The 144,179-nt window shown below is 38.5% G+C and overlaps 1 long non-coding RNA gene across 2 annotated transcripts; it reads right to left on the bottom strand.

Annotated features, from left to right (window-relative positions):
- Positions 1-82,739: 82,739 nt before the first annotated feature.
- Positions 82,740-134,369, bottom strand: LOC134510717 (uncharacterized). Of its 2 annotated transcripts, XR_010069695.1 has the most exons (4): positions 134,316-134,369; positions 132,890-133,052; positions 116,333-116,468; positions 82,740-84,635 (listed from the first exon to the last, which is right to left on the bottom strand). It is a non-coding gene; the product is annotated as an uncharacterized LOC134510717 (long non-coding RNA). The 2 variants fall into 2 exon arrangements; XR_010069694.1 differs by lacking the exon at positions 134,316-134,369 and having other exon boundaries at positions 132,890-133,154.
- Positions 134,370-144,179: the final 9,810 nt, after the last annotated feature.

Below are 144,179 nucleotides of genomic sequence, written 5' to 3'. Positions count from 1 at the left end.
ATTATTTTTCCCCTTTTCCAGTCAGTGGGGACTTCACCAGACTGCCGTAACTTTTGGAATACAATAGAGAGTGGTTTAGCAACCTCATCTGCCAGTTCCTTCAGTACCTGTGGGCGTATCCCATCGGGTCTCATGGACTTGTTCACTTTCAGGTTCATCAGATGGTCACGAACCTGATCTTCACTTACAATGGGCAGTTCTTTCCAACCCCTGCCATTATATTCTGTGACTCTGGGAGTGTGGCTGGAGCCCTTGCCAGTGAAGACTGAGGAAAAGAAGTCATTGAGAACCTCGGCCTTCTTCATATCACTTGTCACCAGCTCCCCCGCTTCCTTTCTGAGGGGGCCCACACCCTCCATAGTCGTCTTCTTACCATTAATGTACCTATAGAAATTTTTGTTGTTTCCCTTGATCTCCTTGGCTAGATTTAATTCTAACTGAGCTTTAGCTTTTCTCACCAGGTCTCTTGCTGTTTGGACAGCTTCCTTATATGCCCTCCATTCTAGCTGTCCTTTCTTCCATTCTTTATAAAGTTTCTTTTTCTGTGACAGTGTGTCCAGGAGCTCCCTGTTCATACAGGCAGGTCTCCTAGCATTCTTTCCTGCCTTCCTCTCTGTCAGTATAGTTTGCTCCTGGACACGGAGAAGGTGATCCTTCAATACTGAACAGCTGTCCTGGGCCCCCCTTCCCCCTAGAGCTTTGTCCCACAGCACTTTGGCCAGCAGATCCCTGAAGCGATCAAAGTCTGCATGCCTAAAGTCCAGGGTCGTGTCCAAGGTCATGTTATTTTGCATATGTGTCACGACACAAATGCTAATAGTAAATCAATTATAATTACTGCTTTAAACTTTGAGTGTAGTAATGTTGTTGGAACACAGACCCAAACAAGAATTTTACATTAACGAGAGGATTTCCTTAGGATTTATGTGTGCAGAGCACTGACTGGATTGCGTATTTTTCCAGTTTCACACTGTGAGCACTTCTGCAGGAAAAAGAAACTTGAGAATGCAGTTCAAAACAGACCTTTCCAGGCTTGGACAACTTTTTGGGAAAGAATTACTCATCTTTTTGTTCCTAGAACTGTAGCAATGGATAAACCATAAATGCCACTGCTAGATTTTCTGTGCCAAAACTGACACAACTGACTCTAGACAATTTCTGCCATGTCAAGAGAATTCATTTCTGCACGTGGATTATCAAGAGGAATCTTGGGGACAGGTGCCAAGTGAGTCCATCATACTGAGTACAAGAAGTCATGGCTGAAGCCAGAAGAAATGCAGATGTCCAATGAATAACTGCATCATCCACATCTAGTGTTACTCTGGCGCTTACATCTGTTTCCATTACTAATAAATAATTATGCATTAGTTAAGTGATAGACATATCAAGCTGGAAGTGTGTGCCAGCCAAAACAAGAAAAAATAAGAGAAGGTTGTAGGAGACTGATTAAGTGAAGATTTGGAGAAGAAAGGGAAGGAACAGGCAAAGAATAATTACGTCTGAAGTATCCAGTCTTTACAAAAAGGCCTTTTAGAACAACTAGCATGTTTGCTTTCCTTGTTGACAGTACATTTAAGCAAATAACATATATTTTTAATTTTAAGTGTTACTTTCGAGCAATAAATATGTAAAGTCTGTCATAATATAAAATATATCAAATAGGAGGGTAAGAAAATAACATCTGCTGCTAAGCAACAATTGAATCAAGGATAATATTTTAAACAGAGTCTGTTGGCAGATGTCTTTGTAGAACTGCATCAATTTACCATCTCAGTAGTGAAATTTCTGTTCTTGAGTTATAGACTTAGCTTTACAAAACACTATACAATGCTATCACTATGTAGTCTAGGTGCTTATTGTAATACACCTTCCCTGGTCACTTTGCCTGCAGGCGAATCTAGACAGGAAAATCTGGTAATGGTATTCATTAATATTGGTTGCAAGGCTTTTTAAGACATTAAGATAACTCATATTCTTATTAGGCTTCCCATTAGGAAAATAAACTCTCTTTTCTCGAAGTCCTGACTTCTTATTTAAGTCTTTCTATAGAAAATTTTTCCTCAGTTGGCAACATGTGAACTCAAACAATTTGAAGACACTTCTGATGACCAATCTTAAACTGAAGAGCTAGCTTAGCATATTTTCATACAAACACTATTGCCCAGTCAAACAGTGGTCCTTTCTATGTAATCCAATTCAACGGTATAAAAATTGTTATGCCCTGTTATCAAGAATTCTCAAAGATAGATAATAAGCATGCATCCTGGGTATATGCCATTTGTTGTTAATGAAGCCTTGATGAACAACATCAAACAAATTGCAGCTGCTTGCTGCAGCTGCCCTTTACTGTAAGATATTGAAAAGAATTTATCAGATGCTATCCATTAGGGATATGTGTACTTTAGATGATCTGATGACGAGCTTCTTGGAAATTTTTGGCTTCAGATTAGGAAAAGAGAGAGGAGGAAAGAATGAATCCCGAAGAAAGAAATCTTGTCTTGACTTATATGAACACAAATCTATTCTTTTGGCAAGCCTGCAGCTCAGTGTTGCTAATTATGATGACTGGTCCACCAGGATTTCCTGAATTATAATATACTATCTATTTTGAATGAGTGATTGGTTTAAGACAGAAAATGATACATGCCATGAAGGTGTGTATATTAACTACCTGTCTGAATGGCTATGCTTGATATTTCTTCAAAGATACTTCTTAAGAATCTACAGAGTACCGAAAGCTTCACTCAAAGAGGAACATTTAAAAGCAAGAATATCTCCTCATGAAGATGTGAATGCAAATGACACTGCTTTTTTTTGAAAAAAAAATGCCTCCAGAGTTTTGATTTCCAAGTAAAATCCAGTCCTTTCTCAAAGATATGCCTTTGGAAAGTTTGAATATTTTGCGGGGGGGTGGGGTGGGGGAAATACCATCTGCTCCTGTACCCACAGAAAGAGCCACAGATGATGATTCATTGCTTGATATATAATGCTGATGCATGAAATACCTGGAACTCACTTGAGGCACGTGTTTTCATCTAGCATCTTTTCAGTCAAAGAAAATCTGAGCTCCCTACAGAGATGTAGTGTTTCCACATGAAGATACCTTAGTGTCCAGCAGATCTCCACTTCAGTGTGCAACTGTAGTCAGGCAGACTGTTTCCATTGCTAAGTCTGCACGACTGGTTTGTGCCTCTGATCTTGCATGGTGCAATACACACATTCAGGGTAATGGTCTGAACGTGACGAAGGCCCTGTATACCAGATCCTTCCTGTTAGTCTTTCTTGAGTGCTGAAACAAGGTATTGTAATATTTTTAGTAAAGAATTGAGTACAAGAAGGCTGGATTAGACTATTTCCTAGGTATAAGTAGGTGCCTGACTACTTTTGTGAAAGCTGTTATTTATATAAAAATATTCCTGTTTTGGATTCTGTTACCATAATGGTACCATTTTATGGATAGTGACTGTAACTGTGGGAACTGGGAGTGCATCCTGGTTGCTGGGACCAGATGCATGCTCTGCCCCCATCCTGATTTAGGGTGGGAGGAACTCTCCACCGCTATTATGCATTGTCTGGCCAAGTACCTGACATGGCTAAGGAAGGGACCAGAAGGATCTGGAGCACACTGCAGAGCAATCCCTGTCCTCAGAGCAGCCATATCCAATACGAATTACAGAAAGAAAGAACGACGGCACACAGCCAGCCGTAGGCAGCCTATAATCCCTTTGCTGGAACCCCTGTGCAACCTGTGTGACCCATCCATGCTGAACAATATCCCAGGTGTGAATCAGTGTTTTAAGGGATGCTTCAGCAGAGAGGCAATTTCCAGTGTTTTACTGAAACAGTAATATCCCTAATATACATATATTAAGCAAATAGGCTATTACTTTCTGAACTAAAATAAAGGCAATCTCCTCTGGAATCCTGATGAAGCGTTTGATCTGTGTCAAACTGTAAGTACTTAGGATGCAGGATAACAGACTGCAACGTCCAGCATCAGCCTTTTAAAATTTAATTTCCGTATTAATATGAATCAGATCTTCAGAGATTTACAATTAAGATGTTTGTCAGCATTTCATTGCAAATGCTTCTTGTTGCTTTGAGCACAATAATTATTTGTCAATGGTGTGGTGATAGTAACAAATGATGCTTAAAAATAATGGCCTTCTTGAATATTTACAGAAGAATGAAGACAGTTGATTGTAACTTTTATCTTATTGTTTACTTGGATTTATTAAATGTTTATTAAATGTGTGGTAGTTTTATCTACTGTGAAGCGTTTTTTAAACACATACATCAATGTTTTTTCCATGAAATTAAACTCCATATTACAGTGCTCCTTATGATAATGGTATTACACGCTGTCATCAGTTTTTATGGTCTTCGGACTTAAAAGTCAAGTGCCCTAGATCCAACCTAGGATGGAGAGTGTGTTAAAATGCTTTGTTGGATAGACGTCAGAGTGTTTAGCAACTTGAGGTTGTATCTGGACTTACTTTTCAGTGCATGTCTGCCCCAAGGCTCAAGATGTCTAGTCATTCAGACAGGCATCCTTTTAAACAGCATTACAGCTCCTGTATGGATTGAATGCACTACTTCTTCTGAGTGGAAATCTAGTTCTTGTAAAGTGAGAGTGAGCATAGGACGTGAACAAGGCTCAACACCACCTTCAAACGTAAGAGTAGGAAGCATAATTGAGTGCTTTTAAAAATCCCTGATTCCATGTTATGTTGGATTAACCATGACCGGCTGCCACACACCCACAGGCGTGGGTGGTGCGGAGGGATGGGGAATGGGGGTCTGCGGTCAGCCCACGGCAGCTCCTCTCTGCCGCTCCTGCCTCCTCACACGTTTCCCTGCTCCAGGCCGGGCCCTTCCCAGGGGCTGCCGGGAAACCCCCGCCCCAGCGGGGTCTCTGCCGGGGCCGCGGGGGCATCTCCGCGGGGGCGCCCGGAGCCCCTCCTCCCCTCCTCCCGCTCTCCCCTCGGGGCTCGCAGGGCTGTTTCTCACCCGGTTTCCCTCAGCCCTGGCTGCCGGGCAGCGTTTTGCCCTTTCTGAGCCAGGCTTTCCCCGCGGCGCCCGCCCGTGGCTGAGGGGCTCAGCTGTGCCCTGCGCTGGGGCCGTTGGAGCCGGCTGGAACCGGCTGTGTCCGGCACGGGGCAGCCCCGGCCCGGCAACACAGGGGCCGCCCCGCAGCACCCGCCGCCGGCACCGGGGCACCCGCACCCGGTAGACATGGGTATCTTTCTACTGACCTCAACAGACTAAAATCTTCTCTAAAATTACGAAATATAGACACAGCCACCTAAGTTGTGGCCAGCCCTTTTAAGTATGGGCATCTGTGTTTCCGGTTTTCTTTTTCAATGACTTTGCTGGGTATTTCGGTGGTAAGGTGAAATCAGGTCTTAATTTCATAATTTTGCAGTTTCAGACAGGATTTTTCTGAGCAAATTTAAGTGTCATTTGTTATGCAAAGCCCTCAAAGCACATTCTTCCTCTCTCTGGTTTGTGGAAGTGGGAACAGTTGTACACTATATAAGTTAGTGAGGATATCTGACTCCTGGGGCCCTGCCAACAGACTAGTTATGTGGTAAATTATCACCCAAAAGTGATAAAGAAGAAAAACACCATGGCAAATCTAAATTTCTGAAACTGTGCAGCTAAAAAAAATAATTAAAAAAATATATATCAAGTCTTGATCTCAAAATAACGACAGTAACAAATGCAGGTTCCTCAGCAAATATCTTTCCTTTCTTTTAGTTTTATTTTTTTCTTCCACTAAGACATGTATGTATGACAGAAAGACTAAAAGAAAACATATTTTATTGCTAATTTTAACGATGTATTTCAGTAACACAATATAATTTAATATTACGTGTAATACTGATTCAAGCTTTGGTAGTCAGCTTAGATTTTGTTCTTGTTCTAGTTGACGGACCAAAGTTAAAAGTATTTGCCAGCAAAATTAACAATCATCCTTTTGCTGAGCAAATTGGGACAGACATTGTCCTCAGAAATTCCTATAGAGGCTTACTGCAGTTAATGATTACACACGGAAGTAAATAAAAGAAGAATCTTGGCCTTTGCTTTGGCAAGAACGTGGCTGATCCACAGCGTGTTTACAGACCACAATTTTGGATGTGCTGTGCTCTACTGTTCCTAAAATTCCGTCAGCTTGACATCTGCCTCCCTTCCACCCGCGAGTACCAGTGTGGTTCTACTGGCATCCAGCACAGAGCAGAATCTGCTGCCAGAGACGGACAGAGGTTCTCTCCTCTCTTCAACAGGTTCCATAAAAATCTATCACCACAGTTTCAACTGCAGTTTTCACTTTTATTTTGTTTTTACAACTAGGCACTATGACACCTACAGGCTGGACAAATAAATTGCACTTAGGTAAGGAACAGTAAATGGAGACATTTCTAAATTGAAATTTCTCTAGGGAAATTCCTTGGAGATTTTCATTTTTTTCTGATTGAAAGTGAGTAAGCAATTTGTTTTAGATTAATAAATTTGAATCTAAACAAAATATTTTAAACCTTCCATCTCAAGTACAGTTTTCTTACAAGTCGTTCAATGTGTAGGTGTATGTATTAGCGATGCCGTGGTGGTACGCATACATTGCTATTTGGGTTTCCTACGGCCCCAGACTTTTCTGGACAAGTTGTGACATTAATAAATGTCTTGTCTGATAAAACCATGTCATAGAGCACAAGAAAAGGAGGAGGAAAGCATGAAGTATGGCCTTATACAAGGATGTGGGAACACAGGGATATTCATCTGAACACCAAACTCAATTAAAACAAGGAGGTCTGTCATTTCTAAATCATAAACTTTTTGAACTCTCAGAACAGTTTGTCCTATAAAAAAGTCCGAGTAGTTGATTTGAGCTGACACAAATGTCACAAACTCAGGACTTCCTAAGGGAGTATGCTCTGATTTTCACCTGGTTGAGCTATCACTGGAAGCTGTTGGTATTTTTCTATCTGTTCTTGACAATCAGGGGCAGAAAATGGAAGTTAACAGACCGTTGCTTACAGATAAAAAGACTTCACACTAGCTTCATTCTGGTTCTGCTTTCAGTATAGAGACAATTAAAATTGAGTCCCTTAAACTGAATCCCTTTTAAAAATGTAAATACAGCCAGTTTCCTTTTTTCTTTCTTTTTTTTTTTTTTGTAGTGAAGCAATCCCTTAATTCCGTAGTTTATCACTGAGAATTTGTAATAGCATATGGACTTCAATGAAAAAAAAAAACCAGAATGCCTTGGGTTTGGATTATTTAATCTACCCCACACAGTTTATTCTTGCTGTTTTAATGATAGAATAATTATACTTGCTGTTGTCTTTGATATATCATGCAAATTTAGAATTTCAGCTACAATATCAAATACAAATTTTTTTTTTCATCTTATTAGCTAAAAGTTGAAGTAAAGAACTCTAAGATTTTTACAGGGTTTTTTTTAGAGTCTCATGATTTCTAAACAAGATGATGATTTTTTTGTTTGGATAGTCAAGATTCGGTTAGCTGGAAGGGTAACATTACTTCCTATGGTATTGCACATCCCTTTCTGAACTAGTAAATTCTGTGACAAACAAGATATTCTCTGCCAGCATTGCACTGCATATTCCTTTGGGTATGTTCTTATAAGTGAAGTAGTTTTATCTTCATATCACGACTTTCTCAGTCTGCTCCATATAAATACACATGTTTCTACAAAAAGATTTAATTCCAAGTGGATTATAATGTTAGATTAGTCCCAGGCAAGTGGCCGGGCAGAGCACTTTATTTCCTGCAGTCACTTCAATTGTAAAAAGCAGGCCTTGCTTGTAGAAAAAGGAGCAAGATTTTTCAGCAAAATAACATCAGTCAAGTGTTTCTGAAGACATTCTCTTGGCACTGTCAGATTTAGCAACAATTTCAAGGGTACATATTTCAAGGGCATACATTTGAATTTTAAAATATGCTTGAATATGCACAGATATGTAAAAAATACTGAACTACACATTCATAGAAAGGTAGTAAATAGTTCTCTCACAAGCAGTATGCTTGTGAGAATTTTATTTTTTACTTCTAAAATTCACAGAATAGCAACAACTTCTGTGGTTTACTGAAAGCTACAATTAAAAATGTTTTCAGAGGGTTGGGGGTTCTTTTCATCAGATTGTATGGGATATGTGAAATAAGCATGAAGTTCACCACTGCAGAGATAAAGTCCATGCTATTGCTGACATCCTGTCAAGTACAGGAAAAAGAGAAGTCTTTGTGCGATGCTTATATATGCAATTTATTCAGGATCCAAGTAAATCAGAGGAAAAAGAAGGTTACAGAAAACTATATTGTACGTGATTTTTTCAGCTGTGGTGTTTGCCATGAAGACAGACTGCAGTGATGAAAACAATTTGTAACAATTGCCATCTTTGCAGGGTGGTGTACAGACACGTGCACGCACTTGTCTGTAACACAGCAAACAGTGACCTGCAGCACCTGCTGCTGGTTCTGCCGCCCTGTCCCGCTGGTTGTGGCAGTATCCCCATGAGCTGTGCCCCAGCGAAGCCATCCGCCTCCCTCTGGGCACAGCGTGTTTAAAGGTCCCAGGGAAACAAAGCTGGTTCCCTGCATTGCTGAGCTCTGTCCCCTTGCTCTGGCAGCGACAAGAGCAAGGACACTGAGAAGATTGCTCCTGTGACACTCAGAAAAGGAAGGGAAAGTGAAGTGGGCTCCACTGCCTAGTTTTGCGGTGATTCAAAGAAATCAGGCAGACCGTGGGCACTCCTGGATAACGGAGGAGATCCCCTGCCATTCACTGGAAGGTAGAGGTTGAAATACTGATCATTCCCCACACTTCCCAACGAAACAGTTATTGCCGCGACCTATTGAATACGCTCGCATCAGTCATGCTTCATTTTGGCACTCTGGACAGGAGTGAAATTCACTTTTGTGAAGTCTGATTCAACGTGAGAGTCATGTTTTAAAACAGAAGTGAAATATCCAGACATGTAACAATCAACCTTTAATATATCAGGCATACCAGATATCATTCTTGAGTGTTTCTTTTTCTTAAGTACAAGACATACTCTTATATATGTCCTCGGATTTAAATTCAGGACACATTCCTTCTAAAGTAACTTAGTGTTTCTATGAGATGATGAATGGATTGAAGTAACCCATCTTGACAGAGAAAGATATCATCTTAATAATCTGATATTTTATGTTCTTTGTTATAATTACTTTTGCCTCAGATTAATGAATTCCATTTACAGTAGCAAGCTAGCAAATGAAAACCATTCAGCAAAAGTATGAAGTATAATGGAAAGATGAGACTATCTGGTATGTGAGGCATAAATTGAAGTATTGAAGAGTCATTATTTACAAAAAAAAAAAGATTTTTTTTTTATGGTGTAAATTTTATTGAAAAGAAATCTCTTTCCCTCAGAAGAAATCAAATGCATTTACATTCTTGAAGACAATTACCAAAGCCACAGAAGTGAAAAACTAAGCTTTCAATTTTCTTCTCAAATCACTCCTTTTGTTGCCACTTACTTGTCTGTATTGTGTGTTATATCCTTCCTATCTCTCTGTTTGTTCCACCTGGAGTCCAATCATTAAAAGAAAAAAAAAAGAACAAAAAAAAGAAAAAAATCCCAGTATTTTAAAAACAAACTTCTATTTCTATATAAATCCTTACTTGTTTAGAAATGCATGGCCTCATGCCCTGTGGAATGCACATCTCTCCCAAGCAGGGTCCCCTTGTAACAGCCATTCTGCGGCCTAATGCGGATGAGTGCTGCTTAATAAAGCCGTTACGCTAACAAGTGAAACGGAATGGATCCATGAGCTGGAAAGGAGCAGCACAAGGAGCTGGGACACAGGGCTCCAGTTCACAGTGCTGAGAGCAAAGGCATCAACACGAGAGTCAAATGACACAGGTAGAAGTGTCCAAGGAAGTCAGACATCTCCAGATTGAAAAGCAACTCCATAGCAACCAGAGTCTGAGACAGGCAGGTTTCCAGTGAAGAGGAACAGACAGCACCCTGGTTGTGATTCAGCAGGCTCTGAAGTGGAGTTGCAAATGACACAGAGAATTAAGCCTACTGCTGGAATTATCAGAAGTCTGGTCATTTTACTCATTAGTTCTTCCAGAATGAAACCAGCAGTGGCCAGACTAGTGAAAATATGACCTATGTGTAAATGCAAGGTCCTGAAATATCCTCCCAGCCAGCAGCATCTGACTTGAAATTTAATAGAAAAGATCCTAATGATATCCGGACCACCAATTTCTATGTTACTGGAACAGCTACCCCCTCCCCCCCAAAAAAAAAACCAAAAAACCCAACAACAAAAATCCAACAACACTCCACTGCACAGCCCACAAAGAATTAAAACCATTCCGGGGAAAGACTATAGAAATTAACTTCATAATATGAGGCAGAGTAGAAAATACCAAAGGACAAAGTTTTATGTATGTAGCTGACAAAACTCTATAGAAACCGAGACTTCATGCTGTCATGGAATTTTACTTTGGCAACAGATGTAATACTACCTGTCAGCCTGTAAGGGGACCAAATCAGACAATATACATATAGCAAATAATGACAGAGAGCAGTGTAGAGTTTACCCTGCAGACATTAAAATGCTGTGTTTTCCCAGTAATGTGTGCTCTCGGAACAACAGAAAACCCGCATATTTTGGTCCAAATAGCTGAATATGCGGAAGACAGCACAATATTCCCTGTGGCCAGGTGAGAAAAGGAGCATATGACTCCATATCCCAGAATCTAGCACACACAGGTGAAAGAGTGGGAGTCTCCAGCACCGAGGACTGCTTTGGTGTTTAATCCACAACTGTTTAATGTGAAATACATATGGTCCTGGGAGCAGTAAACAGAAGAATAAGCAACAAGACTCTGTCTGTTTTCTTGATATTTGTGCTGCTGAAAGCAGTGATGTATAGGAGGTAAAACAGGGATGTGTACCGTTCATTTTCCCCTTTTCTTTAATGTGCCTCAGCTTGTCATCGGGGAGTATCTCCATTATTTCTGGGATGCTGCAAATACTGTTTTTGTCAGCTTCTCTTTTTGCTGTGAAGTACAGGTACAAAGAGGGGAAGATTTCATTTCAGCATGCTGATGCTCTCTCTCTCCCTGTGCAATTCGAACAGACCTTCCTATTTCATTCTCATACCTATTTTCTGAACTGTCTTAGCAGTGCATCCATGGAAAACCAAAAGGAAAAAAAGGGGGAAAAAAAAAGGAAACAAAAAATAAAAAGACAGATTTTTATAACCAGATGCTTAACTCACTGTTGCCTTTGCTGCACGGACCTTTTATGACATTATATGCAATCTGATATCTGACACTTCCTTGCTTCTTTACAGCAGAAAATTATGCCAGATTTACGCAGTACAGTAAAGTCTACGGTAAAGTGCTATTTCACTGGCATTTAAAGGAGAAGATATAGCATATGGAAACCTGTGAAAAGAGTAATTAACCATGCCTGATTCCAAACTCATAGCAGACCATGGGTGATTTGGAGTGGGGGATGGTGAGCCATGGTCATACTATGATAAAGTGGCCAAAGAGCAGACAATCAATCCCGTTCTTTGAAGTCCTAATATGCAAATTTCATCAACAGTAATATAAGAAGTTTTACTACACAGAAGTCTCAGTTTCTTATAAGCTGTCCTTCAAGGCATATCTTTTCTCCCAGCTTGCTTGCAAAAAGGGGAGGAGGGAAGGAATCGAAGTCAAGACACTATAGCTCTTCAGATTGCGAGTCTTGTTAGTTTTTTGTCATATTTGCTTTGGTAGGGCTGTCAGTGGTTAATCGATCGAGACTGCTTAGGACTACTAAATGTATTTAACTTTGTCAAGGGCATTGTAGCTTAGGATGGGCTCCCTTTTATGTAGCTATTATAAACCCACTGTTATCAACTTGCAGAATTTTGCAAGTCTTGCCCTGTTTCATTATTATCTTAAATCCTCGGCTCTCAGCGACTACATGAGAATCTCAGAATTCATTGTAAAAGTACCATGAGTTTAGGTTCTTGTAGGATATAGAGAAAAGCTCTTTCTCTCTCTTTTGAAAAAGAACCCCAACATTCTGTTATTTTTAAGATCGTGATTACTAAGGAAAACTCGTCGTGCTATGACTTCTAATTCACATTTGACTAAATTTTCAGGCTAAAAATGTGTTTAAACTATGTATCTATTCAAGCACCAGCTAGTATATTTTCAATATGAACATATGTTTCTGCTGTTGAAATTCAGTTAACAAGACTGACCAAAAGGAAGAAAGTTTGCATAATATGTTTGTGAAAATCATTGCCACAGGAACTCATTGAGGCAAACACTACAGTTACCTTCTAAAGAGGAGTGGATAACTAATAGCATTGCTAAGAATCCATGCCTATGCAGGCTAAGATGATAATAAGGTAATCAGATTTCATGCTTGAGGGTGTTAGCTAATCGCCTGCAGAGGTTTGGCACTGCACAATTGGCTGAGTGCATCTTGTTTATTTTTATGCTTGCTCTGAGACATCAGTTATTCACTGCCACTGTCAACCGCTTACTGGACAAGATGAACTAAATGGTTTGTTCCAGCGTGATGAACTCTATGTCCTGTAATAAATGTTATCATAAATATAGCAAGCCATCCATTCTAAGACATCAATAAAATGTACATTATAGTGTAATAACTCTTTAGTGCGCATGTGTACTGCTGCCCTCTACTGACTTACAACCATAGACAAGTGGAGTGAAGTTTTGTGTTTCTGACTCCATGGGGGAAAAAAAAAAATCTTACCTTCACCGTTGGTGCTACCTGTATGCCACTAAACAGGACACTCTGCGCTTTAGTAGGCATCAAAAGAAGAGCAGGAAAAGCTTTTCTTTTCCCCAGAAGAAAAGGTAAAGAAAAGCCACACAAGATGCTCCCCTGTTTTAGGCATAAAGATGAAAAGACTCTTTTCTGACCATCTGATCACCTAGCCTCAAAAACACATGGTGGAAAAACTTCTGCTTCCTTGTCAGCTACTTCCTTTACACACCAGAGAAATGGGACCCCTGACCACACAGGGGGAAATAAGCTGTTCCCTGCTCTTTGAAGCAGTCATCTCTTCAAAGCTGAAAACAGTCCTGATCAAGATTAAGGTAAATGCGAAAACAGAAATGTGAAGAGAATGATAATTCTGAAATTAAATGCCAAAAATTTCAAAAATGGAAAAGGCTTTGATTAAATAACTTTCTTGTTAGAAATGGAAATAGAAGCTACAAATAAATCTATCTATGGGTGAAGAAAAAGGGAAAATAGCAGTGATGACTCAGTCCCCAGATTCTGGGGTATCCTGAAATACTGATGTTCTCCTCATATCCAGGAGAGGATCTACTGGAGCAACGTATTTCCTTTCTTGTTCATGCACTTGTTCTATTTCACATCTCTTTGAGAGAACCTGGACATACAAGTGAATTTCTCCTCCAAGCATGGAGCTGGGATGAAGTAGGGCAGTCTTAGAGCCCAGAATAGTAAAAGAATCCCACCACTGATTGTGCTTGTCCCATAGTCAACACTCAGTAGCATATAAAAAGCCTATAGACTAATATATTGTAAAGCCAAGAAAGACTGTTTATGGTCCCCCTAAACTATAACACCTAAACCATGTAATCTTTCAGCCTCGTAGAAAAATTTGTACTTGACCAGTCATTGTGTGTGAAAACTGTGTTCAACTTAACCTCTTTGGACTATATATTGATGCAGTTTCTTACATTGTATTTTTATGATATAAATTAACATATGGTTTGTCTTTCCTTTCGTCCTTCTAACAGATAGATCACACAGACTTCACTAAGACACTAAGACACGTTTAGAAATAGCACAGAAAAAATAAGTGGCAGTGTATTTTGTTATAGTCCTTCACACTTAACTTTTAACATGTCAGTTATATTTCAATAGGTGGAAGGTACTGCACTCTTTTAACAATGTCCATAAACATTTAATTGATTTAATTGTATTCGAAGTCATTAAACAAAATGGCTCGCAATTATCATTAGATAATGAGCAAAACACTATGCAAACAGGAACCCAACTGGCTACAGAAACTGGAGTGTTTTCTTTAACCTACTATGTGTTATTCATTAGGTCTCACACAAAGAAAAATTATATTATTGATTTAATAACATGATTGATTTGAAAGCCAGGGGGACCAAACAAGCTTCTGGAGTGCTGTGTGTTCTCAACCTTTTTATTCTGTGAATAGCTGCAGAAAAGCTTCTTCACTTTGGGCTTCTCTTATCTGGCAAAACATTAATTTTGAATTCAATCTATACCTAGTTCATTTTTTCAGCTACTACTTACAAAATATATAGTACAAATTTTCCTGCAATTTAGGAAAATTTAGGTAAGTTACAAAGCCATAAATAAAGAAAATTTGAAAATTTTGCTCTCCTTTTCAATAGCCCTCCATTATGCTAGGCTGTCGGGTAAATAGTAGAAATTAATATCCCAGAAAAGCACATGGAGCCCAATAAAAGAATTTTGGCTGGTATCTACCATTTTGTTGACTGTTTGATGATAAAATGTAGCTGTCTTTAAAGAAGTTATATTTACAGTACCGACAACCTAGTCATCCCTCAGAGTGGACCTGTGTTGTGCATAGAGTTGTAATGCAGGTGTCAGTTACATGTTCTAAAATATATTTGAAGCAGTACTCAACAAACATATTTTTCTTTTCCACTGACATAGGAGTGTACAGGAGGAGTGTAATTAATAAGTTATATTGCTTGAATTTACAATTTATTACAACTCAGTCTGTCAGTGTTCACTTTACCATTTCATTGCCCTTCTTGTACCCTAAGAAGATCCATAAGCACCCAGATACTAACCTAGTTTTAACACTGGACTCTACATCAAACATCTAGGATATTATAAACACGACAAAGTATTCTCTGCTGGACATTAGAGTAAATCATGCCTTCAGTTGGAGTCAGAAAGCCTTCAGTGCTCTTTCAGCTCAGCCCTTCAGATACATCTCAGTAACACAGTGCATTCATTTTTGGACAGCTAGCCAAGGCTGAGGTCCACACTGCCACTGACACCTGAACTAAGTAGCTTTAAGCAAATTTGCGTATATTTGCACACAGACTCTTTAATGCAGCGTAGATGCATACATACATACATATGCACAGTATGAGCAAGCAAAAAATTGTCATCTGCTTTGGTGAGCAGACACAGCCTGCTTCAGCTGTAACAGCCTACCTGTCACCAGCTGCTGCATGTAGAATGGTTATTTAACAACACAACAGAAAACAGCTGCTTTTGACTGCTCTTTTGCTGCAGGTGCCATTTCTGATAGAAATTACTGGAAACTGAAAGTCCCTGTGTGGTTAGGTTCATGCCTTTGGAAATTCTACAGTGACCCAACTACAGCAGTGCAGACAAATTCGTACCTTCCTGTGGGACAAAATGTTAGGTTCAATGCACCCAAATAGTCATACACACCCGCAAAGCGCTTTAGCTCCTGCATACTTGGCTAACAACTAAGAAAAAAACAATCAATTAAGAAAAAGTAACAGGAAAAGGTACAAGCCTACACAAGGCTTTCTGAAGGTTGTGAGCTCCATCACAGAGACTGAAGAAACAGCTGATCCACCATTCATATTCAGCTGATTTCAGCTAAGAGTAGCGTTGAAAACACAAGAGGACATGTGTCAAAAGTGATAGCCACGAGCATCCCTACACAATTCTCACTGTGACTGAATACAGCAACGGTGTTTTGTCATGCATTTGTTAAAACTGTCTTACACTTTTGTCCTTCTGAGTGCAGTTAATATTAATAGTGATCTATTAAGGCTCTGAATTCTCACAGCTTGGACTAACTGAGAAGCTTCAGTCAGGCTGCTTTTCTGTAAGCTACCCTTACTCTTTCCCCAGTTTCAGTTGCAGCCTACCCCATTGCAAAAAAGACACCTCTCAGCAGTGAATTTGTGGCTTTGAATTTTACTCCCTTTGGAGTCTGTTAGAACAAAAATGGCATACAGTTCATGATATTTTTACAAAACTAGTGATTAAGTATAGTGTCCTAAAACATCCTAATTTCAATTCTTGCCAACCCATCCTTTAGACACAGAAATCTGCACCGTAACAGCCATTTTGATTATTTTTTTTTTATTCCCTAGAAACACTAAAAAGCCTCAGAACCCCATGTCTTTTACCTTAAAATATTCACTTTTTCAATCAAAGCCTGAAAGGATAATGTTGGACTAGGGAGACGGAATTCACAAGATAAGGAGGCAGACCAATCAAGCTGGAATACAGGAGTTTGCATACTTTACTCCTCACACACTTCAAAAAACTTATCTAGATCTGGATCCAAATGCTCCAGCTCAATCTCTTTTTTCTCTTTCTTGACTTCAAAAGCCTCTTTTTTAACTTAAAAAATTCTGCTGTGATAACAATGCTCCACCTAGTGGAAATAAAACTGTTTGAACTATTGTAAAGACTATCATATAAACTGGAGAACTCATCTCTCAGTGCCTAAGTAGTCGATTTTTCCAGGGATAAAAAAGAAGTGCTGGTGTGATTATTACAGTATAGTTCCAATTTAAGAACAAAAAATACTGTCATTTTAAAATATAACGGTGAACAAAAAGAGCTCCTCTTGGGGATCTGACATAATTATGAATCTATTACTAATTTGCTTATGATGACTCCTTGATATAGATGTAGTTAAAATGGTTACCTTTACAGAAACATTTCTTATTCATTGATTTTTAAAGCATTAGTAGAGAATATCTGTCAGATCATGTTGTCTAAAACTAATATAGTGCAGGTCAGTAAATTTCACCTTCTCGTCTCAGTAACTTTTGTTTTATTAAAGTATTTTTGGTTTTGTGGTAGTGCCTGGAGACTTCAGCAGGGGATTGACATCCCGTTGTTCTTTATGTTGGGGACAAACTTAATGAAGAACTAATCTTCCCTTCACAAGTTCATCATGTGGTGGGTTTTTTCTCATCACACAGTGCATTCACAACTCAGACAGCAAGGTGGGTGTTATTCATTCCAGAGGGAATTTCAGATGAAGAGGTGTATGGAACAGCCAGAAGCTTTTAGGAGCCTCTGAGGGTGAAGCGTGAGACAAGGTAGCAAAGAATCATTCATTGTACTGTCCATGGGAAAAAATCTGCACTACATAGTGGCCCTGTACCCGTGAAAACTTGCATATACTCTAAATCAGCACCAGGCTTACATATCTTTTGATAAATTGAAAGGAAAAACCACAAAACCCCCCACCTTCCTTATTGCATTGCTTCAGTGTCTCGGAATTATAATTCTCCAAGTAGCCAATACGGGGAGCACACTGAATTGATTACACAGTTGTATACATTGCAGAAAGATTTTTAGTCATTGAGAAGGGTCAGACAGAAAGCTCCCATTGAAAGTTAGTGAAAATTTGTGGTGCTTTCCTCCTCTGAAAATCTCTCTTCACTTCATGTTGCTAAATTCTTACTGATATACAAAGAAAGATAAAACCAAACCAAAACAAAAGCGAAGCTAAGTATCTGTGGATCATTAGATATATATGTATGTATGCACGTACACGATCCATAGTGCAAATCCAGGAAAGACTGGTGTCTAGGGTTTGTTCTCACGCAGTGATTTGTTTCCAAACAATGCTTACACAACCAATAAATTATATGACTTCAAGACAAGTGAGATAAAGAAACAGAAGTCTGCAGGGATATTCAAAACCTCTCCAGAATAAAATGCTTATTTTTAATTTGTTCGGGATCTGTTTTCTCTTCTTTCCTTTTCATGCTCCAGCGTCCATCCTCTGTCACTCCCAATATCCTCTTCTTCAAGACCTTAAATCATCACAATTCACTGGTTGAGTGGAGGCAATATTTACAGAAAATATACATTACAAGTGGTTTTGAGGCAGCAGTTCTATTCTCATTAATGATATTTCTAGCCGAGGTTCAGATTACATCTATCTCCTTCCATCAAGGTAACTGTCTTCAATATCAGTCATTTAACTTAACTTGAAGCTGACACAAGCCTGCTATGGGACTACATAGCAAAGAAGTAAGGTTTGACTCTGCATACAGAAATATGCAGGGAAAATTACCATGAAAAAAAAGGTAGGGTATGAATTTAAAGAGCACTACTTTCTCTGCACTAAGTCCTCATGCGTGTACGTTTAATATGCAGGAGGAATGATGTAGCCTAGAGCTTTCTGAAATGTCCCCACTGAGAGACACCATTGTTGTTACACAGCATGTCAACTATGTGGTTAATAGTTACTTTTGCTCTGAGGCCCCTGATGTGGATTTCTACTTGTTCCAAAGAGTAGTCTTGATAAAAACATCTACCCAGTGCCCATGCAAAGATAGACAATTTCTTTATATGAATGTGGCATTATTCCAGCCCACAAGGTAGAGAGTAAAGTTCAAGCAAAACTTACTAATTTAATTTGGTAGGATAAATACATTTCAGTAAGATTTAAAAATTAGGGCAAAAATTGCACAAGCAACTTTGAGCAATTTGTCCTGATAGAAATGTGGCAAATACAAGCTTGTTAATTTCCTTCATAGTTTAACCTCTGTTGTCCTCTCTCACAGAGTCTGAAGATTTAAGGGTCATCTGCTTAACCTTGAGGAAAAGATGAACAACAGCAATGAAAGCATATGATTTTGCCTTGTCAGAAACTCGGAGTAGATAAATAATGAAATGCTTGCCTATTTTCTCAGAGCTGCTCTTTTTCTCTCTATTGACCACTCCGTATAATGAAACTTTTTAATCACCCTTTATCCTCTCAGAAAACATCTCTTTTTCACTGAGAAGCAAGGAAGCTAAGTTATTAATTAGGCTATTTGACACAGTAACATTTCTTAGACCAAAACCATTGGTGTAAGATTTGTAATTTTAATCCATTCTCTCAGTAAATGAAAAGCAATTCCTGAGCTAATTCTTTAGCATCCTTAAGTATCTACATTGACTCCTGCAAAACAGTAGTTATTCAGTCTCTTTATCAAAGACTTTTAAAATCTTGCCACTTCATTTTTTTTAATATTAGCTTATTTTGGGGGTTTTATTTGGCCTTTTAAAAATTTATTATTTATATTCCATTCTTTGCCTGCAGCATAACTGAACAGTATTTTCAAAAGCATTTATCCTAAATCACATGGGTGCTTGTGAATGCCTTCCCCTATCATGATATCACAACCACCGATGAGAATAGTAAATACATCTATTGTAAGACCTCAGTATTACACATACATTTTGTTGTTTAACAGCTGTTTAAGTTAACATGTACTTACATTCAACCAATAAAGCGAGAACCTCAGCATCCTGAAGTAAAGGTTTCACTAAAGGCAATGTTTCATTTTGTTTTACCCATCTCCTAAGCTCCCTGTGGCCAGGTAACGGTTGAGAGCAAGTTAGCCAGCCACATTACAATTGCACAGAGAACGGGAGAAGAGGAAATGCATTGCTGCTGGGAACTTCTACACTGAATGGGTCTTAACCCTAAACACAGTGGTCATCTCTTGTCTCATGGTAACTCCCAAGAACCAGGGGGACCTGCTGCTTTTGCTCTTTCCAGTAGCCCCTTTGGTGCGGTCCAATTGCATGGATTCCTTCTTAGTTACCATTCCTCTAGTAATCTTGCAGGAAGTCCTCTCAGTGACCTCCCCTGACACAGGTATCCCACTCTGCCCAAATTTCCTGTGATTTGATTTATGTCTGCCCAGAAGAGATGTTTCCCACATACATACTCCAGATTTCAGTGTCTATAGACAGAGACTGCATCAGCAAGGAGTAGAGAGCGGAGTGGGGCACAAGAGAAAAATGCAGATGCCCTTTATTGTAGGAAAACTGTGAACCTCACTTGTGCAAGTTTCTTTCTGGCTTGCTTCTGTACCAAGCCTCGGCAGGTAGGAGTAGCAGCAGTGGACCGCATGTCCCCGGTTCACATGGCATTACTCCATGCATTACATGAATGTTACATGCATCAGATCTTCAGTCCCTGTCATACTGATTAAGATGCTGGCCATTGGAATTAGCACCTCTTCAGGCTTCCTGTTTCCACCAAAAAATAATGTTTTCATCCTGAACTCTATTTTATACCTACAGTTTCTAGACAAAATGCAGTCCTCTAGAAAGGGAAAGTTGCAGGTGATTTTATATCGGTTTACTGGTCTTCCTCCTAATCTAACCCAGCATCCAGGGTGACTCAGAGGGAACCAAAAGATATAATTCCTAATTCCTCTGCATTCAGCAGTAGGGGCAGGTAATTATAGTACAAAACACTGAAAAGGCGGAACCAAAGACACCAGATGTCCCTTTCTTCCCTAGAGTTTTCTTTGCAGCAGACATTATTCTTGGTACATGTGAAAATACCTTTCCCTACAGTTTGGAGAGATATAAAACCTCCATTTTGCTTGTATTGACTGGGAATGCGTATCTGGAAACACAAAGATGACAAAATCTTGCTTTCAAAACTGCTTGAAAGCTAATGTATGAAAGGCATTATTCCCATGACCTGCTTACAAAGCTAGAAAAATCGACACTGGTGGACTCGACTCACAAACAGAGAGCACCACAGATGAAGAAAGCTGAAGGAAAAAGGCATGCCAAGTAATTTTATCTCCATGTCACACATGACAGTCTTGAAGAGTAATTGCTTGGACAGTCTGGCTATTTCAAAATTACTTGCTCTGAACATTCATGACATCTCTTGGGTGAACTAAGTGCCATTTTGTCCTTGATTAATTTTATGGATTGAGAGGAACTAACTGATTATATAGGTACCATATTGATTTGTCTGCTGACACGGGTAATGATTTTAATTGTGCCTCTTTATGCTAACTACTTTTGACTAATTGGGCATCAATTCAGTGGGATCTGTGAAGTGCTTCATTTACTATTGTATTTCAACCAAATATTTTAGCTTCCCCTTTCTTTAAATTTGAGTGGATAAAAGTAAGATCTTTAGCAAATAGAACAGTTCAATAAACTGAGGAAAACAGAAGCAGTTTAAGAAGAGCAACTATCTGAAATAGATATGTACACATCAGAATGATTTGCAAACCAAAGCAAAGATAAAACGATAGTTCTAATCAAAACAAGAAAAAATGTGAAATAAACACACTAAAAGCAAGATGCATTTTGTGAAAAACCAAAATGTCAAGAAGAGATTGCAGATAGCAGCAGTGATGATCAGTTTTGCTTCCTGAACTTCCATCTTCTTGTATTTTCTTCTTCAGACTCTTCCCTCTGTGATATAAGAATGGAGAGACGGGGAAGGAATTGGTGATTGTAGCTAAGGAGTATGTCCTATCTTTTCTGCTCCTGCAGTTTACTGAGGGTTAGAAGATTGTTATTTGTGTCTGCACAGTGCTCTACGCAGGGCCGTGAGTGCTCTAAGACTAAGGCCCAACTCTATGTGCCTGTGCTTCAGTTCAGCCAAATGCTGAAGAAATGCTGTACAGCTCAATCTTTTTCCAAGAATGCAGTCCTTTTCTCACAGCTCTTCCTGGTCTCATGTTTCAGGTAGAAAACTCCTTAAACCTCAGACCTTATTCATCATAAAACAAGACACTAGGAATTCATTAGGCCGTTTATGTAGTTAGATTTTCCTGTTGATATACCTCTGAACCTTGAGAGATACTTAATATTCATACAGTTTCCCTTGTACAGTTTATCTTCTTTATATAAATACAGTGTAGATATGCTGTGTAATATTTAATACATGTGGTACATATGCATTTAGACTGCTAAGCAGAATTTATGGCAAAACCGTTTACCAAATACAGTAACATGATAAGAATTTTTATACTAGCAAAAGATGTCTTTACAGCTATGGACATAGTTATTGTTACTAACTTTGTCTAGATGGCCTGAGATTGTAATTATTATCATACATTATTTTTTTTTCTTATGACTGTTATTAACTTTGAATAGATAACTTTACCACTATTTACTCCATTTTATTAGGCCATTATATTTTTATTACTTTACTACTCTTTATTGTTATTGCCATCATGCAAATGGCTTGCATTGCAAATGCCTTCATTATCGGCGAAAACTGCAAGCAGACAGAGCTCTTTGGTCACCATTTCTAAAAAAATCATAAACTGCCCTTGCTAACTCAGAACACTCCATATACACTGAAACAAAAAATACACAAAGCAAACAACAACCTTTCACCAACCTTGCAAGAACAGTCCAGCAACCTGTGGATACTCCACCTGCAATGTCAAAGAGAAAATTAATAGTAATCTGATTCCATCCCTTGAGACTGTGGTCTAATAAGAGAAAATAGTCGCCCACCAAACTGTTATGCATACATATCTTTATTATCCCCTTTCTGCTGTTCTCTTTATCATTATAGCACCTGTGTCCACTGAGAAAAAAAAATTGAGCACTATATAAAACCTTCTATTTTTAACAATCATGCCTCAAGGCTGATATTTTTTATTCTGTCAAGCATGTATCTAATTATTTTTATTTTTTTTCAAAACTAGAAATTAATGTTGGACTGAGAATCTACCAGGTTGTAAATACGCAGAAACTTCTCAACAGCCAAAGCTGTTGGTTTCATTAAGAGGCTTAATGAAATGAAATTCATTCATTTCAAAACCTATGGTTTCATTAAGAGCTTAATATTCATGTTATGTGGATGAGGCTAGTCAAAGTAGTTTTAACTGTCTTTATCTGGAAGGGCTTTCTAACGTTCTTCGAACAGATAACTGTTTATTCAGGGTTTTACCCCACATGGAGTAATTTTTGCATAAAGCTTACTGTTCTCTGCCTTGATACAGTTACTGGCTTGGTTCCTGTTTCCTGGCCATAGCTCCTTTTTTGTTTGGTTGGCATTGGTTTGGTTTTTGTTTGGGGTTTGACAAAGTGTTTTCTGATTTGGGCAATATTTCAGGCACTTCTTTCCATCTTCCTTGCCTACATGATTTATTTTGCTCCCTTCCAGTAACTGGTGGTGCCCAAGGATTGCTCAGATTCTCCTTTCCAGGAACTCTCCATCAAACTGTTTTTCTTGGATCTGTTATGCTATGGGAAATCTGTTTTGTATAAACTATTTCCTTGGTTCTCCCAAACTCCCATTTCAAGGATCCTCTTAGGTATTAAGTTGTCCGGATTCACCTTGTTATGTCTGTAAAGTCAAGTTACACATGTAGCTTCTTTTAAAGGACCAAAAAGCCTACTTCCACTATGAATGATAACTGTAAACATTTTCTATGACTATTCACTTAATTAAGAAAAGACCTTGCTGTATCTGTGAATCTAGTATGAGTACAAAAGCAGCAAAAATTTATGTAAAAACAAATGGTTTAAGTGAGGAGTAGAGAACCTGATAATCTTTTAAGACTAAATAGCTGGTTTGGTGGATGAGGGGAGAGTAGTGGATGTTGATTACCTTGACCATAGTAAGGCTTTCAACACTGTCTCCCATAACATCCTTGCTAACAAACTGATGGATTGCAGACCACATAAAAGAACATTTACACGGAGTGAAAACTGACAGAACTGCTGGTGTCAAAGGGTTGTGGTCAGCAGCGTGAAGTTACACTGACGGCCAGTCACTAATAGCATGCATCAGGGATTGATAGCAGGGTTGATCTTGTTTATTGTCTTCTTTAATGATGTAAATTATGGGGCCCAGTGCACCCTCAGCAAATTTATAGGTTACAAAACTGGAAGGAGCAGTCAATAAACCAGATAGGTGCACCACAATCCAGAGGGACCTCCACAGGCTGGAGAAATGGGCCGACAAGAACATCATGAAATTCAACAAGGGGAAGTGCAAAGTCCTGCATCTGGGGAGAAATAAGCACAGGCATCATGTCACACTGGGGGTCACCCAGCTGGAAAGCACCTTTGCAGAAAAGAACCTGAGGTCCTTCTGGACACCAAGTTGAACATGATGCAGCAATGTGCCTGTGCAGCAAAGAACAACAATAGCATCAATAGCATCATGGGCTGCATTAGGAAGAACGTTGCGAGCAGGTGGAAGGAAGTGATCCTTACCATCTGCTCAGCACTGCTGAAACACACTTGGAGGACTGTTTCCAGTTCTGGGCCCGCCGGTCAAGACAATTGGACAAACTGGAGCAGGTCCAGCAAAAGGCTGCATAAATCATTAAGGGACTGGAGCATCTGACATATGAGGAGACAGTGAGAGAGCTGCTCAATCTGGAGAAGAGAAGGCTCAGGGGGATCTTACCAATGTGTATAAATGCCTGACAGGGAGAGTAGAAAAGACAGGGCCACACTCTTCTCAGGGCTGCCCAGTGACAGGAGACAAGAAGGAATGGACACAAACTGAAGTACAAGAAATTCCATTTAAATATAAGAAGAAACTTTTTTAACTGTGAGAGTGGCAAACACTGGAACAAGATGTCTAAAGGTCTTGTGGAGTGTCTTGTCCTTGGAGATATTCAAAAACCAAATGGACAATGCTGGTCAACTCTCTGTAGCTGAATCTCTATTGAGCCGGGATGACTGAACTAGATAATCTCCAGAACTCCTTTCCAACCTTATTCATTCTGCGATATTACAGAAAGTAAATCTGAATTCATAAGCAAGAGTATTTGCTTAACATTTATGGCCTCCAGTAGAGAACAGATTCAGTGTCCCATGTCCCAATAGGTGTGCAAATTGTACCTGTAATTGTAGATACTGAAGTGATTAGGTGTTGGCCTCTGCCTTATGTTATAAATTAAATATTGTTATGATTCAGACCATTGCATAAACTTAAAGGTTTCTAGGATCTATAAGTCTTTTAAAGTATCAAATGAACGTATTCTATATTGAGCCCAGTAACTATGCTTCCTAATGTGTATCTGGCTAAAACAGCTCTATGAAAGGTATCCAGTTTAAATTTTAGCACATCAAGATATCTATCACTTGCTTTGTACTTTATTCTGGTGGCTAGAAATCCTCCTTATTGCTACTTATTTTAATATCTAACGGAAATCGTCAAGTTTCATTCTTCTGCTATTGGTCCTTTTTGCATTTTCTTTTGCAAGTTTACAATAGATTTTCATGATCAAAACCACACATGACAAAAGGAGAAAATAAATATAATCCTACATAATTGATCCATTGTTTCACACCAGCACTTAAGCACACACTGAATTAAGTCATGGACCTGTCTAATTTCAATAGATTTTTAGTACTTTAAGTCCCTAGCAGACTTTTCCCCCTTTATCAATTCCTTAAGTTGTAGATTGATGTCTACAAATTATCAGGGATTTAGAAGCAACACAAATATCCTGTTAACTCCTATGCACAACATCCATGCTTGAAATATACTTTACAGTGTTTTTTTGTCATTTTGTTTTGACTTATACAACTCAAAAACAGCTGGGAAAACTATCTTCGTATCTTCCATATTATTGCTTCTCTGGAACAGTCCAAATATTTAATGTCATATTTGAAATTCTTTGAATAGCGAAAGGAAAAAGAAGAGACTTCATAATATATAAAGCAAATTTAAGCAAAGTAAGAGTGTTCCTTATATATCTTGTCTAGGTAAGAGTTAATGGGATCACACAATGAAGTAGGTTTATCCCTAGTGTCTGATCATCTGTTTTACATTCCACTAACTAAAAGCCTGCCTTCTTAAGCTACTTCAAACACCATTTCCAGTGTGCAAAGTTCAGTGATGTTCCATATTTTTAAAGACAGAAGCCACAAAAATCTTCTCCATTTTTTAAAAATCCAAACCATTCTGCAGTGCAGCATAGTTAATGTTGAATATTGGACAGGCAAAAAGCAAGCATTTTATATATGGTCTGGTGTCTCAAAACTGAAGAGGAGGACAATCATACTGGTAAATGGAGAGTAGGAGAAGGGGGCGGGTGGAGAGAACATTCTGGTATGCATATATTATTGTTGCCAGAGGGGTTTTTTTTGTTCTTTATGAGATTTTCATATTTAGTTATTTACTCTGTCTCCAAGGCCTGTCAATCTGGTCTCATAATACTTAAGCTATCCAATTGAAAGGATGTGTGTATAAGAGTCCAAACAAAAATATTTGAAACAGTTTGAAAGAATTCTGGAAATATTTTCTGACAAAAAAAAAAAATCCTGAGAGAATACATAGCATTTTTCTGTGGTAGAGTATTTAGTTCACCCATTTTGAAAAAGATGGAACTCACTTGTGGCGTTTCAATTTACCAGGAACATAATTATCTCAAAATGAATGTTAATGAAAATTTTATACTCTACTATCACCTCTGCATCCATCTATCCTGAATATATATTATTCACTTACTATGGATCTTTTCCAAATATGTCCCACTAAATTAATTAGCCTAGTACATCATATATATAATACAGTACTTCTTAGTATTGTAATGCCATTACCCACAGAAAGAAAACACAACAGTAGCCTGTGTTATTTTCAGGCAGGTTATTTTATTTTGAGTATTTTCAAACCTAATAGTTCAGTAAAGATTATTTTTTAAGTTTTGACTGGGATTCACTTATATAATTTTTTTAAATCTCAGAAGTACATTAAAGTACTTTTAAAATGTTAAAACTTATTCACTGTCTCATTAAAGTTAAAATGTTTTTAATGGCCATACAGTTGTTTCTCAGAATTGGAATATAGGATTTAACTTTCACTTTTGCCATAGTCTTCATCAAGGCACATAATCACCCTGTGACACTCATGTAGGCACCTATATGCTCCTGTATAAAATTTACATATTTTATGTATATATGTATATAAGGAAAATGTGGGATTTTAAAGCTTTGATGAATGAACCTTTATAACATCACTGTAAGGCAGCAATTGGAATGACTCATTATGTATATTAAAATATAAAAAATGCAAAGAGCTGAAAGGGATTTTAGAAGGTTATGAAATACTACTTTGAAACAGACAGAGTTTAGACTTGAATTTCCTTTATCTTCATACAAAGGTGAAAGCACAGAACCATGATTTATTTATTTATATTGCCTTTATCTTCATACAAAGGTGAAAGCACAGAACCATGATTTATTTATTTATATTAATGCCGAGGGTTCCCAACCATAGATGAAGACCCTACTGTGTTAGGTACTAGCCAAACAGAGAGTTGGTCCTCAGCCCCAACATGCACTTTAGTAGAGTAGAATAGAATAGAATAGAATAGAATAGAATTGAAATGAAATATGAAATGAAATGAAATGAAATGAAATGAAATGAAATGAAATGAAATTTCAGTTGGAAGGGACCTAAAACAATCATCTAGTCCAACTGCCTGACCAATTCAGGGCTGACCAACATAAAGCATGTTAATAAGGGCGTTGTCTAAATGCCTCTTAAACACTGACGGACTTGGGGCATTGACCACCTCTCTAGGAAGCCTGTTATGGTGTTTGACCACTCTGTCGGTAAAGAAATGCTTCCTAAGGTCCAGTCTAAACCTCCCCTGGCGCAGCTTTGAACCATTCCCACAAGTTCTGTCACCAGGGAGAAGAGATCAGCACCTCATTCTCCACTTCCCCTCCTCAGGAAGCTGTAGAGAGCAATGAGGTTGTCCCTCAGCCTCCTTTTCTCCAAACTAGACAAGCCCGAAGTCCTTAGCTGCTCCTCAGAGGACATGCTTTACAGTCCGTTCACCAGCTTTGTTGCCCCCCTCCGGACGTGTTCAATGACCTTCACATCCTTCTTAAATTGTGGGGCCCAGAACTGCACATGTTACTCAAGGTGAAGCCATACCAACGCTGAATACAGTGGAATAATCGCCTCTTTTGACTGGCTGGTTATACTGTGTTTGATGCACGCCAGAGCACGGTTGGCCCTCTGCCAGGGCACTCTGCTGACTCATACTGAGCCTGCTGTCAACCAGCACCCCCAGATCCCTTTCTACAGAGCTGCTTTCCAGCCATTCCTCTTTCAATTTATACTTGTGCCCACTCTGTCCTAGGTGGAGAATTTGGCATTTTAACTTGTTCTCCATAATTTTTCAAGGAACTGAGGTTAGACTAACAGGTCTGTAGCTCCCTGGGTCTTCCCTTACGCCCTTTCTGTAGATTGGAATAACGCTGGCTAGCTTCCAGTCAGCAGGGACCTCCCCAGGCTCCCAAGACCTTTGGTAGATTATCGAGAGGGGTCCTGCCATAACATCCTCTAGCTCCTTCAGAACTCTGGAATGAATCTTATGAGGCCCCATGGACTTGTGACCATTCAGCCAATACAGCTGGTCCCTTACAATTTCAGTGTCCACAAATGGAAAGTCTTTTCTTACTTTTTTTTTTTTTTCCTTTTACTTAAAACAGATATTTAGGCACTCATCTTACAAAAACAAGCAGCATTAAATAGCTTTCACAACTCTATCTCTATTTCAAGAGCTGAAAATGCCAAGAGCACAGCTATTTTTTTTCCCCCTATGCTATTCCTACTGGTCCCAAAATTGTAGTACCATGTATGTAAATACAAAAAAGCCCTGCAACTTTTCTAAACATCAGTAGGACATACATATGCACAAATAGTCATAAATGGTTCAAGAAGTTCCATAGGTTTTCTGCATAATGAAAAAAATTGCTTCAGATCATTTCTTTTATTAAGTATATTTGGGTTTAATTCACATACTAAGTTATGCAAGGAGTCCTTCAGCTCTAGTAAAAGAAAAATACAACATTATCTATATTATATTTGTTTAGTGCACTCAGGGTTTGATGCAGAACCTATTGAAGGCAATTCAAAGACTCCAATTGCTGTCAGTTGGCTTTGGAACTAGTCTCTTAAGTATGTGCCTGCTATTTTCTGGGGTTTGTGGGTAGGGTAAATGATGTACCATTCTGCTCTCTGCTTGCTCAAGCTAGAATGGATCTGGCATGCTTTCAAAATTCATCCCATAGCGAGTATCAGAACAAGCAGTCCTACTTGTGTTTGAACTGCACTCAGTATATTAGTTTCACTAACTTGAAGTTTCAGACAGGAGATGTTGCAACTGGAAGGCTCAAAAGTCATAAGTGTCATTTTCGATCTCATGCTCCATCTCAGCCATTTGTTTTTGCTGGCCATGAACTCATTAAGAACGGAATTACCAGAGTGGGAAAACAATCCTGATAGACTTCAATAGTGATGATACAGCAGCAGTCACCTGTAAAATTCCAAGACCTGCACATACTATTAAAATTTTAGCCACTGGAGACTGTGTTTACTGAAGAGAAGCACATTAACATAACATCTGACATTCATGCCACAATGATGACAGTCAAAGAACACAGAAAGACAAACAGATTGTATTTCATATCTTTCTCCATATGTGGTCAAATTTAAAAACGTTAGCCATTTATTTAATCTCACAGAGGGAGTAATATTGCAATCATTCAAACTTTAATTTCTAATCTATTTTCTACATGGCTAGACAGAGCCAGAAAAATCAGAGACTAATGGGAGTTAGCTCTGTTCCTAGCAGGTGCCAAGGGTTATAACATGACATCTTTGAAAGGTGTCCTTAGATGTGCACTTTACTAAGAGAAAAGAAGGAATTCCAAGAGGCATTCTCAGTACTCCCCTTGACTGTTACAGCTCAGCTTCCAGAGTGATACATGGGAGTCAGCAACTTTCCATTCAAGGATCCTGTGATTTGTATAATCTGCTGAACACTTCATTCCCAAATTAAGGACAATGTAATCTACAGTATACTATGTGGTAAACATATTTTTTCTTCTTTTGGAGATACACAATATGGTAAGGGTACTCTATTTAACTTCAGTTTAAACTTGTTTTCTCTATATGAATCCATAAAGATAGGGATCATCTAGGTGAAAAGGATCTTTCTTTCTCTAACACTAATAAATACAGTGAAATGTCAGATTCAGTGCTACTGAGTTGTTTAAAAGCAGCTAAGGCCCCGGATGTCAGATTTTGGTCACTGAAATTTAAATAAACCAGACTGGCCATGGGAATAAAGTTTTATTCTGGTTAGAAAACTGCAAGACTGAAAGTGCCTTTGTAACCTGTCAGGGCTAACATTTAGGAAAAAGTCATGTTTTTAAAGCACAATAGGTTCAATAGCTTTTTTTTTTTCATCTAAAAGCTTTTATTTGCATCTATTATTTATGGCTATGAAATGACTTATTAATATTGAAGACTAACACAAACCACAGCATATAGTTCACTTTTTCCTCTAATTAAAGATTTAATTTTTTGAAAAGAAGAAAGAAACACTAATGCCAATTGTTGCGGTGCAATGTGCTTTGAGATGGAGATAGAATAAATGAGTAGGAGTGCTTTGCTACCATAAAGAGAGCTGCCAACAGTTTGTTCAATTAATTGCCCACATAACTTGAAATCAGATGGCTTCAATATTTACTGGCTACAGCTAGAGAAAACATGTCATCATTGAGTATGTCTGTACTTTCACCCTGAGAATGATCTCAAGGTTATATTTGTTATAATTCAGACATCAAACCTAGAAGCACAGGCACATGAAGCATATAGTTTCCTCATGCCACAATATACATTTTAGGATATCATTATTAATGTGTTAAGTATCTTACAATGTTTCCAGTCATGCTCGACACAGATTATTTTCTGGTATGTGTCACAGCAGAAGTGATGCACTTCACTTTTAAGAGAAGCAGTGATATATTTATTGATATAAAACAGCAATTTAACAAAGTTTGATAGTAAATGCAACAGTGTTTTAACAAGATTCGATGGCAAGGCACACTCAGTTATTTACTGCATAGGGGACGAGGTCAGACAAAACTGTCAGGGAGACCCTCCTGTTGAGTCATGAGGTCCAGAAAGGACCCCCTTGCTTTCTAAACTCCTTCTTAGAGAGGAGTCTAGGTGCAGCTGGATCCAATCCTAGTCCCAGATTTGGTCAACAGTTGATGTCTAAAGAATTATGCATGTGCAATCAATCCTTTATATCACTTAGCTGAAATTTCAAACTTTAGCATGCTATTAGTCACTTACCCAGAATCTCTTGCGGCGAGGAATCTCTCAACCTCGAGGAGTAACCTTGAGAGGCATCCCTACTCAAGGTGACATCCTGGCATGCAGCCTGCTGCTGTGCAGGAGAGCTCAAAGCGCTCTTGGGCTACTCGCTATTTATGGAGTAAGATGATTGACTTATAATCATATTTCCATACCGACTGTAGATGTTAGTTTCTTCCAAATTTGGCTTGAGTTGGACATTAACCAGCACTGTGGTTAGGTGGGCGCATTGCCATAAATGAGCCCTTGGCTATTGTGTTATCTGTTTCCCTCGTAACCACTTTGACCAGACACATCCATCAAGACTGCCGCTGGTGGTTATTGCTTGAGGGTTACAGGAGAAGGTCAGGTCAGGGCAGGGTGGAGTGGGAAGCCACCATCACAGTATGCTTTCAGAAACTGTCTCAATGAAGTCAGTGGGATGTAAGGCAGGTAAATGTGGGAAGACCCCAGATTCCCAGTGAACTGGTTTTGGCTGGGATAGAGTTGATTTTCTTCATAGTAGCTGGTATTTGTCACCAAAACAGTGTTGGTAACATAGGGATGTTTTAGTTATTGCTGAGCAGTGCTTACATAGTGTCAAGGCTTTTTTCTCACACACACCCCCCGCCAGCGAGTAGGCTGGGGATACACAAGAAGTTGAGAGGGGACACAGCCAGGACAGCTGACCCCAACTGACCAAAGGGATATTCCATCCCATATGATGTTGTGCTCACCAATAAAAGCTGGGGCAAAGAAGAAGGAAGGGGAAGATGTTCAGAGTTATGGTCTTCCCAAGCAACCGTTACATGTGATAGAGCCCTGCTTGCCTGGAAATGGCTAAACTTCTGCCTGCCAATGGGAAGTAGTGAATGAACTCCTTATTTTGTTTTGCTTGCATGTGCAGCTTTTGCTTTACCTATTATACCGTCTTTATCTCAACCCGTAAGTTTTCCCACTTTTACCCTTCTCATTCTCGCCCCCATCCCACTGCAGAGACGGTGAGTGAGAGGCTGTGTCATGCTTAGCTGCCTACTAGGGTAAAACCGCAACACCCAGGTACACTAATAACTGCTCTTTAACTGAACATTTTTCAAGTGTTTCTCGAGCTGGGCGCACTAGTTGTGCAGAATAGTTGCATCACAGTGAAAAGTGAACATTAGAAAATGAAAGAAGGAGAAGGTGATGACCCAAGCAGAAATAATTCAAAAAGAAAATGGAAAAGGGTAAACACATATATTAAAAAAGAAAAGAAAAGGTAAAAATGAGGTAATAATTCCTGTGGGACAGAAGGTAAATGAGTAAATGAAAGTAAGGCATTGAATTGTTAAGCATCAAAATGGAATCAAAATGGAAGCGAGAACTTCAACTCAAGGGGAAGAAACTGTAGCTAAGGAAGATGAAGTAAGTCTGATAGCAAGTTGAGGATGGAACTCTAAGAGATTTGCTAAAATTCTGGTTGATTTCTAAGAAAGGACTGAAAGCATAAAAATGCTTCAAGCTGTGGGTCCAATTACACTCTCGTTTTTAAGCCTCCTTACAAATTCACTATTTGAATTCTGGAAAGTAGGCATTTCTTCTTGAACTCCTTTTTTTTTTATCTAAAGAAGGAAACTGAAAAAAAATCTTCAGAAATATTTCTTAGAAAAGAATGCCAAATGGTTCAGCTATCTGTGGAAAATACTGTTGTTCTCTACAGATACTCACTTTTGAGAGTTATATCTCCATATGTGCCATATATTTGGGGGAGGTTTCATATGAAGCACTCCAGAAATATGGCCTATAGGAATACTGCACAGCTTGCAAATGTCTCAAGAGAAACCATTCTGTCTCGGGAAGATAAAAATCTTCTAGATTACGTGTATATTGCTTTAGTACCTATTCTTCATTTAGTTTAAACGTCACAGAATAAAATGGTTTAAGTTGATTGCACTCACATTTTTATGAACAGAATATAAGTTTGCTCTGTGCTCAAGTTTCCCTGCTTGGAGATATTAAAATGAAAGTGCAAGTCACAGATGCGTGGAGGCAGGTATGGTGGACTTAGTCCAAGCTCAGGACTCAAGGCAATGTGAAAGTACAGTCTTTGCATTTTCAGGTACTTCATCATTGCTGGAATATTTGGATTTGCATTCTTCTGGGATGTTTGCTTTCTTTACGCATTCTTTTACCTGAACCTGGCTTTACCACATAACTTTTAGTTTCATACATGAGACTTTGATAGTTGGGGTTTTTTCCAATATGAAGTTGCATGGAAGACTTCATATATGCCATCTCAAGTAAATGAAAATTCTGACCTCTCCACATTTCACTGTTTTTGTATGTTTGCTGTTGTTGGCTGCAAGAGGTGTGGATGGAAAAAAAGGAGGAGGTGAGTGTGCAAAGGAAAGCCTCAGTAGCACATTTTGCTCACCCTTCTTTTTTCCTTCCTCATCTTCTGTAAACTGTTATTTTGAAAGTAGAAGTTTTCCATACATTGAATTATTCCTCTGCTTCTTGTTTAACTGTAATCACATTTTGTCTGGTGTTTTTTTCCTAATCCTTTAATAAATAATGAGGAAAAATACAGTGTTTCATGAGCTGACCTTTTTTTTTTGGGGGGGGGGGAGGGGGGGAAATACTCATTGTCATTTTGGGGAAATACTCATTGATAAGAAAATGTCTCATGGCCTCAAGCCTCTATTTCTTGGTACAATGGAAAGATAATCAGTGTAGATTTGTTCTCAACTCAGGGACATGCACACCCTTTAGAAAGAATTTTTGTTGCATCTAACTTAAATATTTACTACAGGCAATTTTTATTATTTTTAAATATCTGGGTTAATAAATTACTAATATCTACAGCGTGCCATTTTCAGTCTTGATTCTTATGCACATTTATCATAGATGTTATTCTTAATCATCAAAAAAGCAGTCTTCACCCCCAAAATCTATTCCTTCTTCATATTTGCAATATTTATGTTTAATATTGATACCTATTCCATACATTGGTCTGCTGTCCAATTTCATTCATTAACAGAAGTGAGAACCAGTGTGATCAGATTATCTGTATTAATCAAGAAGACTGGAAAAGGAAAACATCATTCCTTTTTATATAGCAAAGAAAACGGAGAAACCAAAGAAATATTAGTTCTGAACTAACTCTGGTACAAGTGATTTAGACAGTTCAGTTTTAAAAACAAGAAAAATACTGGAGCAATTATTCACACTATTGTAAGCATCTAAAATATAACTAGGAAACAAATAATTGTCCATATAGATACTCCAGATCCAACTTATATCAAACCAACTTAGTTTTTCTCTGTGACAGGATTCCAGGTCTCATGGATAAGGTTGTGCATAATACAATAACTTCCAGCTGCAGATTGTATCTTTAGCTCTATGAAGAAGAGTCTTGACACAACGGTGATAAGTTTGTCACTTCATAAAGGTAATACTTTTGTGGACCATGCTCATTCTTACTCTTAACTTTTGTAAAGAAGTAGTAAATCATTCTATTCACGAAGATACAAGGTAATGCTAATTTATGTTTTCCTTACCCAAGTCTGACATTTCTAATGTCAAAGCAACAACAGAATTGGCCTATTAAAAATTGCAGCTAGGATTGTTTAAAGAACATATGAGCAATAAAGTGCTCTTAATTTCAATAGCTGATTTTCAGATACTTAGTCTTTCTCACATCCTGAAAATAAAACAAGTTCTACGGCTAACTTAAACCAGGTAGAGGAAAACACAGCAAATTATTACTTTCTTCTGAAAATTTCACTGATCTTTCATACCAGTTTTTGGAAGTAAGACTTTTATTCAAGTGCACATGCATCTGTAAACTCAGTTCTTGACCTTGCTTACTTTTTGGTCTGCGGATTTTTACATGTGCAAAGAGGATGCTAGCAATTTTATGTGTGAATGTCTATCATTAAAACACTCTTGTGTACAAGAGTGCATTAGTGCACAAGTGACTAGTCAAAAAACTATTTGCATAGTACTTGAAGCCTGAGTGAAGAAAGTTTCCGTTTCTGTTCACTTGAGTTATAAGCAATTGAAACCAGAAGTGTATAAAGCAAATGACAGCAAACCTGCATTTATTGTATTGGCATTACTAAAACACAGCAAAAGCTAGACAAAATGAAAAAATACTGAATTATTCTTTGAAATGAGTGCAAATAGCATTATTTTAAACAAGAAACCAAATAAATAAATAAATAAATAACAGAAACCTGACAGCTTACATTATGCTGTGAAATTCAGCATGCTTATTCCACTAACGTAATCATTTTTTCATTCGAAGTAAACCCACACTCTACAAAGCCTTTTTAATAATTACTGCTGTTTCTCATCATAAATTCCCACAAGAATTACAACTGCCGATTAAACTTAATATTCACAGTTCTGTGGATGTCATTCGACTACTCCCCCTCCTTTTCCCAGCTCTTTCAAACTGCGTATTGATTTACTATGATTGCTGCCTTGTAATGGTCATATGTATGGACTCCCTCATGTAGCACTTATACAAATGACATTGTCACTGTTCTTTGTAAAAACTCCCTTCAGTCAGTGCTAAGACTTTCAACTCAGTTCATGCCCTCTTTTCCCATGTAAAAAAAAAATAATTTTCTTTACAAAGTATGGAGCTTTATGATCAGATCCCTGTGAAGATTTTGGTTTTCACGATCTCACCAGGACTCCTATGATATCTGCAGACAAAATTCTAAAATAATTTGCAGACAGGAATTTCAAAGGACCCCGTATAAGTTAGGTGTGAGCATCAAACCTCAATGAGTATTTATCTTTATTCAGCACCTTTGAAAATTCCAGCTACAATTTAAGAAAAATGCTAAAATAAATTCCAGCCGTTGACAAGAAAATGACAAATTCGAAGTCTTTTCCAAATACATAAATACAAAATCTACATACATCAAGCACAAAATCTACCTTTTGACAGGACTGTAATTTCAAACTTGATGTCTTTCAGTTTACTTATCTGGGCCATGCATGACCAGAATGTAACATTAGAATTTGTATAGGATTTTTTCTCTTTTTTTGCATTTCTTAAAAAAAAAAAACAAAACCCAAACAGATTAATTGTGTGTGCTTTGTTTCAGAAACAATTAAAATGCTGGATTCAAAGTGGTTTCCATTTTCCAAACAACCATACTGTAATAAATATTCAGAAAGCATTTTAAAGTATTTTCCATAGAATAAAGATTTGGACAGTCTTTTTACTTTTAAATACACACAATGTATTACAACTACAAGTAGTTTTTTCATACACTGTTTATATTTACTGTCCTCTCACCATTAATCCATCTCTAACTTGTATCACATTAATACCTTCAATGGTAATTATTAGTATACCTTTAGAATTAGACTATTAATTAGAATTCATTAGAAACAAGCCCTGTTTTTTTCTTTTCCATGAACTCATCTCACTACTCTGTCATTTCTTCTGGAAACACAGCTGAAAGAAAGCTCATTAAAAGCAAAATTTATTTTGAGGAGGACTTTAATGTTTTGTATTTTATGACTTTCTGGGATTAAAACTGATGGATTTATGGGTTTTCATATGAAAGAAACACCTATTTCCCAGAGAGCAACACATCGGTTTCCAGAATACAAGATATCAGCTCAAATATTCATAATATCTTCCTCTATTAAAAAAGGGAACCCATTTTAGACCATTTAAAAATGTTCTTAACATCTTTCAAGACCCATAAAACTGAACAGTGTGCCATGCAAACCCAATACAATCCCATAATTTACGGGTTCATTGTTTTCATCTGAATATCTTTCCGAGATGATGTTATTGCTTTTGAGTCTCAAGCTTGAGCTCTACTATGCTGTGGGGGTGTCCCAGTCTGGGTTTCTGCCGGCTCAGGAATTTCTTCACCGTGGGGCTGTACATGGCGCTGTGTCACCCGGAGTAATGAAGGCATTTGGCTCTGCTAGGGCTATGACGTGAAGACTAGTAATAGTCTAATATTTTACACGCTTCTAAGGGATTTCTGAAATACTTTCAAACCTACAATATGCACAGCATACTTGCTGTTACAAAACAAAGATTTTTTTCATCAAAAAAATAAAATGTTTGAAAATTATGTGCAAACCAGCATGTGGTGTCAGAATCAGATCTTAATTCAAAAACTCTTTAGACAAAGGCAACTGGTACAAGGACAATAACTACTTAGCCCTACTTAACTAACTTAAACTTCTTAACTAACTAATGCTTGGTGCGTACCATTTTGGAGACTCATCCCTGGCTCCTTGGGGAAACACCGAACGAGACTCCCACATTGCACTGGCGACCTCACTCCAGGGATTTGATACTTATCTGCACCCTCCTCAGACTATTGCTGTTTTTCTTCCCTACCTTTTAATCTAATTGTCTTTAAGCCTTTACAAAGGATTTATCACTGCACTGGCTTTACATGTCAAGGTGCCGCCAGCAGCAGCGGCGGGTGCTGCGGGGCGGCCCCTGTGTTGCCGGGCCGGGGCTGCCCCGTGCCGGACACAGCCGGTTCCAGCCGGCTCCAACGGCCCCAGCGCAGGGCACAGCTGAGCCCCTCAGCCACGGGCGGGCGCCGCGGGGAAAGCCTGGCTCAGAAAGGGCAAAACGCTGCCCGGCAGCCAGGGCTGAGGGAAACCGGGTGAGAAACAGCCCTGCGAGCCCCGAGGGGAGAGCGGGAGGAGGGGAGGAGGGGCTCCGGGCGCCCCCGCGGAGATGCCCCCGCGGCCCCGGCAGAGACCCCGCTGGGGCGGGGGTTTCCCGGCAGCCCCTGGGAAGGGCCCGGCCTGGAGCAGGGAAACGCGTGAGGAGGCAGGAGCGGCAGAGAGGAGCTGCCGTGGGCTGACCGCGGACCCCCATTCCCCGTCCCCCTGCGCTGCTCAGGGGGAGGAGGTCGAGGAGTCAGGAGTGAAGGAGAGCCTAGGAAAAACAGGGTCTGGGGGAAAATGTTTTTGAGTTTTGTCTTTTTTTATCGTCATCCTACTCTATTTTTTATTCACAATAGATTAATTTTCTCCAAGTCAAATCTGGTTTGCCCATGACGGTAACTGGTAAGTGATCTCCCTGTCTTTACCCACAAGCTTTTCCATCTTATTCTCTCCTTCTGTCCTAGGCAGAAGGCCATAGTCACCCTACCAGCTGAAGAGGTGAGTTCAGTTGGTGGTCATCACTGTCTCAGAAGGAGCTTAGCTATGGTATCCACCCAGGAGAAAGCCATGTCCTCTGCACTCACCAGATGTAGCAAATGTAGCATCACAGACAGAGATCCCACAAAAACAGGCAGCCATCCAGGTCTCAGGCTGCAGGGTGTGCCAGAGCCTTTCACTGGTAACAGATGGCAATAGTGAAAACAGCTGTGAGGTGTGACCAGGTGGATGATCTGCTCAGCCTGGTGGCAGAGCTGAGAAAGGAAGCAGAAAGGTTAAGGAGCGTCAGGGAGTTTGAGAAAGAGATAGACTGGTGTAATCACGTTCTTTCCTCCCTGAGTCAGAAACAGGAACAGCTACCAGAAAAAACCCAGGATCGAGGGGAGCCTGTATCCTCTCCCTGACAGGCTGGAGGCAGTAGCTTAAAGGAGAGGAGTGAATGGAGGCAAGTCCATGCTCGGGGCAGCAGGGGAACCACCTCCTTTGCCACCTCTGAACAAGTGCCTCTGAACAACAGGTGTGAGGCTCTGAAGGCCCATCAATGGATGATGTGGATGACCAATCATCTACACTAGAGGTGTTGACAAGGTTGGGAAGGCTCACCCCCTGTATCATGACAAGGAAGAAAAGATGGGATATAGCTGTAGGCAACTCCCTTCTGAGGGGAACAGAGGGTCCAATATGCTGGACAGACTCTTAGGGAAGTCTGCTGCATGCAGGCTACACTGCAGCCCACTTGAAGTCTTATGGAGATGAGCCTGGGGCTGCTGAGCTAACAGGAGCCAACAGGGAAACACCAGTGAAATACCTCAAAGGAATTAAGGGGTGTTCCTCGAAGAAGGTGATGTGGCCAACAGACCAGCTGAGGTGCCTCTACACCAATGCACGCAGCATGGGCAATAAACAGGAGCAGCAGGAAAACTATGATACAGTTGCCATCACGGAAATATGGTAGGATGCCTCTCACAACTGGAGTGCTGCAATGGGTGGCTATAAACTCTTCAAAAGGGATAGGCAGGGAAGGACAGGCAGGGCAGTAGCCCTGTAAGTTACAGAGTGTTATGATTATCTGGAGCTTAATGATGGTGACAATAGGGATGAGTGTTCATGGGTAAGAATCAGGGGGAAGGCCAACAAGGCAGATACCGTGGTAGGAATCTATTACAGACCACCCAGCCGGGATCAAGAGGCAGATCAAATATTCTATAAGGGGATAGGGAGAGGTCTCACAATTGCTAGCCCTTGTTCTCATGGGGGACTTCAACTTACCAGACATCTGCTGGAAATACAATACAGTGGAGAGGAAACAGTCTAGGAGATTCCTGGAGTGTGTGGAAGATAACTTCCTGACACGGTGAGTGAGCCAACTAGGGAAGGCGCCCTGCTGGATCTGTTGTTTGCAAACAGAAGGACTTGTGGGTGAGGCGATGGTTGGAAGCCATATTGGGCACAGTGATCATGAAATGACAGATTTTTTGATTCTCAGAGAAGTAAGGAGGGAGGTCAGCAGAACTGCTACCTTGGACTTCTGGAGGGCAGACTTTGGCCTGCTCAGAAGCCTGGTTGACAGAGTTCCTTGGGAGGCAGTCCTGAAGGGCAAAGGAGTCCAGGAAGGCTGGACATTCTTCACGAAGGAAATCTTAAAGACACAGGAGCAGGCAGTAGCACTAGCAATGTGCCAAAAGACAAGCTAGTGGAGTTGAGCAGCCTGGCTGAACAGAGAGCTTTAGCTGTAACTCAGGAAAAAAAAGAGAATTTATGACCTTTAGAAGAAGGGGCAGGCAACTCAGGAGGACTACAAGGATGTTCTGAGGTTATGCAGGGAGAAAATTTGATTGGCCAAAGACCAACTAGAACTTAATCTGGCTACTGCCATAAAAGACAATAAAAAATGTTTTTATAAACACTTGGACAACAAAAGGAGGGCTAAGGATCTCCATCCTGTATTAGATGCAGGGGGAAACATAGTGACAAAGGATGAGGAAAAAGCTGAAGTATTTAATGCCTTCTTTGCCTCAGACTTAATAGAAAGACCAGTTGTTCTCCGGATACCCAGCCCCCTGACCTGGAAGACGGGAATGGGGAGCAGAATGAAGCCCCTGTAATCCAAGGGGAGATGGTTAGCGACCTGCTACACCATTTAGACACGCACAAGTCTATTGGGCCAGATGAGATCCATCCAAGGGTACTGAGGGAGCTGGTGGAAGTGCTCACGAAGCCACTTTCCATCCTTTATCAGCAGTCCTGGCTAACCAGGGAGGTACAGGTTGACTGGAGGTTAGGAAATGTCATGCCCATCTACAAAACAGGCTGGAAAGAGGTTCTGGGAAACTACAGGCCTTTCAAGAGGAAACTACAAGAGGAAATGTCCTCAGGTTGCACCAGGGGAGGTTTAGATTGGATATTAGGAAAAATTTCTTCTCTGAAAGGTTTATCAAGCATTGGAACAGGCTGCCCAGGGAACTGGTTTAGTCATCATCCCTGGAGGTGTTTAAAAGACGTTTAGATGTGGTGCTCAGGGACATGGTTTAGTGGTGGTCTTGGCAGTGCTAGGTTAATGGCTGGACTCAGTGATCTTCAAGGTCTTCTCCAACCTAAATGGTTCTATGATTCTATGATCTGTTTTGAACTAGACTTTAAAACAATACCCTAAATAAATTGTCATCAAACAGCTAATATTTTATGTTTGTTTTCACACAAACATAACATATGACTGTAGAAAAAGAAGACATTCAAGCCACATACAAAAAGTATTAATCTATACACGCCACAAATGCAGTTTAAGGAAAATGTGATACCCAGAGCTAAACCAGACATTCTATTTTCAATTATTTTCAATTAAAATATCGGGTTTTGATTCCTGATCTTGTGTGTGTGTGCAGACAAACTTATACACTCATAAAAATAGCAATTTGCTGTGAAGTGAGTTTTCCTTACTGTACACAAACATGCATAAGTAGAAGTCTCCAAAAAATATGAACTGGTTTAAAGCTTGTATCTCACTTCTTTTTTTTTTATTTAAAAAATCCCACAAAACAAACAGCTATTTCAAGCTACTTAGACGAAAATTGATATTCTTTTAGCCTTCTCAAATGCACAGTCACAGAATAATAAGAAAGCAATATGAAAATGTAAAATGCGGTACACCTTTGGTGCTTTTAGATAATTAGGTAATGCTTTTTAGCTCTAAGTATTGTACGTTTTCCTAGTGGTGACATGCTAATTAAGATGAAATGATATAATTTGCTGATAGTGATTAAATAAAGCAAATAATCAAATTGTTCTTGACAAAATATTGGTAGATATAATGAAGAAACACATTATATGATATTATTGGTACAATTTTTTATTTTACCTTTGTTGTTCTGATTGGTTTAACAGTGCAGCAAGACAACTTCTTACTGACTTTAGACACAAAAATCTATTTCAGGGCCAAAAATGTGTTCGTTATTTGAGTTTAAGATGCATTAATTTGCAAGTCAGAAAGACAGAACAGATGTAAAACTGGAGCAAACTTTTCTATAAAAAACAAAAACTCACATGTATCTTTGTTAAAGTCATTAATGGCATAGGTAAAAAAAATAATTTTACACTATATATGTTTGTACATTGTACAGTAAAAGCAATAAATTCAGGTCAAATGTATTATGTTTTAATAGATTCAGAATGCAGAAATATGAATCTCTCGGAAGTTATTGCAACATTCTCAGTGGTGTTTAGTCAGGAACAATATTTATTTTGGTCCTAAGGGGGGGGCAGTTTTATATCAAATAATGCTGCAAGACATTATTATTCTTACTACTGTAATTTGGAACATCTGATATAAATCATCTCAGTTTCCCTGGTGTATAAATGCAAAACACTTAATTCCTTTGAGTATTAAATGATAATACATGCCTCCTGTTTGGAGACGAGCAGTTCATCTTCAGGAAAAGAACGAAGATGAAACTTAGGTTTTCATGTTCCATACAGAAGAAAAATCCAATTTATTTTTTTTTTTTTTTTGTAAATTTGTAAATGGTTTTGTAAAACTCCTTTTATCTCCTGCATGTTAATAGCTGGAAGCATGTGTCAGAATTCAACATTTTTTGCTGATTTACTCACAATTTGAGAGAAACACTGTTAAGAAATTGAATGCCATTGGAATGGTTCAAGATGTTTTTCCTGTTGTATCTTCTTTGTCCATAGTTCTGCCCTCCCCTATTTATTTTCACTATTGGGTGCAAGCTCCTGATTTCCAACTATTATCTGACATCTTTTATCATAGCCACAACTGGATTTGTACACCTACAAGACAGACAGTGTTGGATAAAGACACCTCACCCACTTGATATACTGATGCAGTAAAGCAGAAAGGTGTCACTTGAACACAATCAGTGAAAAAAAGAAGAGCAGAAATCTGGTCTGTCCCAGCTACATCAGCCATCCTGTAACTGATTGCCAAATCTGGTGTCTCTTGAGTAAATAGGAAATGTGAAAGAGAGGAAAATGTGGTAAGTATCCTATGAAGATAAGTCCCATATATTAGTTATTGTTCTACTATAACAACAATGGGATCAGTGAAATTTTGCTTCTAGTCAAAATATTTAAAAACACAGTGTGTTTGCGTTTACAGCATAGTAAAATGCTTTTTCCAGCCTAAGCTGCCCTTGTACATTCAGTTAGAGAGTCATGGAATTATACGTATTAATTAATTGATCTGAATATAAAATACTCTGCATTATAGCATCCAACATCACTGAAAAACCCCAGCACATATCTTTCTATAAAAATTATGGATTCTTTTTTTCTTTTCTTTATTTTTTCAGTCATCTGAATGTATCCAGGCTGTTTTTTTAAAGAAATAATTAACAGTTCAATGAACAAGCCAAGTGTGACTTTATACTAAAAATCTGAGTTTAATCTTAGGAGTTTAGTAGAAACAGTATCTTTACAGAAAATGCAAAACAGGCAGAGGACCGTCAACCCCAGGAGCCTTTTTTGAGCTTTAAGGTATTTAATAGCAGCTCCTGTTTCCTTAGTGGGTACTGGGAGAGCTAACTCTTTGCATTTCTCATGGTCTAGTGCCAATTTAGGGAACGCCTCTGGGTGAACTGCATTTCAGACTATTAACAAAATGAAAACACCTATTTAAGTGTTATTGTCTTTTTTTAAAACCTCATTCTCTCTTTCCCTTCGGAATTCATCACAGTCATATTATTTTTACTTTTCTTGGCATTTGAACAGTTCCTAAATAATAGGTGGCTGGATATGTGTATGCTTTTCAATAACCTGTAAAATTCAAAGCAAAAATAAACTAATCGTAGTCATATATGTTCCACATTTCCTATGCATATTTGGGGTAGAACTCTTTGTTTAGGTCATGCTGATACTTGAACTATTTTTGCAGCTCAGCAAATCCAAGTCAAGTGCAACCTGCGTAACTTTTGCTGATATGAAAAGGGACTCTAACATGGTGAGCTGACCTGGATTTTGAATTGATTGAAAAACCTATATTTTCTGATGCAAAAATCAAGAGACAGCCAGCTGTTCTGATGGCTTCATAAAAACAAAATATACTGTGCATGACACGATAGAGATGGTCAGAATCACTTCTGGTCTCTTCTCTCCAATACTGGAAAAGCTTATTCTAGCTTCATGATTTACCTGAAGATCATGGCTAAGAAGGTTTGCAATCTTAAAATGGGCTTTGAAGTCGCCGTGGAACTGTGGGAGGGGTGTTTTGCTCCTCCAGGCCATGTTGGTTTGAGATTACAAAATGGGTCAGAGAGGAACTTCGGTTTGCAAATGAAAGCACACCTGAGCAAAATCTTCTGCTCCTGAAAGATCAAACTACTGCCTCTGCAACCAGATTAGGAGTAATCACCAATTTAAATGTTGCAAACAGTCATGCTGACATTTAAGGAGAGGCAGGTTTTTTATCCAGAAAGCTAGGTATTCAGCATGAAATCAGGTTCTCTTCCTTCCGTCATTTTAACAGTGATTATTACCCTTCCCACATTTCTATGCAGATTTAGTTGCAATAACAGAAGCACTTTAGTGATCTTAATGTAAAGAGTATTTATAATTTCAGGGATTATCATAGTGCTTAAAGAAATGTTAACTGCCCTGGCAAATTTGACTGTAGGAGTCTTCATGATCTACAAACTGGAAAAAGAAAGCGGGATTTCTCAACAATGTGTCTTAAAGGTGCCCAAAAGTAACACTTGACTGAGTGCAACTTCCTGGCAAATTCGTCTGTATTCTCCTGTATACCTATTTAAAGGGTCAGCTTTATGTATGACTCCTGCAGTCAGATTGGCCAAAGCAGTTAACATTGCTTTAAGCACTATGATAGTCCCTGAAAATTTTGAAAACTTTAGAGTGAGTATGTGCTTTAGAGTTACGGTAAATCAGAATCTAGGCTGGTGTTCCTTCAGCAGTAGTTCACTAATGTGAAATGACTACAGGGCACTCTGAGAAGGATTTAATGTTTCACATATCTGCCAGATATGGTCACGGGAAGCTACTGCATGGTGGAAAGTTCCCTCCTAGGAAGGCGACGTGTGTTCCTCCATCACTTCACTGGAATGGGAGCGCTCTGCTCGTGCCCGGGCCTGAGCTAAGGAGTAGTGCTTTCACTCTCGAAAACCCAGTAACGAGTGGTGTCACACTCAAGGGTCCATACAGGGATCAGTACTATTTAATATCTTCATCAATGACGTAGTGGGATTGGCCTGTAGTGACAGAACAAGGGACAATGGTTTTAAACTGAAAGAGGGTAGATTTAGATTAGATATAAGAAAGAAATATTTTACGATGAGGGTGATGGGACACTGGAACAGATTGTCTGGAGAAGCTGTGGATGCCCCATCCCTGGAGGTGTTCAAGACCAGGCTGGATGGGGCTTTGAGCAATCTGATCTACTGAAAGATGCCCCTATCCACGTCAGGGGGGGTTGATTATATGATCTTTAAAGGTCCCTTCCAACCCAAGCCATTCTATGCTTGTATGATTCTATGAAAACACTACGCGCGTTCAGCACCTGTACCCAGCCCAACCACAGTGACAGCAATTGAAACAACTATTTCATGGCTTTGTTCCTTCACACTCCTGCATATACCTGTGCTAAACTCCAGTGCATTTCCTTGATGGCTTGCCATTCATCTCATACTCTCTCCCATAAAGTATCTTGTATTAGTAGCTGTAGGGTGGGTTGTTAAATTCAAGAACTGATTATAATACAATATTTTGCCTGTTGGGGGTGTGGGGTAAGGGCAGTGCATAAGAATCAGCCTGGTGTCAGATGTTGTCTTCTAAGCTGAGTTAAAACCTGGTCATTAAAACCTCTCTTGAGTAAAATTATAACCCTTTACATTTTTGCTGGACCCTATTGAGAAAACTGTGCTTGACACCTATTTCTCAAGGGTTTTTTAATTATTTAGAAAAAAAAATTAGTCTCTTGGAAAAAGGCAATGGAGCATTTCATGAATTTAAAAACAATCAAATGGGTTTGACCTCTTAATGGGTGGGTTTATTTTTTTGCATCCCGTGAAGCTCATGTAAATTTAGTGGCAACTCTGAGAGTACTATGAAATAATAAAGTAGATTTTGTAATGCAGTCTGTTTCTTCACTTCTAGATTGTAAAGAAATGTATGCATTTATGCACAGAAGTACGTGCTGAAGCAGACTACCACTGACAGATAGTCTTAATATTAATGGATTTAAATATGACTAAAATTATCTTTCATAATATCGAAGTACAAGTTGTTCATTATGAGGTGAAATTCTGTAATGCTCTGTTGGTTTCTTACAGCTATTTAATAAGCATAATTGAGAGCATTTGTCATGTTCATCTCTTTCTGCACATTCTTGACTTCCCTTCCTGCCATTTCTGATGCTTCTCAATGGTAAGTAAAGCAGTTTGTGGTCTATTTAAAATCTGGCTTTGTGGTGGCAGTTGAGATTTGCCATTTTTACACATCCTTGATGTTAGGTGATTCATGTTATTGACTGCAGTTGTGGGTTTCATGCTTGGATACATGTTACTTTGTGGGTTGTTGTTCTTTGCTAGTCAGCCATGCATGTCTAGGCACTTGCACAACTTCCAGTGAAGAAGAGATTTGTGCATGCATAAGCATACTTGTGCTAGCCTTTCACCCTCTACACATTTATAGCAAATAATGAAGTAACTCCAACCAAAATACATAGCTGCCTTTAAAGACATGATTAACATTTTCTGTATAAATTATGTTAACTTCTATTTTTTTTCATTTTATGAAGAGCACCATAATGCAATTGATTATCCCCTTTATACTTCTTAAGAAAAAATGTCTAAAGCTACATTGTAAACTCAAAACACCAGCATTTTAAGTTAATAAAGAGCACACAATGAATTACTTTATTATCTTCAAATTACTTTGCTATATAGACTTAACTATGATTTAATTACTGATTTCTCCCAGTTTTTAGATTGCATTGTTTTTAAGTTGTATGTTTATAACATACAACCTGTACACTAAACTGGTTATGCTTTCTTTATGCTTTTGATAATTTTCTTATAATAATTTAATGATGTCTTACGATAATTTTTAAAGGACATTACAGTACTTTAAAGAATGGTGTAATTCTGCTTTTATTTAACTTCTATGAAATTCAATGACATTAGTAAAATTTATAACTATCTTGTAGAAAGAGAGCTAGAAAACAATGCTACTGAGCTGATACATTGCAAATGGAACAATTATATGTAAGAAATTTAATATATCATTGACCAGTTCAAATGAGGCTGCATTTACGGATAAAATTGCAACTCAGGAATAAAATTCCAGGAGGTAGGCACCCATATCACGTCGTATACTAAGAAAACATACTGTAACAGGCTATATTATACACTTAGACTACTTTGAATATTAAAACTAAAATAACTATTTCAGTCGAACATTTAAGAAAATAATTAGGAAAAAATATTCACTGACTTAAGAAAATCTCTATGAAATTATTCAAAATATCTTTTTATGTCTGTTATGACTAATTGACAAATAATATCCATTATCTTGAGAGACATACGTTGTCATCATCCACAAAGTGAATATTAAGAAACTAAGCAAGAAAACTTGGTGAATTCAAGTACAAATATTGTTTGATACAGTTAGAAATTTTATAATGTCAGCTAGCATACTTTCTGCAACAAACTGAATATGTGTTTATATCTGATCTCTCATACCTGTCATTATTGCCTTGCTGTCACATTCAATGCTGTCATTTAAAAAAACTAGGAAAAGGGATGTATGGGGAGAATGTTTTTCTCTAATGATGTACTCAAAATTATGTAGAAAGCAAACACAGAAATGAAGACGTTCTTCTGTAACATTAACTTAAAACTATTAGCATGTAACCTTTTGGGTCATATTTTGCAGCATTTATTAATGCCATTTATGCCAGGTTTATGGCAACAAAATAATTAATATTTGAAACTGCTGAAGAAATAAGAAGAGGAAGTAGAGGGACTCCAGAAAAAAAAAAAAAGGAATAGTTGGCAGAATTAAAAAGAAAGAAAGAATGCGTTTGATCGGTTTAGGTCCATTTCTAGGAAGAAGTTAAAGATTTAATACAAATGCTGTAATAAAATACCTTTCTGGATATTTTTGTAGTGTTTTTGTTTAAGTCCACCTTTTGAAGGAAGCAGAGCAGGCAATAGACTCTGGATTTTTAAAATTTTGAGCAGTGTCAAAACAAGATTACTGATACACAACTCTTTTAACGACCTAAAATTCTACATTAGATTGAAGGTGCTTTAAAGAAAATAATTGTTAAATAGTTAAATTATAATGTACAGTTTCAGCTTTAGAAATTTTCTATTCCTTGTAAAATACAGCTTTGCAATGCTTGATCAGTTCTCTGTCAGAGCAAGGAAACCTGGACATACTTACAAAATTCTGTGAAAGACTTTGTATCCCTAAAAACCAAACATAAGACTAATGATGCCTCATCTATGGAACTTATTTTTTTGTGTGACAGCAATTCACAGACAAATATGAAAAGATGAAACATGGAGACAATGTGCTTTCTTTGTGTTTGGCAATGGTGTAATTGTTACAAGCCCGTGAATGTTCACAGACCAACTGGAATTTTGAAATACTGGAGATAGCTCAGAAGTCCGCAAGAATAAAGTTTTGGGAAACTTGCCTGTAGCAACTAGGTCAGGGAGCTCAATCTTCTTAATTTATCAAATAAAAAGTTGATCAGATGATAGTGAGTGATCTCTGTAATAAAATGCTTCTCAAACCTAGTAGGTAGTGTCATTTAAGAAGATAATGGAAGCTAAAACTAGACCAAATCAGACTACCCATAAAGAAAAAAAATTAGGAGTATGAATCATTGGAACATCTTGTCAAATTGTTGTTAGATCATTCATCAGTGACCATTCTAAAATCAAGATTATTTGAGTTTTATTTTGTCCTACAGACTGATACTGCAGTTTGGTTGCAGAACTTTTATGACACAAAGTAGTATAACTCAGATTATAACGATGGATTTTATAATCTATGTATCTACTCGCATTCGCAAGACAGCAAGAAGTTAGCAGCAAGTATGGAATAGACGCGCATGTATTTCAACAGCAAATGTTGGCAGAGCATTGAAGTAGTTCACCGAGGATCAAAGAGTAAGTTAAAACAGCTGTACAGATTTTTTTAATGTAAAGGATAAGATACAAACATCTGTAGAGATTTTTCTGGTGCTCTCCATTCCTGTATCTTGCACTGCCTGTGACAATGTTATTTTTCAAATGTTGAGAAAAAGCAACTAGCAAACCTTTTAATAGTCATTGTTCACATTTTTATCACTGCACCAATATAAAAGAAAAAGAGATAGCAAAAGAAACTGATGAAAAGTGGTGTTTGTCTTAATTTACCAGCATCAAAAAACATCTTGTTAGCTTACATTATGTTTATTTTTGCCGATTTTTTTGTAACAATTGCATCATTGCAATTCATGGGAAAGTTATAAAAATATTTGAATAAATAATAGTTTCCTGAGTAGTCCTTAAGGCTGTTCTGGTACAACTTAAACCATTTCCTTTGTCTTTTTCCTCCAACTCCAAAATAGAAATGCAACAACTCATTCAGGTGAAACAATGATGTCTGTATTTCAAAGCATTTTCAAAGAATTTCAAAGATTCAAAGAATCAGAATGATTTCGGTAAAAAAAGCAAGATTTTGGAAAGACTGGTAAAAAAGGGAGTAAAAATGAACCCTCTACACAGGTTTTCATAAGAAACATTTATAACAAATGGTTCAGCTTCAAGCCAAGCTCTGTTAATTGTTTTTCCTTGGTATCCTGAGATCACAATTTTTAACTCTCTGAGATCTGGAGACCAGACATTTGTCAGCTGCCCACTTTGTTCTGAAAATGTTAGCTCTCAAGTGAAATTTTAATGTTTTAAAATGTCTCTTTCGTATTAGACTTGTTTTGCCAGTGCTATAAAATGTGTATTCCTATGAGAAGACACAAAAGGATCTCAGTGCTTAGAGTCAAATATGTTTTGCAATTGAAGGAGAAAAGCATCTGAGAAGCAGATTTCTGCCTGAAAATGCAAAGCAGCTGATCATTAGTGTGTTAGCTTTTTCTGTGGAAAGGAAAAAAAAAAACCAAACAGCTCTTTTTTGGCTGATAATATTTTGCTTGACAATTGAGTTTACCATGATAATTCTCAATGTTACATTACTGAGCAAGAAATGGTTAGCACTTCCTGTTGCCACCATGCAGTATGTTCAGCCATAGAGAATTTAGAACAATATTGGGAATGACAATGGCAATAGTTAATGCCTTCAAAAAAATTTATTTTTTATGTTGATCGTGGCAAGATGATTTATGTCTGGCACAGTAGTGGCCAGAAAGCTTTTGTCAGAATTAAAGTTTTTGAATTCCTAATTCCTAGTGGATATATAACCACATAGAAACTTCTTCAGAGGGGCATCATTGTGGAATAAACACAGCACAAGCTACCATACAGAGTAAGAAAACAAAACTGTTTCTGTTACTTGAAGCTTTTATCTATCACTTTTAGGAGTGCCAAATATGTACTTTGGCAAATCTCTCAATATGATTTTGGGCAAATTGCCTAGGTCTAGACTCGGGTTCTCAAAGAAGATCTCAGGCATAAATAAGTGCATAAATTTAAAACTATAACTGCAACTAACAAGTCTAAGCATATCAGGCACTGATATCAATGTTGCCTTGGAACCCACTTCTGCTTTTGACTGTGCAGAAAAGTCCTTCAGTCTTGATAGCACTGGCACATTGTCATGGCCAAAGAGATGTTCCTCTCCTGTAGGGCTCAGTCCACAGGCATTCTCACACCATCCCTTTGGCTGAGCAACAACACTGACCAAATATGTCTAAACCTAAGTATCCAACTCATTACTACTGCCCTCCTACTTTCTTGCCCAAACTTTAGTTCTTTTCTGCAGAGCTGAACAGCTTTAATGGGAAGGAACTAACAGAGCCTTATTTGTTCCTTTAGAATGGCTCATATTCTGGTAATTACAGTACTCCTTTGAGAGCAGGAAGAAGTGCATCTGTAGTCCATCTGGCAGGATCCCTGATCACCAGTCTTCCACGTCTCCTGCCTACCTAACCATTAGGTGGATTTATTAGCATGCACTCTATCTCCTCTTTTAGAATTTCTTTCTCAACACTGTCTTTTGGCTAACCTTAAACTGCTGTCCTCTTACTAGGTATGATCTAAAATGATCAGGCAGTTATGTAACATGCAACTCTTCCCAACTATCTGATGGCGAATGTAGGTGCCAGACACAGCGTTTTGGGCTCCATTCTTTGTGACTGGCTAATGCACCCAAGTAGGTGATGTAACTTTCAGTGAACCCTAATCTAAGTTCTTTTTATTAACCTGTTTGAGCCTCGCTTCTCTTTCTCCAAATCTGAGGAAGTAAGACAGCGTGACATTTAGTGATATTTAGGAGTTTTCAGTATTCAAACCTCATGAGACTAGGTACAGAGGACAATATAGCCTGGGATGAGCAGAAAAAATTAGCAGGTATAGTTATTCTTTTACCTCAAGTCATAGTCGTAGTTGAGGTGTCAAACTGACCAATTGTTTTTGCTAGGATGAAGGATAATTTTTCGGTCTAATATTCAGTATTTTTCAAAAAATAGGAAAAAAGTCTTAACAAGCAAATCTCTAATTAAAATACATATACAGGAAAAAATGTCTGAAGATTGTATTTACTGTTCATAGGCACAGCTTGCTAAAAGAAGCAGAAAAGGTTGTGTGGAGATTGCATTTATTATTGATATGTGGAGCTCCTTAGAAAAAGCAAATAATTATTATAAGATTAAGAAAAAAAGACTCATTACTTGAGTCTGAATTAGGACAATTTACTAATTTCTGTCTTTTTATAATGAGAATAAGCCTTTTAAGATTTTTCTGCTTTATTCTAGACTTAATTGTACCTGTTTAGAGAAGGTTTTGGGACATTTAGTTAGAAGTTATTCAAGTAAAACCATACTGATAGTTGTATTCACCCTGCATTAAACTATCTACTTGCTTGCTGCATAAATTACCTGCCCTTTTTTGGTTTCTTTTTGCATTTTGGCATATGTTTTGAAAGTCCCATATAGTTCAGTGAATCATTCTCCCTTTCCTTATCATTGTTACTCTGAAATAATTTATAGGCTGTGGTCATGAACCCTTGAGTCTTGTCATTTCATGTCTGCGTTGTGAAAAATTTATCTTCCTTCAGTCATTTCTAGAAGCCTTGATTCATTTTGGTTGAGTGTTATTCATTCAGTTTTTATATTTCCTACCTAAATGTACCATATGACTGTCTACCTGGCAATATTTATCTGACTGTAAATGACTAAAATTCATGTTCTTCCACAAATCTATTTTTTGGTTTGTCCATCCCTAAATTAAAGGTTTAAACAGCAAAGCATATAGTACATTTCTGAACCACTGCTTACAAAAAAACAGATATAGGTGCTTGAAAAATGATAAAAAGTGGAGTAGCATTTCCTGATTATAGTTGTTCTCCACGGTATCCCCATCACCATCATTGTGTAGCGTAAAGGGGTTTTCTGACATGGCATTGTCAGTACTATAAAAAACAAAATTGCACAAGCAATTTTCTGTGGCACAACTGTGTGCTATGTCTGTCTAAGGCAAGAAGGAGTTTTCTGCACCAGTATACTATATGAGCAGAGACTAGTACAACAGCGCAATTCAGCACACAGGGTATCACTCTTTCCTGTCCAACCAAAGTTGTATCAGGGAGCAGGAAGAGTATCTGTGGAGTCGCCTAAAATAAAATGCTTAATTTTTTGCTGGTTTGGTTTCTTAAATGCTTTGCTAACTTTTAAGAACATTAAGAACCCTTTTCATTTTTTGATACCTGAACACCCCAATGCATGGCCCTAATTGCTGTGTCTTAAGGCAGAAAAAAACAAGTTAGAAATTATGACCTCAGTAGGCTGGAAGAAGTGCATTGTTGGGGAAGATATATGACTGAAAGAAGTTTTCTAAAAAAAAAATATGAAGCAGCAAGAGAGAACTGAAAGTAAAGAAAGATCAAGAAAAGAAAGGGAAATTCTATGCTAGAACAAAAGCTACCTCACAGGTGCATATGCTGGGACTCTGTGCCTATTTACAGCCCTTCCCACCTCCTGCGATAGTGTCCAAGACCTCCGTGTGAGGGACTTGTGCGCAGGGGCTCCAGCTGGCCACGCTGCAAGCGGCTGCCTGGCACCCTGCACCAAACGCATCAGCAGCCGCTGGGCTCTCCTAAGAAGGATTGCCAGGTCTCTCCTAGGAGAAAATGACTTGATATAGAGGTGAAGGATAGTAAAACCAGCCAGCTCAAATTCTAAAAGCAGAGCATAAAATTCAGCACTACTCTGATTTGTTTACTTAGTTTATTCATTTATTGACATGTTTTGGCTGTTTCAGTTTACCTGGGAATGGCTTACAGCACAACTGTTCAACCTCCAAGGGTCTATGATACCAGCTAGATTGTTCATCCCCCAAGTAAAGCGCACCATCATGGGAAGGCTTGCAGGAGACCGCTGTCATATTGCCAGTGCAGACTCTGTCCTGGGTTGTCTTGTACTCACTGACCAGTATTTTAATAAATTATCCATTATAATAGAGAGGGATTTCCCATTTTGCACAATATTGCCACAGTGATGATCAAGGAAATATTATAACTTGGGTTATAATAAAAGGGTTCAAATTGTTGCTGAGTTTGCTGGTGCATTGCCTTCCCTTGACTCTGGACCCCAGGCCAGCTTTAGGACACAGTGTAGATCTCATTATTTTCTGACCTTTCAGTGAAGAGGGACATGATGACATTTGTGCCCATGGGAAGACTGAGTGTGTTTTTCTATCTATCAGTTTTCTCCCTGGTTAATACCGGGTATGTGGAGTCATTGGGGTATTTTGTTTTTCTTTTTTTTGTTTTTCTTTTTGTAGTTGTGAAAATCAAACAAAGCAATGGGTAGGTGTTATTTCCTTCTGTATGTAAATAAAAAAATCACTTAATGGTGCTACTCATTGCATGCTTTGTAATAATAAGCACCATCTAATGCTTTATTTGATTCAAGGTGTGTTACATACTGGTAACAGCTGTATAAGGTAATTGTTCTTACAGAGTCACTTCACAAAACAGATTTTTCTCAAAGTCTAAAAACAACTGTACCACAATTTAAAAAGCATTTCTCCAATTTATGATTTTGAATTTTAACCTCAGATGACATCCAATATTAACCTTCTTTTTTTTAAATTAATATATATTTAGTTTTAAAATTAAAAAAAAGCAGAAAAATGCATAATTATGGTGTATGAGAGAATTTCTTAGTCTTGTTCAGTATCTGTGAGACTTAATTCCAAATCAGCCGAATGTAGTCTATTACTGAATAAAATGTGACTTGTGGTTAAACAACTTGTAGGATCCTTGCCTGAAATAAAGGGTTAGAAAAGGAGTTTCTTGGCTGACACTAATTGCAAATATTAAATGTTTTCTCAGATCAGTGGAGATTTCTTGAATACCGTAAGTTTGAAATACAAGACATATTAATTGAGATCATGAGGACTACATCTATGCCAACAACTAAGTTTTATAAAAACGCATGATGCCTCTTTATATTTGGATAATTAATATTTAAATGTATAATAGGACACTACAACCACATTTTCATGCTTTTGTTTAAAACCAGGAGAAACAGAAGTACACTTTACTAAAAAAAAACACAACAAAATGAAAAGAAAACAGAAAAAATCCCAAACAAATAAAGTAAAAGTCACATGTAATCACTGCACTTTAAGAACTGGAGCTTGAAACTCCCTTAACTAAGGTATTGTTTAGCTTGCTGTATAATTACAATAGGGGGCATCTCTCTTTGGAATCCTTAGCGCTGTATTTTTTTTATTATACAGATATTTGTCTTCTGTGACGCAATATAAATCTCTTTTTTATTATCCTCTCCATGTAATTGCTGTAAGATTAATGCAGTTGCCATACTGAGGATATTTTGTACCATCGTGATGGATCCTGAAATAGAAACATTCTTTGAAACTAATGCATTAGAACACAGATGTGCAAAAAAGACAAATATACATAATCAAGATCTATAGAACTGTGTCCTAGTTCTGACAGTGTCAGTTTGTAATGGGTTAAGAACGTCCTACAGACTCAAGGCAAGCACAAAGTGATACTTCCCCCAGTGTGTACACAGAAGTTCTGGTATTACTCTATATTTGCACTTACTATGAATAAGCTTACATAATTTTTGTGGTTATTCATAGTGTGTTCAATCAGTGCATAAGGACAGGCAGGAAGGTGTTTGATGATGTTTGCCTACATCTGTACTTTTGTGAAGATTATAGTAATGTGCATATTCACGTGTAATTAATCTTAACTTATTGACATCCCTCCCCATGGGCCATGTCTATGAACTGCTGACATTAGCCAGTTGGTCTACTGCTGAAAGCATTGCCACGCTGAGTGCTTCTTCTGAAACATAATCTGTGCTCTTCATTAATGTCATCCCTTTTTGCACAGATGTGTATAAATGATGTGTTTTTACTTACAACACATCTGCCGTTTTGCTGGAGGGGCATCTGTTCTTCATATTTTCCCCTGGGTCACGTTTTGGGTTTTGGTTTGCAGCTGACCAGCTTTTGTACCTCCGTGTTTTCTACATTTTAAGGTTGCCTGCTTCATACATTGCTTCCCTAAAAATGCAGATACTAGCTTGGCTTATGCTATTTATGTATCCTTTATGTATTCTTTTAATGCTCAGTGTCCAGATTTATTAGCATTCATGGAATTTTGATGAACTGATCTTAAACAATACTTTGAATTATTTCATCTGTGAAAGTAATTCAAGGGCTTTAACCATCATCCTAGTCCAATTCTGGACTCTACGCCAAAATCTGCAGGACCAAGAGATAAGTCTTCTAAACTTGTAGCTGGAGAATGACTTTGGTTCAGTGTTGTGTGTCCCAAAGGGCATTGACATTGTATTGAATTTGCCTGGGACGGAGTTAATTTTCTTCGTAGCAGCCCATATGGTTCTGCGTTTTAGATTTGTGACCAAAACTGAGCAGTGCTTGCACAGCATCAAGGCCTTCTCTGTTTCCCACTCTGTCCCCCCAGCAAGTAAGCTGAGTGTGGGCAAAAGGCTGGGAGGGGACACAGCCGTGCCAGCTGACCCGATTGACCAAAGAGATATTCCAGACATCATGCTCAGCAACAAACATGGGTGAGAGTTTCCAAGGAAGACATTGCTCAGAGACTGGCTGGGCATCATTTTGCTGGTGGTTGAGTGGTTGCTTTGGTGTCACTTGTTTGTTTTTTTCCTTTTTTTCCCCCCTTCAATTATTAAACTGTTTATCATGACACATGAGTTTTCTCACTTTTGCCCTTTTGATTCTCTCTTCCACCCCACTGAGGGGGAGTGTAAGTGAGTTCCCTACCAGAGTTAGCCTGTGAGGAGGTCCACGACCATCTGTATTTTTCCAGTGTTTTTCAACTCTTTGATCTCTTTTCAAGGACCTTGTTGAAAGTAAAAGAGCCATCAGACCTCTTCTATTCTTTTTAAATGCTTAAAACTTTAACACCAGTAAAATACTGTCTAGAAAAGCAATGAGTGCAGAGACACCTTTATATGTCACATACTTTTGTCCATCACACCTGTGAAAGCAATTAAGCAAACTTTTAATGAAGGCTAAACCCTTGGTCCTAGCTCTTTTGTGATCTGTATTTTATCTGATATCTTTCTTGGATATAATATCTATATGTTTACAGGTCTTTTCTCCCTAGAGAAGAGAAGGCTTGGGGAAACCTCATCACAGTATTCCGGTACTTAAAAGGCAACTATAAAAAAGCCAGAGGCTGTGTCTTCACAAGGAGTCATATAGAGAAAACAAGGGGCAACAGGTACAAGTTTCACCGGGAGTTTTATGTTGACATAAGAAAGATTTTTTTTACAGTAAGAGCAATCATTCACTGGAACAACCTGCCCAGGGATGTGGTAGAGTCCCCATCGCTGAAGGTTTTCAAGATGCGATTGGTCAGGGTGCTAGATAATCTCACCTAGGCTCCCTTTCCCGTGAAAGGCTGAACTAGATGGTCTTTCAAGGTCCTGGGCTGTTCTGTGATTCTATGATTCTAAATATGCTCTCTGGTTGAAACATATTCATTCTGTTATGCAGAAAAAAGACACTAAACTTGCAGTTAATTTTTTAACTATTTAGAACTAATAAACCCAGACATTTTTCATATATTGAAATTATTGTTTGAGGATAAGATCATAATTAATTAAACAGCGTTTCAAAATGGCTTTTCTGAATTGCTCTTCTGAATAGTCGTGTCCTTAAATTCATTTCACCGTCAAGCAGAGGCGTATTCCTGTTTCCCTTGTTGGGTAAAATTCTGCCAGGTACTGAGTAACCTTAAATGGTGCCTAGAATTGCCAGTTCTTATCAAGGAGGTTGAAGGTGCTCTTCATTTCACAAAATTAGACGTTATCCTGAATTAGTAGTATTAGTTGTCACTCTCTCTTTCCTCAAAATACTTATTTTCTTTTATGGAATCAGATTACGGCACAGCAGTCAATTGCACAAGCCATACAAACGGAAAATTATATTCAGTAGCAGAGGTAAAGATTTGCAAGGGCATTGTTTTTTCTTGCAACTGCCGCGGGTCAGCATTTCACAATAACTGCATAATAAAATTTTACCTGGCAAACCTTACCTTGATTTTTTTTTTATCAGTAGAAGTTTATGATGAATATAAATCATTTTAAAGTTATTCATAGAAAAATTCTCTCAGTTGCTGTGTAAGAGACATTTTCTTAATCTCAACTCATTTAGACTGCTCATGGTTGACATAGAAATTTAACTGATATTATAGAAGTTTAGTACTTTGGAGATAGTACACAATAGTACTTTTCTATGCCAGGTGCATACAAATAATACGTTGCTCCATTATTTTGGGGAAAATATGCTTTTTCTGAACAACAAGCAGAACTGGATAAAACAGGATTTGTTGTAGCTATGCTAACACTCCCTTTACTAGAAACATTTGAATTCTAATAAAACTGAAAGAAGCAAGTTGCTACTCAATGAATAACATACTTTGTAACTTAAAGATATTTGGTCTTAAGAATTCAGGGAGTTTGTGGCTCAAAATCTGTAGACTTCTACTGATGCAAGTCTTGTTTATAAAAAAAAAAAAAAAAAAGAAATAATATATTCATGCAGTTGATGGCCAGGCATGTGTTTGCCTGCAATTTGTTATCAAGGATCTGAATGATACCAATATAATTGATACTTAAATACATATTAGCTGATACTGAGCTCTATTTTTAAGGTAAAAATCTGGAGGATAGAGGAGGAATTAGGTATGCCATTACGTAAATAAGAGGCTTCTGTGAAAAGTGCTATGGGGTGTCAGGATTGCTATGAAAGTGTTTTATATAAACATACAAGGCTGATCCTTTCAGCCTGATTTCAGCTTCATGTCTGTTTCTGTAGCTGTCTCTTTCACTGAGTGTTAATGCCAGGAAATAACATACTGAAATTTACATTATCTGCCTAATGTTACCTTTTTTAAACCCTCTATTGCAATGTAACGTGCTAATTATTTTGCTTTTCTCTTTATTAATCAAATGCAAGAGAGTGTGTTCAACCTACCTAGAAGCTCTTTACCCTCTGAGGTTCTGTGTATCCTTGCTGTAATTCAGCAGAGAACTTCTTTAGCACTGAAACTTCTCCATTGTGTTAAAAGCTAGGGAGAAGAATATCTTCTCCATTGGATGCAGCTTAGGGTGCATCTAGGACTTCAGAAGGGTGTGCCACAAAGACCAAATCATTTGACGTTCAGAAAGCCCCTCTTCTGAAGAGGATAACCCAAAGATCAACACCCTCGCCCACCGCCCTGACCTTGTGAATGCAGCAGAGTTGCAGGGCTGGAGGAGCGCACTCTTCTGGGGCTAAGGGACTATCCCAAGACATTATGAAGAAGCATGCACTTTGAAGCCACAGGAAAGTGAAAAATGATAGGAATCTCTTAATCTTCTTCATAAAAAGTCCTTCTCTTGAAAATCTGCCCCTCAAAATCTTGGCTGAAGTGACACAAATTTCAGAACTATTGAAGACACCCACTAAGCTTATTGAGGTATGGAGCCTTCAGAGGCAGAAAAGGCTTACTGAGAGGATTGAAGGAGAGAGAAGGAAAAATTGAGCAGTTTTAGCTTACTGGAGATTGCTGTTGGGTTAGCTGGTATGAATCTATTCTTACCCTCCATTGAAACTATTTTCTTCTTTTCAGAGAACAAGTCATACAAAAAATCAGCTAGCATATGAGCAGTTTGCTTGTTTAGAAAACAAAATTAACATATCTTTAGCGTGAGGGGACTGTGAAATCTTTGTGGCCAATGGAACCTTTAAAGCTGGACTGAGATCAAGTTTGGTGGAAAAGATTAACCTGCAAAGAGACAATTGGCAGTGGTAAGATTTGTTTTAACCTCTTTTATTCAATCCTGCTCACACAGCTTATCTGAGGTTTCCTTATGTAAAGAGTTTCTCTGCTTTAATGCATTATTTTGTGTTCCAGTAAAACCTAACCTTAGAGATTAGATACTTTTGACTTAGTGTACTCCCTTAAAAAAAGAGGTGGGGCAGTTACAAAGCGCCGGCTATCACAGGTACATAATGAGGTAAAGCTTGAGCTACTGTAATCAAATTGTACTGACTGGAGAGAATAAACAAAAAAATATGCACACATTTAGAATGTGAAACGTAGTCCCTGATAAAAATGTGTTTTCATGATCGTAATACTTGTATTTCATCAAATGTCCTTGGAACCTGTGTATACTGTCAACAGCATGTGTCAGACTTTTTTCTTTGGCATCTCTGAGGATTTGAAAGTGGAAATTAATTAAAGCTTACACAAAACATTTTCCCCTTGAGCTACTCAATATGCTTAAGTGACATGATGGGGTACCATCCATTTTTCTAAAGCTGTTCATTAAATAACTCAATTTGGTTTAAACACACATCATATTTTTTTCATAACTAGCCATAATTTCTCTCCTTGACTATGTAACCTTACCCCATTAAGAGACTCTGGCTTGTGTAATTAAATTATCTCTCTGCCTCCAGTAAGAGGACAACATGAAAACATCAGTGTATGCTGATGTCAGGGTCCATGAGCATAGAAAGTTACACTGTTTAGAGATTTATCTCTAGGAAAACTGCCAACTTTAAATATCTCAGGAATTTCAATACCATTATTACCTAAAGGAAAGCAAGCAGTTATTTTGACAGTTAAAATTTTCTGAGTTATGCATTTTGAAATTTGATTAACTTAAAGAAAAAGTAGTGTCATAAAAAAGTGCAGATTAATCAATGGTTAAAATGTAATACATTTTCAAACCTGAAGCCTTGATTATGCATTTTTATGCCTATTATCGTGAATAGGCCATTGTTCAGTAGGCCATTGTATAGTATTTCATTTGATACATAGCATTATATAGAATATGTTAATGTCATAGTATATGCTGGGTTAAGACTCTGTGTATTTATTTGAATATACTCATCAGCATATTTACTAACATCAGGTCTCGTATTTCCCCCATTTTTGGAAATATGCAGGACTCTGGCTTTCCATTCTTGGGAATGAGCTGAGCGCTCTATCCTGTTAGTTGTTTCTCTTCAACAGGCTGGTCACGTCAGGGCAATTATGGCAGAAGTATCTGTCTGTCATTTTCTAGAGCGATGTCCTTGAATATGAGGTTTAATAATACTATAAGCAGTAGCTAGAAAGAAGGAGACTGTAAAAGGATGGACGTACAAACACAATGAGGGTCTTCCATCTGGAAATATTTATTCCAGCTCTTCAGTAATAACAGTTAGGAGTTGTTTGCAGGCTGGCTTCTGAAAATAACTATGTAATTTTGTTTATTTTAATAGGGCTACTGAAATCATGTACTACTCAGAGTGAATCAAATCAGGACATAGTCTGGGCCTAGGCAGAGTGATATACATAAAAAGGTTGTAGAAAATACCATTTCTCACATAAGATTTCATCACCTCACACAAAAAAAAGCTGACATGGGGTAGATACCATGGGGCAGATTCTGACCATCTCAAGGATCCATATGTAAGCCTCACAGTGCCTGAAAGGTAGGTACTTTGTTTCTAAACAGTGACTTAGAACATAAGATAGACCCATGGGCTTCCTAGGCTTGGTCAACAGAGAGGGAAGCACCTCTGAGGAGCAATTCAGAGGTCCTAACTGAAGCACCTATCTCTCATTGACTGTATGCCTCCATAGGTCTACTCATTATAGATTATTAGGAAATGTGTGCTCTCAGATATGCACTGATTGGGAAGCCAGCTGATGAGGGACCCTTGGCGTCATGCTGTCCTTTACCCTCTCATCGAGCTGGGATTCAGGACTCCTGAATCTGTTCTGAAGTGCAGCCTCTGCTCATGAGATACCGTGGGTCAACATCCGATATGGTTGCACAATAATTAGTGCATTTACTTGAGAATTAGAAATTCTTGAACTTCAGGTCAAGAAACTTTAGAACTTCAGAAGCTTTAGATTTTAATGAGAGGGAACTGGAATGGATGAGGTGGTGGGGAAGCAGAGGAATGATTGTATCCAGACTTCAGTTTTCCAGTATACCACTCTCTACACCTTACAAGAATAGCCAGGGAAAAACCCATTTTCCTGCTGAGGTTTGCTGTTCTGCACATAAGGATGCACAGTTTATGTAGCTCAGGAAAGCAAGAAAGAAAAGATGTGATTCTGTAAACTACTGATTAGGAGGATCCAAGGCTACTTCAGTCACATTTTATTCATTTTTTCTTAAATAGAATATGTTTAATCAATTCTCAGACTCCAGGATAAGCCCTCACAGGGGAGGTCCTTCCCTCACACATCTAGAATGAGGCCTTCTTTTATATCTTATCTCTTTCTTCCTCTGTCTTTGGCCTACTAATTCTTGTGCACTTTGATTTTTTGTCATCCTGGAGCAGCTTTTTGGATGGTTTTGAGGGGGTTGGGGTTTAGGACTTTTTTGCCTTTGGTTTTTTTTTGTTTGTTTGATTTTTTTTTTCTTTTTTTCCTTCATTTTGGGGAAAAAATCTAGCTCTGTGCATCTTTAAGGAGAAATTGTTTCCTTTTTGATTTGGCAGTTAAATTTTAGTTAAGATGAGATAATGTTGACATCTGTCTGGGAAAAAAACAACAACAAACAGTGACATTTTTTGCTGTCTTCAAGGGCGCTTGAATCTGTAACAACTTTAGAATATATAAAAGATGTATAAAAGCTGTAGAATACATAAATCAAACAAGGCATCTGGTGACCAGTTCACCGGAACAGGTATTTTTTCCTCTCTTAAGTTGTGTGGAATTTTTCTGACAATAAAGTCTTAACCATTCCGGAAAGAATGCTTAATACATAGAACTGTGAAATGCAAATTCTGCGCAGCTACCTCAGAGAAAGGCATGTCATTTCATAAATATTAAAAACTAAATGGCAGTACCCAATTAAAATTAAACTGAACATACACATAGGCATATCCTTGAAACAGAGGTAAAAATGCAGTATTGCAAGAAAAATATGCTGTATTAATACATCTTCTCTTGTAATCTTGACTTTACTGCAATGTAGAGTTTGCCTGAAAATCAATCTGGTTGGCATTTTTATTACCATTGTGCAAATGGAAAGAGAGTAAATGAACCATTTTCTGCCTTTACTTTCTGTGTAGAGTAATGCTTCAGTTTTCCATTTGGCTGCAGTCTACTTTTTTTTTTTTTTTTTTTTTTAGATCACTCAAATGCTTAGTCCTTGGTATCTTGGAGATTCTAATTATTAGTTACGGCAGGTTTCCATTTTATGTCCCTGTAAACCTTCCTACTGAGGCACAAAAACTACCAAGAGCTGAGCTGCTGTAAATAAAATTTAGTTTAAAAGGTTAGTAAACACACTGTAATGAAACGCCCTATGGCAGTTAAGGAATGCTGATGTGGCATCAAGGAAGGCAGAATGTGCCTACCTGGTAGAGGGCATAAACAATTGCTACATTGCACATCCTTTTCCTTACAATTATTTGGACTGAAGATTAAGACATCTGAAGGGAAAATGGAAAGAACAAAACACATATGATATGATTGATGGGGTTTTTTGTACATGTTCAAGTTTAGAGCAGCATCTATATTTAGCTATTGCGATCTAGTTTGGGAGGAATGGTATTTAAACTTTTTTGTGTGAACATGAAATCATGATCCATCCCCTGCCCACGATGTCTGAAGCAGACAAAAAGCTTACTTGGGTGTGGCAACATTGTTCCCAATCCATCTGGACAAACCAAATGAATATTTTCCTTCCAGACATATTAAGGGAAATAAGCTAATAATATTCATCTTTTAATACAGATGAAAATTATAAGGTGATGGAGTTTTGTTCAGAGGATGTATGTTTGCATTAAAATATGCATTTTCAAAAAATAATTCACAGAACAGTAATCATTCCTGAGTGTTAGTGTGTATTCACTGGCTTCAAACTTTTTATGCTCCAAAAAGTAGTAATTCAGGAAGGAGTGAATGAGAGTCGTAGGAGGCATAAAAGCCTTAACAGAATTGTTCTTGTATGCTTCAGCGCTGCATTTCAACTCAGCTATGCCTTCCTTGCATAATATAATAATATTATACTCTACAATAAGAATAAAAAAAAAAATAAAGATAATAATCAGAAATAAGCATAGCATCACAGAATAATTTGGTTTGGAAGGGGACCCTGCAGGTCATCTAGTCCAAACGCCCTGCTTGAAGCAAATCCAGTTAGGGCAGTTGCTCAGCACCATGTCCAGTTGGATTGCAGCTATCTCCGGGGATACAGACTCCACAGCCTCTGCGCGCAGCCTGTTCCAGCATCTGATGATCCTCTTAATGGAATTTTTTTCCTTATATCTAAACAGAATTTCTCACGGTCCACCTTGTATCCACTGCTTCTTGTCTTATCACTTTTCACCTTCAAGAAGAGTCTGGCTCCATCTTCTCTTTACTCTTCCATTAGGGGCTTTTTTTTTGTAGGCAGGAGTACGATCTGTCTTTAACCTTCTTTCGGCCTCTCCTCGCATAGAACCATAGAATCATAGAATGGTTTGGGTTGGAAGGGACCTTAAAGATCATCTACTTCCAACCCCCCTGCCATCGGCATGCCTTGTGCTCCTTCCGTCAGCCACCTTCATGGCCCAGAGCCGCTCTAGTATTTCCGCTTCTTACTGGGGAGCCCAGACTTGGACCTATCACTCCAGTTGCGTCTCATCAGAGTTAAGCAGATGGGAAGGATTATCTCTCGGCCTGTTGGCAACCCACAATGCTATCGGCCTTCTCCACTGCAAGGACACGTTGCTGTCTAATGGTCAACTTTTGTTGTCGGCATGGACCTCCAGCTCTTTCCAAGCCGCTTTCCAGCTGATTGGCTGCCAGCGTACACTGCTGCATGTGGTTATTCCTCCCAGGTGCAGAACTTGGTACTTCCCTTTGCCGAATGTTATGAGATTCAAGTGTTCATTTAAGAGTTTTGGTTTAGTACAGAATATAGCACTAGAGTTATCCAACATGCTGTTATTAGCGTCTGCCATAATTTTTGTCAATGATAACTACTTACAGACTTAACTGGGCGTTACAGACTTAACGAGACTGACCGTCTCGTTCTCAGTCATTTGTATGCAACTCTTTTGAAAATACACATGCTCTAAGTTTTGTGCTTTTTTTCCCCTGTATGAAATGAAATCTCAGGAGATCGTAAAAAGATAAGGGGAATTTATAATATATGTGTAAAGAACTCATGATTTCTATAATTTCAAAACCAAAAAAACTTATTAAGGAGATCAGATGAATTAAAAAAGACCACAGAAAACATTTGGGCATCTTTGTAGCATGGACTCTGCACCACCACAGTCCTCCATGGGCTGCAGGGGGACAACCTCTGTCACCATGGTCGTCACCACAGGCTGCAGGGGAATCTCTGCTCCAGCACCGCCTCCCCATCCTTCTTCCCTGACATTGGTGTCTGTATAGTTGTTTCTCTCACATTTGCTCACTCCTCTCTCACATCTGCTGCACAGCACCTTTTAACCTTTCTTAAATATGTTATCACAGAGGCCTCACCAGCGTCACTGATTGGCTCAGCTTTGGAGAGCAGTGGGTCCATCTTGGAGCCAGCTGAAACTGGCTCTGTCTGACACGGGAGCAACTTCTGGTGTCTCCTCGCAGAAGTCACCCTTGCACCCTTCCCCAACCCCCTCTACCAAAAACCTTGCCACATAAACCCAATACAGCCACATGGGCACATTGCTGCCTCATGTTCCACTTTGTGTCCACCAGGACTCTTCAGGTCCTTTACTGCCAAGCTGCTTTCCAGCTGGTTGGCCCCCAGCATATATTGGTGCATGGAGTTGTTCCTCTCCAGGACTTTACACTGCCCCTTGTTGAACTCCATGAAGTTACTGTTAGCCTATTTCTCCAACCTTTTGGGGTCCTTCTGGATGGCAGCACCACCCTCTGGAGTACCGGTAACTCCTTCCAGTTTTGTAACGTCAGCACACTTGCTGAAGGTACGCTCTGCCCTATCGTCGAGATCATTAATGAAGAACTACCCTGCTAGTTACTGGAGATCCTATGAAGCAAAAAGTACTGAGAAGTTTCCAGAATGTTCCTCTCTGCCTTCCAGATGAGGGCTGGTATACTTACTGTCATACAACCTTTATATTTAGACATAGCTTTGAAGTTTTGTTTTAAAATTATTTTGACTGAGACCACTGAATATAAAACACATATTTGAAATATGCATGTTTTGAAAGCTAGAAATTCTAAGGTGACTGTACCGCAATAACTTTGGTATTTTCTTATTTTTAATATTTTATTTCAGTCTATTGATTTCCTTCTTTTATCATAGGTTTTATTTTATTAGGTAAGCACACACACACATAGAAGGGTACAAGCTTACTTCCTTCACTTGAGATTTCTGAATTTCTGATATATTCATCTTTTAATGTTTTGCAGGGTATATATAAATGTCACAGCATGTTACAACGTAGGATACATAGGATACAACAGGAATGTACCTGAAACTACGTACATTTTTATAGTTAACAATGATTATATAAATGTCCTGTTGGTAGCTTTTGAATACTAAAGAAATTTAACATTTTTATTTTTACCACTGAAAGCCCCCAACATTTTCGCTGCTTTTTTATCGTACAAAACAATTCCTGCGTATGTCCTTGTCATATGAGGTTAAGTACTTTAAAGGCAACAGTTGAAGATAGTGTTTATATGTTCTCATTTCTAACCTTAAAAAAAATTAGATCTAAAAGTTCTACTTGAATTTAGGAACTCAAGAGCATTTCTCCCAATGAATTAACCATTAAGCCATTTAATTTCCAAACTAGCTGTCTTCCTTGGAGCAAATTATTCCCATTCTATTTATTTACCTTTATTTATCTTGCTGATTGCGCACTCTTTTACAACTGCTATCATAAGTTGCCGCAGTTTTCGTTCCTGAGATGAGGTGGAATCTTCTCCTATGTTTTCGTTGTCAGTTGCGGCTGCCCTACAAAATGGGGGAAGAGGACGCCGTAGCATCACAGAAGGTCACAAACGAACTCCAGGCAAATATTTACATATTTTGCTTAACTGGCATTCCGAGCTGAACACTTCAGTGACTTAAATAAAGTAATATGGCTTTGCACATAACTTTTTCCTTTATTGTTTGCAATACCTAATTGCTTCAGAAAAATGAAGGAACTAAAAGAGAGAAGATGATTAAAGATTTTTAAATTCTTTTGGGAAATGAAACTAGCAAGCAAAAAGGTCACGCTTCAGGATCTTGTCTCCAACAGACCATGAAACAAGGCTAAAATTTACTCTGTTTCCAGAAAACAAAACCAAAACAAACAACAACAACAAAAAACACAAAAGAAAACAAACCAAAAAAAAAAAAAGCCACCCAAGAAGAAAATTATGATCAGGGTCAGAAGCTAAAAATGTCAGCAAATACAAGGAGATAAATACAACTACTCCGAGGAGCACTTCCCAAGGGGAGAGCTGGAGTTGGTGTCATGGTGGGACCAGGAGAGATGTGAAAATAACAAATTGAAGTTGCCTTCAGAGGTAGGCAAAGACAAACAGCCCAAAGCCCAGATGCTGTATGTTTGTCGATACGTAAGAGGTGTCCTGCACTTTACTGAGTTAACGGAGAGTCTCTGAAAGAGCTTATGGAGCTACTCAGCCTTCTGCTTCATCATACATACGCAACCAAAATCTCTGACCAGTGATTCAATACAAACCTACATCTACCTTAAGTGGCCGTATTTTACCTGTCAGTATGACAAGAACATGTTCACTTTTTTCCTGTTCTATTTGTCTTGCATTTCATATCCCTTCTGAAGAAAAAGAACAGTAGCATAAACCTTCCTTTCACTTTCAATATTTAATCTTTATGTTTAGACCATGCTTTTCCAAATATTGAATGTGATATATGTTTGTGCCTCAGAAACATTATATATAATTATATATATCATTATACTTGATATGATAAACCGGGTACTCTGAAAGTAATAATCCTTGGTAGCTTTTATTGGCCTATGTCTTCATGATTTTAACTCTTGTATCCAGAATTATACCGTTTGAAAGGCAATATTTTAAAGCGGAGATAGCAAATACACTTTCTGATCTCTCCTGCTCTCAAGAATGGCTTAGTTCTTCTATAAATGATTGATAAAATTTAAATTACACAGAAATGCTGTATATTACAAAGACATATTGCAAGCCTCAGCCCATGTACTCGAGGAAGGAAGTCTGTTACCTCTCAGGCAAGGTGGGGGAGAAGATCTAAATTTCCTAGAAAGAAAAAGCTGCAGGTAGTCAAGTTGAACTACATGAAAGAGGGATAACTTGTTGTATATCCAATATAGCAAAATTCCATGCCTAAATAAAGGCCTGGCTTAGTTGCACATGAGCTATGAAAATGCTTTAAAAATCTTTTCTTTTGTAACTGTTACTTATTTTCTATAAGATGTCTTCAGTTTATTTATTAGAAGCTACATGCATACCTATTCGTATAAGGAAAACCATTAATTTTACACGCAGAAAAAGGCAGATGGTCATTTTGCGATTGGCATTAACGCAGGGATTTACACGTGCAGCAGATGTACCAGGAATGGCACAAAATACCATTCAGCGTGTTTCTTCCCGTAGTTAAAAGGTACCTAGCGCAGTGCCTGCTGCTAATAAAGGACATAGGGTTTGCTGAACCAAGTTCAGATTCATGAACTACTTCACGCGTACCATGCAGCAGTGTCACAAACCAGTGTACTGAATGGTGGCCAATGTCCTGAAAAATAAGAATGTATTTTTATTGAGTGGGATTATGCTTTCCCACAGAAGCCAAGGATTGCCCTGTTTCAGCTTTGTAATCCTCCTTCCCCCCTGCCCCCGCCCCACGCTCACTGGGAACTGTTTGTCAAACATGACAAGAACGGTACATTTTCCCCTACAGATCTCACTGCTCTTAGTGTGAAAGTAATTTCTACTTTAAATGTAAATTCAGCTCTGTGGCCGCCTGTTGGAGAGATATTCCGGGAACATTTACTTACGGTAACATCAATTACTTTTACTTGAATCAATTGAGTAATTTAGGTGCAGGCTGTACCTGAATGTAATCTCTCTGGGAATTATAAGACCCTTCACTTTCCTCAAAATATCCTCTCCCGTCTTTTATTCTTTCCATGCATTGAGGAGCTGAGTAGGGAATCAACAGAGACAAGACCTAAGGGAAATACACCTGCACGGCGCATCTGATAGGTCTGTTGAGGAAACTGACAACTGTCGGTTGCCGTCTGACAGAAGATGACAGACCTTTTGGTTTTTGTTTTCCTCTGTGTGTGTGCTTTTAGTTTTGTTTCATTTTGTTTGTTTGTTTGTTTGTTTGGGGTTCTTTTAAATTTCAAATCTTAACGTAAAGATTTAAGCTAGAGAAACGATCACGACAGGCTCACAGCTTTCCCCTTCTCTCGTTTCCTGCGTGGCATAGCAACACGACGGCCCTTGCCAGGGGGATTCAGACAAAACGGTACATGACTTAGATTTCAGTCTCGTAGCAGCCAGACAAGCAGGATGAGTTGGCATTCTTCTTACTTTTCTCCTTTGTCTTGGGACGTCTAGCCTGGCAGCACGCAGGCTGTCATGTGCCCCAGGAGCAGCAGCAGCGGGACGACCCCTCTCCCAGCTCGCCGCAGAGGCAAGGCAAGGAGACGTTACATGGATACCACCAGGAATGAAGCTTGCCGGCTGTTCCTGTACGTGAGGGGAGTAAAACATCTGTCCCGTCCGACTGATTACAAACAGCAGCCCGGCTGGGGTTCTGCCTTCGTTCTCCCCACTGCTGACTATGCAAAGTGGAGGAGATGTGTCCCTGCACTCACCTTGGTTTGGGAGCTGCCGGCTGCCACTGCCGGATGCCTCCAGGGGCTTCTCTGAAGCGCCTCCACCCTGTTTCCTACTGAGAAAGAGCCACCACATCCTCCGCTCACGTACCTGCCCCATCGGACATGTCCCTGCTCCTCTCTGGCTCTCTCTTCGTCCAACTAATGCTTCTTTGCTTTGTTTTTATCTTATATCAAGGTCTGATACATATTGTTATGATGCTAATCTTGCCTTGGTGGAGTTTAAACCTCCTAATTTTCTTTTATGAACAACCGAGTGTATATTTGGTTTTTGTCTGCATTTAATATTGCACAGGATAAATGTCTGCTAACGTTTCACATGGAAAATTATGTTATCTTTCCAGTCCTATGCACTATAAAAGAATATGTTTGCTTCCACATGATTTTTTTTTTTTAAACTGAGTTTAATTTGTTAACGATTGAAAGATTATTCATCACTGGGAATAGCTTTTTATGCTAATAAAATTATGGCAAAAATGTTTAGCAAACTTGTTACCCATAATGCATCAGTTAAATTCAGACACCGAATGAAGCGGATTTCTCTTCGTCTCCATTGCTCTGAGCAGCCATTGGAAAATACGTGGCACCAGGAGTAAAACTAGGACAAAATCCAAGGCAGTGGGAATGGTGTGCTTACAACCCTTATCAAGGTTCAAGTTTCCCAGGGATATATAAAAAAATGGTATCATCTGCACCAAATGAATGCTGGCAAAGACTGACAGGTGGAAAGTACCTACTGCTAGTTCTGAGGCACTTCACGCTTCTAATAGTTTTCAGTTAATGTGAGCAGGGGAGGGCAACTGTGATACTAAAAAAAATAAAAGAAAAAGTGTGTCACTGCATACCGTAAAAAAAGACAGAGGAGAGATGTTTTTAAACAAAATACAAAGGGAAAAAGTTTAAAAGAGGTTCTAACCGATATGAATCCACAACCAGCCCAATTTTGCAAGTTTGCTGTGTGGAGTGTGGCTTGGTGAAGACAGGGAGAAATGAAAACCTGAAAAGAGGGATGTGACAGAGATGTAGACTAAGGACACACAGATTATATCACTTGCAAAACCTGCAAGTGTTTGCAGACATGCAGAGCATACAGAAAGAATGGAAGCTGTCCCTGTTTTTCCAGAGGGAGGACTGGGCAAAGTTGCAGTAGCAGTGAATGAAAAATTTACCAAAATGAAATGGAACATTAATTAAAAATTGAACATAAATTGGTGAGGTAAAATAATGATGTTGAAGGAAAAGCAGAAGACAATAGAAAGTAAATGAATGAAACTTTGGGCTTGCCAGGGTGATCTTCTTCCTGCTGAGCAAGGATAGGAATTAACGGAATGTCTAACATAAGAAGGCATTATTTATGATTTCAGTGAAATGGAATTTTGTCTTGTAAAATTAAAGAACTCCAAACAAATTGTGCTCTCTGAAAATCAGAAGCTCAAAGCGACTGAGGAAAAACTTTAATTCCCTTTCAATTTTTCAGGTCTCCAGGAGTTAGGAGTATAAGAAGCCCCAAAATCATACACTTGTTAAACTTTTTAGGCAGATACTGAAGCGAAGCTGCTGGAGGACATTCTTCAGCAGTTACAGTTCAAACAGAAGAGCCAAGAGAGTGAATACACTCCCTAGATATTGTGGCTCTTATCCAACAATACTGTGGAAGATGTGGGAGGAAACCAGGTTTCCTCAGTCAAATTCCAGAGCTGTACGTACCAAAATTCCCCCAAACGAGAACTCGTATCTTGTATCTTAATCTACTGAATCCCTGAAACTGCCTGAAGAGCAAGAACGTCCCTTTTGTCTTTCATAAATAGTATCTTTAATTTTATTGCACGTGCTTTGCTAGCTGTCAGTGTTGTACTTAATCATGTCAAAGTCGTAGCATATTATATGGTTTTTGTATTTTGTATTTCTGTGTCTAGACATGCTCCATTGAATTTCATTTTGTATTAATTGATTTACCATGACAAGACTCCTCATGAAACGATTAAGCATACTGCTGTGTATCATAAATACGAAGTGACAAGTCAGAGAAGTGGCACGTCACATCAATAGCATATACATGCATTTGCCAAATAACCAGTCTGGCTACGAGAAGATAGATCCTTTCAAATATTTTCATATCTGTTGCTCCACAGGCACTGAAAATTTCCTGTCAGAAATGACCTGTGATGTAGCTCAATCACCTGCGCTCCTGCCCCTCAAAAAGAATGATGATTATGATGAAGAACTGTGAATAAGAAATTATAACGGGAAGTTATTCAGAATGACCCCACTTAAACGTATCCTGATGTCTCAACATGTGTCTTGCCATAGGCAGTGTTTAGAAATTCAGGGGAAAAGCAATAAGAGAGAAGAACTATTTTTGATGTTGTTTTGTTTTTTTTTTTAAATTGGAGAAAATGTAATAGGAAGCCAGCTGTGAGGCTGCTGCAGATCTGTACCTATCACCACGTGTACCCATCCACATGTAGACGTGAGTGATGAGCTAGCTGTGTAAGAAGACTTCATGGAGACTAGCGCATTAATTCTGCACACAGCCGTAAAAGTAAATCCAGCACATAACGGCATTTACAGTTTAGAAGAAATACTGTCATGAATGAAAAATCAATTATATACTTGAGCTTGAGAAAAGTAAAATTATTAAATATATCTGCTTTTGTTCTCATTTTATTGCGTTCTACATCATTATTTTGTTCACTTTGATAATTTTTATTAGTTTATCTACTCATTATCCTTATGTTTAAAAGCATGGAAACAAGCAGGTCTCTTACTGAAAAATAAATCTGTCAGAAACATAATTTACTTCTTTATATATATATATGCAGTTCTTTAATGACTAAACCTTCTAACAAGAAAGGTACCACAATAGGCCTTAGTGTCTGTTTTGACAACTCAAAAGTGTCTTTTGAGTCTACCAACTAACCAGAGAAGTCCAAAGTCGTCATAGAGGACTTGAAAAATAACTGAATTTTGCAGCAGAGGACTGGAATAAAGATTTTGTTAGTAAGAGCATGATCATTGGTTAATGAGCACATTCACCGTCAAGCAAATTACAGCAATCAAATCACCTCCACAACAATATGCACACTCTGGTTTCTTCAAAATTTTATTTCAACATGGTGCATGGTCTGGATCAGGTTGAAAACCGGTCGTCTCTTTTAAAAAATGTGCGGAACCTCTGTACAATTCCTGGTTTTGTTGTGGACGTGTGTGTGTGGTTTTATTTATTTATTTAAATTCCTTTGGGGTTAGGGTTTTGTGCAGAAAATAAGTTATCCCTCCCTCCTCTCTGCCCTGAAAGCTTTCTTTGCTCTGCGCACTTTGAAGTCTGCCGGGCTGGATCTTCCAAGCTTCATTTAGTCATCAGCCCTGAAAGTTTACAGTGGCTATTGGTGCACTTCAGACGCAGAAGAAGATGATAGATTTTATTCGCTCTTAAAAATAATATTATTCTCCATAATAGTAAAATCTTTGGTAGAAGCCATTTGTATCTCCTTATGCCATCAGTAATAGTTTATAGCTATAATAATTTTGCTTTCACATAGTGCAAAGCCCTGCTGGGGGAATGGGATTTTGTAATGAAATAATATGTCAATAAGCAAGAATTACACTTCAGGAGGGGGAAAAAAAAATACCACAAAAAAATCTCAACAGCTCTCCGCCACTCCTCCAAAAAGCCCTCATCCCAAAACAACAACAACAACAACAAAACAAACAACCAAAACCCTTGAACTAACTAGGCATATCACTGTAGGCAGACTTCAGCTGCAGATGAAAAAAATATTTCAGAGACACAGAAATTGGGGGTATGGACTCTAAAAACTTCAAATAAAATAACTGGTTTCTGAGAAGCCAAATATTTCTTACAAAGATTAATTCTGTCTGAAAAAAGCTTAGCTTCCTACCTCAGTAAGACTAGAAGACTTGGAAACACTGCAGACTTAAGCCTCGAAAAATCAAATGAAGATTTCTAAGCTGTATTTTCTTACCCCTGATTATAACCTCTGATCTGATTGCTTTGAACTGGCAAGGTAATATTATATAAAGAACAGACTTTATCAAACGTTTCAGGAACACAAGAAATCCTTCCCAGAGCACCAGACACCTATAACAGCAAGGGTTATTAACAAAGTAAAAAGACATCTAATAATAATGATAAAAATACATTCACTTCTATAAGCAGTAAGACGTGTACAAGGACCACACTGCCAATATGCTGCTGACTTCCAGCAGAGAATAAAATACAAAGGGAAATGTAATGTATCTAACTTATCTGGACTTCCGAAAAGTATCTGATATGATTCCTCGTAGGAAATTATTAGTTAAATTGGGGGTTAGCAAAAGAATTCTAAAATGCGGAATAAGCTAGGGAGAGTCAGGTTGTGGTAAAAGGGTAACTGTCTGGCCAGCAAGCAGTGACCAGGACAAATCCTGAAGTTTTGGCCTTGAAACTTCTCATTTTTAGTATTTGCGTTAATGGCCATGGCACAGAAAAATAATCAGACTAATGAAATATGCTGACAACACATGGCTGGGATGCCCCCTCCAGTGGGAAAAGGGGATGAGAAAAACCACATAGAAAGAACTAAATGACCTTGAAGACTGAAGTGATGCAGGCGGGATGGCATTCAATAGTGTAACGTGGAAGACTGCACATGCACAAAGAAGAAACACTGCGGCTAAAGCTCAGAGCTCATCAATTATAAGTGGCAGAGAATGAAGAAAACCCATGAACAATCCTTGGCAATAGTATAATTACAAATCTGAAACATGGTGCAATTGTAATTGTATAGAGATATATATACATATGCACATATGTGTGTATTTTACTTATCTATAAAATATATGTGTGCGTATATATGTAAAATTATATACAGGAGTGAATCAGGTGGCATGTTTCAAGCATAACAGGAAAATACTGATCCCGTTGTGCAAGATACTGGTAAAAATCAGTACGAACTAGTGCATCCATGCAACTTCCAAATCATTGTGGACTGACACACTCACCATCTCCAACCCGTAAAATATTTGCTGTATTATCAGTATAACCACATACGCTGCTGAGTTCTTGTGTTGCTGTTCAAATTAGGACTGCAGACCTCGGAATACAGGCTGATGTAATTTTGGTATTTAGTGATGATCATTTTTTAGCAAAAAAAAATAATTCAAACTCATAAGGATACAGAGGAAAGCCAGTAAGATCATCAGGGAATAAGGAAGCTATCGTATGAAAATTAGTAAGCAACACAAAGACTGAAGAGACTAAATCTAATAAATAGATTGGGGCAATAAAACTCCAGGGAGAGAGAACTACTTAAGCTAAAGAACAACACTGATACACATCAAATGGGAATAAATTGGCCATAAGGAACTTAGGCTGATAATTGGAACATGATTTCCAGCCACAAGAGGAATAAATTCCTGTAAAAGTGTTCCATCAGGAAAAATGGAAGCAAAAAAAACCCCACAAAGCACTTTAAAGTTGTAGTTTCACCAATGTATGGTGGAAGCTATCTGAGGGGGAAGCTTGGGGAGCAAGAGACTGAACCTCACCCAAGGCACTCTTCATTGTAGGTTATTTTGGAGTTCAGATCTTAAGGCTTAAGTGCTTACCCGTCTTTGCCTAAAGCCTGAACACTAGGATCCAGGTCTCCTGACATTACGTTTCCAAAATTGCTGCTTAACAGCACAAGACTTCAACGAGTCTTTTTGGATTCAGGCTGTAATCAATGAAAATAGGTTTTGCAAATGAGTCTGTCTAAGGTATCGTTGTTCTGGTGTTGTTCTGAGTTGATGCCGCCGGGAGTCAGCAGTTTGCCTCCCACCTTCTTGCACTTTTATACAACACCACGCTCACGAACATCCTTTACTCACCTGACACTTCACCACTTTATCAAATAATTATTTAAGCAGGAGAAAAACAGCCCTCATCTCTAAATTAACTATTAACCAGGAATTAGCAAGATGATGCCTGCCCATGTTTATTTAAGGCCTATGACAATTAACACGTACTAATGGGTAAGAAATGTTAGTTACCGCTACGGAAGCGGTAGTTTCACTGAATGGAGCGTGGCTGGAAATACTGGCTAAAGGAGGTTTCACCCTGGCTGGTCCTTTTTGCCCTTGCAACACATTGATTGTGTCTTCTACACAGGTGTGCCCGTGTAATGAAACTCTGCCTTCAGCCAGCTGTTTGCTGAGACAACAATTAGTTGCCAACCACTGATCAACATCTGGAAAATGCGTCAACTTTTACGAGGGCTCTAATGGCATTTATCACATTTATCAGGTGCTGCAAATGAGTAGCAACTCATAGGGGCTTTGCCACATGCCGTGTATTTCTTTGTATGCAGAGAACATTATAAATGCAGCCTTGGGTGTTGGCCCAGGTCACGCGTACAATGCTCAGACATCCTGTCTCCTTAGTTACGTATTTCATAGTTAACGTTACAGTAAAAGCATGTTTAAAGTTGCAATGGCAAGTGTTTAAAAAGGAGAAAGCACAGATACGATTTGGGCTCACTCTTTACTTGTGCAGCGTGACAGCGTATTTAACAATAGGTTCACCTACCTTTTCTGCATCTTTGTGTTTCATTCAGGGCTCGGGGCACTCTGTGCTCTGAAGATGAAATCAAGATATTTGCTCAGACCTTAAATATCCAGACTAACCCTAGCTCTCCGTTTGAAAAAAATGCTTAGCTGTAGTAGAGACAGACATGAAAACCTCTAGTTTTCTGTATGTGTAATTCTCTCCAGTATAATTTAATAGTTGATTCTTAACATAATTAAATCATGCAGGCACTCAAGTCCGGTAAAATGAGGTGACAAAAGCTACTTGCATGCTTAGAGACACATATGCTGGTAAGATTTGCTGAGCCCAGGGTCTAAAGTAATTTATCTACTCTGTTCAATGAGGCTGAAAGTCACGTATGAAATAAGGTTCAGGTTGTATAACAAAAACAGATTTCAGGATCGTATTTTTCCTTTGTTTTTATTTTATTATATTTCAGCACCTAATTGTATCTTCTATATCATTTACCTGGTGTTCAAATAGCAAACTGAATTACAGGTTTCTAAATGATCCGATTTCTTAAAAGATTAAGTCACCAGCTGTATCAGTTGAACATGCATATCTAAAAAGAAATGTTTCTTGGTTTTTTTAATAGAAAATTGGTATATAAATTGAGTTATACTATAGAATTAAGCCACACCGTAATTTTCCTTATGCTTTTAATTTTAAACATTTCATAAAAAGAACACATTTACCATATGACCTAATTCATTTAGAAGATACTTCTTGAAAAAACGTCTACAGCAGCAACAGATGGAAAGAAGGAAAAGAACAACAAAATCCCATTTTGAATATCATGCAATTTGACAAAGAACCAGCTGCTATAAGCCGTGTCAACATCCAAAGTGTACTTTAAAATGAAACTCACTTCTATCCGTTAAATGAGGAATGCTTTAAGCAAAATTCATTGCCAATAAAAGTTCGTGGTACGTTGTCATTTATACCCATTCTACCTAAAAATTTCTATATTATCTGATGACGGTCAACACTTGTCGTGCTAGTAAGGACAGACAGCTGGAGGAGTGACGATACCTGCTTTCCCAAACAAGAAGAAGTTGTGTATACTGTATGTAATATAGACAAACACAACCAAAACTATAACCAGATTTCACCTCATGACTCCCTTTCTCTATGAGTGAATTAAAAAACGTGCTTCAGCTGCTTTTAAAAAATGGGTTTTTTTATTCTATTTATTATCCTTTTAATTCTTTTTAATAAGAAGAAATTGCTTTTCTTCACACCAAAGGACACACCAAAGCTAATACACAACACATTGTTTTTGGCTTTACACTGGAGCCTGCTTGTCTGAATAAAGCAGTTTGCTCTCTTTCTGTTAGGTTTCATTTTGACAGTCTTGGGCTCTGTCAGGATATTGAGAAGTTTGGCTAGAGGGAAATCACATTCGTTTTAAAATCGAGAATTATGTTATGCCCTTTAAAAGTACGGCCCTGTACTGGGAGTTCTGTCCCAGAGGAAGCTCAGGAAACATAAAAGGCCTCTAATCAAAAAGCAAAGAGGAAGAGCTCTGCCTAAGCCTGGGAGAAAGACGTGATTGTTCTGTGTAGCAACCTGTCACCGGGCAGAAGCGGAGATTGCTGACAAATACACAAAGGTAGTCAGACGGCAAACACGCTAGGTTGGTTGCCCTTTACAGAAAGGATCACAAATCCACACTGCAGGTCAGTGACAGAGCTGGAAATGCAAGACAAAGTGTTTTGATTCTCGGCCTTAGGAACTATACGGCATTGATTCTTTTATCCCTCCTTGCCTGTTCTGCAGAAAATGGTCGTACCAGGATTGCATAGGGAAAGAAGGATGCTCCGCTTCCCTCGCGCATGTACTGCAGAATGGGATTTACCCTTTAATTTTTTTACAAACTGACAACAGCAATCACGCTAGGATAAGCCTGCTTTCAGATCTTATTAGCAGTCCTGGGAGTCAAATGCAAAATCTAAAGGTTTCGCACCAAAGTGTGAAAAAAACCTAGTTTGGACCTCCATCCGAAACAAACGCAGAGAGAAACAAATCAGGCAGAACTGCTAATTTTTCAAGGATTATACTGAATGTGAAGAGAAAGAAAACTAAAAAAAAAAATCCCCCAAACTTTTATCAAGTTGTGACATGAGAATCCATCAGTAATTTTGGAAAATACAGCAAAATTGCATTGAGAGTATGCAAGGAGTAAATGATATCCTGAATGGTACCTTTGGTAGGCAGACAGAAATCCTCTGTGATTGTCCAAGCCTCATCACCATGGAAAACTGTCAGTGGAATGTAAGTCTTGGATGTAAGGAGATGCCACCTTTTTTCCCCAGTCATAGAAAACATCACCTGACAACCTCTCTATCGCAGCTCTTCGTAATTTCTTCTTCCTTCTACATCAGCTACTGACTGACTGCAACGTACCGTCCCAACACTGCGCTTCTGAAGGGATGCACAGATGCAAAACTAGCCGAAAACGTTCAGAGAAACAACCGCTATAAAAGACGTCACTTTATTAAAGGACAAAAATGTTGCATTTGAAATACCTCCAATTTAACTTACTACTCACGGCAAATCAGAAGTCGGGGTTCCTGCAGAATCCCTCTCCCAAACCTGCCGACCAAACTGCCCCTGCTGCAATGCCTTTAGCACTTCCAGGGCCCGGGGGCTATCTCGGGCAGCCCTGCCCTGCTTTCTTTGGGTGGAGATAACTGTACTTTCATCTTAGAGCAACGCCCACACGATCTCAATGCCACAGGGTGAGGAGCGCACGTTTGCAACAGTCTCGCCTCTCAGCTTTGCCATGGGCTTAGAAGAACTGGGAGAGTCACCAAGAACTAAAGTTATCAGGGTGTTCGGGCTCTTTGCTACAGAAACTGGGAGCTGGAGCCTGTGAGGCCTGGGCTAGGCTTAAGGTCTGGGAATCTGTCTACATACCCTTCCAAACAGCATTTCCCTGCGCAGTTTCTATAGCTTAATTAGTCACTAGCCTCACGTTACTCAAGAAACCAAAAAAACCCAATAGATTTGATCTACAGACTGGAGGCAGGTATTTTATTGTCGCTGTTTTCCAAAAATTCTGTTTAGTGAGAAATTTTTTAAAGTTGTTTCCTGAACACTTATTTGCTTGCTGGAATAGCCATTCAAATTATGTGAAACTGAAGTATTTCACCAAATCCAGTATGGGTAACCAAGGTATTTGGTACATCAGGGGAAGTTAAAGGAAAAGAAAGGATTACTGCAGAACGGAAATGTGGTGAAAACTCAGCGTTAGTGGAAAAACATAAATGTGTCTCTGCTCCATCCTTTTTAGTTGCAAACACAGCGTCACCCTCTAAGTCAGCTCGCAAACTCTCTTACTTAGAGAAGTTAGTGACTTTTCCTGACAAGGACAAGTGAGACAGTACCAGTGGGATTCTTTCAAAGACGTGAAATCTCCCTTTACTAGGGGTACTTGGGGGATTCATTATCAACTTCATGCCTTTCCTCTAACAACACTCTTCCTTCAGGGGAGGGAATCGTCAATGTGTTGTTGAAACTACGGCAGGTCCCTCAGTGACTGATTCTGTGTAAGTGCCGTGTACTCCCAGTCACTAATTGAAATATCATTTTAACCAAGTCTACCAGAGATGTTTTCGTTCTCAAGTTGATACTTCAGTAATTATCTCAGGCATAAAACTGGTTGCAGTATCTTAACTATTAACATCCTTATCTGTTTTACAAGAATACTTAAAAGCCCCCATCTCATTATTATTTTATGAAAACACAAGAAGAAAAAATCTTTACCCTAAACAATGCCCGATGGAAAGGTGGGATAAAAACGTAGGCTGTTAAGCAACAGACTGGACAGAAAACAGTTAAAAGTAGGGTTATTGTGATTGCTCTGACACAGGCAGGCTCATCATAAGAAATATTTTGAAAAGGCGAACAGAGCACTTGGGGTATATATAGTGCACGCTTTGCTTGAATCACGATAAAAAAGTTTTCTTCAGTGTACCCATCCAACCCAGTTAGGAGCTGCTAACTGTATGACCTACAAAGGCCAAGAAAAAAAGCTCCTGAAGAAAACAAGAAAAAAAAAGGCATTTCACTGGAGACCTTGAGGAACTCTGCACTGAAGATGGCAGTAGATCCAAATTCAATTAAATAACTCAATGCTTATAGTTAGGCGCTGTACTCTCCAAACTTTGCACGCTGGCCGCAGGGTAGACTACACCATGCTGGTGCCAAGCCTGTCTGCACAGCACACACAGCTCCTACAGAGGGGTAAACGTCTGCATGGGATCCGGAGGAGCCACTGTGTTGAGCAAAGCATCACCCAGGTGTTATCCACAAGGAAATTAAAAGTATGAGAACAAGTGTAAAATCCTGCGCTTGTGATCCATCCTCCGGATTCACAGGTCTATGCACCTTCCTTCAGGGACACAAGTAGAGTTCAAACAGTTCTCTTGAAACCCAGACACCTCTTGCCTCCTTTCACACCTAACAGGCAAAACACCTATTGAGGAAATAAGAGCCCTGGCTACAATTGCTTTAGTAGTCTGAAGGTACTTCAAATCCATATTTCCTAACCAGATATTGCCCTAACTTCCAGGACGCAATCAATACTGGCTGTTTTATTTCTCTCCCTTTCTTGAAGGCTGTGCTGACATTTAAAAAACAAACAAACAAACGAAAAAACCCCAAACCAAAACCAAACCGAACTTTGCTACTGATTAATAAGTTTCCTTCCAACTGGAATTAAGTCTTTGAGCACGTTACCGGTCTTTTAAGCAAAAGGTAGACTAAGTCATAACCACAACTTTGGTGGCATAAAAATGTTGAAAAACAAACAAAAAAAAAGCGTTCTGTGGCAGACTGTCTCCTACGCGGTTGCTGCAAGACACATTCGAGACTGGCACACTAGGATAAAGAAATGCCAGCGTTTTCCATCAGGATGAACCTGGTATTAAGCCACGCAGCCTGGGACACTATGAGGGATAAGCCGAGATGCAACTCAAAGTGCTTGGAGAACCTGAAAGAAAAAGGAAATCAGCAGGTTTTGGGGCACTGACGCTCTAAGGCTTGGACTTTAGTTGGGCAGGAGTTTTGAATGAACATTGAGGAGTGAACATGTTAGCACCTGAACTCACTAAATCCCACTTTGGGCACTTAAGTCGTTCATTTATACTTTTCTATAGTACCCGAGTAGATCGTGATGCTATTTGTTCTTACCTTTCAGTCATTCAGGAGGTAAGCTTCACAGGTTGGTGTTTTGCCACGTTTGTCATGCCTTCCAAATGATTCTTTTTGTGCTTAACAAATGAAAAGGCATGTTGTGCTCTTCCATGATAAAAAAAGCTACTAATTTATTTTATAGTATACTTGTTCCTTCAATTGGCTTATAAATCCTTTGTCTGAAGACGGCATTTCGGAATACATCTAAAAGCTGCTGTCCTAAGAAATGTGCAAGGAAATGCTTCATTCCAAGACTTGTTATGAAAAAAGGAAAGACATCAGTTTTCATATTCTTAGTATTTTCTATAAATTATACTGAAGAGCTAGTGCCTGCTATTGCCACATGCTTTGAATGAAATGCTTATTTATATAGAAGCTAACCTTAAATAAATTCTAAAAAAATCAAATTATTCTAGTAAGTGTTGGCCAAATTTGATCCAACTATTATACCTATATAAAATGATTCAGACGAAACATCCACCAAAACTTTCTGGACATATGTATAAAAACCTGGCAGAATGCGTGTTAAAATGCTATCAAAAGAACAGTTCTGTTTGGAATTGTATTTACAGAAATGTACATACATCACTTTCTTAACGCTTTTATGTCTTTCCGTTTGTTCCTTTTGTTTATCTTCTTCTTCTTTCATGTCTATATTTATATGGGTTGCTTTGATAAAGAATTACCTGATACATGCAAGACAGGAAAAAGTACATTATGTGTGTGAAGATCAAACATTATATGCCAAAGTTAACCTTGCTTCTTTATTAGATTAAACTGATACCCAGAAACTGTTTTATTTTAGAAGCCTTTTAAATTTTAGCCTAAAAATTGGATCTTATGTGATCTGACCCAGACTGAAAAACTGATGCAGAATTCCTCCAACAGCTTGGCAAATAGGTGGTCAGTACAACGTTGCCACCCAGACCAGAGCGCACAGAGGCTCAGTGTGTCCAAATTGTGGGAGCTGATGACTGCTTTCTGGTCCCCGATTTAGCATCAGAGCCCAGATTAGTCCTAGTGTATGCGCCTTTTAATTACACTTTGCACTATTCTAGTCCTGGCTGCTCTTTGGTCCTATGCTCCCAACCATAGAAGTCTCAAAAATAAAAAAAAAAAAGGTACAAAAATATAGTAGAGATTATATTAGCCTGGGGGGGAAGAGCGGGGAGAAAGGTGTAAAGGGTGTCCATATGAAAACATTTCAATAGATATGATTCTTAAAATTCATTCTCTTATTTTCTGAACTGACATTTTACAAGCAGAATGTGCGCATCAGAGTCATTTCCAAAGATGCTGTGATAACCTTACCCGTCTAAATTGTGGGAGGAAATCTGCAGGGTTGTATCTTTTTGCTTAGAAGAAGCCCTTGACTTCAAGGTACTTCTGCACATACATATGGCTGCATGATGACCAGGAACCCTTTGCAGAGTCTCTTCAACTTTGTACGCCATCTAGTGCAGTGCTGAGAATTAATTATATCTATACAAAGAATCATCCATTTTGATTGCAACACTAAAAAAGGTAAGTACAACAACCTTTAACCAGCTGTTTTCACAAAAGTAAATGACTATTTATTATATTCTTTATAATTAATGAAGACCAAATTACTTACTATGATGAATGCCAATAAATACCCTCTAATACGCAAAAAGTTTTCCCACCATTTACATTTTAATGAGATTTGAAATGTTAATGAATGAAGGGAGTCTACTAATTACCTCGGTGAGTGTCTCAAATAAAAGTGAACTTTGTTAGATGAATTAATATTAGTTCCTCATTAGGATGTTCTAATAGCTGAAAATTATTAATGTTTTATCTAATATGCTGAAAACAAATAAGCATTTGTTTCACAGTTTGACAAATATTTTTAATGATAAACAATGAGCTCATCAGTAATACATGTGACCTTTCAAATGTGTTTCACATGTAACACAAAGAACAAGATTCCTAAACCACATCTTTAGTATAATAAAGATTTTTATATTAGGGGAGTTTTTTGTTGTTTGTTTGTTTGTGTTTTTTAAACAAAACAAAACACCCCCCACCATCACCCTTCTATTCATTTCATTCCCATTTGATCGTTTGACGGACCCTGAAATGAAGCTCAGTTTAAGCTCCATTATTTTTATTAATATGTTTAATGTAAAAACAAAGATCACTAAAGATAAATGTTAGCCCAGTTATCTTTCTGTGACAGATTTATGACACGCAGTAAGGAAATTAATGTCCAGTCCAGCTACCTGTTTTCATTAGTATATATTCTGTGAAAAGCGCACTTCACTTTCTGAAGCACAACAGTGCAGCTCAGTGGGGAGTACTGGTGGGGTCGTGTATAAGGCTGGGGATTTACTCCATCCATCCCAGCCAACAGAAGACAAACAAAAGAGGACACAACCATGTGCACATCAAAACAGCGCACTGCCAAATCAACCTGGAAAAGGAAAAAAAACAGAAAAAAAAAAACAAACAAAAAAAGGTTTTTGTTTGATTCACCCCTTACTCCCTCCCAGGGTAAAATTCTTTTTTTAAATAAGCAACAGTAGTTCCCTATTTGACAAGTGTGTTTAAAAAGAAAAAAAAAGTTTTGATGTTGAAGGAGCATTGACAGAAAATTTAAAAAGATGGTGGATTAGAATTTCTAAGACTGCACAAAATACTGGATTAAATTGTAGGGGACAGATGTCACAGACCTCACAGATTCCAGGGGGACTATTTGCTAAAGAAAGTTTAAAACCTAAAGGTCACATTATGAATATATAAAAATGCTAATTCACACATACATTCAGGAAAGAATATACACAATCTACTGCAATGCCAAAATAAAATTTATAACCGATGTTTTAACCATTTGTCTTGGCGCAACGGTATATTTATAGCTGAGCTGTTTAAAATATAAATTGTCCTCTCTTCTCCCCCAAATGAATAAATAAATGAAACATTCAACCTTATATTGCAACGATAGTTTGTTACAACATCCTGCGTACATACTTCCCATAACTTTTTACTTAACAAGCTTGCTGATCCTGAAAATACAGAAACACATGTAGCTCCAAGGAATACATTGATAGGCATATTTGTCATGTTCAGCCTCTGATCCGGGGAAGTGAATCCAGTGGGCTGGCAAGGCTTAGCACGCTCGGGAGCACTCAATCCCAGTGGCAGTTAACAAATAGTGCCTTCTAAAACAGTTGTATGGAAAGGTCAATGTATACCTTTTTTCGCTTGTTACGCTAACCTCATAACTTAGTTTGCTTCCCTGGGTAAGGGAACAAGGAATATACATCATCGTACATGGCTATTTTTCACGCGTCAACCTGATTAGATAGCTATGTATAACAGCGCGCGTCCGGCACCCAGTCTGATTATCATACCTCCGGAGTCAGACAGGGTACTTTCAGATTCTGCTCCTGTGCCCCCAAAACAGGTACATAAATCACAAACCTGACATTAAAAGGTGCCTTCTCTAATGGGTGGTGTCTCCAGTTGACTTTATGAAATTAGTCATACTATGTTTGCTGGAAGTAAGTTTCTGTTTAAATCTGGTAAGACAGCACAGAAATTCTAGCAGCAGTTTCAGAAGGACGCACGCAGGGTGTTTCTGCTGATTGGAAAAGTATTTGAAGGTCACTTTGTTTCTTTTTAATCTCTCATTAATTTCTTCTGTTCCTGCTCTGTGGCTAAAAGCCAGCGTTCCCAAAATGCCACGTCCGCTCTCTTCTTTCCAGACAGCTGAAACGACTCCAAACTGGCTGCAATAAAGGACATAGACAGTCAAAGGACTGCCTATGTTTATGAGCATCAGAAATTTTCAACAAGTTGCTCACAAAAGTGGGGCTTTTACCATCCTGAGGATATCGGGGGTTGTGACATTGGACAAGCAGATGTGGTCATGTGTGGTTATCAGGATTTCTGGGTAGATATCCCATAGTGGACATTCTCCCTTCTACGTGGCGAGCTCTGTTTCATGGGCTACGTGGCGAGTATGGCAACGGGCCAAGTGCAGCCAACGCTCACTAATGCTCACTGGTCATGAATGTCGTAAGAAGTGATGAGCAAATCAGCAAGGGCCCTCTGCAATGAGAGAGTTTGCATTTTAACTGCTCATACTGTTGAACTATCAGTACGGAACAGACAATTGGGACTGCGTATTTTGAGAATATCAGTAACATTTAACATTTTCAAATCTTACCGATCTACTGGGTAATTACATCCTCTTAACCATATTGTGGTGCTAAACCCCTTGATTAACTTTTATATGGGATTCTTTGGAAAAGAATTAAAAAGAAGTTAATGCTAATTAACCCCTGTTACTACCAAAGCTGTTTGGCCATGGGGGAAACCAACCCTAAAGGTGATAGCATCCTGAGAAACATGCCTTCCTATTCCAGCAACAAAACATAAGCAAACATTCCATGGGCAACATGTGCCAAAAAGTGCTCAAAGCATTTAAATTAAATCAAACATAGATGTAAGCTGACATTTACCATAATGCGGGAGGAAAAAAAAAACAACAACAAACATTCAAGATGACAAGAAGTGAAGATGCAGCAAATGTGACAACGGTGACCAGACTAAATGAAGAACTGTAACATCTATCGAAGGATAATAGCTCACGTTATTACATTGGGTGAAGGTACCTTGCTTTCTTGCTTGACTTTTAAGAAACATTAATGTGTCACTATTGATATGCAGAGGTGTGAACAGTGACTAATGGGGGATTTTCAACTTCTTTTTCTCCATACCCATAAAGGTAAAAATGCTTGGAAAACAGTAAAATAAAATAAAAGTGACCTACACATTACAGGATGAGTCTTGACAGATCCCCACGCTCAGCAGGTCTGTTTTGCTACAAATGCAAATATGTAATACAAAGCATCGAAGGCTTACTTACTGATCTGGCAATGCAACAGGGATTTGGCTTTGGAAAAATCAATCCAATCAGCTAAAAGGAAGCAGAAATTAGCGGTCCCTAACACACACTGTCACTCCTGTGGCAACATATACCACTTCCTCCATGACCAGAACAGAAAGACTCCCTTTTCTCTGTCTCTTTTTGGTTATCAGGAAATGCAGCATTCCTCCTTTTTTTTTTTTTTTCCCCTAGCAGCCCAATTCTCTGCCTTTCCAGAGTGATGAAAAACGCAAATCAAGCGAGGAAACCAACAGCAGGAAAAGCATGACTAGGAAATGCATTGTTCTCCATTTTTCTTCCCAGTCCTTGGGTTAACATTAGCCTCTGAATAGAATGAAAAATGTCCACAATATAATTCCACTATTTGGCTCTTTTTTTTCTTTATTTTATTTTCTTTTGTAGTGGGAGAAAAGAAACGCAGGAGAGAAAAGAAGACAAGAGAACCCCCCTCTACCCTCTCAGAAAAGAAGAGGAACCATCAGTTGGACTGGCTCTTCTGCAGGAAAAGAGAGCTGCCTTCCTCCTTTACCCAACCAGGAGGCAAAGGAGACCTTGACGCAGACTTTCACAGGTTTTACCCAAAACACAAGAGAAAGAATGATTTTAGCAACATTTTCTCCTATCCTAACACTCAGGCAATCAGATGTGGAAAGTCAGGTGTCACAGTCCAGAATTTCTGATGTGACTGCTGCCTAAAAACATTGTATTTTTGAAAGAATCCATTGTCCCTTTTTCTTCTCCAGGAGCAATCATGTCCCATAGCCATTTGATATTAAAATGTAATGACAACTGGTGAACGCTGTTATATTTTTATTGACGTGGTTAAGTAGTGAATACGTCACCTCATCAAAACCTTGCTGGAGTGAGAAAGTAAGGTATGACATGAAGCGTTGTTCACACGATTGACACTTTGCCTAGTAGTGATCTCCCCTCAAGTATAACCGAACTATGGAGAAACCAAGCTAAAGGAAATTTAAATCAGTAGAGAGAAAGTAAAGCAAAAGTGACATGTAACATCTTTGCTGAGGAAAAGCGATGTTTTTGAGGCTTGGAAATAATGCAATATGTCTAAAGCCGGCTTTTGTATTCCTTACCTGAAAAACAATTAGTCAAATTCTAAGAATGATCTGAAAAGATACTAAAGTTTTCATCTTTTGAGCCCTTTCAAATAAGTAGAATATTTTCTTTTAGACTTATCCTACAGATCACATTGCACGTTAATGATTTATAGTACTCTGTTCCAGAATGGTCTATGAAATACTCAAACACTATCTTATGTTTTCAGAAAAATTAGCGGCAAGTGCTCTTGGTTTCTGTTGCCAGTTCACCATTCTTGTTTAAAGAACTCACTCAAACTTTGATTCATAGGACATCTTTCATGCCCTCCACTTCTACTACAGCAAAAAAAGGGTAGAAGCAGAGGACATGTTGAGATTTACTGTGTTTACAAGAAACATTTTTTTTCCCCACTGATTTGCAGTGACTGATGCCGGTGGGAGCGCAGTTCCATTCCCGGTATTTATGTGGTTAGCATAGAAGTTTCTCTGTCAAATATACTTTACCAGAGTGAGTAGAAAGATTGGAAGAGACAATAAATTCTGTCTTGATCACTTTGGCTTTTGAGTTGTTTTCAAACCTAAAGCAGTTATTTCCTTTCAGCAAGAGCTGCTACTTTAGGAACTAGGAAATCTAATATTTCTTGTCTTACCTATTTGTAGGAAACCCTGGCATGTCTTCTTTCTGTAATTCCTAATAAAATCTAGCATTTATTAAAGATAAAAAATGCATACACATGTGTATCTGTGTGTAATATACACAGACATACACAAACCCCTGACCATGAGAATGTGGTGATGATAAAGTAATATTTTTTTTCACTTATGTTGCCCTTTTCATCCTTAAAACTTGCCAAATTTATCTATCTATGGTTCGTTGTGAGATGAGACCAAGAAATGTTACTTTTGCCTGTATGAATAATTCCACTGAAGAAAATGGGATTAGCCATGGTAGTAAGCAATGGCCTACTTTGTGTTTCTATAGTATATTTTACTCAAGTTTATGGGAAGTTTTAAAAGTGGCATGTGAATTACCAAGCCAAATAATTACCAAGATGTGCTGCTCAGAGCTATGAGATACTGCATCCTACATATGCTAGATACAGAAAGAAGCTTAAAGTTATACATGTAGATAGTTCAGAATTAAAAACTAAAAAAATACGCCAAATGCAAAGAATTTCAAGCACAGTAGCCTTTCATGTAAATGAGACGCACTACAGAATATACATCAAACTCTAAATTAAATGTGGCTGTGCCTTCTGAAGTGCTTTCTCTAATACACTTAACGTTAATGTACTATAAGCTAAATATACTGGCCTCCAGTACACATATAGAGATTCTTTCAACCTCTGCTGTGCCTAAACTAAAGCAGCAATTTGTTCACATATATGACAGTGAACCTCTTTATTTCATTTAACAGCAAAAGTCTAAAGAGTCACTTGTGAAACAAAAAAATCTTCAGGAGCCTGTTGAGAACTAAAAAAATTCTCCTCACATAACGAACACAGTAGGAGCAGAAGTGGCAAAGGTAAGAGTTAATTCCCGTGATAAATATGGTAAATCCACCAGTGCTTCATCTGGAACTGTGATTTCACATGTATCTAAAATTTTAGCAACGGATTTTCCACTATTTTACTTTCAAGTAGGGGTATGAATTCTGGAATAGGAAATATATATCAAAAATCACCTAATTTTATTTATTTTGCAAAATGGAAGAATTATTCTCCTACTTACCCACTTTTACTGTTCCTCAAATGACTGAGAATCCTTGCTGTCAGCCAGCCTGTACTCTGGACGCTGCATATATCAGGATGCAGTCTTCTGTTTACTGGTCTTTTGGATACTACTTTAGACACTTACATTAATTACTGGAATTGTGTTTAGCTGGATGTAATCTGAATGCTTCAATAATATCTGTGATGCCTTCTCCTGATGCAACAGGTGATTAATTAGCTTTGTCATTTTGCTTCTGTGCAGTATGAGGGCTGTAGCTGTTCACATGATGCCAGAGAGATTATTATTCATTTACGATTTGACTTGGAAAGGCTATACTTCCATAATTGTTGCAAAGCAATGCTATTTTTACTTAGAATATAATTAAAACGCAAAAAACCCTATTTTACTCTTCATTTGCACAGTGTATTTTCTGCAACACATTTCCAAAGTATGGCCTTCCTCAAATACAGCAATAGGAACTATCACAACAGTAACAATAATTTTAAAAGACTGTTTCAGTATAAACGTCTTCTATGTAATTAAAAATACTTTCTACATCTTCCTCAACAAATATCAAACAAGTCGGCATTACATCCAACTTCTTATACTTGAAAAAATCAGCAATGCCATAACGGAGAGCTTCATTTCAAGCTGTTTTGCTTGTAGGCTGTAACTGCGAAGACAATGAACTAATCGCGAGGGGCACGGTGGTCACCTGGTGCTGCCAATAACATGCAACAAAATGTATTTAAAACTTCTTTCAGATGTGTCCTGATGTGTCCTGATGAAGCAAAAGGGAATTTCTGAATGTGTGATACTGCTCTGTGCCCACAGAGCTTGCTTACAAAAGAAAGTTTATCTCTTGGGGCTGCATCATGATGAAGCCATACTCGCGCTAGATGACTCAACATTGCCTCCTCTCTTCTGCATGATAAATGGGTCAGCTGAAGGAATACAGTTGAAAATTCAAAAGATAAGAAAATTGCAGCTGTGCTGGTTTTGGCTGGGATAGAGTTAATTTTCTTCACACATAATAGCTAGTATGGGGTTATGTTTTGGATTTGTGCTGAAAACGGCATTGATAATGCAAAGAAGTTTTAGTTATTGCTGAGCAGTGCTTACACAGCAGGAAGGCCTTTTTTTCTGCTTCTCACACCGCCCCACCAGCAAGTAGGCTGGGGGTGCACAAGAAGTTGGGAGGGGACACAGCCAGGACAGCTGACCCAACTGACCAAAGGGATATTCCATACTATACGATGTCATGCTCCGCATGTAAAGCTGGGGGAAGAAGGAAGGGAGGGGACATTCAGAGTGATGGAGTTTGTCTTCCCAAGAAACTGTTACGCCTGATAGAGCCCTGCATTCCTGGAGATGGCTGAACACCTGCCTGTTGATGGGAGGTAGTGAATGAATTCCTTGTTTTGCGTTGTTTGTGCACACAGCTTTTGCCCTACCTATTAAACCGTCTTTATCTCAAGCCATGAGTTTTCACTCTTTCACGCTTCCAATTCTCTCCCCAATCCCACCAGGCAATGGTGATCGAGTGGCTGTGTGGTGCTTAGCTGCCGGCTGGTGTTAAACCACAACAGCAGCTTTGGATAAAAATTCAGGACAAAGTAGACTCAAAGGCTACTTTGGCATGTCAAGACCATTCCTTTCAGCTCATCCAAGAGGTCTGCTACCTTCAACATGCATGCAGGTGGCATATGTCTGTGGCTTTGTCATAGCTAGTGAAGGGATTCACTCAGGACTTGGTCCAACCTGTCATAGCAACAGTACCTTTATTTTGCAAGCAAGAATACAGAAATATCCCTATGACGGACTTGTTCTGCAGTAGGGCACACTAGCGGTATGTTCCTGTATCTCTTTTCAACACATGCGGTTACAAAATAATGATTCCACTGGACTTGTCTCCCAACAGCAGGACCTACAGGAAAAATGCTAGTCAAAAGCAAAATGTCAAGATTAAGCTCTTTATGGGTAGCAGCATGTAACCCTGATTCTGGGTTCATTTATAATTCATACTTTCCAAAGGACAAGGCAGCTATCCCATCTGAAAACTCATTTGCAACCACTCCTCTAGCCAAGCTCGTACTCATTTGTACAAGAACTTGAAGGAAGAGATTTTGAAACCAAGAGAGTTTACAGAACAGGGTCATACTGATACCAGGCTTTTCAATACAGCATTGGCCCAACCCTCAGAAGCAGCGTGCTCCCACACACGCTGCTGAAGCCCACAGGAGCCAAGTGCATGCAGCATCTGGCCTCAAGCACCACAAAACAGTGAGCTGATAATCACTTTCAGACCAGCAGCAGAAGTGGGTCTCACAAGCTAACAACTTCTAACTGCCCTAATATTTCCATAATTACAGTTAGCTTCCAAGTGACAAGATGAAGGAGGATGGGAAAAAAGCAGTACAATTAAGCAGTATCTTTAGGAGGTAAAGAAATGAATAGATTTGTTTTTCTTAACCCAGTAACACTTGCATTCTGAACAGGAATGTTCTAGCTGATATAATCTGCTGATTATTTATTCACAGTTTTGCTTCTAAAGACTGTTAAAGCTTTTCCATCATCTGTTTACCTGTGGTTTTGAGAACCAAGAAGCTAATGGATTCTCATACAAAGAGAATAATACTTTTTATTCAAATGTCCTTCGAAAATTGTCAGCATACACTTTTAAATTTCAATTAATTGTTCCTAAAGCACTGACAATCCCCAACATGCAGTCATGACTGCTAATTGTGCAAGAGGAGTTATTTTGTTTTATTTTGAAGAATTAGAAGGCTTTCAAGATTATTCTAACTTTCCTGCTGAAACTTGCTTAAAATACAATGAACGCTGTTTTAAACTCTTCTGTATAAAAATAGGACACAAATGGTATTTGTTTGAAATTATATGGGGTTGTTCAGCTTTAGAGAAAAAAAAATAATTTTGACGGTTTCGTTTATAATCAAAATTTAGATTGATATTGAAAATGAATATTAAAGGAAGCAAAAAAAACCCCCAACAATAACCATTTGCAATATTCTAAATAGCATCTGCATTTCTAAATGTACCTAGTATTATAGATGCTCACAAAAAGCAGAATTTGTTTATACTTCTCACGATATACAAATGAGATGCTTAATGATGCATTTTGTTGAAATTCAGCAGTACTGCTAACACATCAACCATGGTAGTGTATATTCAGTTAAGTGCTCATGTCCCACACTTTATGGATCTTTGTGCATTCCTACTGTCAGCTTTACAACCAGGTTCACTGTTCCACGTTACTCGTGCTGGTACGTATTATAAAATGACATCTATAAATTTGTATAGGTGGAACTGATAGCTCAAACTAAAGCCAAAAGATGTGAAGATTCCTAAAATGAAGTGTTGCATAGTAAATTATAAATATTAGAGAAGAAATAATGTAGTTGGTTTGTCACAAGACTTCCTTTTAAAGAATATTTTCCAGGACGCTACTATTTGTTCATACGAAGGACAACTTCTTACATTAGGGAGAATATCATAATATGAGTTATTTTACTGTTACTTATTATGAATCCTAGATTTGGTTTCACTTTGTTAGTCTTAGTTATAATCCAACTGGTGCCAATTTAAATAAACTCACCCCTTCTCATATAATTTAAACGTGTAAATACAGAGATTAAAAAAATGCACTAAAAATAATTATACACAGTTGTGTATCCGTACTTCAGAAAACCCACACACTTTTAATATTTCTGAGACAGTCCATACTTTCAGAGAGTAAGTATAAATGTCAACAAGACACAGAAATAAGCGATAAGGAGCTTTTGGAGGTAGAACAATGAGGCTATAAAGGATTTTTACCTCAGGACTACTGGGGAGAAAGAAGTTCCAAAATTAATGTCTGTCTTTATTATCTGAAAATATGTATAGCATCCAAAACTGCTGAATTTCAAAAGGGTTGTTCAGTTTTTGAAACAGTCATCCATACGTCTCATATGTGAAAAAAATATGCTACCTTGAATTTCAACAAAGACTTAAAAAAAACCAATATTTAGGACAGGCTTGAGTATTTTGTTCTGTTGTATATTTCTCAGGCAGGATGATATTTCAAGCTCCACTACTTGGTCTGCAGCTTGGCAATCAACAAGGAATAAAAACGAGCAGCAGTGCCACTAAATAGATTTACAGTTCCAGATCCAATGACAGGACCATCTCCTTAGACCAAGCGACCTTGTTTGTAACTTTACAGGTAGACATTTCAAAAGTTCATTTTCTCTTTTTTTTTTTCTTTTTCTTTTGAAACTGCGGAAGTCTTAATACTTGACACTATTTCCTGCACACCACCAAAATGTGCAGACAAAATCACCCCTAGCTGGCAGTATGTATCTCTCAGGCACTGACAACTCAGAGAGACCAAAATTATTGTATTAAATTATTAAGAATCTTGATATTAGCTCCTCTAAATGTCACTGTGTGTCAAATAGAGTAGAAAAATTATATCCAATGATAAGAGTCTCAGTCAAGTAGAAAGATTCATATTTAAAAAGAAATGCCAAACAACATTTAGAAATAATTCAAGAAATAAAATAACTGTTTTCAATTTATAAGGTATATAAATGGGATATAATGTCAATTTATAAAGTTCAGTCTGTAGTCAGAACTCCATTTCATTGTCTGGTTTTGAAATAAATCACTTTAAAATAGCCCCAACATTTAACATTTCATCAAACCTTTACTGAAAGATCAGCTCAACTAAACAGCCAATATTTGCTGTTATTATCGAACCCCTGTAACTGTGAGCAACATTTAGCAAGTTTGCATAATCAATACCTCTCCTCTGAGCAGATAGACTTATAAAAGCTTTGCCCTGTACCAAAAGGTCTGAAACATTAAGATAAATCCCTGTGAAGGCGGACGCACAAGTGAAAATATTTACCACTCAATAAATTGTATCATACTGCTTTCTGTTGATGAAGCAGGTTACATGCCGTACGTAGCCTAAGTGGAATTGCTCTCAGTTTTAAAATGTTTTTCAGTAATGTCAAATGAAAAATCTATTCTATGCCTCTGTCAGTATTAACAGACCAGCGAAATGACACATCTCACATAAAATAATATGGTTTTCAATTTCCCTTTCCTATCATCTATTCTTAAGTGCTATTCCAAAGGTATTAATTTACAGTTCTGTAAAACAAAATGTTACATATTTTTTGAACTTTAAGATCTAGCTCACTTGGTTCGTATTGATGGTCAGCCTTTTAAATATTTAATTATTATCACTTTATGAGGCGAGGGTTTTTTTCAGCTTTCATGACTCTGAAATGATTTCTTTCTACCCGCTGTAGTTAGCATGAAACAGACAGTATGATTCAGAGTTTTATTAAGTAGAATAAATCTTTCAAACTTTTATGAAACAGTTGCAGGATTTTGAATTATTGACACTGCCAGAAGTATAAGTGACTTTCTTTTTAAGGCAGAGTGGAGCAGAAGCCTGATAATCTGGTTTGGGATGTCAGGCATGGCCAATGGGAGCTTTCATGTCCCTTGAAACTATGGAGCCTCCTCTGCCATATAATAACTGTAAATGTTAAAGCTGCACAAATACTGTCTGACCAGGAAAAGGGACCATAAAGCTTTCAAAAATGTAGCTCTTCCAGACCCCATTTGCTTGTCAACATTTCCAAGCATTTACACTAGGTTTGGGCAAAGGTTTTATTTGTTGGATTGTTTTTTAGTGGAAGGGTTCTCAGTACCTGAAAACCGAACTACTTTGCAAGAACTTATTTCTCTTCCATTAAATTCTCATTTAGAAAGGCTTCTCAAAGCTAAAATAAAGTTTTGGGACAAAAACACAGAGCCAATTCCTATAAAAAACAATAAAATAGCAGCTATCTGCAGTATGAGTGATACAGATTGAAATTCATTGAAAGGCAAAGTATTGACAACCATCCACGACCATGACTAACTATAATATATCTGTCCCTTTAGAAGTCTTATTTTGAAATATAACATCCTTCAAAATGTTTTGATACAAACTCCTTGCTTTTAGACAGTTAACAGTCTGAATGAATCAAGCACAAATCCTCTTATTTCCTAAGAAGCTGTTTCCTCCAGCATTCTATTGTAATTCTTTTATACTGAAGATGTTATAGCTATAACAACCTCATTAACAACCAAATTATGAAATCAATCATTAGCCTATAAATAAAGTTTATTTATAAGATTTAATTACAAAAATACTTTTTTCAGTGAGACAAAAGACATTTTTGTGTTTTAAGAGCCATGATGCAAACACAGTTCTTTCTTTCTAAAGAACTAGAGAGTTTTGTCTAATGCACAATTTCTCTCAGAGAAAGAGGTAAGGGAAAGAAAAGCAGAAGAGAAGAGAATGGAAAACTTTCTATAAGATTATACTTCATAGTGGAAGAGTTCATAAAATTGATATTTAACCTCTCCTAGAGGAGAGCTCAAGAAATTAATGAGGCAAGAGTCTTTCCTAGGCAGTCACGCAGTCGACCAACTACTCCTGATCCAGCCCCTATCAGATTAACCTCCCCTGCTTGTTTCTAATTCCCTTTTTACAGATGAGGAAGAGAGACACCAGACAAAATTAGGTTCCCATGAAGAAAGGAACTAATGAACCTCAGCAGGTAGGCTTGTAACTCCTGTAACTTATGTGCTTGCCTGCCATATGTACCATCCATAAACCTTAATTTTTCTTCCATTCACAATATATGGTGACTACTTCAGATTACAGTTCAGCACAGCCAGTGCTACTGAGTGAAGTCCCATCTAAACTACCACAGTAGCAGAACTAGGAGACAAGGTTATAATTTTGCATATTACTGCTCTGCTGTTTGAATACCTTAGTCTGTGAAACTGTCCACATAGGACTTTGTGCTATGAACTTTTCTGTGAGGGGGTCATCTGAACCGTGTTTTAAAGAACGTAGGAGGGGGGCATGCCTTCATCTTCATGTCTGGAAGGATGCCGTGAGGGACGCTATCAAAAGACCTACTAAAATCCAGAAAAACTACATCTACCACCTTCCCTTCATCCACTAGGCAGATGACCTTATCATAGAAGGTTATGCAATTAGTTAAACAGGAACCTTTGATTAGTGTCAAATTAGTTAGACAGAACCCTTTGTGAACCCATAATTTTCTCCATAATTTTTCCAGGAACTGAGGTTAGACTAACAGGTCTGTAGTTCCCTGGGTCTTCCCTTACGCCCTTTCTGTAGATTGGAATAACGCTGGCTAGCTTCCAGCCAGCAGGGACCTCCCCAGGCTCCCAAGACCTTTGGTAGATTATCGAGAGGGGTCCTGCCATAACATCCTCTAGCTCCTTCAGAATTCTTGGATGAATCCCAACTGGCCCCATGGACTTGTGACCATTCAGCTGATACAGCTGGTCCCTTACAATTTCAGTGTCCACAAATGGAAAGTCACTGTTCCCACACCTGTGGTCCTGAGGGGACTGGACAGCCCAACGTCTGCCAGTATCATTAAAGACTGAGGCAAAAAACGCATTGAATGCCTCTGGTTTTTCTTCATCCCATCATGACCATATCCAACAAGTATTGGTCAAATATTTTCTTTAGACCTCCTATTGCTATTAACATGCTTTAAAAAGCCTTTTTTATTATCTGAAAAAACACTGGCCAGTTTCAACTCCAGCTGAGCTTTAGTCTTTCATTTATTCTCCCTGCATATATGAACCACAGCTCCAAAGGCTTCCTTTTGCATGACAGGTTGATTGATAAAAACCCTGAGCACAAATTAGGGAAAATCGGAACAGAGCTATTTGGAACAGAGTTATTTGGGAGAAAAATTAAACCCAAGTTGCTTATCTCCAGGAAGTATGCCTGACACTAAGCATAGCTATTCTCTTGTAGGGGCTGGGGCACTTGTCCTTCCCAGATGATTTTATTTGCTAAATTTTTTAGTTCTACAGAGCAGACCTCTCTCGTGAGAGGGGGAAGCCATGAGTTCTCTTTAAACATATTCCAGTCACTGTTCAAGTGTTCCTTTCGTTGACATGGTACCTCTCACATACTATAGTGCTTTCTATAGTTTATATGTAAACAGTTCTTCAGTATCATTCCTCCCAACAGGCAACTGCCTGATCGTTTAGGCACTTGTACATAATGCTGTATTCGTATTGTAATACGTAATATTGTATTTCTATTTTAAAATCAAATTAAATAACTAAATGCTTTTATGGTTTGTTTTGATATTCACCAGTGCCTCAAATAGGCTAGAATGTTCTGTCAATAGAGTAATATTAGCATTATGAGAAACTTATTTCTTGAATTCTTTGGAGAACAGGAAAATGCAAGATATAGGAAAAAATCTGATATTGAAAATTACTTACTACTAGACAGGAACCTGTTAGGATCAAGCAGACTCAAATATATGCATTTAAAAAAATATGGTTTATGTGCAGGAGTTACTTCACTTTTTAATTTCATGTAATCTTTTTACATGAAAAGATATCATAGAAACAACATATATCAACGTATCTTGCAAACAACATATCATGCAAACAACAGGCCACCTGCTGAATTTCCAAATAAAAAATAATGAAATTAGGTGCCATTGTTCTTAAACGCATAATCAGCAGTGCAGTAGTAAGAGGAAAGTGAAGTAGCTGAGGAAGATGAGGTAGGGTTTGCTTTTTTCTTTTCTTAAATCAATACCTTATAATTTCTTCATTAGCACACAGAAATATGATCCCTTTCCTATGACATAAAACCTGCAGGTTTTTTTTCCATGATGTAATGAATCCGTTGTTGATATAAAATGATCAAAGGGCTAAGATGAAAGCTTTAAACTCTATGATAAAACATTGATAATTGTACTGTAATATTCAATACTGTGACCCAAAAAAGTAGTTATCTCTTCTGAATTCAACCTTAAAGCTTTACAAAAGCTGTATATAATCTTTTGTAAGTCTTATTGTATCAACAGTTCTATAACTACCAATTATCTGCATAACATTTTGTATTATAACTGCCAATAAAACTTGTGATTCAGGCTGCAATGAAGTATTCCATTTAGATTAAGTAGCAAATATAATTAGTTAAATCAATGAGAATTGTTTTAAGCTATCCATAAGTGCTTAAGAAGCTTGAATTAGTGTTGTCCAGGGCTTTTTCCACATTTTGGTCTGATTCTAATTTGTGTAATGTGTTGGTACAATTAGGAAATTCATTAAAATGCCTATAACATAAAATTACAGACAAACTTCAATAAATGTCTATTGTACAATTACTTGATAATATTGCAACTTCTTAATTGTTTGCCTAATTAGCTGATTTAATTCATGTAAATACCACATTACTTAAACACTTGCTATTAATTTCTATGGATTTATGCCATTCAGCAGTGTATGATGGATCAATTCAATCACAGAACCATGACACCACAAGAGAAAAAGTGAGATTTTTCGATAGTTCACTTTTTTCCTACAGTGCCAAAATTTATTTTATGCTAAACAGAGCTAATCAATCATTTTAATTAACAACCAGAGGTGGGCTGAGGTCTCCCACTGAACTGAACAGTGACTGCTAAGTTTAGTGTCATCTGCTTCAGGGCAGATTCAGCTTATTGAGTTTGGTGTTGAGAAAGACTCTTGGATATGAAAATAGCTCCCCTTCTTTCTACACCTGAAGCAGGTCTTTATGAAATGTGGCATTTTGTTTTGTGAACAGATATAAAACTGTTTAATGTTTGTTTTTAAACTCTGGTTTTGTCACTGTGGATACCTTTATGTTTTGACTTCAGGGTATTTTCAAAGCTGTGTGTAAGAGTTGAGAAATTATACACCTGAATCCCATTATTTTCTAAGAGGATCTGAATGCATATATTTGCCCTAAGATTTAATTATACTTCTTTGAAAATATAGATCAATTAGACAACTTAAAAACCTGCTCTTTGGGGAAATAACTGTCAGTTTCTCATTTTCTTAGAGTGTCATAATCATACCAGAAAGTTTGGTCTACCACTTTTTTCTTGCCTTTCATTTGCATAGAAAAAAAAGATAAAATACATATATGTATTTATAAACTCTCAATTTGGAAAATAATTAGTACAGAATTGTAGCAGGGATCTCAGGAAGTCATTGGTCCATCTCTTTGCTTCAATATGGAAAGAAGTATCATTATGTGCAAGATGCTCCTTGCCAGTTCTGAAAGATTTTCTACAGCGGAGACTTCGCAGACTCTGAAACGGGCCTATTCCAATATATCATTATGTTTATTATTTCAACATAAATTAAACTGCTATTAAACCTACTTAATTACCTATTCTCCTAACATTACTACCGTGGAGAATTGACAACTACTTTCCTCTTTCAAATAGTGTTTTACATATTTGAACACTCTTAAACCTTCAGTTTTCTTTCTAAGAACCAATCCCAAATTGTAGTTTCCCTTCCCTAGAAAAATTACCCAGATCTATGATTATACTAATTTTTCTCCTCTGAATTGTTTGCAGTATTGATGTATAGCTTTCTTGATGGGTCCAAATGCTCCCCAAAACAGCTTATTATACTCCAGCTAAGGTTTCATATGTGATGAAGAAAGCAGAAGAATTACATGGCATTTCTTGTGAGCTGTACTTCATTTACATATCCCAGCATGATGTACAATGTTCTCCGTTACAGCAGCATGACACCACTGATTGATGTGTGGCTTATGATCTGCTGAGGATTATCCTCAGATCCTTTGATATTGAATTGCTATCTAATCAACTCATGTAGAGTTGTATTCATGCACCTAATATTACAACCCAAAAGCAGAAGCCTGTAGTCATCTTTATGGAATTCAATCACACATTTAAAAATCTTTTTTTCACCTGTTGTTAAAATTACTTTGAATTATAATACAGACTTACAATATGCTTGCAGCTTATACCAGGACAGCATAATAAGCATACTTTCTATTCCATCGCCCAGGATATTAATGAAATATAAAACAGAATTCAAGTAGGATCCACTGAAGAGCTCTACTCAAAAGTAAAGCTCCTTCCATTAATAATACCTTTCTCAATACCATCTTGTGATCAGTTTCACTGTAACCCTATGGTGGTCTCATCTGCACCGTATCTGTGAAGCTTAATTATGAAAATATGTGAAACTGTGTCAGAAGTCTTACTAAGGTCACAACAGATAGTATCTTTTGATTCTTTACTATAAATAAAATATTAAATCCAAATTAGCTGTTACTTAATTATTTTTTAAAATCTTACAAATCACCTAATTGTTTGTGACAATATTTTAGAGGAGAAGAAAGAGTGGAACAGAACAGAAAACTGAAATCATTTAGGAATAATTTCCCAACTCTTATTCCCATTCCTCTATAATTTTTCAGTCTTCTAACACCTCTTTCATTTTTCATGCACCCTCAAAAATCATGGTCAATAATTCTGATAATTCTTTAATTGGTTCTTAAAGCAGTTTAAAGTACTTATCATCAGGGCCAAAAGATTTGAGCAGACTCATCTTTTCCAGGTATACTCTAGCTTATTCTTTCTCTGTTTGTCAGTAAGAATTTGTCATTGACATCAGCTATGCCTGTGGTTGAGCATTTCAGGGAATGTTGATAGAAAGACAAGGCAACTTTCCCCTGTTGACAGACCATTGCCATCCCTGGCTTTCTTTTTTCCTTAAATGCACTTGCAGAATGATTTCTCAGCACTCTTGCATGTCACTTCCTAACACTATTTTCTTGAGCTATATCTGTTCTGGTGTTGTTCCTACCGATGTGAGCTACTTTTCTTTTCTTTCCAAATTACTATCTGACCTAGTTTCCATAGTCTCTATGATCCCTTTCACGGTTTAGGTCACTCAATCTCTTAATATACTTCCTGCTCTTCCTCTGTAATTGGATAGTTTGCACTTATGCCCTTAATATTGTCTCTTTAGGAATCAGCTGACTCATTTTTTACTAAATTTATTTCTAAGTGTCCTGAGTTTGTTAAAGTCTACCTTTTTGAAATCTATTATTTTTATTCTGCTTTTCTTCTTCCTAAGGATTGTGAACTCTATCACTTCCTTCCTACTAGCTAGCATCATATCTAAAAGAGTTTCACCTTTGACTTTTTATTTTCCTTTTTCTGTGTAAAAAAATTGACATTCATACATTCCAGGAACTAATGACTGAACAAAATGATTACTCGGACACAAACACAGGTTTTGTAAGAAACTGATAGGCTAAGCACAGTAATGTCTGAGGCTATTGCATGTTTTCTTATCAGTAATTAAAAAAGCTACAGCTTGAAAAGAAGAATTCCTACTTAATAATTTTGCTATGGATTGGACCTATTTTTTCTGAGTTTGAATTATCCAGGGCAAGCATATATGAAATTACTAAACCCTACATGTCATTCAGAATTGTTGAGAAATTGTCAACCACTTCTTAGTCTGTGTGTGGTCTGGAAGGAACTCTTTGCATATACTATATATGCAAGCCCACAGTCCTGGATGCCTACAAATACAGCTAGCAGCAAAGCCTTTTTTCATCATCATTCCTATGGGCATTGTGCAAGCATCAGGAACACATTTAAAGTAAGCATATAATGCTCTCAGATAAGAACGGTAACATTTTATTAACATGCTGCTCTGGTGTAAACTACTGCATATTTTGAAGAACAGTGGTGATTTAGGGCTCAAGCATTTAATATTCTGAGGATATCCTGAAATAACTTAGTCATAAACTACTGTCTATGTCAAATTGTAAATGTCATGAGCTGACTACAAGAACATTCCTGGAATAGTGTTCTATGTCATTGGTATCTAAATATGTCTACCTATGACATCAATGTCGCTTTCCATACTAGGATTTCTAAACATAAACAAAAGGCTCCTGACTGCACTCTTTCTCTGAAATCTCAAATGGTTATGGTTATGATCTCATTCCATTTAATGACCTTACACTAAGTCAGGCAGTAAAGAACAATAGACTTGTAAAAACCAGTCCAGCTGAAAATGAAAAAATCCATGATAAGTGGATTCTCTGAAATCAAATGCAAGTTTTATTTCAGCGATAAGTGCACAGACAAAAGAAAAATAATATGCCAGATGAAAACTTTTAGCTGGGGGAAGGGTGGCAGTCTAGTGACTTCCAGATGCCTCTACCAGCCTGAATTATTTTTTCATTGCTCTTGAAAAACAGACTCCGTGCAAGTAATTTCTTTTACATTCTTTGCATTAACCAATTAAGTTTGTAAAATTGAAATGAAATTATGCAGGTTTTATGAAATACAAATAAAATAATTTATTTCTTATCAAAATTCCCTCCAAGTATTCTAGGATGGCTTGGTTTCCTTTTATGACTGATATTTACTGCATTTGTCAAGAATGTGGGAGACTGCTTTCCATCTGAGGTTTGAACATACACGTTCCCTGTAGGGAAGCTCCTCAACCATTAGACCATGGTGTACTTAAATATATGGGCCTGTGAAGATGGAGCAGATATCCTTTGGTTTCTTTTCCATAATCTCCTACTAAATCCAGGCATCCTGCCTTTATGTGAATGCCATTGCCATCATCCCAGAGCGTCTTTAAAAGCTTTAAACAAAAATATTTCCTGCCCCTCAGGGAAAGTTGAGAAGGACTCAAAGACTCACTATGTGGTTCAATAGAAATGTGTGATGCAGTTGTTCAGGTACCTCTGGAAGAATGGAACCAGGATCTGCTAACTCTAAGGTAAGGATGTTGAGCATGAAAGCAGCCTGAGCTTTGAACAAAGCCTCACTCTTACTCAGTTCTCCATCTCTGAATTCCTTACACTTGGGAGACCAGCACTGATATACTGATTCAATTAGGTAAACACATTAAATTGAGTGTCGTAAATAGGCTTAGCATGTTCCATTTGGAATTAAAGCATAGTTAATCTGTTAATTAATATTAATTATCGAAACACTCTTGAAGTTTAACAACTGCAGACTGATTTATTTTACACAGTCCTTGGCTTTTAGCTGGATTGTGGTTTAGGTTTGTGTTTTATTTATTGTCTGACTTAGTTTTAGGTCAATAAGTTTGTTGGGATGCAGCTTGAACCATGCTGTGAGCTAGGAAATCCATCCATGTTCCTGATGCTACCATGGTCTTTATATATAGCTTGTGACAAGTCACTGAACATCCACTTTCAACCAAGTGGAAATAGGACTTCCTTATACTTCTGTTTCTTCTCCTGCAGCATATACATGAATATACTTTCCAACTCTGACAAAATAAATGAGTCTACCTCATCTATTTCAGCTGAAAATATACTGATGAATTTTGAGCTGAGTAACACCTATAGATCTAAATTCAACAGTTTTATTTTTCACATCAAATCCATCATTTACTAGATTTGAAAATACCAGTGATGGAGAGTTGTTGTATGTCAGGTATGAGAGTCAAGAAATGTAGGCTTAATAATTAGTGCTTTATTTTCAACACAGAAATATTAAATTACTCAGTTATGGTTTTACCAGTGAACATACCATAACATGATGAAACACAGACACATTTTGTTACCTTTGATTTTGTGAACTTCTAGTACTTTCAGTACAGCAGTCTTGCATACTTGGAGTGACAGGTTGATAGTGATTCACTCCCCACAGATATATTGTAATTAATTACTTCCTTTCAGCCTTTTTTTTTGTGAAACACGTATATGAACACATGATACAGGCACCACATTTTGTTGCATTCTGTTGGATTTTTCACACGTTTCTAAATTGTGTCTTGAGGTGGAACACTGACAATGTTTTATTAGTGATCCCTTTCATTTTGTCAATAATCACAGAATCATTACTTTTAAAAGCCAAGATCTGTTGCTATTAACTGTAAAATCTGACAAACTGCAGTACTCCATGCAATTTGAAAAGTGGAATAAAACTAGATGTATTAAATATATATGCTTCTGACCAGCTTTCTGATATATTTGGGCAACTGCTGTCAACAGCATTTAGCCTATAAGTTATCTGGAAAGATGGCACAGGATATATTTGTTTATCGTTTGAATGGGGGCTTCATTACCTTCAAATCAGGCTTCAAGACCGCCTATTATTGCTATTGATCTTTAAACTCTACATACAGAAAACTGTGCGTTAACTAATGAAATGAAAAACCCAGAGTTTGAAAATACCATCTTTAAAGCATGTCATCGATGTACAAGCATCAAGACCATTAAACACTACCAGCTAAAATTATTAGGGAAGATATTTTAAAGCAATCTTGGTAAACAAGATTATTATGTTTTATAATATGTCAGTTGTAGCTAAGTATTTAAATTGTTTAGGTTCTTTTGAAAATTCTCCACCAGAAAAAGTTACAAAGGCATACTGAGGTGGAATTTCTAAACATTTCCTTGAACACCTTTTATCCAACTATACCAACATTATTTTTTTCTTATTTTTTATGTCTTCTAGTGCCTGTGTGGTTCCAAACTCACTAACAGATTACATGCAAGCCCTGTGCATAAATGGTGAATAGATCATTCCACTCACTTCTCCCTTCTGTACTTTGAAGCTGTTTCCTAACTGTTAGGAAAATTTCTTCTTTTCAGAAAACCTAGGAAGAAGAATACAGTAACCAGACATCCTCTTCAACAGGATAATAATAAAAAAAAAAAATCTTACTTTCAATCTCTTTTGATAAATGCTGTTTCATTTTAATTGTATGTTATAATCTTTTTTAAAGCTCTGTAAACTAAGACAGAGGTACATAGTGGGCCTGCCATAGAGACCGGTCCCCGAAGCCCCTGGATACATGCTGTCGCCATGATTAAACTCTTTGACATCCCTAATAGAATCAAATACTCTACCATGAGTAATGAAGTTAACTAACCAATAAGCAAAGATCAGTCACTCACTCAATTATACCAGAGAGAGTTTTACCATAATTTATAATGGGATAAGGACATCAGTCTAGATGAACATTAAAAAAGCCAATGTAAGTTCAGTTGTATGTATCATTTTATCTACACATTTGACTGTCCTCTTATTCTAGGTTTTATTCACAGTGACTAGTACAGTATAGCCCCAATCTACAACTGTGATTCCTTGGTAAGAATTGGTGATTCCTGTAAGAATTATCAACTCCTCTACCACAAATTAAATTCAGTTTTGCAAAGACTGAAGATGTTGGTATAAGCTGCATGGGTAACTACTAATTTTAAAGAAGCTGAACTATGCAACTTTAGGAAAAAAAAAAAAAAAGTCACGATGGATCCTTACCAGAGCATTCTGATACTAAAGTTTTGCTAAAGCATGAGGAAAGACCAACATTTTTGTGTTAGACCAAGTTTTAATGAGAATGAATTCCCAAAACATCTATCAGGAACTTCAGGGTTCTCTTAGCCCTCCATTTATCACACTTGCTCTGGGAATATATAAACTATATTTTCCTGTTTGCATGACATCTATGTGCTCTGTCTAGCTGCGTGAAAGTAAAATCACATTCTCCTGCAAGCTGGAGGAGTTGAAAAGTGTTCAACAAAAGCAAAACAAGATAAGAATACGGCAAGATGAGAACTGAGTGGCCAAGCTGAATATGTGGTACGATAAAGGTGATTTCCATATTCTCATCACTGTCAAAGCATATTTCCTGTATCTTGTCTCCAGAGAAGTATGTGCCATTGGTGGAAAAACACTGCTTTCTATCTTCTGATTAATGTAATGTCATTCAGTAAGTACAGATACCACATTCATCTTCAAACAGAAGCATGGTTTATAATACTGAAGTAGAGGAGCCATAAGCAGGCTACACTTACACAAGGATGGGTAAAAAAATTCTCACCTTTCAGGTTTTTTGTCTGCTTTTTTAAGATAGTCAAGTGATAATGAAAAGCTGTAAATAAATGTAAAGATTTAAACTTAATTATTTTTAAGATATTCAGACTTATTCAAAATTCCTCTTCAGGAAGCTTGAAACCCCTTGGGACATCATCTTATGGCAGAATATGTTAACATTTTTATAATTTGGGTTTTTTTTTTCCCCCAACTTAAAATACATAAAAATAACCCTCAGAATGTATACATTTCACTGGGTTTAGTTTTCTAAAGAGAAAAGGTCTGAGAATTTCTGACATAGCGTGTCCTACAGAAATATGTAAAATTATTTTGAAAACATTTACTTCATTTTTTAAATTCCGTCATAAGTATTCTGTCAGTTATTCTACCTTCCCTCCTAGAATCATAAGAACACAATTCTGTTGTTCTGCTCTTTATGGATAAGAAAGGAGAAAGCACAGGTTGGTAAATTACGTTTCTTTCACTGTTTACCTCAGTCTCTGACACTGACTGTACTTTATAGTGCAATGGGAAGATCACTCAAGTTAGTTGGTCCTTGCCATTAGCTTTCCTGCAAGTTGTATTTCTTAGTGACCCAAGCTTGTTCTAAAATACAGACTACTACAGAAATTATGAAATTTCATTTTCCTCACCTCTTTCAAGCACTTAGCAATCAATATGAAGATGCTAAAGTCTCCACTATATGGCACTTAGTTATGATATTGGCATGATTTAAAAACTGCTCAATTACCAGTTCTGATCAAAGGACAGAACCTTGACATTCACCCTCTCTCTGGTTCTCTATGCCTCCAACACCAAGATTCTCTCAATAACTCATTTTATGTTCTTTTAGAGACTTAACATCCTCAAACACTTCCCTCATCTTCCCTTGCCAGTATTTGAAAAATGTTTAGCTTGTTGCTATGGAATATTGAAAAGAACAGATATTAAAGCATTCCTGGGCCTGCAGCCATGCATGTTTGGGTGTTAGCATTCCTAGTTCGACCAGAAAAAAAGTGATTCTACCACCACCTACCAGATCTTTTGCAAGGCAAATGTATAAAAGTAGACTGCATCATCATATTAACAGAAAAACAATGAGTTGCCAATAAAAAAAATTCAAGCGTGGTTCTTGTAAAAGCCAACAAATTCTGACTTTTTGAAATGTTTGGTTTTGGGGGAAAGCAGGACCACTCAGGACATGTTCTCTTAGAAAGAGGTAACAACATAGCAGAATCATATTTACTAGTGTGAAGCAAATACTGTTCAGTATTAAAACTTTAGAGACACATGCCCACACACAAAAAATGTCATCATAAAGTGATGGAAGGAGCACAGTCCCCAAACCCAACAATAAAATCAGAACTTGAAATTTTGAGACACTGTGATGCAAGACTCACAATAGCATTGGCTGCAGAAAATGGAAAGCCTTCTATGACCTTAGCCTGTGCTGGGTGTTGGCCAAAGATTGTTTTCTTTGAAGTATAATAGAAAAAAGTGTTATATGCTTGAAAACACTTAAAGGGTATACACTGGAACACAAAAAAATAAAATCGTACAGATCATAAGAAATACAGAGTGATGGGTGAAAAGAAGTCAAAAAACCCCACATATATTTTGAATCGGAAAACATTCAACAAAACATTCAGCTCAAACAGAGGTTATTTTAAAACACCTGTGGAAGTTTTGATCTTTAGGCTTGTTTTTCTTTTACATAGCTTTTCTGTCAATATGTAGAAACTAATTGAAAATATAGGGAGACTAGTCTTTGACTCCAGTTAAGGTCAACTTTGGAAAAGTACCATAGGATAAAGCCCTGGAGGGAAGAGGGGCCCAAGAAAGATGGTTAATATTCAAGGATCACCTCCTCCAAGCTCAGGAGCAATGCATGCTAGCTAAGAGAAGTTAGGCAAAAAAGCCAGGAGGCCTGCATGGATGGACAAGACGCTCCTGGACAAACTCAAACACAAAAAGGAAGACTACAGAGCGTGGAAATAAGGACGGGTAGCCTGGGAGAAACACAGAGAAATTGTCCAAGCATCCAAGGATCAGGTTAAGAAAGCTAAAGCCCTGATATAGTTAAATCTGGCCAGGGACATCAAGGGTAACAAGAACAGCTTCTACAGGTACGTCAGTGATAAAAGGAAGACTAGGGAAAATGTGGGCCCTCTCCAGAAGGAAATGGGAGACCTGGTTACCTGGGACATGGAGAAGGCTGAGGTAATCAACTTTGTAGCCTCAGTCTTCACCAGCAAGTGCTCTAGCCACACTATCCAAGTCGCAGGGGGCAAAGGCAGGGAGGGAGAGAATGAAGAACCACTCACTGTAGGAGAAGACCACATTCAAGACCATTTAAGGAACCTGAATGTACACAAGTCCATGGAACCTCATAAGGTACATCCACAGCTCCTGAGGGACCGGGCAGATTAAGATGCTAACCTACTATCCATCATATTTGAGAAGTTGTGGCAGTCTGGTGAAGTTCCCGCTGACTGGAAAAGGGGAAACATAACCCCCATTTTTAAAAAGGGAAAAAATTAAGACCCAGGGAACTACAGGCAAGTCAGTCTCACTTCTGTGCCTGGCCAGATCATGGAGCAGATCCTTCTGGAAACTATACTAAGGCACATTGAAAATAATGATGTGATCAATGAGAGCCAACATGGCTTCACTAAGGGCAAATCACGTCTGAAAAATTTGGTGGCCTTCTATGATGGCATTACAGCTTTGGTGGATAAGGAAAGAGCAATTGACATCATCTACCTGGACTTGTGCAAAGCATTTGACACTGTCCCACATGACATCTTTGTCTCTAAATTGGAGAGGCATGGATTTGACAGATGGTGCATCTGGTGGATAAGAAATTGGCTGGATGGCCTCACTCAAAGACCTGCAGTCAATGGCTCAATGTTCAAGTGGAGACCAGTGACACGTGGCGTTCCTCAGGGATCAGTACTGGGACCAGTGCTGTTTAACACCTTTGTCAGTGACATGGACAGCGGAACTGAGTGCACTATAGGCAAGTTTACCGACAACACCAAGCTGTGTTGTGGGGTGAACATGATAGAGGGAAGGGATGCCATCCAGAGGGACCCTGACAGGCTTGAGAGGTGGGCCCGTTCAAACCTCATGAAGTTCAACAAGGCCAAGTGCAAGGTCCTGCACCTGGCCAGGGCAATCCCAAGCACAAATACAGGTTGGGTGGAGAATGGCTTGAGAGTAGCCCTGAGGAAAAGGACTTGTGGGTGTTGGTGGATGAGAAGCTCAACATGAGCCAGCAATGTGTGCTTGCAGCCCAGAAAGCCAACCATATCCTGGACTGCATCAAAAGAAGCGTAGCCAGCAGGATGAGGGAGGTGATTCTGACAGGAAGACCTGGATAGGCTGAAAGAGTGGGATAACAAGAACCTTATGAGGTTCAAGAAGGACAAGTGTAAGGTCTTGCACCTGGGAAAACATAATCCAGGAGTGCAGCACAAGCTGAGATCTACACAGCTGGGGAACTGCACTGTGGAAAGGGATCTGGGGGTCCTGGTAGACAACAAGGTCAGTATGAGTGAACAGTGTGCTGCTGCGACAAAGAAAGCCAACAGGATGCTAGGCTGCATCAACAAGGGCATCACCAGCAGATACAAAGAAGTCGTTATCCCACCCTACTCAGCGCTTGTCAGGCCACACCTGGAATACTGTGTTCAGTTTCGGTCCCCACTATACAAGAAAAGATGTGGACAGGCTGAGGAGGGTTCAGAGAAGGGCCACAAAGACGATCCAAGGACTGAGAAGTCTGCCATAATGAGGAAAGGCTGAGAGAACTGGGTTTGTTCAGCCTTTGAGAAAAGAAGGTTTAGGGGAGACTTTATCACTGTGTTCCAGTGTTCAAAGGGTGGCTACAAAGAAGATGGAGACGCCCTTTTTGCAAGGGGTCACATGGGAATGACAAGGGATAATGGGTAAAAGTTACTCCTGGGGAGATTCTGATTGGACACAAGAGGAAAATTTTTCACAATGAGGATAATCAGACATTGGAATAATCTCCCCAGGGAAGTGGTGGATTCCTCATCATTGGACACTTTTAAGACTCAGGAGGACAGAGTGGTGAACCATCTTTTCTATACCATGCTTTTGCCAAAAAAGTTTGGACCATATGATCCTTGAGGTTCCATCCAACGTGGTATTCAATGACTCTATGATTCTAGTTTGTCAAGTCCAGATTCTCATAGACAGCTGCGTAAAAGATTTGAAGTCCAGAAGGCTACATATTCAACAGGGTTAAAAATTCATCACTGGCTTCTACAACAGTAACGAATGCTTTGTGGTGACAAAGGTTTCAATACTATCCAGCTCTTGCTGGATACATGAGTTGCATCTAAAAACACACCTACGCAGCAGCAAATTCTTACCTGTTTTGATCTTTGTGTCATTGCTTTAGAGTGAAAATGCCTCAGCATCCTTCTATAGCTAAGCCCAAACAATTCTAGTCCCACAGCTACATGTGTACAGCATCCGCATGGTGGTGTGGTCTACCAGCACACCCCCTTACTGAGGAAAAGTGCGGGTTCCCTGACTGCACACCCCTCCTGTGGGAGACGTGGGTGCTCCAGCTCTGTGCGTACTTCTGCTGCTTCCTACCACCTGCTAACGCACATACTGGAGAGGAAGCATCCCCACAACTGCCCACACACACCCTGAGATGTGGGTCCTCACTTGCTGCACCCCACACTCACTGCCCTAGCTGGGTGTAGGCTGCTGCCGGCACCCCATGGGGAAGCTGCACCGTCAGCCCCAAACAGAGATTGCGATGCCTGGGGGGTGGCTGCCCCCAGTGTCAAACCAGGGATTGACTGTTACTCTGTTACCCTCTTCTCTCTCTGCTCTCATAACAAATTATCCTGCTTCTTTTATACCAGGTTTCAAGCCAACTCCTTTTTTCCCAAAAGCTCTTTGGCAGTTCCCTGGATAATGTTTTAGCTGGCTGCCAATCCCTGAACCAGGGAAACCTCAGGAGAGCACAGAGATCCACCGGGAGCTGGCAGCTCATGCGATGGCAGCTGATGAGACCTGGGCAGGGCCAGGAGCAATGGCAGCCAAGCTCCCCACCTCCGCCCGCCCACCCCATACTAAAAAACACAAACAGGGAGTACTAGCAGCCAGGGCGGGCAAACAGGGCGTGGTATGGCAGTTTGCACGGCGGTTCGTGCAGCAAGGGCGCTGAAGCTCTGCTGGCTCGGCCAGGGAGCAATGGTACCCATCCGGCAGAAAGCCATGGTCTCTCCAAACTCTGAACCCACTGCAAGTGATGCAGCTTTGCAGACAGAGCTCCGGTGGGAACAGGCCGCCACCCAGGTGCAGGGCTGTCCCTTACCTGTGGGAGGTGCGCCCAGGTAGAGGAACTCCTCCGCTTAGTGACAGAGCTCTGGGAGGAGGTGAGTAGGTTGAGGAATATCAGGGAGTCTGAGGCAGAGATTGACCACCGGAACTGCACCCTACCTTCCCCGGGACAGGCCCCACTAGCAGACAGGATACATAACATGGAGGATTCCCTATCCTGTTTAGTCTGCAGAAAAGGAGACTAAGGGGAGACCTTATCACTCTCTACAACTACCTGAAAGGAGGTTGTAGAGATGTGGGTACCTGTCTCTTTTCCCAAGCAGCAAGTGATAGGACAAGATGAAAAGGCCTCAAGTTGCACCAGGGGAGGTTTAGATTGGATATTAGGAAAAATTTCTTCACTGAAAGGGTTATCGAGCATTGGAACAGGCTGCCCAGGGAAGTGGTTGAGGCACCATCCCTGAAGGTATTTAAAAGATGTGTAGCTTAGGGACATCCTTTAGTGGTGGTCTTGGCAGTGCTAGGTTAATGGTTGGACTCCATGGCCTTCAGGGTCTTTTCCAACCTAAATGATTCTATGATTGATTTATTTGTATCTTTTATCAAATGAGGAAAATTCAGCACAGATGGAACACATAAATGTATCTTATAATATTGCCCTTTTTCAGTGAATGCATTACCACAAAATTAAGATGGGTCTACTTTGCTTTTCCCATCTTAAAATACACACTTTATCAAGCTTAAAAATAAAACCTCTTTCACTTCCCACTTAAAGTGATTTGACTGAATATTCTTTTAATGGCTAAGTGTAATTTCCTGACTGCATATTTTCACATGGATGGTGATTTCTCCCTTTTAAGAGGACAATGATATGTTGGAATATCTGCAGAATACTGAAAACTGGTGGCCTATAGCTAGGGGAAAAAAAAAAAAAGAAAAAAAAAAAAGAATTACACCACCACCTACTTTTTAACAAATTGAAATAGCAAGAACTCTGAAGAGCAAACAGAAGCATGATAGAGACAGCAATATCATAACCTTTCTTTAACTATTTATTCATGAAAGGCACTTCCCTGTCAAATTTATAATTCTGTGTTGATACTACTTTTGGAATTTGCATTAAATGACATTTTGATTATAGTATTCAAATGCATGTGCCCTTAAAACTTTGCCATTTATTTTGTATGCAAAAATCTTCCAGCTAAATGTCCCCATTTCCATTTTGCTTTGGATTCCACTGAGACTATATAGGAAAGAATAGCTAAGTTTCTCTTCACCCCAAAAAAATCTTGTCAGGTAAAAGAAAATCAAATTATCACAAGCATATTATGCACCAGCTGTTTGATTCTTAGCTCTAAATTACAGTGTTGAACAAATAAGCTGTTTTTCTTTTGATAAAATTAGATTTTTTTGGTTTTAAATCTATCTTTGTCCCTGATAATCCAGGAAAACTCCTAGCTTGACATACTCATACAAAGCAAGTGTGTGTGCTTATTATGTAAATTCTCTGACCATGCCTTTGAGCCATAACCTTTTTGAAACCATTGGGAGTTTTGACCTAAACAATTAGATACATTCAGTGAGGGAAAGAAAATTATTAACGATATTAAAACAGCAACAGGGATATGACCTTAGGAAGTTCTTAAGTCAGAAAGTGCTTGCATCTGCACAGCTGGGACCTGGGAAACTATTACTATGCAGTTGCCCTGTCTCCTCTTTCCTTAGGCATCTACCACTGACCACTGTCAGCGATAAAAAAGTTAGAATGATCATCCATCTGAGCAGAATTAAGTATGTGTTTATATTAAGCCTTTCTATATATTTTTTTTTTTCTTGAAGCCAGATGGAGCACATTTTGTTTCCACTAAAATTGCTCCTTGCAACTAGAAAGCAAGATCAGATCATAATATCTGAGTTTACGTTTTGTAAAATGTTTTGCATCTGCAATGAACTGGCATCTACCAGTTTGCGTTCTTCAGTCAGCCATGCATTTTCATAAAGTTCACTATAGCAAACAAAAGCAAAATGCAAAACAGAACAATGTCTGCCAAAGTCATGGTGAGCCCAAGGGGCACAGATGATGAAAATTAAGATTTAAAAACATATCCAAGATGCCCATTAACTTTTAACATATTTTTTTTCCCCACTTGAATATAAAAGCAGTGCTTCAAAAGCGCACAGTGAATACTGTATTTAAAAATAAAATCGAATTGCTTGGCAATGAAGTGTTACCTTGAGCACAGAATATTAAAGGGTTAGCTACTGTAAAGTTTTGAGAGTCTTCCAGTTGCTGGAACCCAAAACATCACAGAATGTAGAACTACATTAGAAAAATGAGCAAAGCTATTATCTTAAGTATCTGCCTAAACTCTTGGCTAGATGCAGGTTAGACTGTCCACTGTCTTTCAAAGTCAAGTTCAACACATGGTTAGGACATGATCCTCTAATAAGTTGTGCTGAAGCACACCTCTGTGCCTTCTCATAGCTAAGAAAGGGAGACATGAGTTTACCTTGGGTGTACCACACAAAGTTAGTAGTACAAGATAGGGAAACAATCCTGAAAAAAAGGTACTACTACTATTAATATAGTAGTACAATTTTCTGCATTTCATCAGACTGTCTGATAAGATCAGTAATATTTGTGCACTTACTTTGACAGGATAGTACAAAAATACCACAATTGGGGATGAGTGTTAACTCTAATGTCAATGAAGTAAAATTACCAGGTCTTTGTTTTGTTTTGTCTTTTAGTTTTACAGGGAAGAAATAGTTGAACACTGTATTCCGTACAACCTCAGAAGTGCTCAGATGAAGTAATTAAGTTTTTTTGAACAATAACTTTGGAAAACTTTAAGATAAGCCTTTTAGTATTAACTGCAGTTGTTCAAGGTTTTATCACACCTTTTACTGCCATTATTTTAAGTAGACCTAATTTGGAGTGTTTTATTTGCTTAAAAGAAAAGAAAACATGGAGAGTCCTGATTGACATGATAATAGGTTTACTATTAAAATGTGCACTGTAAATCAACCAAATTACTTCAGAGCTGAATATTTCTGCAGGAAGATAAAAGCTAAGCATATTTAACTTAAAGATGTCATTTTTCAAAGCTCTAATTAAGGCTTAAAATATTTTTTTCAAGAGTTCTACATTAATTTGCTACAGAACTTCCTGTTATAAATTTGTTGCACTAGAAAGAAGCTGTAGAATTCAAAACAGAATTATTATGCAATTTTTGTATAGGCCTAAATATCTTTATTGGCATTGCCCTCTAAGAACATTAGCTCAGTTATGTCTGTTTACAAAGTCATAACCATCAAGAGCACTGAAAAAACCAAGGTACTTAAGTCATAAGCCGTTGGGTAGAAAGAGGCCATTGTGTGTGCTAAGGGATGTGGGCTAGTACATTTGATTTTTCCACCACTAGTAAAAAGTTATGGGCTTTCTATTAACCTGGCAGTTCAGCGTCTCAGGACTTGTCAAGGCTGTGCCTTTCCACAGCACCCTATTCAGGCAGCCTCAGTAAGCACAGATGTTCTCCCGAAGCACTACTGGCTGCCTGATACATTTTTCAACACTCTCTCACACAACAACTTTCTCCCTCTTTGCATCCCCACATAAAATCCCCCTACAAAAAAACTATGCCACAAAAGGATATACCACCTCCTCCTTTGTAACACTGTTTCATTGCCAGTCAGGGACAGACTCCAAATTACTTCCCCACCCTAGGACTAGACAACTTATAATGTATCTTGTCAAACACTTAAAAATTCATGCCGCCTGAAAGTTGTCAACACCTACTAAAATTAATACATGGGGAATAGTGCATAGAAAAACAGTGTTACAGTCAGACCAGTTTTAGATTAAGGAACCATAGAATCACAGAATGGTTCGGGTTGGAAGAGACCTTAAAGATCATCTAGTTCCAACCCCCCTGCCATGGGCAGGGACACCTCCCACTAGACCAGGCTGCTCAAAGCCCCATCCAGCCTGGCCTTGAACACTTCCAGGAAGCTCCTATATTTCTGACCTGACCATACTGCTGCAAGGATGCCAGTGAAAAAATCTGGCAGTCGCTTGTGCCTGCGGCGAGATCAGGCTATACTGCTAAATAGCATATGCCCAACAACCACCTAACTTCAAGCCTTCAGCAGTTCCCCGTAGATCATGTAACTATTGATGCTAGGAGCGGCCATTTTATTTTCCACTTTTGCTACAGAACGTGATAGAAAAGGGAAGAGGAGCAGTGCAGATTTGCTACCCCTGCTACCTCTCTCACAGAAAGCCTGGCAAGGGACAGCATGTGTCCTCCTGACCAATGCTCTGCAGATCCATCATGTCTGCTACCAGTCTGTGGAGGAATTGACTCATGAGGGAGCTGTGAAAGAGAAATAACCCAGCTGCCACAACCCAGTGAAGCATTTCCTTGAATGACCTCTCTGCTTGGAGGCTAAGTATGGTCAGGAGCTCTACTAGAGGTAGGATAAGTGGCCCAAGAAATACCTGACCATCTTAACATGACACCAGCAGTTTGACCGCTGGCTGCAAGAGCAGATTAATGACTTGCTGCTGCACCATATCCCAACTTCACCAGCAATGCCCATGTGAGTATTGTTGCCTAGTGAAGTACTGACAACTGAATTTGCAGGTTCTCACAGCCCTGACATAGGCAGTGTCATCAAGCTCTTTCATTAGATGAAAACTTTGCATCACAGAATCATAGAATTGTTAGGGTTGGAAGGGACCTTGAAGATCATCTAGTCCCACCCCCCCTGCCACAGGCAGGGACACCTCCCACTAGATCAGGTTGCTCAGAGCCCCATCCAGCCTGGCCTTGAACATTTCCAGGGATGGGGCTTCCACCACCTCTCTGGGCGACCTGTTCCAGTGTCTCACCACCCTCATGGTGAAGAACTTCTTGAGGGAGGTCCTTCTTGAAGGACCTCAGCCCTGAAAATGGGGGAACATTAACTTATCGACAAGTAAAGTTCAGCTGTATAGCGAGAAAAAAAGACGAGCTAAAACATCTCCCCACCCTCCTCTTCTTCCTGGGATGAGCTTCCCTCCTTCACCCCTGACTCCTCGACCTCCTCACCCCACAAGCAGCGCAGGGGGACGGGGAACGTGGGTCCGCGGTCAGCCCACGGCAGCTCCTCTCTGCCGCTCCTGCCTCCTCACGCGTTTCCCTGCTCCAGGCCGGGCCCTTCCCAGGGGCTGCCGGGAAACCCCCGCCCCAGCGGGGTCTCTGCCGGGGCCGCGGGGGCATCTCCGCGGGGGCGCCCGGAGCCCCTCCTCCCCTCCTGCCGCTCTCCCCTCGGGGCTCGCAGGGCTGTTTCTCACCCGGTTTCCCTCAGCCCTGGCTGCCGGGCAGCGTTTTGCCCTTTCTGAGCCAGGCTTTCCCCGCGGCGCCCGCCCGTGGCTGAGGGGCTCAGCTGTGCCCTGCGCTGGGGCCGTTGGAGCCGGCTGGAACCGGCTGTGTCCGGCACGGGGCAGCCCCGGCCCGGCAACACAGGGGCCGCCCCGCAGCACCCGCCGCCGGCACCGGGGCGGCCGGTACAGTTGCAGTCTTTATGGACTGGGGCACAGTGGAGAGAATTGGAGTAGATCCTGGCAAAGGCAGTGATCAGCAGAAAGAGAGATAAGGGTGTATAACATTTTGTAGCCAGCAGTTTGTTACCTGTTAAGTCACTTCAGCGAGAGACGTTTAGGTTAATAACTGTTGATGAATCCTCTGATTTCTTCTCAGGAAGTTCAACACACCCAGTCTGTAGGACCGCAATCATCTGTGAGATAGAATGCAATTAACATTGCACCTAGAGTAGAAGAAATATGTAGTAAATGCCAGTAATAATATAACCACATTTATTAGTAAGAGATTGAAAATGAAAAGATTTAATTTAATCTTCTCACAGAATCATGACTAAACAAGTCTAACTCATCATGTATTACCGGAGAATACCCTTATTAATAATAATTAAACTATATAATGGACTTGAAGCAGTATTTTAAATATGAGCATTCATACTTAGAGTGCTCAGATATGATAATCTTAGTACAAATGAGTCCTATGCATATAAAAATGTTATAAGAAGTGATAATCTTGAAATAGTTTGTTTTTTAATGTAAGAGCTAAAATAGAAAACGAGCTTTCCTCTTACGTATATAATTAGAGTCCCTCTTATAGGCACACTGAATTTATTCTGATGACTGACAACCATGAAATTTTAAGTGACACTCTGAGAACTCTGTCATTTATTTTCCTGCCGTCCAGCTGCATTTAACTAACTGTCCTTCAATTTCTTGATATGAATACACTTAGACATTAGCCAATGTATCATTCTTGACATCTATTCACCTTCAGCAGTGCATTAAAAAAAAGACAATAAATTTAAAGCAAAGTCAAGGGGCAGTCTTATCTGATGCACAATCAAATACTCTAGTGCCAACAGCATGAAGTACATGTAAGGGTGAAAGTTACACAGTGCTTCGAAGTATTTACTTCCTTTCAAGTTGTAATGTTAGGTTATACCAAGGTCTATCCTTATTTTAAGGACAGCACTGCAGTAGACTGAGCCCATACATCATTACACACTCCAAAGCTTCTGAAAGCGTATCCAGTATTCCTTTGGAGTAGACTCTACTCTTAGTTCAGGCAGCAAAACTGTCTTTATTGTCACCACCCGCTTTAAATATGATTAGCTTCACAGACTGGTACTAAATGCTCAAATTTCCTCCGTTTTATAAGTATGCTTATCCTACTTCAAAATACTAAGCGCATTATACATTCCCAAAAGCTGAGGTGAGAATATCTGTTGAGAATATTAAGCATGCATGTACAAGGTTGATAAGTCATAGAAATAAAATCTTTGTATGGAAATGTTTGCTTTATGCAAGTATTATGCTTTATCAGATGTATGCCATAAAATAGCACTTCAGAAAGCAAAAGTCAATTACAAATAAAAAGCAGTTAAATTTAACAGAGACATCTGTAGCAATGCTTGTATTATTCTTAAGAATTATACAAAAATTAAACTTGAGCTGCTACTGGGGCCCTTTGAAACCATCCTGATCTCTATTCCCTTTGGTCTTCCAGTCCCAGGTGTTGTATTTTCCTTTGTTATTGGCAAATCACTTCTCTTCCTTCCTATGTAGTAAGTGACAGCCATGGATTCCCCTTTGGTTAATCTCTCTGTGCCATCGAGGTTCTTTTTTTGGTCTTTGGAGCACTCACTGCCTCCCACACTGGGAGACAGCGAGGCTATCTGTTTCTGTCAAAATCTGGAGGCGGAGTTTGGTACCTCAGATCACTAGTGAATCGTGAAAATATGCCCTCATTTTCCATATTTTTTTACACACAAATTAGCCGGATAAAATCACGGAGTCAATGATGATGTTGCTTTACTATGGTTTTGTGGAAAATTACAAACATCCTCAAAGCAATTGTCCCAAAATGGATTCTTGCACAGAATGAGGGACAACAAAATATTCAGTAATATATCAGAGATTTTGCTGGTGTAAGATGGCAGATAATGTTGCCTAAAACCATAACTAATGTAGCCAAAGTTTCACAAAAAATCATTTTGGTTCAGTTCCCATTCTCCCAATCTCTAGTCTGTTTTATCATTACAGACACTTGCAATCAGGCTCATTTGGGTAAAGAAGTTTGTTATAATAATCAGTGGGTAACGTTTTTTTCCTATACTTCCAGCCATAAGTATCATCTATGTTCAACACAGATAAGCTTATTATCAGAAGATACTCTTATTCCTAAAAGATTTTTTTTAAAGATGAAAATGTACAACCTTTAATGTGTTCTAATAATTTTACAACACACACAATCATTTTACGCACACACAGAAAAAATCATGTCTAGTGTAAACGAAGCAGCCATATACCACTTAATATATTGGCTTAGATGAGATTTGAAACTAATCTAAAATTGAATGATTTCCTCAGAAACGTGTGAATATCTGCATGCTAAGCCCTAACAGTGTCAAAAAATAAAACAAACCTTAAGACAGTATGAAAATCAATCTGAAATTACAGTAGGATTTTCTAAATATTTCTTTATCCCTGTTTTCATAAAATAATAATTTCCAAGAACCTATAAAATCAATACTGCAGTGTTTTCTGTTGAGTGCATGCTTGAAGGAAAATGAATTGCTTAGGGAAGAATAATTTTATATTTCAAATGTATCACTAATAGTTGAGGCTATGTGGAAAAACATCCAAGTCATAAATCAAAGCACTGTCAAGGAAAAGGTAAGGGTAAAGAGTAGGAAAGGCAGCTTATTAACCCTAAGATTCCCTTGCTTATGGGTTATTTCACACATGCTGGTTTGACTTTTCACCTGCCCTGAGCTTTTGTGCAAAGGGAGACATGAATACTGTTAGAGAGAATTACAGTTTTGTACTCAATCATCTTTAAACTTAAGACTGGCATCTGGAGAGATATTGAAAAATTTTTATATCATCTGCTGTACATAGCAAGCAGTGCAGCACCAAATGAACAACACTTAGTATGTGCAAAGAGAAACAAGCCAGATTATTCGTGGTACAGAAATTATGATAAGAATGTGTTTTGGAGAGATTATCTTGTATAATGAAGCCAATTTTCTCAGTTTTGTACCTCCCAGCCTGACTCAGCTCTCAGCACAGGTGGCTCACTGATGTGACAAGTTGACAGACAGCTTCTCAAAACAAAAAAAGAAGAAACAACATTCCTGACATAAAGTATAGCCCTGGTGCACTTCATGGGTTTGTTTTCTATTTGAAAAAAGAACAGTCATAGATGTGTGGGGGTGAAAAGTACATCTAAGATGGTTTTGCAATCCTAACATTAGGGGTGTGGCTAATCAAAACTTAACAAGGTGGTGTGCCATGCCAAAACTGACAAGCTATTTAGCATATTGTCTTACTAACTAGTACAAATTTCATCTAGTGGTAGTTCAGACTAAGTATTTAGCGTAACTGGTGGTATGGGGCACATTAATCAAATGAGAAGCACTTAGATGTTCTTTGCTTTGTAAATTATAATAAATAAATGGCATTCCTACTTGTTATTTATCTACCTTCAAACTTTAATGAATATTTCTAGTGCTAATTGCTGATTTTCTATATTTAGAGGGAACAGGCACATATGGAGATAATAGCACAATGTGATATTTATGAGGTGCCAGTTCCCTTATAAATATAGAAATTGAGTAATTAGCACTAGAAATATTCATTGAAATTTCAATGCACACTTTGGGATTTGAAATTAAATTGAGCTAAAGTTGATGATCCTTGTCATAAATTAATATTTGGGGATTTGGAATTTAACTCACTAGGGGTATACCTTCAACTACTGAATAATTTAAGTAAAAGTAACATTGGACATAGCAAGCACATATGCATCAAAGGTCAATTACAGCTCTTTGACAGTGTAGGATTGTTGTTATCACAGTTTTTAACACATTTGTTATTTCCCATTATATCAGACTATTTCACTCTGTCTCTAGTAGATGATAGGTGATTTGAAACAGTGGTGGGACTTAGGTCAGGTCAGTACCTACAGAGGTACAAATCTATGATAACACAGTTATAAATTACACTATATAAACTAAATGCTTCATTGACATAGACTGATTTTGAGCTATTCTTTAAAACCACTAATAATCTTTTAAATAATAATAATACCAAAATAAAGTTGCTTATGAAGATTTAAAGTTGGTTTTGGGAACTTCTGCCTTCTGAAAGCATCACGTGCAACAAAACCTAAACTTTTAAAAATTCAATAATAAGAAGCTACTTCAGACTCAAATGGTTAAAAATGAGGAAACACAAAATGCCTGTACAATATTGACAGATTTTGGCACAAAACATAGACAATGGCAAGCCCTTTAGATGCTTCTTTTCCGTGTTGACATACCAAAGCAGATCCAGTGAAGGACCATGAAGATGTTAAAAGGATCTGAGCACCTGATACATAAGGAAAGGCTAAGAGAGCTGGGACTGTTTAGCCTCAAGAAGAAAAGTCTGAGGACATCTCATTAATGCATTTATATCAGCTGGGGGGGAGCAAAGAAAACAGAGATGGACTCTTCTCAGTGATGCCTAGTGAAAGACCAAGAGGCAATGGGCACACACTGAAATACAGAAAATTCCCTCTGTAAAACAAGAAAACATTTTTACTATGAGAGTGGTCAAACACTGGAACAGGTTGTCCAGAGAAGTTTGGAGACTCCATCCTTGGAGATGCTAAAAACAAGACAGAGCATGGTCCTGAGCAATGTACTCCCTCATTAGCCCTACTTTGAGCAGGTTGGTTGGACTGGATAGTCTCCAGAGGTGCCTTCCAAACTTGGCAACCGTTCTATGACTCTGTGAAATCACTAGGGAGGAATTTGTAGTAAGCTTTCCAGTTTACATAAGATGCCTCTGCGAAATGTGAAGTTGCTGTAGGTAGGAGAATGCAAACAAGAAACACTTTCAGCTACCACAAGCAAGGTTTTATATAGGAGGTGGATGACTTTCAGATGTTTTAAGATGTCTATTAATGTATCACATACCCATGAGAGCAAATTACTTGGCCAGATTTCTTATGTTTGTGCTCCAGATACTAGCATAGCTTCTCTAAATGGATGTGACTGTTTCTATTTTTTTTTTTATATAACATATATTATTCCAATGCAGTTACCTGCTTTTATCTATTGAAGCCATTTATTTTAAAGGCCAAGATACAAGACTGGTTGGAGTTTGTGACTGTAGTATGAAAAATAATTACAACAATCAATGTAAGAATATACTGATTTTTTTAAATGTGAAAATATTTACTTTGCAAAGAAATTAAAGTTAAGAACATAAATTAATCACTTCTTGAGTTGCTTCCTTAACTATGCAAAAGTGCAATAAATCATAATGTGATTATTTATGCTAAGTAGTTTGGTTTTTATAAGAAGCTCATTAAGTGACTCCTTATCTAGGTTAAATGTTTGGGAGCTTTACTTTCATTAAATGTTATCTACATTCACATGGACAAATTCATACATAAATTCCTATTAATCAGTTTAAAACAGATTTTAATAAAACACTAAACAATCTGAATGAGCAAATGCTTTTAATACATACAGTAGACTTTTAACTGATTAATATTGCTGTCCCTAAATGATAATGGATTAATAAGCTTTAAAACTAAATGCACCTGACTACTGAATAAGTAAAACCAAATGAATGGAAGCTTTGAAGGCTCCTCGTCATTAAAACTGGACCTGCACATTAAGGTGATTTTCTAATTAAAGTGAAATGAACAGACTAATTCAAGCGTGATACTTCAGGATATAAGTAGTGGGCTCAAACAATCATGTTATTCTGTAGGAGAATCATATCCTTCTAACATAATTTGGAAAATTTTGTCCCCAGAAAAGCATGTCATAACTTAATTGCAGAGATTTTTACTGAAATGTAAAGCAGCAGCACACATTCTCACAATGAAGATCTCAAAACCTGACACATTTATATGCCTTCCATTTCATGGTTAGCTTCCATGTTTACAACCCTTCCATATTAATTGAGCATGCGGCAACAGTATTCAAAAGCAGATGTGAAGTTCTCCTCTTCAGTGAATTAATACTATGGCATTATGTGCTACTTCCTGATTTCACAGTTATATGAAAAGAGCTCATCTATATGTAATTCAAAGTGAACACAGAAATGCATCACACCGTTTAAAACTGCAATGAAATTCCTCATCTACAAACTCTTGACGAAGGCTAATGCAATTAGAAGAGTTCACTTAATTCTATAACCACTTCTGCTGTAGTATGCTGTTAAACAGATAAATAGCTCCCACAGACACTTGCTAGATTTCTAAAGAAGTAGAAAATTATTTTACATTTCTCCTATGCTTTTAGCAGACAATGATGGAAAAAAAGCATAAAGAGCCCAAGGAAATCTTGTGCAAAATAGATACGTTTACAGAACATTGTTTTCCAAACAATGGAAAAAGTAGCAAGTGCCAGAACTATATTGTCACAAATAATCCTTTAATTCCTCATATTTGTGTATATGTAATAGAGACTCCCAGATCAGCTTCTGAATTCAATCTGGCTGTTGCTTCCCCTCTATAAAGTAAAAACAATCCATCCAAAGCATTTGAAATTCAACTATTAAAGACATCAGAAAACTGCAGGAGGAAATTAATACTTCATTATTGAGAGCTGAGTCTGAACAATGTGGGCTAATGCAGGAGTAAAACCTAAGCAAGGAGAAAACAGAGTAGGTGCTGCTTCTATGTATCCTGTCTATCCTGCAAAGTCAGTCAGGAGCAATATAAACTTAATTTGACATTACGTTTGTGTGCACGTGCAAGTTTTAATCAGATTATTAATATGGAAAAAATACTTCCCCATTTAGATGCCTGACTTTTAAACAATATTTTAAGCAAAGGTCATCAGGGAGAAAGCCACGCTGTCTCTGCCCTAATTCCTGTCACAACACCTTGTCACCTTCACTTCTGTCATGCGATTAAGCAGCCATCACCGGCCACCAGCCTGTCTCCTATAAATCCTGCTCACATCCAAGCGTCTGGCCGATGCAGATTAAAACCTCAGAATATTTGATTATCAGCTTTAACTGTTTGTGTACAGCAGGTTTTCACAGGCTTACATATTAAATAAATTCTATTGTCTTTTCATTCAGAAAAGGAGGAAAAAAGAAAAAAGTCAAAGTTAATACCAAGATGATTACATTTTATGTCCTTCTTTCTAGGTGTAAAAATTTTTTTTATAAGATATGTGCAAGATGATTTTCTGGGCAGAGCCTCTCCTATTCTTCATTTTTTTCTTTATGAGAAATCAAAAGTCACCCTGGCAAGGCCACCTTATCAAAACAGCCCCATGCCAAACAGTTAAATATGGCAAACATAGACAAGAAAAATAAGATTCACAGTGCTATTTTGGGCAATTTTAGACATTATTGACAGGTATTCCTTAAAAAGAAAAAACATATTTACATAATAAACACATAACTGTGGCATATAATAATTTCTGTCAACACACTGTACTTTTTTTAGATAAGAGTGCCAGTCTCAAAGTCCCACGTAAAACCAAACTGAGTGTAAAGACAAAACAAACTCCAAGGATTTGTCGTGTCCCTGCGAGCACCACCAGCCCTGACTGTCTCTGTACAGACCTCCAGGGCTCACCCCCGCTCACCCATGGCCCAGGACCCCACGTCCGCCCGCTGGGCTGCCAGTCCCTGCCCCAGCGATGCCACAGCAGGGCCCGTCTCCAGCTCCCCAGGGCCCTGCCCAGTCCGGCCATGGGCCCCACACAGCCAGGCCCACCCACAGGTCCACATCCCAGCCTGGCCTCAGCCTATTCCCATTTCCAAGGAGGTGCCTGAGGCCCGGGGCTGGGGCTGCCCCCGTGCTCCCGGCTGCCCTGCTCCTGGCCAGGGTGGTGGGATGGGCCATGGCTGCCGGCCCCTGCCATCACCCACCTAGTGGAGCCCCTAACACTCACTGGCCCCCCTGGTGCCCTGACAAGGTTTTAGTGCTGGCCACATGCAAATTAATTCACCATCATTTCCATTTCACTATTAATTAAACATACACAGTTTTCATTATATTATCAGCACTGGTGAAGCCACACCTGGAGCCCTGTGTCCAGATCTGGGCTCCCCAGTTCAAGAGAGACATGGACAGATTGGAGAGAATCTAGTGAAAAGCCACAAAAATTATGAAGGAACTGGCACCTCTCTCCTATGAGGAAAGGCTGAGAGAGCAGGGGCTGCTCAGCCTGAGGAAGAAAAGGCTCAGAGAGGATCTTATCAATGCGTACAAATACCTGAAGGGAGACTGCAAAGGCGACAGAGCCAGGCTCTTCTTAGTGGTGCTCAGTGACAGGATGAGAGGCAGTGGGCACAAACTGAAACACGGGAAGTTCCTCTTGAACATCAGGAAACTATTTCCTACTGAGAGGGAGACTGAGCACTAGCACAGCCTGCCTAGAGAGGCTGTGGAGTGTTCCTCCCTGTAGATATTCAAAAGTCGTCTGGACACGGTCCTGGGCAGACAGCTTTAGGCAGCCCTGCTTGAGCAAGGGGGTTGGACAAGACGACCTCCAGAGGTCCTTTCCAACCTCTGCCATGCTGTGATTCTGTGACACAAAAGAATTATGCTACCAAAACTGATCTTAGTGTAATCACCAAAATAGGACATATTTCTCCAGCAGGCTCTATGCTGGAGAAAGCTCAGAAAAAAAGGAAATTCTTCCATCCCCTCCATTGACAAACAAGAGTTAAAGCTCCTTGTATTGATTGTCAGGATCATATAACAGGTCCACATAGTCTTGTCTGTCAAATAGTCAGACTTCCAGCATGATCTATGGAAAGCCTAAAAAAAGAAAAAAAAAAGGGACCACGATTCCAATCCATACACAGGCTGAGGCCATCAAGGAGTGCAGGAAATCTCTGCCACCGTGCACATCTCCAGTTCTGGTCACTACCAAAAAGTATTTTCAACATCTAATTAAATTGCTGTGTGTGTCTTTCCTGGTGAACGGAGAAACATATGCAAAAATAATTAGGTCATAATGCCTAGATGTACAAGGCAAGCTGAGAAATTTAACTAGTGAAAGCTCTCTAATAGGTATCATGAGATACCTGCACAACGCTGCTCAGACCTTCCTGATGGCCTGGAGCAGCTGGAGCTCAGGAGAATTCCCCTCCTATTAATAAAAATCTGCATTGCTTCCACTTACCTGTTCTTGAAACAGAAGCTACTGAAAATGTAAAATATGCACCCAGCCATCAAACCTAATTCAAGGTCATAAAATCTATTCCACTCACCAGAAAACACAAGGCCAGCAGCTCCTGACACGTTTTGCACAAGGAGGCCACTTTAATCTTCATGCTTACCAAATTAAAAGCAGTCAGTATATAGGAAGGCTTAATGTAACTCTCAATTTCTTGTTTGAGCTAAGAGAAAAACAAATCAGCGCTACACACAAGACTGCCTTTAGTAGAAATTGATTCTCACCTAAAGGACTAAGGCTTGCTAAGAGACTCTCAGAGGGATTCACCTAACCTCAATCAAGACAAAATTAATGAAGAAGTAGACATCTCCTGGCATATCTTGGCATATCACCTCAACACGAATTGCTCTGTCTCAACATTTTCACTGAAATTAATTTAATTAACTCATCCATTAATAATGAATGATCTACAAGCTTGAAAATAACCATAGATAATTGGTTTTGACTAGAATTTTCCAGTAAGCTGCCACTGAAATGGATATTTTCACTCCAGGGCAGCTTTATGATATTAAAACAATATTAGCTGGGGCATACATAGTCTGCTTGAGTTCATAAACATCTTAGGTATTAAAAACAAAGTAGAAAAAATATCTGTTTGTTCTTCCAGGCATGAAAATAGGAACTGATATTATAGCGCATCTATCGGGTCATTAAATCGTAACTTTCAATTTACCTTGTCACAGGCTGTTCTTTCTTCTAGTCTGAGGGATTATGAAACTGTGTTAGATCTACTACAAATTATCAGAAACTAAGCAGCTCTCATGATAACCATATCAAAAACTCCAATCTCTTGCTTGACCTAAACTTAATCCCAGTGGCCCTGAAAGATGCTAATGGAAATAAATATTTTAAAGAGCACTTATGAGTAATCTGAAAGGAAGGCTAACAATCAAATTCATACCACCCTGGAACTGAAAGCTGTAATATTTATGACTGATTTTTCATAAGAGATATGTCAACAACCTCATTCTGTATCAAAACAACAACTTTAATAACACTTTAAATGTGAAAAGAAATATTTTAATTACTAATTTACTGCTAATTCATCTCCCTCTAAACCTCACATTACCGGTGTCCAGATAATTTACTCTTCATTGTTAAAGCCTATTCTGAGTATTGCCAGGCATTGATTTAATTTTTCCTCTTTCAGGAATTCTCCTGGAAATTGACTCAGTAATTAAGATTGTCTTTGCATCTGACTGCCATTAATTGTTGTGACTGATTGTGATCAGCCTGTATCACATTTGGGAACTTCATTTTGTTCTAAACCAGCCATTTTGAACTTCATGCTGAAAACATATTTAAATGTAAACAATACAGACTTATGTTGCATGCTTATTGTTGATAACCCCTTCTACAGCATTCACTGGGAAAATGCCAATTAATCTAGTGCCTCAGCAGTTTTTCTTGATTACAAACCCAGTCACATGTCATGGTGGACATTTTGGCTTCTTCAAAGCCCAAAAAAATAACAGGGAGAGACTCAGATCATCCAGGGCAGGGAGAAAATTAGGGCACAGCTCTTGAAAGGAGACAGTTGCCATCATATAGAAGCAGCACATTGCTGATTTATTCACATGAATTGCATATCAGGAATTTATCCAAAGAAGCCAAGTTCTCCAAAGAAATACTTTCAAAGATTTCTGAAAATATTAATTATATAATACAGTAAATGACCACACAATATAAACACAAAATAAAATACAATATTACTGATCTAACAGAAAGAAAGGATTCTTAATGCCAAGTTCTGAAAACCACAAATTGATGATTTCTTTCTTAACAGGCAAAAACATTAAGGGTATCATCACTCTTTCAGGTGGAAACTTTGGAGTGAGTACGAGCAACATTATCTCAGTCATTCTTTTATTTCCATATCAGTAAAATAAGACTGCTTTAATATTAAATGGAAAATGGATATCTCTAACTTGTTGCATGTCTTTGGGAAGATTAGATCCAATTTTTAGTTTAATTTTGCAACCAGGATGTTTTCTATAGTAGTCTTGATTTTTTTGTCTGTGATTAGTTCAAGCTATTTCAGTCAAAAGGACACTTCTTTTACAGTTTCTTAGTTTTCTTTCATTCTGCTTTCCTGAATATCTTTTTGGGCCCCCTTTCAAGTAAAAGTTTTCATTCGTCATCTCCAAAGTACAAAATATATGCTCCTACAAAGCATCCAAAACCAAGTAAAAAGTCTACAACAGTCTTTTAGTTGTTTGTCTCTTTATCATTTTCTTTGGATTAGAAATCATCTTTTAGGCCTGTGTTTTTACGGCGCCCTGTGCAATAGAGCTTTGGTTTACAGTTTGGGTTGCTGGGTGGTGCAGCAGAAGTCTATGTCATACAGGGAAGTGAAAATGAGACTTCTGTCTGAAGTGAAATGCTGAGAAGATTGAACAGGAAGGGTCAGACAGTTGTCTAACTCTCAACAGATTAAAGAGAAATGTGATGAAAAGTTTATTTTGCTAAGTTTTTGTTCCTTACTTTCTTGCCATGTTACCTCAGGATTAAAGGAGAAGTTTGGAGTACCCAGAAGTTGTTGGTGGGATGGTGGGGAACGTGGTGATAAGTTAATTGAGAGAGAAGGCAAAGTCAGAGGCTTTTGTGTTCTGGGAGGTTAGAGAGATTGCCGAGTGCCTCATGCCAAGAAAAGGCATTGCTTTACACTGAATCTGACAGTATAACCTAAGTCCCAGAAAGAGACAGAATGATTAGTAGCCATTCTGAAGCAGCGAACTAAGAAACACTGCAATGCTTTTTTAGGGTGGAGGAAGATGAGGAATACTTGAATAAAACTGGTCAGACATACAGATGAAGCTCAACTAGGTTTTCAGACAGAAATAAAAGGAATACAAATTTCTTTTAAACATTAGTCAATATTGGCCTGAGATCTGAGATAGATGTTCCCACTGTCCTTGAACCAAACAGAAAAATGCCAACCTGTCCACTACTGCTCATCAGCATTCTCTGTGAGGTATAAAGCTCGTTCAGCGCTTTGCATGTTAGTTCACTTTTTGAGAAAACTAGAAAAGCGCACACAGAAATACACCAACATGAGCTCCTGTGCAGCCCAGAACAGGTCTAATGGAAATAAATATGTTAATACAGGCAGCAGAAGGCTGTCTAGTACCATCACTGCCATGGCTCACTTGTTGTTTGGTAAACTAATTTGGTACAAAATTTAAAAGAAGGTAACAACAAAATCACTATGAGCCACATTTAGATCACCTGCTTTTTGAGTCCCTTTTTGGCTTGTTTCTTGCAAACTAGAGCAGTAGTAGAGTTGTCATTAATTAAAAATACCAACTTTTTTACGTTCTTCCTCTCTTTCTCTGTCAATTTATTTTTTCTCATTTGCGTCCAATGTATGACGCAGAGAGCTCAGAGTGGACTTGCCTTGATTTTATTAAAGCCATTTTGACCAAGGAAGCTTCATTTTAAGAACTTGAAACTTTTGCTTATTGCTTGCATTAAAAACATCCTTCAAAAGGGGAATGAAAGGAGAATACACTTTATTCATAATTCATAATGCTGTCAAGTAGTAGAATTATTGGTATCTTAAATTTTTATGACATTTGCAAAAGGACATTATAAAAATACTTAGAAAATCTGATTTTATTGCATTTCACAAACTCACCTTACACTTGGACTTAAGTAATAATTAGCATTTTTACTGGCATTGAGCTTCTGGAATTATATATCAGATAAAGTAATTTCAAAAGTTCAGCAGCAGTCAAAATTCTAATTTAAACTTTAGGAAAGTATTAAGGCTGGAATCATGTGCAAACCAGTGGAGCAGAATGCCTAAAGCATCAGCCTGTTAACTAAATTAAACCAGTTACCCATTGCATTGAAAAGACATAACGTGCAGGTGTAATTGCCCCAGATGAGTATTTGCATACTAGAGGGTCCAAACTTCTCCTGTTCTGAGTTTTTAATTCAGCAGTAATCTAGGCAAGACTGCAGGTAGGCTCTCTCAATGAAAAATTACTAATTTTGCAATGAACATTTCCTCTCCTCCCCCCACTTTAGTTTCCCCTTCTTTATTACTTGTCATAATAATGGATACCTTTTTATTTTCATCTTTTTAGTGGCTGCATACAGATCATTTCAGTTGTTGGGGAGATTTCCTCAACTTACTTCAAAGACCTTTACTGGTTACTTAACAGGAGAAAACTACATCTTTGGAGCTTTTTTATTATTTTTTTAAGATTCTGTAAGACAAATGTTGCTAGTAACTTACATGCCTAAAGACAAAAATAAACATCAGGGAAATTTTCAAACACTCTTATCTCCCATTCATTTTGGCAGAAGTTAGCTAACTAGGTCCTGTTCATGGATTTCTCTGCAAGTCTCCCATTGCCCCAAAATCTCTAAAGGGAGCAGGATTTGTCAGGAGTTTTCATAAGAACTAAAGAGCTCAGCAATTTGCAGAAGATCCGGATATATTACTCACCTCTCAGACCTGGACTGGCACCCATATCTCAGAGCCATATCTTTGTTTTATTTAAAAGTCCATGAAAACAGGAGATGATTCAGCAAGATGTTTTGACTTAAATTAACTAGATTTTTTTTCATTTAAAAATGCTTTTTGAGAAAATTCCAGCAGATAATGTCTAGAATAGTTTCTGTATTTTCCTTATATATTGATAGTGTGCCCACCCTGCAAATTATGTGGTTTTTAAGATGATTTTTGGTAAGTTTGTGAAAGGGATTCTCTTTACCTCCTTTTAATGTCTTTTCATCAGAGGGTCAAATCTATCCTGTTAAACTTTGGCCATTCACAAAGTCACTATTGAGGTTGGAAGGCACCACTGAAGATCATCTAGTCCAACCTCCATGCTCAAAGTAGGGCCAACTAGAAAAGGTTTAAGGACCATGTCCAGTCAGATTTTGAACATCCCTGAGGAGAGAAACTCCACAACCTCTCTGGTGAACCTGTTCCAATGCTTGAACACCCTCATATTAAAACGAAACCGAAAACCTCCTAAATCTGTCAATCTGAGGATGGTTTACCTAACAAGGTTAATCTACATAAAATTCATTTTCATCAGATTTGGTTTAATATGAATGGGTTACTTATTTCTATCTGTTTTCAGGTTCTGGTACACATTGCCTTTGACATATGGATCCTGGAAGCAAGTTCAGAAGCTACAGCAAACTCAGATACAAATCAAAACAGCCTAAAGATAGGGCAGAGAGTGAGTAATCTGGACATCCACTATACAAGTCTAGCTATTGTAAGGATTATTTGAATATTTCCCCCTACTGATGAGAAATGGAACAGCTAACCAAGCAAGGTTACATTAGAAGTCAAGAAATGGCATTGTATGGTACGTTTTATGACATTAATACAAACCCTAATGTTATGTATTGATTTCAAGACTTAACTAGAGTTATGTGTATCTTTAATTATTATCCTTTGATGTAAAACCATGATGGAACATGTTTCTATAAAATGTAAGTTTTCAAACAATTTCTGCTATAAAGATATTATTTTTCAAGTTTTCAGTATTTTTTTAGTATTAATATATTTGAAGTTTGAGTCCTGAGACTGAAATATTCAGTAAAATGAAGCACAACGTCCCAAACTTGTACTAACCCAGACTAATACGCCCATTTTGCACAGGTCTGGAGCACAGACCTGAATTTATCTCCTGGGCTTCTAATTCCAGGATTAATCTGAGTGCAGTGATCTTAAGAGTCACAGGGGAATTTGCATCACTTGGTATTTATTTTGTATAGTTTGAAAACAACAGTCACAGAATCACAGAATCGTTTGGGTTGGAAGGGACCTTAAAGACCATCTAGTTCCAACCCCCCTGCCATGGGCAGGGACACCTCCCACTAGACCAGGCTGCTCAAAGCCCCATCCAGCCTGGCCTTGAACACTTCCAGGGATGGGGCATCCACAGCTTCTCTGGGCAACCTGTTCCAGTGTCTCACCACCCTCACAGTAAAGAACTTCTTCCTGATATCCAACCTAAATCTACCCTCTTTCAGTTTGAGGCCATTACCCCGTGTCCTATCATTACACTCCCTGATAAAGAGTCCCTCCCCATCCTTCCTGTAGGCCCCATCCTTCCTGTAGGTCCTTTGATCACTAAAGGAAAAATAGGTATTCTAAACAGTAATTGAAGGAGAACTGGTCAAAAACTTTATGGCCCTTCTGAATTTTCTCTATTTTTCAGACTTTTTCAAGAACAGAAAAAAAAAATCATATTTGAGAGACCAAAAAACTGAGAGGCATCATAGCTAAACTACAGCCCTTGAAGCCTGACCACTAAACCAGGAGTACGTCTTCTTGAACCTGTAAATCTTGCTTCATCCAGTATCCTTATAAACATGTGCCCTTCTCCAGATTGAGGATCACAGAAGCCTTACAAGGTCCGCCTTTTCTGCAGCTGTGGAAACCTACCTTTTATGCAGCCTTTCAACCGAGCTATGAATAAACTCAGCAGCTGCAGCACTCTGGATTCCTCAGGCTTCTTTGTTATTTTCTGGAAGTTCACAGAAGTTCATATTTTCATGATACGCTATAGTCAATGAAAGACTTTTTAGGTGAATTGCATGTTATAGAACCATAGAATGGTTTGGGTTAGAAGGGACCTTAAAGATCATCTAGTTCCAATCCCCCTGCCATGGGCAGGGACATCTCCCACTGTTGGAGAGAGAGTGCTTCATTTGAGTACGGTATCACAAACACCTTCTTTTAACTGCTTTTTACCTTAAGGATGAAAATTTTTAAATCCGAAACTAACAAACAATCTCTGCTTCTGGCATTAAAAGTCCTAAGGCATAAGAAAATTTTACAAGCATAAGAGATGCTGATAGGAGCTTGAAACTCCATTGTTACCACCACTGGATATTTCATTCTAAATCTTTTTAATTTAGTGCATTTTTAAATCTCAGATTTTTGCAAATGTACAAAACTTTATTTAAAAATATCTGAAAATTACTCAGAAAAATCTGAAACTAGGAGGCCTAAAGCTCAAAAATAGTTTTAAAAATCCATTTAAAAATTATGGGGTTTGATCTAGAAATAATTTTTAATTCTTTAATCTTTTAACACCATTCTTACCTCACAATACTGTAATGTTAACACTAACACTAATTCAAGGTGTTGCAATTTTTTTCACTTGAAAATTACACATTCATTTAGTCCTCATAGTAGACTTCTTTTTAGTTCATTTCTAAAGTTAAAAGTTATAGCTGACATATATTTGATTAATTTATTTTAAATATCTCTACAAAGTGGGTACCACAGGAGTATATTTATATTAACTATTTAATAACTAAACAGTTATTAAAAACTAGTTATCAATAAATACTATTTAATAACTAAATCCAATTTTTTAAAAAAAAAAGCACCCTGAATAGCAAAGACAGAACATTCACCAGAATACATCTCATCCAATAGAACTTAAAGTTTTTCTTACCTTGTTTTCTATTTTTAACTACAAATTGAAGATGAGCAGCTCAAGTATTTCTAGGATGCTGTTGTCCCTGAAATTCTTGTGCCCCTGGCTTCATAGCAGTCCATGGAACAGGATTGCTTTGACCTGAAGTGATGTTGGAAACTATCTTCTCTTTTTTCCACCTCTTAAAAAAAAAAATCCAGAAACTTTCCTATTACAGGGCTAGAAAAAAAACCACACCAGACCTTCTGAAGTTTATGAAGAACCAACAAGTAAGATATCACTGTCTGTGATTCGGAACATGGATCTGATCCCTCCAGATACATAGCAAGGCTCTCACCACCTGTGACAGCGCTATGATTAGGATCACTATAAGCAGCATACACCTACATGGAAGCATCTGTTACTGATTGCTATTAAAAGCATAGCACAAGAGCAGACCAGCCATTGGACTTATCTGCATTTTTTAAGCTACGATTTTCATCAAACTTTAAACTTCTTGATACTGTCAGCTGCCCTGTGAAAATTATTTCCTTTTAGATTTTCTATGAACACCAAAAAAAAAGGGAAGCGGCTGAAAGTGAAGAGCTGGTCAGCCCCGGAGAAAAATACTAGGTACTAGGGTGCACGAGGCCAAGAATCTAAGTTAGATTCTTTGGAATGACCACCTGGATTTAGCAAAAGGTCATTGCACCAAAAATGTTTCTAAGTATTTCTGAGCTTACTGACACTGACTTTTTGCTGAAAAGATATTGTGCAGCAAATTTCACACGGAAGTTTAAAACCTAAAAAAACCTCAGGAATTAAAAAAAAAAACAACATGGAGGCGTTATTTTCATATTCCTTCCTTTGCCTGCAGCAGTGCAAAAGATTGACAAAATAGAGATTTCAGTTAAAGGAGGATCAAGTTCTAGTTACATATACCTAAGCGCTGCATCAGAATCAGATAGTCATGATGTTTTTACCATACTATCTTTTTATAGAACAAAAAGTGACACTGTTATAACAAAAAGAAGACTAAACCGTACTTCATAGGCAAGTGGTTTATGTACTACATCAATTTTCTGGAAAAGTTCTTTCTTTTCAGTACATTAGGTAATTTAAATGACCGACTCAATTTCTAATCCACTGAGGAAAAGCAGAACCTGTAGAGGATGCATATACTCCAAAGGAGCATTTAATAAATCCATTTAAGATTAACAATGAAAAATGTCTTACAAGCCAATAAAATTTAATCAAATATATACTTTAATTAAAGAATTAAAGCACTTGCACTGTCAAATTATAAAAGAAATTAGAAAATGTAAAAGATGTAATTGAAGATCCCATATTTCTGATTTTGAAGAGCAGAAATTAAGCTGGTTAAAATTCAGCTATACTACACAAAAACAAGTAACACCTACACATTACAACATTCCCAATTCCTATCATATCTCTATTACCTCACCTTAATGCAGACACAGTGAAGGCAGGATGCAACTGGATTGCATATACCGAGAAGCTCCCTTTGTTTTAAATAGGGAAGCATGAAAAATAGGTACCCTGGAAGGTCACCTACTCCATTTCCCTATCACATGGCAAAACACATTATACATCTACCATGCACAAGAAGAAAAAGTGCCCGTGGTACACTAACTGTATTAAAAATAAACAAGGAGTCACCATACCAAGAATTATAAGAAAAAAATAGTATTATCTCATAATATTCACTTATTTACAAAACTATGAGTGACAAATTGTTAGTTTTCAAAATTAGTAGTCATACTACACCAAAACTCTAAAAAATAATTCCCCAAGTAACTCAGAGAGAATTGCGTATGTGAAGGGGATATAGAACAGGGGTGTGAATACCTCTGGGTGCTGTACATGTTAGACAAGAACGGTGACCTGAGGTCATGATAAAATGACCATGTATCAGGCCAAAGAGAAAGAATAGTCATAGTTGTCATCACACGGACTGGCAGGGTTTCTGACTTTCAACAGTTTGGCTGCCTTCATCATACCCTGTCAGTATTGTTTAGGGTTGTTGGGTTGTGGTTGGTTTTGGTTTTTTTTGATTCTCTACTTGCTTATTTTAAGGCAGTTGTCAGAGAGCAAAGCTAGCACGAGTGTGTTCTTATTCTCTGCTTAGACTATTATAACTCCGTTGAATTCAGAGAGGATTGTTCCCAATTTACACCAGAGAGAAAAAAAGAAAGAACAAGCTAAAAAGAAACAGGCTTGATTGACTGCTATGAAAACTGTTAAACATTTAGGCCTGACATAGAATAAAATTACTGAAGCTCCGTCTCATGTCACTGAATCGTCTGAAACATGCCACTGGTTTCGCTGAAGCTTATTTGCTGATGTGCCACCAGATATAAGTTTGATGCAGCCATTAGTGAAAGAAAAGCATCACTTATTATTTATTAATATGGTAACTGCAAATACAGGTAGATTTCAAGATATGTAAGTCCATAGAAAAAGGAACTACATGGATTATTATTTTTTTTATAGTCCTGGCAAACAGACTTTTCATTAACACTGCAGTAGGAAGCCACATTTAAAGCAGTGGGTCTGACATTCCTCAAGAGAATGATTTCTTTCAAAACACTTAGGCAGCAGGAGTTTCCTTATCAGTGTCAAAGTAAGAGTACGTACAGTTTAAAGTGACAGGTTTAACTGCTTCTAAACACAGCCTTAACTTCCTTGGGTAAATGTTCCTCTCGGAACTTAACAAAACATTTATGCACTTCCTATGCCCAGGTTTCGTGACTGTCATTTTTTTCAAGTGGCCAAATCACCACAAATTCTCTGAGAAATTGGGAGCATGGGAGGGGATGGAGGAAAAAATGGGAAAAAAAATAACTGCCACAGCTTTAAGTTATCTATAGTAATACCTTCAAATACTTCCAAAAAATGTCTGGTGGTGAGGTTACTCCAGCGTTTTGAATGACGTGCATTTTCAGAATGTAATAGCATAAGTTTCCATTTACCAGGTTTGATTACTTGCAACTTACTGTAATGAGAGAGTGTGATCTGCAGCTGCTTCCCAGACCAAGAATCTCACTGAAGACAAAAAGCATCCTGTGAGAGAAGCTGCTCGTCTAAGAAAGGGTGAAGAGTCAGACCACGGCTGCTTGCGGTGGGAGCCAAATGAAGGTAAAATGGTGAATCAACCTGGACTCATGGTGCAGGAGGAAAATATGGGATATCTGCCCTAAAACTGCTGTATGAAACAACTCATATGTGACTTGTTAGAGGAGGAGAGGGTGGTCTAGGAAGCACTTATGAAGGTGGAGATCAGTTTGGAGAGTGTGGTGGTGACACTGGGGTTCTGGTTTTGCCTGTGGCCTGTGCTGTTAAAGGAGAAAGGACAGATTTACCTCAGGGGCAGCAGATGCTATCGGGATACAGGAGACTGTTCTGCAAAGCCCAAGATGTTCAATCCCTCCTCCTTCTTCCAAACAACTCTCAAACAACCTGAGCAAATGCAACTGCCCATAAGCAACATAAAGCTTTAGAAGAACCCTGTGAAGCATCACAGACCATGGAAAATGAGATTTCAAAGATGCCTGCTGTGAGAACTAGTCAAAAGTAGTCAAAGATGGATCTTCTTCAGGATGCTTATAGATGAATGAAACCTAAAGATTAAAAGCCTGCTCCTAAATGTAATTTCTTTAGCAAGGATTACTTGCTAGACATGCAACTACTACTATTTTCCAAATCGCACTTTTGACTGACGTGGCAGTGACATTTCCAAAAGCAGAGGGTCAATCATTTGATATCAATATATATATTTGCAATAGAAAATCCAAAAGTTATTACATTAAACATTGGAAAGCTTTTTTTATGCAATATTTTTGTGAAACAACTGAAGAGGTTATGAGCCCAAGGTCTAATTTCTGTTAAAATGTTCTACAGCAGCAGAGAGCTGATTTTATAGTGTAGTACAGTATGTGAATAGTCAGTTGAGATGACAACTGAAGGGTAAACACTTCTGGTTGAAAGCTTGTGAAATAAAAACTGAATTTTGTAAAAAAAAATTATTTTATTTTATTTTTTAATTGGAGCAATGTGTACCTTATACCTGAAATAACAGCCTGCCTTCCTGTATCTTTTTGCCTCGTCAACATCTCATGTTATATCCTGGCTGAAAGTGCTTTTGTCCTTCCTAACTTCTACTTCTAAATTTATGTCTCCCTTTGCTATATTTTCCCATTGAACTTGGTAACTGTATCATATGAGATTGGGTTTGTATGCAAAATTCTATATAGAACATTTTATTTAATCTATTCCTAGAATTATGAAAGAAGCCCCAAACTCGCTTTTAAAATAAAGTACAAGAAGGTAAACATTCTGGGTATGAAAATCCCCTAATTTAGGAAACTTCTGATAGCTTTCCGCTATAGCTTGTTGATCAGTTGATAATAGCCTTTATCCTAGTGGTCCAAAACGGTCACAAATTTTATGGCAGACTTGATGCGCATGAACAGCCAAAAAAAATACTCTGACTAAAAATATCTGCAAGTCTTGAGGAGCAGAAAAAACTAGATAGAAGTTGCCACTGGGGGACTTGTCTTTTAGTAAAGCTAACTGGTGAAGCACAGGAACTAAAATCCTCTTCAGTCTTTCTAACTACGTGAGAATCTGCTGCTGCTGCAAAATTCCTGGTCACTGAAGTCTCGTTTGCCAATTATAAATGCCAATACTTTGTATTGTCTCTTGTTTTTCTTTGAATTCTCAGCTCAGCATTGTACAAACTTGATTCAAGCTGCTGTATAATCCTGTTATAAATTCATTGCCTTTTCATTTAAAGCCTTCAGTTTAATTCTTTCCTGGATGGATCTGTCAATTCATTCACACTGAGTAGCCACACAAGGGCTTTATTTCTGGCTTTTTAATGTGCCAGTCACGGATAGACATGAGATCCAACTGCAGTATCTCAAGTGAGCTTCTACAGTACAAATGTTCACACAACTGCAAGAGACAAACTTCATTTCATCTGGTGAGGCTTTAGTTGACACTAAGATTAAGAGCTTAACAAATGCAATGGTCTGCTCTGTTACCATGTGAGAGTTTCTTGCTTCACCGTGCTATGAAAGAGAAATGAAGGACTGACTCACTGTGTAACATTTTCTCATCTGTTGAGTGGTGTATGTGATTAAAAGGCAGGTGGGGTGAGGAGATTTGGGATCAGTCATACAAAATATCCGAAACTGTACCCATAGGAACCTTGTCCTTTGGTCACCGAAGCGTCTTCCTTTCAGACTGCGACTGAAAATCATGCATTTAATCTGAACCTGATAGAAAACAGACAAAATGCTAAGTAAATGTAGCAGTAAATGAGTGCATTTGAGTATGCTGGAAACCGTTCTGCTTTTTTGCCACAGTAAATCCTTGTGTCATCATTTTTTTTTCTTCCTTATTCTAGGATTTAACACCCTTACAGCTGATTTTATTTGTTTCTCACCTTTTGGGAGAACTTTCATTTTTACATTTTACTACTGAATACCCCATTTCATCTGAAAAAAAAATAAAGTCTTTGCCATTTTTTTCTTCCTCTTTGGGGAAACAGACAAAGCAGTGTGTTTTTAAGTTGCTGATAAAGCTAAAAATACCCTATAATGCCTCCAGTGAAGTGGAATAATTTAAAGGACTGGATAGAATGCCTTCGGTAGAAGACGAAAACAGCATCTCCATAGGGTAAAAAAATATTTCTGGTCTTATGTACGCATGATTACGATGGTTATTATTAAACTGTCACATCATATCAATGGGTAAACGAGTAGCTATGCCTAGATCATATTAACTATTGTGGCAGCTGTAAATACTGCAGTAATGACTCTCCTGCGGGCAATAGAACAGATAAGAAAATGATTGAAGCTCCATGGGTTTACTAATCATTTACAGGTGATTCTGCAACAAGTTAGACAAGCTCTTAAGTAGGAATAGTGTGCTTGCCTTAGAGGCAATGCAGTGCCTAAACAGCAGCCTGAGCTGTACGCTGTTGAGCTTTCGTCAGTAATATAATACTGGACTTTAATACTATTTTATAAAAAATTCAAATAAAGTAGTCAAAACGAAAGTGTTTCTTCAAAGGTGATCTGTGAAGGGAGAAAAACATCTGTCTGTGTCTCTACTTTGTTTTTGATGCACTGTTTAAGGGGTTTTTTACAGGGTGGGGGTGGTTGCTTTGTTTATGGTAAGGTTGCATGCCTCTCAAAATATCAGGAATACCAAATGCAGTTTTCCTCCCCTGCATACATCAATAGAGAGAATAAGTACAAAGATGTGTCCCTATGCAATTAGTATTCATTCTCAAGCCTTCCCAGTTCTGTCTTTCTGCTTGCTAGCTCAGCAAATGCCATGCAAGGAGGAAAAAATGGTATGTGCCCTATATTCAAATTACTAGGGGTGATGTTTTTTGAGAATGCAATTAGAAGTCACGTCCTGGAGAGCCTCAAGTAGCTGAGGAGAAGACAACATTTTTATGCTTGCCGACCAATGCTACAAAAAAAGAAAAGGTCAATAATATTTGAGCCTTAGAATCTTAATTAGCTAATTATGGTTCTTACTTGCTTCAAGCACTGATTCATAAAAAAGAAAAAACACAAAAAATGAAATAAAATTATGTTGTGAAGCAGTGGAATAAATTCCATTTTTGAGGGGTATTTTTTTAGTTTTTTAACTGCACTTTTGATGTGTTTTGCGAATCTACTTCTGAACTCAATGGAATTAATTTCAATAATTTGGGAGTGTTGGTGGATAAGAAGCTCAACGTGACCCAGCAATGTGCACTTGCAGCCCAGAAAGCCAACCGCACTCTGGGCTGCATCAAAAGAAGCGATGGCCAGCAGGTTGAGGGAGGTGATTCTGCCCCTCTCCTCTGCTCTGGTGAGACCCCACCTGGAGTACTGTGTCCAGCTCTGGAGTTTCAGCACATGAAGGACATGGACCTGTTGGAGGCGAGTCCAGTGGAAAGCCATGAAGATAATCAGAGGGCTGGAGCACCTATGGTATGAGGACAGGCTGAGAGAGTTGGGGTTGTTCAGCCTGGAGAAGAGAAGGCTCTGGGGAGACCTTATAGCAGCCTTCCAGTACTTAAAGGGGGCCTACAGGAAAGATGGGGAGGGACTCTTTATCAGGGAGTGCAGCAATAGGACAAGGGGTAATGGTTTTAAACTGAAAGAGGGTAGGTTGACATTAGATATTAGGAAGAAATTCTTTACTGTGAGGGTGGTGAGACACTGGAACAGGTCGCCCAGAGAAGCTGTGGATGCCCCATCCCTGGAAGTGTTCAAGGCCAGGCTGGATGGGGCTTTGAGCAACCTGGTCTAGTGGGAGGTGTCCCTGCCCATGGCAGGGGGGTTGGAACTAGATGATCTTTAAGGTCCCTTCCAACCCAAACCATTCTATGATTCTATGAATTTAACAGAAACTTTATGATAACAATATCACTGTTTTTTTAAAGCTTTATAAGAAACAAAATAAACACCTGAATGCACCCTTTTTTATTAAAAAACATCAGGAAGAGATTTCCTAAGTGCTATGATTTGACATGTGGCTGCTGTTTAAGTGCCCTTTACCATGTTCTGCAAATTACCTAGAGGCATACACTATGGATTTTATAGTCACAGTTATTTAAGGATGCATAGAAGGATATGAATATCTACAGAAGTTCATAGAGGCATTTTGACTGATAGAAAAAGAGAACATTTTGATATTTTTGCATTGAATGTCAATATATGGTACATCATGAAAGAGTATTTATTAATGAATGCTGATTCTTGAGATCTTTCTTATAAGAAATTTAAGACTTTTGCACAATTTCATATAATGTGTTCTGAAAAAGGATTGCAAGTAACTATTTATTCTTGAACAACGAAGGATCAGAAGTTGTAGGAACAGACAAAGAAATGCCTGCAAAGTCCTATTTTGTGGAAATAATGTGATTTCCACAGTATTGAAAGGTTTTGTGTAAGGGAGGGGCAAAAAGGAATTTTTCTAATTGAAAGTATCTGAATGTTGTATTCTGACTTATCTATATTTTTATTAATTATAATATGTTCATTAATATAAAATATGCATTTATTAAAGTACTGATTTGATATTTGAGCTACAAAAACATCTTTTCAGCAGCATAGTACAAAACACAACCTGAAGCATTTAAACTGTCATGACCCAGAATATTTTGGAATTTAAATATAAAAAAATGATCAGTACAAAATTTATAATTGTTGTTTAAAAATGAAAACAACACTTAAAATAATGAGAATATGTGTCTTACACTTTTTAGATTGTTGGGTAAAGCACAGTTGTATGCAGCTACATATACTTTATCTCTCCATATACATACAGAGGAAGGTGTTTTACATTTTACATTAGTTTCACAATGCTATTTGACTTGGAGAACTACCGCTTCTGCAACAAAAGGCCTATTTCCACATGCCTCGCAGATAGTAACATTAAGTACCTCCTCCGGTGTTAATTGAACACTTAACACTTGCTCTTCCATGCACAAATGAGTTTGTGCCTGAATATTCAATTTATTCTCTAATTTAAATGCTATTCTTTCATTGAAATTCCTCAGATATTATTCTACCAGTTCATAAAAACTGTCAACCTTTGCTACATACAGACATCTCTCTCCCCTCCTGTTCTCAAACCCTGACTACAATACGTGCACCAAGCTTGCTTCTGCAGTGCTCAACCCATCATGCTCATCCCCTTTCCTCTCATGCAGCAGCAGTTTCTGCTACTCAGTTCATTTGCCTCTGCTGTTACAGCTAGGCTTAATTGAATAACTGAACTTCATTATCTATGTAAATCTTTCTTCTTTTTTTCCCCCTTCAGTTAAGAAGTAAGTAATAGCATTAAATCACCTGTACTATATTCATCATTCTTATGGGAGTAATGATGTACAGGGAAAAGGAGTGAAATCACGGAGGTCATTGCAAGCCTCTAACAACTGGCTGTAACCTATGTAAAAAACACAAACCAGCCATACGATTGCTTGCCACTGCTGCCTATTAGTAATTAATTTCTACAGCTCTCATTTTATTATTTGATAGATTTGAACATACCAGTGTAGTGACATTTGGAAATTGAAAACTCCAGGTTAGCATGTTTTACCCCTGCATCTTTTCTCCTCCATCATGATGCCTCAGCAGAACACACATAAATCAATACAGGAGTGACACTTTACTGCTCAAGGATATGAGCAATTGTGACACTCACTGCTAGGACTACAAAGCCTCTGCAAGACCAACCACAGACTCTCAGTACTCAAGAGAATCTCAGTGCTACCATTGCTTAGAAATCCAGTGATGGGTAGGTCCATCAAGCAGTTGAATTTAGTTTAGGGAAGCTGATATAAACTAAACACTTGTCAAGTCCCTTTTCAAATGTAACCTATACTGGCCTTGTAAGGTTCCTTTCTAATATTTCCCCACAAGGTGAGATTTGTTTCCATCATACATGGTGTTTTGAAGAGGATCCAATCATCCATATTTGGCACAAGCCAGGATATCTTTTTCCATTGGCCATGTAGGAGCTAGGCTAGATGACCTCAGCTGAGGATGTCTCTGTTTATGTAAAACCTTTTTGGCCAGTCTACCATTCTTATTGATCATTTCTCTATCTGAAGGCACTTCAACCCTTCCTGAGCACTCCCATCCCTTTGGGCAGGTCTTACTCACAGGGCAGAAGGACTTCTAGCATGGTGCTGGTGCTGTTGATGCTACACAGGGAGGAGAGACCACCCCACCTCCAGCACCGAGCCCCTACTAGGAAGTCACCTGGTCCTGTGTGCTGGGAATGGGGACTAAAGGTGGTACATGGGACTAGGGCATTTCTCTGCCACCACATGGAGAATTAGTTGAGAGTAGTTGATACAAGGGCAATCGGGAGCCAGTGGTGGTATCAGGGCTAGCGGCCAGGGTGAGGAGGGTGCCACGGAGGCCAGGGGTCCATGCAAGGCTAGGTGCTCCCCAGACGTTACCGCTGTGCTAGACCCATCCCTGGCCAGCAAACCCTCACACATGACGCCAGCCCAGGAGCTGCCCTGACACCCCCGTTCTGAGCACCGCGGACAAGTCCTGGCAGTCAAGAGGGTGGTCGCTAGCCCTGGGGACCAGGGAACCCCTGCTGAGAGGGGCCTACAGGAGTGTAGGCCTTGGTGTGGGCACTGGCACCAGCACCCCAGCAGGGGCAGGGGGGTCCCATACTCTCCTGAGGCACATGTGTGACTGTTCCTTGGCCAATTCCTCCTTCTCTCCCTGCTCCTGTGAGGACATTGCTTCACTCCTGCCTCCATGGGCTGCTGCTCTGTGCACGCTGCAGCACCTCCAGGTGTGCTTGTGTGCCTCTGGTGGGGGCGAGGGCTCAGCATTTCCTCTCCTGAAATCGTCTCATCTGTGTCTCCTCCTGGCTCTGCTGTCTTCAAGCTTGTGAAACCTCCCATCTCGAGGACAAAAATGCACAAAAACGTTAATCTAGATCCTACCCAACTGTGCCAGGCTGGCTGCAATCAGGATTTGTCCTTGACACATGGCTGTAAGAGGACATCTGCTGAAAATTTTACATGACCAGTAGAAAGACTTTACCCCAGCATGGCTTAGGTCTCTACCCAAGGTGCCTCTGTGAAGTAAATGGATTTCTGACTGTGAAGAGCATGACCAGGCCCAGAGCTGGTCATTTCTAACCTATGTTTGGGATTGCTTTGTGCAGACAGATTACAGAGGAGAGAAGTGACTGGCAGCTGGACAGGACACAGTGCGGGGTGCTTAGAAAAGGGGCTGTCAGAGGTTCTGCAAGGTTGTGGTCTGCAAGGAGTGCTGTGCCGAAAGCCAGCTGCCTCGCAAGGTGTTGAGCAAGAAAAGAAGAGCTCCAAAACTCAGATTAGCCTGAAGTGGTGACCTTCAGAATATACAATAGAGGTCCTTCAGTAGTACTTTTCCAGCATGTTTAAAACTGCCAGAAAGTTTATGGAAAAGCTGGACTGTATTTCTCGACTGTATCAGTCAAGTGAAGGAGTAATGCGAAACAATCTTGCAACTGTGTAGACAGCAGTGCTCTTATACAAAAGCAGTGATACACTATCTCCAAATTAAGAACGCACACATGCACGAATGAGGATTTAGATGGAAAAGCAGCACTCTCTATATACATCTTTGCCTTCTGAAGAGGTGAATGGAAGCTCATGAAGCTGACACAACAGACGTATATTACTCATTGTTTTCTTTTCCAGGCCAGTGTTAAGAATGAAAGGCAACATTCACACTACCAGAAAGATATAGAACAAAATAATTCTGTATCATTATGGTTGGGA

The sequence above is a fragment of the Chroicocephalus ridibundus genome, chromosome 2 (genome assembly GCF_963924245.1).
Source record: "Chroicocephalus ridibundus chromosome 2, bChrRid1.1, whole genome shotgun sequence".
Taxonomy (NCBI): Eukaryota; Metazoa; Chordata; class Aves; order Charadriiformes; family Laridae; genus Chroicocephalus; species Chroicocephalus ridibundus.
This window is presented reverse-complemented; position numbering and strand designations above follow the sequence as displayed.